Source organism: Abramis brama (assembly GCF_963993115.1).
Source record: "Abramis brama genome assembly, chromosome: 24".
Taxonomy (NCBI): Eukaryota; Metazoa; Chordata; class Actinopteri; order Cypriniformes; family Leuciscidae; genus Abramis; species Abramis brama.
This window is the reverse complement of record NC_139986.1, coordinates 8,419,061-8,560,375: the sequence shown is the minus strand read 5'-3', so window position 1 is coordinate 8,560,375 and position 141,315 is coordinate 8,419,061. Positions and strand designations below refer to the sequence as shown.

The window sequence follows — 141,315 nt, the reverse complement described above, 5'->3', positions numbered from 1 at the left end:
ACTCCGTGTTTCTCAGCGACAGCCCAGAAACCTGACTGATCTAGAGAAGATCTGTGTGGAGGAGTGGGCCAAAATCCCTCCTGCTGTGTGTGCAAACCTGGTGAAAAACTACAGGAAACGTTTGACCTCTGTAATTGCAAACAAAGGCTACTGTACCAAATATTAACATTGATTTTCTCAGGTGTTCAAATACTTATTTGCAGCTGTATCATACAAATAGTTAAAAAATCATACATTGTGATTTCTGGATTTTTTTTTATAGATTATGTCTCTCACAGTGGACATGCACCTACGATGACAATTTCAGACCCCTCCATGATTTCTAAGTGGGAGAACTTGCAAAATAGCAGGGTGTTCAAATACTTATTTTCCTCACTGTATATGTGTGTAAAGAAATGGTCATGAAAGTATTCTCTTTAAATAAGTGGCATTTTATACTGTAGGCCTACACACTATTAAGATTTGAAGTACACTACAAGTTCTGTAACACTGAAGTACATCTCTTTTTCACAAGGGAAACCCCTATGCTGTTATTTTCTTCTGTAAAAAACAAAATGACAATGTGTAAAGAACATACAGTTCAACAATATCTGCTAAGCTGAATATGCAGGATGGAGAATGGGATGGGATTTGAGAGTTGCTGGGCAGAGGAAGGTTTTTACTGAAAAATATCTTAAAATTCTCCTCGTATTTAATAGGAAAAAGAAAATCGTATTGGTTTGGAATGACATAAAAGTATATTACTTCGTAACATTCCTTTTGGGCTGAATTTTTCCTTTACAGTCTTGTTGATTTTACAGAAGGTTTTCATCTTGTATTAGGCTATATTTACTTATATTTAATATGTTTCTGCATTAAAGCTTGTGAAATCATATTCAGGTTAAAATTAAACTGCAAATTTGAGTCGTTCAATATGTGTCTTACTTTCGTAAGATCATTCAGCCCATATACAAATCTCATTATGGCACACGTGCCTCTCAAATCTGTTAAGTTTACATCTAATCATAGGCATTTTCACATCAGTCAGGAACTGTAAGAACCTTCTCATATGACAGTTTTTTTTCTGACAGATGTGTTTGTATAAAATCTCCTGCATTAAACATGTCGGAATGTGTTTAAGCCATCTGTGCACCTGCTTTAAATTGAGCCCTTGGCCAGAAATCTGTCCTTTCTCCTCACATGTCCCTGTGTTTTCCACACAATAGTAAAGGTCAGACGGCACATTTAATTAATCGGAGCTGCCTTTGACATGGGTGGAGCATTTGGACTGTCAGTTCTTCACAAGCTATAGCTACAGTATGTCCCGAGCATTTACACACTGCTAATGTTAGCGCAACAAATCTGTTTATTGATCGTCCAGATGTTTTTCTGTGTGGACGTACCTGTGGAAGATATATTTCAGAGATGAATGAAACAATATTTTGGACATCAACATAAAGCAATGAACAGGAAATTAAATTTAAACATAAATCTGTTTTAGCTTCTTTGAGATGTTTTTGGGTCATGGTGTGGCTTTTCCAGCTTTTTGTACTTTTAGTTATATAAACCAAAATAAAATTTAGTTTGCTTCCAATCTGCCATCATTTACGAATAAATAGAAACATTCGGTAACACTTTAGAATACTGTTCCATCATTAATGATTAACTGCAGGAACAAATGAGTAACGCAATATTAACAATATAGTAACTACTATTAACTAACAAGAAACTCTGATTAAAGAATTAGTAAGTAATAGAGCTTAGTCGAATGTGGTAGTTCACTATTAGCTAAACAGAAACTTTTTTCTTCATACCTCCCAGAGGACTACTTAGAACTACTATACATGTTCATAATTAACCTGCATAATGCATAACATATACTTAATTCTAAAGTGAAGGTAATGGTAATCCAATAGCTAGCAAAACATAATTCATCCAATTACAGTACAACTGCCTCCAGACATTTCTCTACTGCTGCCATGTGTCTATCAACTAAATATGAAATGCTGTGTAATTGACAGACCACTGGTTAGTAGTGTTTGCTATATTACTATTGCTCATACTTAGGGTTATTGATTTTCAAAGTAATATATATGCGTTAGAACAATGACAACATGTTCTGAATTTTAATTTTGTAAATGTTCATTCTGGATTTGACATTTAACAAAACTAAATTGTTTTTTTTTTTTGTGGTGTTTTAAAAAAGACAGATTTTTTCCCCTAGGTTTTTAGAGGTGAAATACTATTAATTATTAGTGTTCATATTAGCAAGCAGCTGAACTGGGCTTGGAATATGTCAGTCTTTGGCTTTGTCATTCTTCATATCCGAGGTTTCTCTCAGACCAGGGCTATAGAGTTCCCATTGGCATTTACACATCGAGTGTGAGATATTTGCAGAGGCAGATATTTTGAGGTTGTCTCCTCCATGGCAAATCCGAGTCAGTCATTGGCAGCTAATGAGGAGTGACACCGCGGAAACATGGACCTGCCTCGCCAACAAGGCACCTTTCATCTGCGCCTGTTTGCTATTGCAGCTCCGCTTGAGAAAAGAAAATAGACAGAAAATACTGGAAAGGTAAAAAAAAACAAAAAAACACAGTGGATGTACAAATCCCAAGAGCGTGATTATGGCCCTTTAGCTATTTCTTTCAGCCAATTTAAACGTCTCTGTGGAAATTATGTTATTGTGAAGCAGCTGCGCCATCACTTTGCAGCTATATATGTGTCACGGTGTGTGGCTGTAGTAAGCGCACGTACAGTGCAGGAGATTCAGTGAAATTAAGTCTTTAATCATAAATTAAGGAGAAACAACGTCTTTGCGTGTTATTGGAAATTTCCTACTTCCCACTTCTGAAGTTGTGATTACGAGCTTGTCGCATTCGAGTGCTTTGTTGTCGGAAAGAACAAGAATCATGGAGGACACCAGGTTTATTCTATTTATTAGGAAAATCGTATTAAAGCCAAAGTGACATTTTAGCGTCCCATTCATTTACAACCATATAAACATTCACCACACTAGATAGTTCGCTTGCTGATTATTCTGGGATTTCGGTCAAATACAGGCTATTTTCACTGTGTATAAAACATACAATATGCTTCAAATGATTATTCATATTTGTAAATATGCACTACTTTAACGATAAGACAAGGTGATGTAGCTGTTGTGGAAAAAAAACTAATGAAGAAGCAATCATTCTCCCCTCCACCATGTTTAAAGTTTATGGCCTGCCCAACTCAGGAACTTGGAAATCAAAATTATCCAGAGCTTCCCAGTGCTAAAAACAACTTGGGAGAATTCATGTCCATTTTTTAACTAGGAAACTCATGTTTATCGTAATTCCGATAGCATGTAAAGGCAGCATTAAGAACAAAATTAACTGGAACAAAAACAGGTGCGTGTTTAATCAGAAACCATGGAAACTAATAATGATCAGGAACACTGATAAAAGGTAAAAGTAATCCAAAACACAATGAAACTAAACAGATTTAAACATAACTCTGACAATGTGATGGAATATGCATTACTGATGCATTATAAATTCCTGCTTTGCATGTTTTTTCTCAGTCCACCAGGAAACAAAGTTGTATTTGACAATATATGTGCTTGACTAAAGAACTAAACCATTAAGTTAGACCCTGTGTTGCATTGTAGTTCCTAATAAAATGACCAACCATTGTCGAGTAATCGTTTTATTTACTTGTAAAAAGACACTCATTTGGTGCTGTTTTGGGGTGAGTAAATATGGGCTTTTGCACCAAGTATTTATAGGAACTTAGTTATAGGAACTAGCCATCAGGGTGGTTCTCCAAGAAGTAAATGTTCCCCTAGGGCCATTTTCCTGGTTGCATTCGCACCGTCAGTTAGAACTCTGCAATGACGTAAGTCGTGCTTGTTGTTGTGACATTTATTTTGATGCTGCTGAGAACACCAGAGCCTGAACACACAGTGCTACCATTCTCCGTCTTCATTAGCTTACAATCTGTTTAACAGTCCTAATATGTTATTATATAGAACTGTTATACAAAGAAAGTAAACAGTATATGAAATATTATTTCATATACCACACGTTTGCCGTGTGGTTGATGCCCAGTGTCGCTAGCTGATCAGAAATACATTATCATGTTTCGCTTGGTCCCCTCAAAGTTGCATTGGATTTTCTCCTTAGCCGAAAGGTTAAGAGAGAGATCCATCTATCACTGTTTTCCTTGTTCGTAGAGTTAGTTTGTGGAGTAAATATATAGGCTAATCTGTGTATCTACACAGCTTTTTAAAAAATGACAGGTGCTGGTGTTTTTGTGTGTGTTTGGCCAATCAGCGTACACTTACGTCACTGGTAGTTCCAAGAGAGTGGTGCAGGTATGACGTAAATTTGTAGGCCAAAACGTGGAAGCGAGTTAGCATTTTAGCACTTCCGGTTCCATCATCTCAAAGTCCATGGGTTTTTTGAATGGGTTTTTGGTTAAATGGCTGAAATAAGGTCCGTGGTGAAAACAAGCTCAAAACACTTTTGAGTTTTATTCTTTGACATGAAATACATCAGTTTTACCCCACTCGTGATTTTTCTTAAGCTGATATGTGTCTTGAAAAAGGCTGTTGCTAACAAGTGGCTAAATGGGACTATTAAACGTCATCACAGTGAACAGGTAACTCAGCCCACATTTACAACATAGTTATGCTTATAATTGTGCATTTATAAACTATTCTAACTTAAACTTTCTGGGAAAATGTTTTTTAGATAAAAACTGAAAGAGTTGTCGGAAGCTTAGTGGTGGAGACGTTTAAGCCGTGGGACGGTGATGTAGTTCGTTATCGGGTACTTTCGCCATTAGCTCTGGGAACTATGAAAAGGTTCCTCCGGTGCGAAAGCCCCCAATGATGAAAGAATTTTATTTTTTAAGTGAACAATTCCTTTAATTTTCAGCACTGGTTGTAAAACACTGTAACCTTTCGTGGTTATTAAAGACAACAACCACCTACTCAAGATGCTGTTTGAAAGTTCAACACACTCATAAAAAATAAATGTTCCAAAAGGGGGTTTTGAAGCAAATGCCATTGAAGAACCATTCTGAATTCCCCAAAGAACATTTTAGGAAAAGGTCTTAAAAAGAACCCTTTTTTTCTAAGTGTGAACTTTTTTTTCTACCATAAAGAACCTTTTGTGTATGGAAAGGTTCTATGGTTGTTTAAGGTTATTCATGGAACCACAGATGCCAAAAAAGAACCTTTATTTTTTGGAGTGCAGGCTATTGCAGGGCCAAAATAACAGGGGTCAACATACATCAGCATTGTGCGTCAATGTGTTAGATTGATGTTGTTTGGAACAAAGACTCTATCCCCTCTGCCTGTTCACCCCAGAGGAAACCTCCCTCCTTTTTCAGTGGCTTGCACAGGAAGCAGCATTTGAAGCAATCATTTCCTCTCTGCAGCGCTCAAGATAGACCCTCTGTCCGAAAAGATGAGCAAAGAAGTATGGAGCACGACCGCTGGAGTTTATCAGAGCAAGTCCCTCCGCACCAGCAGCACAGGAACACAAGCTTGTTTTTCGTCTACTCTCTATCAGTTTCTCTGAGTCCTTCCTGTTTTTGAGGGAGCGTGGTGATCCCGGCCGGGGAGCTTAGCACCCTGCCAACATAAATTATGTGGGGAAAGGCATTGAGAACCAGAGAACACTGTGGAGACAAGGTCAAGAAAATGTCTGATCACAGGAAGATGGACATTCGTCCAAACAAAGGAACAGCATATAGCTACTTGGTAGAAGGGTACATGTTGACCGGTCATTCACTTACGAAACCTGTGACCCCTTAACCGCACTGACCCACCATCATACTCAGTATGGCCTCAAAGGGCTGCAATAAATAGATCAGTGTTGGCAAGCAATTGCATTAGAATTCTCTCTCTCTCTCTCTCTCTCTCTCTCTCTCTCTCTCTCTCTCTCTCTCTCTCTCTCTTACAGTATATGAAGCATTGTAAGGTTAGTTTGAACCTGTTTAAAAAATTGTTAATTTCAATTGAGTCCACAGACAGACGTTTGCAATTTTAGTCTTATTTTATTGCAGAGATACACAAAAAATAATATTAGAATATTTCATAAAATAATGTAATATATAGTTGTTATTATGTTGTTATTAATTACTATGTTTTCGAATTAGTTATATGCATTATGTTGTTTTCTAGGTTTATTAGTAGGGCCGCCTGCACTCAAAAAAAAAATGGTTTAGGATTTATTTTGAAACAATTTTGCCAGTGAATTAAAAAAAATTATTGAATTTAAAAAAAGAAACAACATGTAACACACTGAATTGTATTATGAAATGTTGATGTAGTAAGACTGAAATAGAATTCTAGTCTTGTAAAACATATAATCCTTTTTTATACAGTTGGACATGAAAAGTCTTGTGGAAATGTGATTTTTCGAAAAATACAATGTTGTTATCATATAAACAAAGTAATACCATGGTACTTTTTATTATCTTCCAAAGCTTTTGATGTTTTGATCTGGGAATTTCAGCTTTTGGTCTGTCTACAAACAACAACAAGATAGTTAATAAGGGCTTATATTTGGAAACATTTTGCATGCTGACTTTCTCAGCTCTTTCACACCACGGTAAAATCACACATTCTGGCCCAATAAACCCTATTGTGTTCAATTGGCTCTGAACACTTAACAGGACCCCTGGCACTGCTTAATGTGCACTGTTAACTTGCTAAATTAAAAAGTGCACTCATCATCTGAGAGAATAGCCACCAGGACAGGGGAAAAGAAACTGAAAAGGGGGGGAAAGGTTTTTTTTAAGTGTTATTGTTCCTGCAGCAGAGGGTATTAATTTTAAGAGGCTATTCATTATGAGGTATTTGAGCTTGCCATTCACTCTACCTCTATTGTGTCTCTCTATAGCAATAGCAAATATGAGCCTCTCCAAATGAAAACAGCAGTGAGAGGTGGGCTGTGACCAGCTTAATAACTCAGCATTACTGCACTACAGGGTTCTTGAATGCTCAGTAAAACAGGTGTTGAAATAAATTCTTTGGCAGTGGCAAACGTTCACCCTGAGAGCATGTGAAAGAGATGAGAGATCTAGCAGGGGGAGTCCAGGCTGTCAAGGGAATTAAGGTCAATGTGAAATCAAAAATGACCTTATTTGTTTTTCTTATGATGTCTTAAAGTTACATTCATATCAGACTCTTGCTTACAACCAAACCAAAAACATTTCAAATCAAAATCTTCAAGTCACTATGAAATCCAATTTTTTTAATGGAATATTTCAGTGTTTTTTTTTTTACATTATTTATCGGTGCACATAATTGAAAAAAAAAACATGTACCCTCACTCTGTGTCTACACTAGACGAGAGTGGCGTGATGCGACAAGACACAACAAAAGCAAATAGAGCCCATTATAATCAGTGATGCCATACACTGGATTACACAAAATACATAAATTCCCGACAGTAAACTGATGACCCGTTCTATTTTGATACAAAGAACAAATGGATTGCAACGGTTGCTTTATCGCATCCTGTATAGACACGGTTTTGTGATCTTTAATCAAAATAACGTATGTACATACATATCAAAGTTACGTATATAACCCGGTTTCCTGAGGAGGGGAACGAGACACTGCAGCATGGAGTTGACACTATGGGAAAGCTTTGCATGAGCCGGTGTCTGAAGCACGTGTGATACATGGCAATCTTGATTGGCAATCTCAGTCAGGCGAAGTCATAGGTGTGCCGACAGGCTATAAAAGGGCACCTAGAGAAAATTGAATCAGCTTTAGATTGTCTGATAGAAGACGAATAGGCATACCTGAAGTATGACAGTGGGACGCAGTGTCTCGTTCCATTCTAAGGGAACCGGGTTACATACTTAACCAAGACGCTCCCTTTCGAAGTGGAACCCAATGCCGAGTCATGGAGTTGACGCCATGTGAACGTTAATACCCACTACGCCTTACTGAACAAATGCCTGTTAAAAAAAGGGCATGACGACCCTGCCCAGTGACATTCCACCTCCATCATCCGGAGGGAGCCAGTGAGATTGAGTGGCTTCTTTCTCCATCATTAATGAAAGATTTGCCAGGGAATTACACTTGTTAGCCAAGTGGCCCTATCAGCTAGTGATTACCCAGTCCTATAGTTTCTAATGAGGAGACATAGACTCTACCTCTGTTGAAGTACTGACAGAGAAGGTAGAGAGTGGGTCACAATTGTGTATTGTCCACCTTTATACTCTGCTCCTTCCATTGTCTCATGAACTGCTAGGAAACTGCGTTAACATAGCAACTATGTCCACACTCCTCCAAAGCATTCTGAAGGGGCGACAGATGAGAAAGTGAGATGCAAGTAGCAACCATGCCCATTCTCCTCTTCTGTACAGCCTATTCATAAATGATTACATGCACTAAACCTCCACTGAATTCCAAGTACAGGCAAGGACGATATATGTTGAAGTAGGACACAAGTGGCATTACTTCCCACCTGTTACTGCATCCAGTCTCCGTGATTCTCCCCATACTCAATCTCGAGCGCCCTCTCCAGAATACTAAGGGCATTGCATACTTCTCCTAGTATGGATCGTTTACGTTCTGATTGCGCTGCACCTGTTCTGAATGATTACTGATTACCCATACTATATCTCACTCACTCACTCAGCGTCCTGTGCGAAGTATTGTTTCACTCTGTGTTGCATGTCTGAGCGGTTTCCTGATTTATCCATTGCCTAACTTGTTTCCTCGATTGTCTGCAGCCTGACTTCTGACCCAAGCCTGTTTCCCGGACTCTGATTCTCGCTGCCTGCCCTGAACTCCCGCCTGTCTCAGTACTCCGTTGTCTGCCGCCTGCCTCGACCCCTGCCCGTTTCTGGACTACGAGTTCTCGCCTTTATCCTGGCCAATTGGCTTATTCGTTTTGCCTGGCTTAACTGTTCAATAAATATTGTTGCATATGGATCTGTCTCTGCCTCCTGAATCGCAACAGAATACTTCGCCAAACGAAGATCCAGCAATGAATGCACTGTCAGCTGCCATCACCGCACAAGCCTCCCAGTTGGCATCTCATCATCACCAGCTGTCTCGTTTAACTTCACTGACGGAGGAATTGATAAAGACGGTTCAAACTCTACAAAAATCGACCGCGGAGACTTCAGCGCTCACAGCACCCGTTCAGGCTCCTGATTCATTCATCCCCGCGAGCATCAGCCCACGCCTCGCGCTACCAGAAAAATTCGAAGGAGACCCAGGAAAATGCAAGGGCTTTATACTTCAATGCTCTCTCTATCTCGCACAGCAGACCTCGCAAAACGCCTCTGATACCGACAAGATCGCCTTCGTCTGTTCCTTGCTCACGGGTCGCGCGTTAGAATGGATCACCGCAGTCTGGAGGACGGAGGGAACTGTTTTTTCTTCATTCAATGAATTCCTGGAACGCTTCCAAGCCGTCTTTGAACATGCCAAAGAAGGAAAGGGATCTGAAGATCGTCTGTTGGAGCTCACCCAAGGACAGACTCCCGCCTCAGAGTATGCTCTCAAATTTCGTACTCTCGCAGCTCAAACGGACTGGACGGATAACGCACTTAAGGTGGTTTATAGGCGGGGTCTCAACCACAAGCTACAAGCTGAGCTGGCCTGCCGTGACGAGGGAAAAGATTTGGACCAGTTTGTACATCTTTCCATACAGATTGACAATTTGATTTGCTCTCGTCGCATGTGCAACCGTTCCTTGACCACTTCTCGCAGCATTCCCGTGCCCCGCGCCTCTTATTCCTTGTCTACTGATGTCAGCGAGCCTATGCAAATAAACACGTCCCGACTATCTGAAGAGGAAAGGGAGCGCCGGAGAACCATGAAGTTATGCATGTACTGTGGCGGCGCTGGTCACTTTCGTCTACACTGCCCTCAGCGAACCACTATCAAAGATAAAGCAACGGTGAGTCTGACTCTAGACTGTTTAAATCCTTTGTCATGTGTCTCTGTACCACTAGAATTCACTGTGAATGGACAATCATTTTCTACGTCCGCTTTAGTAGATTCGGGGGCAGCTGGGAATTTTATGTCACGAGATTTTGCCCAAATTCACAAGATTGCTCTAATCCCATGCACTTCTCCTCTTTCTGTCGAAGCTGTCGATGGACGGCCCCTAGGCACGGGCCGAATCACCCATATGACTCAGGAACTTCTCATGCACACTGGACTGCTGCACTACGAGAGTATACACTTCTACGTTTTTCATGCTCCACACACACCAGTCATCTTGGGTTTACCCTGGTTAAGAAGTCACGATCCTCATCTGCAGTGGACCACGGGTCAAATTATCAGTTGGGGCAAAAGCTGTTTCTCCAAATGCTTAAAGATCATCAAGCCGCTACCAGATCGAAGCCTCGCCGAGGTCCGAGAAGAATCCGTCCTGTCTGACCTGCCTTCCATGTATCATGACCTAACCGAAGCCTTCAGTAAAACTAGAGCAACCAAGCTTCCCCCTCATCGAGAATACGACTGTGCTATCGACCTCATTCCAGGATCCATGCCATCCAGGGGCCGCATCTTCCCTCTCTCTCAACCCGAAACCGAAGCTATGCAGAAGTGCATCGAGGAGGAGCTAGCTAAGGGGTTCATTCGTCCATCTACATCTCCCGTGTCGGCTGGCTTCTTCTTCGTCAAAAAGAAGGATGGAGGACTGCGTCCCTGCATCGATTACAGAGCTGTCAACGAATGCACAATCAAGTTTCGTTACCCACTGCCTCTGGTACCGGCCGCTCTAGAACTCCTCCGCACAGCCAAGTTCTACACTAAATTGGACTTGCGCTCCGCGTATAACCTGGTTCGAATCCGCGAGGGAGATGAGTGGAAGACGGCATTTTCTACGTGTACGGGACACTATGAATATCTGGTTATGCCTTTCGGCCTGTCTAACAGTCCAGCCATTTTCCAGTCATTCATTAATGACGTGTTCCGGGATATGCTCCATCGCTGTGTCATTGTCTACATAGATGACATCTTGATTTACTCCGATACCTATGAGACCCATATACAGCACGTTCGAGTTGTTCTCCAGAAACTCATACAACATCAACTTTACGCCAAGATCGAGAAGTGCGACTTCCATCAAACCTCCACTACCTTCCTGGGTTACGTGATCAGTCCCGAGGGCGTGGCTATGGATGAGAACAAGGTTAAGGCGGTAGTGAACTGGCCTCAGCCAACAACGTTAAAGGAGTTGCAACGGTTCTTGGGCTTCGCTAATTTCTATCGTCGTTTCATTCGAGGGTTCAGTTCTGTGGCAGGACCTTTGACAGCCCTGGTACGGCGGGGTACGACATGTCTTCCCTGGAACGAAAATGCCTCTAGAGCCTTCGATCAGCTCAAACATCGCTTCACCACAGCTCCGATCCTCCATCATCCTAATCCGGAGTTACCCCTTGTGGTGGAAGTAGATGCATCGAATTCAGGACTAGGCGCAGTTCTGTCCCAACGTCAGGGAATTCCTCCCAAACTGTACCCTTGCGACTATTACTCCAGGAAGCTGAATTCAGCAGAGAGGAATTATGACGTCGGAGACCGAGAGTTACTGGCCATGAAGTCTGCATTCGAGGAGTGGCGACACTGGCTCGAGGGAGCCCTTCATCCATTTATTGTCTTTACTGACCACAAAAACCTGGAGTACCTGCGCACAGCCAAGAGGTTGAATGCACGACAAGCCAGATGGTCACTGTTCTTCTCCCGATTCCAGTTCACGGTTACTTACCGGCCCGGATCAAGAAACACAAAAGCCGACTCCCTGTTACGCCAGTTCGACTCCGAAGGATCAAACCCAGTCACAGAGAACATAATCAGTCCTGACCTGGTCCTTGGTCCCATTCAGTGGGACATCGAGACTAAAATCGAGCAGGCTAACGCCAACACTGAAATTCCCTCAGACTGTCCTCCTGAGAGGGTTTATGTTCCAGAAACCCTCCGCGAAGAAGTGTTGAAACACGTTCATGCTCTCCCCAGCTCTGGACACCCTGGCATCACTGCTACTATACAGCTCCTCCAGAACCGCTATTGGTGGCCTACTCTGACCCGAGACACGAGCAAATTTGTTCAACAATGCCTGAACTGTAGCACACACAAGTCATCACATCTTTTGCCCGCCGGTCTCCTCCAACCTCTGCCTATTCCACAACGCCCTTGGTCTCATATAGCCATTGATTTTATCACGGACCTACCGCCCTCGGATGGTTATACAACCATACTCACGGTAATTGACCGCTTCTCGAAAGCCTGCCGTCTCATTCCTCTCACTAAACTGCCTACAGCCCTGCAGACGGCAGAACACCTCTGCAACTTGGTCTTTCGGTTCTACGGATTACCTGAGGACATTGTGTCGGACAGAGGACCCCAGTTTACCTCTCGTGTCTGGGCAGCTTTCTTCCAAATGTTACAAATTAATGTGAGTCTTACTTCTGGGTACCACCCCCAGGCCAATGGTCAAGTCGAACGGCTGAACCAAGAAATCACTCGGTTCCTGCGGTCATACTGTCACCTCCATCAAGATGATTGGAGCCGGTACCTCATGTGGGCGGAGTATGCTCAGAATTCCATACGTAAGCACTCCACGGGACTGACACCATTCAAGTGTATTTTGGGATTCCAGCCACCCTTGTTCCCCTGGTCCGGAGAACCTTCCAATGTTCCCGCTGTGGATGACTGGCTGAAGCGTAGTTAAGAGACATGGAACCTGGCACACACTCATCTACAACAGGCTGTCAACCGCAGCAAGCATCAAGCAGACCGCCACCGTCGACCCAGTCCAGAGTATCAGCCGGGCCAATGGGTGTGGTTATCTACCCGGGACCTTCGACTCAGACTACCATGTAGAAAACTCAGTCCTAAGTATATGGGACCTTACAAGATCATTCACCAGATCACACCGGTTTCCTTTCGCCTAGCCTTGTGGAAGGAGAAGAGGTTTACCAGGTACGCCATCTGCTGGACTCTAGACGCCGTGGTGGACATTTACAGTATCTGGTTGATTGGGAGGGCTATGGTCCGGAGGAACGCTCCTGGGTTAATTCTGGTGATATTCTGGATCCGTTACTTACTCAGGAGTTTCATCATAATCACCCTGATAAATCTGCTCCTCGCCCTCGTGGTAGACCCCGCCGTCGTCAGTTTCCTCGCACCAGGGGTTGCTCGCAGGGAGGGGGCTCTGTTACTGCATCCAGTCTCCATGATTCTCCCCGTACTCAATCTCGAGCGCCCTCTCCAGAATACTAAGGGCATTGCATACTTCTCCTAGTATGGATCGTTTACGTTCTGATTGCGCTGCACCTGTTCTGAATGATTACTGATTACCCATACTATATCTCACTCACTCACTCAGCGTCCTGTGCGAAGTATTGTTTCACCCTGTGTTGCATGTCTGAGCGGTTTCCTGATTTATCCATTGCCTAACTTGTTTCCTCGATTGTCTGCAGCCTGACTTCTGACCCAAGCCTGTTTCCCGGACTCTGATTCTCACTACCTGCCCTGAACTCCCGCCTGTCTCAGTACTCCGTTGTCTGCCGCCTGCCTCGACCCCTGCCCGTTTCTGGACTACGAGTTATCGCCTTTATCCTGGCCAATTGGCTTATTCGTTTTGCCTGGCTTAACTGTTCAATAAATATTGTTGCATATGGATCTGTCTCTGCCTCCTGAATCGCAACACCACCATCCTCATCTGTACTAGCCTAATCCAATAAAGAGGTAGCACGGAGGGTGAGGTCCATGGTGCAGCTCTAGGACTTTATCTGAAGATACCTTCAGAGACCTTCAGGACTGCCATGGTGTGCAAAGCGCCACCAGCCTGGCCCGCCACTGCGTACAGTATGCCTTGCCCACAAGACGTGCTATAAACTGGCAGGGTTTATTGGGCAAGACCTTCCAGGAGGATACCATACCAGAAGCGAGGTAACCAGTGAGTGATTCCTCCATCTGGGGCATCCTCACATACCCGTGCTCATCCAAAACCTCATATTAGAATAATTCAATGCGAAGGGAGCATGAACAGGAAGATAATTATTTATTCCACTTCCTCGAAAAGATTGGGCAGAAATGAAAGGCTCACGGGAGGTGAGCGCTTCTGACCCCAGAGGAAACGCTCATTGAGTCTTCCAGGAGCAGATTTCTCTCTTTCCACTGACCAGTTTAAATTAAGTCTGGCCATGGCATGGGTCACAACGTCCAGCAACTTCTCATTTGCGGGTGTGAGGGAGAAGGCAGGCTCACTGGACACTGCTGGCGGTAGATTCTTTTCCTATTTAGCACCAAAACTTTGGAACAGTCTTCCTAACATTGTCCGGGAAGCAGACACACTCTATCAGTTCAAATCTAGACTAAAAAACACATTGATGCTCTTTGACCTAGCATACACATAACACATTATAAACTTCTACAATTCAATGTTAGGCTGCATAGATTAGGTCAGCCGGAACCGGGAACACTTCATCCTGATGTACTCATTACATCATAAGAAGAATGGTGTCTACGCTAATATTAGTCTCTCTGTTTATCCCGAAGTTTACCGCAGTCCGCCGGATCCAGGCTGTATCCAGATCTGATGAAGGACCTGCACCTGGACACGATAACAACGCAGTCCTGAAGTGTCAACTAGTCTCTCCCCTGTGAAGGCCTCCTTCCCTTCCCTTTACCTCTGTACAGATAAAACATTATCAAAATAATTCCAGTTCACATGGCTATGCGGAAGCGATAAATAATTCTGTATTATACATTTTTAAGGCCAGAGTCAGACAAGTAATTTGTTGAGGGTCAATTTGTAAAGAAAGACTACATGCCTGCTCACATGTATATTCAAACATGCATACCTATAGACTAAACACGTAATACGCATGTGTACACAGTCAGCGTTTTCACAGGTTTGCATTTTTGAAGTTTGCAGAGAGATAACCTTTTTTCAAAAAATGTCAAGGCTTGCACCTTGGAACCTATTTCAAGGTTTGCGTTCTCGAGCTACCAGGCACTGTTGTTGTGCGAATGAGCAGGTCGGAGCGCGTTAAGGGTTTTCTGTTAGAACGGTGTTGTGTTAGTGGCCCCTAAGTTAATAACTAATGATCTTTGCAACAGAAGTCAATCAATCAAAACTAACTTTAGCTGGACAATAACATTATTCTAGAGCTGCTGTAAAGCCAAAACGATCTCTGTAACTTTAATTTCCTATTATCACTGTAAAGCTGCTTTGAAACAATCTATATTGTTAAAAGCGCTATATAAATGAAGGTGACTTGACTTGACTTGACATCCGCCTCGACTCTCAACATATCTAGCTGTTTGGAGCTAGAGTGTGTTAATAGCATGCTCTATGCCGGATCGGAAGAGGCTGGTGAGAAGGCTTCCTTCAGGGCCTGAGAGCATCAAAGCTAGAGAGTGAAGCCTGAGAAAGGGACAAGCCCATCTCAAGCTCCTCAGCTAGCTTCGAAGACTACCCACAATCGAAGTCGCCATGCTGCATCGGCAGCAGTGGGACCCAAGCCGCTGGGTGCAGACGCTTGGCTCCCAGCCCCCTTAAAGAACGCAAAACAAGTAATCGGGTTGATGTGCGCGTTTATATTATATGTCACAAGTTTCAAATCGGAATAGATTTTTTGACATGCGCATACTGCACAAATATAGCTACAGAGTTTCCCGCTGTTTGCGCATAATAACCATTCTCCTACATTGGTTCTTTATTTGTTTTAAACAGCAGACTTAATATTTATCCATTTCTGGTCATAATTTGGAGACAATGAACATATGAACCATTGTGCCGTGCTGCTTATATTTATCACGCAGTAAAAATGCCCCTCCCTGCACCCAGAACCAGTCATCTGAGGATGAGAATCCGAAAGAAAAAGGACTGATGGGAAGATGTCCTGCTCCACTTCAGAGACGCTGAGTGAAAGGAAAGTTTTAGAATGACAGGACACTCATTTATATGACACTTTATTCAACTGGATGAACAGCTTGTTCCGCACGTCATACGTCATTGCACATGCGCAGTCCTTAAACTTTCAGTTTTCAATCTGATCAAGTGTTTGCATGTTCTCTCGATCGGATTACAAAAGGAATAAACCACCCCTTTCAATCTGATCAAATTTAGTTCGGATTGAGCTCAATCGGATCGATTAAGGTGTTTACATGGAGGCTTTTCAGTCCCGTCAATCCGATTGAGCCGTCAATCCAATTACTAATGGATTATTTGGTTGCATGTAAACATAGCCATTGCCCCCTCGAGAGCTGACCGAGCTCTGTCCTAAACAGACAACAAGCTTAACTAATCAGTAAGTAATATCAAATTTAGGAGATAGTTCCTCATTATGTAATCAAGAATTACTGAATGAGATTAGCCTCATTAATAACTATTAACTAACTGACAAATAAAGAATATTATCGTGTCGAGACGCAATCAGTCATCATTTTTACTCTGAATATAGTCATAAATGCATCACTAATTACTCAAGTGTTACCTAGTCATTATGCAGGAACTACTAGGGATCTGGACCATTATTTTAAAGTGAAAAACATCTTTTTGACTTTAAAATAACAGTCCAAATCACTAGTAGTCCTTTAAGAGTGACTAGGTAACATTAATTAGTGATGCATTTTATGACCACGTTGAGAGTAAAAAAAAAAGGACAATTGCTAACGTCTCAGACACGTTAATGTTGTGATTAGTAATTAATTAGTAATTCTTTATAATTTGTCATAATTACCTATTAGTTTAGTTCTTAATGATGCCAATATCATTCAGTAATTATTGATTACCTAATAAGGAACTATCTTAGTCCTAAATTCGATATTACTTACTGATTAGTTAAGCTTGTTTCCATATTAGTTAATAGTTGTAGCTGAAGTGTTAATGTAGTCCTGCATTAACTCATTACTCATTAGACTAATAACTCATTAGTCCTGCATTACTTCCTGCAGTTACTTATTAATGACGGACCATTATTCTAAGTTACAGTAAGTATTATCGATTTAGTTTTTCACTTTTTCAAACACACACGTACGACAAACAAATGGCTTCCTGAAGACACGTCAGCACGCCTTTGACATCACCTTACTGCAATAGCCAATCGAGATTGGTGTGAGCGAAGCGTTCCCATAGTGTCAACTCCATGTCGCTGCGTTGAGTTCCACTTCGAAAGAGAACTTCCCCTCCCTCTTGCAGCGTCCGACATCTCTTCTCTTATGGCGTGTTTAATAGTGTGACGGCAGAACAACTTGTTAATCACGTGAGATCACAGCAATAGACAACCACAACCATCTAAAGATCCAAACAATTCCCGATGGACAAAATCAAGTCCTTTTTTTTCTCATTCAGGAAGCATTTCAGTTGGATATATATAGTATGTCACAATAGGGAAGAAAAGACAATCACAACTTCTGTTTCCTGACAAATTACTTTCTACCGGCATGTGTCAATTCTCCTGCAACATCCAATCTTATTTTCATTAATACTTTTTTAGAATCACTTACTCTTGGTTTTAACCAAACTCTCTTTTTCGCCTTGAATGTTTTAACCAAACTCTCTTTTTCGCCTTGAATGTTTAGACGTGTGCCAGAGTCACTGCTGCACTGATAGGCTATGTAGACCTAATAGACAACACTATAAATAAAATATAGCTAGATCTAAAATCCGGAGGATCACTTGTATGATTGTTTTAAAGTGTCATATCGTCCAGCCCTAAAACCTGCTCTGTGCTACAGCACTTAGGCATTATTGGCATAACTGTAGGACTTTCAGTAAAGCTGCTTTGAAACAATGCATATTGTGAACAGCGCTATACAAATAAATTTGCCTTGACTTTTAGAATAGCTGCATTCATTTCACAAGTGTATATTCTGCACAAAAAAATGCAGATACAAAGTACTTTTGAGTATGTACTGTAGTGATTCAAACCTCTTTGTTGTACCACTTTTCAATAAAAAAAATGTTGAAAAAGAAAATCACACTAATTTTTATTGAAAAGAGTATGTTGTGTATTTAAATATATATTTGCAATTACGATTTTTTTTTTAATGATGAAGTTGCAATTATGTAAAATATAATAACTTTAAATGGAATATGGAATATCACACTACAGTTAAAATAATCAAGTACTTTACATGTGACTTTTAATAAAACATTATTAAAAGATTTGCACTTTTTAAAAGTTGACTTAAATGTGTTATATGAAATTAAATGAGAGTGTACATAACAATAAATTTACAATATTTACATTAAACAAAAACATGCAAAATTTCACACTTTGAAAATCCACCATAAAAGATTCTCTTCTTTTAGATATGTTGAGATGAAAGATGATGTGTTTTCTAAATTCTAGAAGAAAAAATAATTCATAAAATACCTTAAAAAACCACCTCAAATACCTGGTTAAATACCCAGGTGGCTTTTTTCCGTCAAGGACCGTGCAACAGATACAAAAGTTTTAATAACAATGAATTTAAGCTATATACAGTTACTACCAGTTACACAGTTACACAACTGTGTACCCAAATTCTTTGAATTATATTGTGTTACATCCACGTCTCCAGTCTGAAAAGACCATTTGAAAAAGCTGTATTCATTAGGCTAATGTGCAGCAATTCTCTAAGATTGTTACTTCGAGATAACCTATTAGCCCCAACAAAAAATTCAGAAAGTAAAAATGTATATGTGGGCTGGATAAAATATGAACACTTGAGGGGCCTCTCTTGCTGGCTGAATTCAGCCCAGTGTTTAAACATTAGCCACTTGATTTAAAGGGAAAAGACAGAGGGTAAACACTGTTGCTTTTTGTGATCTCTAATTGTGTGTTCGCTCTAAACAAATGTGACTGAATGGGTATTTTTACTGGACAAAATAGAAACCATGATCCCATGTCAAAAAGCGATAAGAACACAAACAACAACCTCTTTCCTCAGTCAATCACCCTGCTGAACAATGGGCAGCCAGACTGGAGGGAATGCCTTGTCATCATCAGCCACTGCATCGTCTCAAGGTTGAGGAATGTCTGGATCAGGAGCCAGCAGCGAATTCCCCGATTTCAGAAGCTCTTGTTTGTAGATTTGTGCCATCAAATCCTCTTAACATTCCACCACTGGCATGAGTGACAAAATATCATTAAGAGCTGCATATTGTACCATTGATAACAGAATAATTTCTCTAGACTCATGTCTATATCTCAAAATTAGATGACTGCAACATTTTACTAGCTGACCTTCCAGCTAGCCTTTCTAGGAGATTGAGAATGCATCTGGTCTTCTATCAGTAAAAGATGAGCCACATCATAGCCTACTTTGTCTCTCTCCATTGGCTGCCTGTAGACATACCGGGCCACCTCTGGATCTGCACACTTTAGGTTTATGTTCCCCCTTGCCTCCGGTCAGTGACCGTGCAAAACAGGGTGGTGTCGTCAGAGTCAAGGCCTGTTCGCACCAAGAAAAAGAACTATATAGATAACAATATAGGGGTCTTCTACCCCTTTAAATGCTTGAGCTCTTTAAAGCAGGATGGATTCTGATTGGCTGGCAATGTGTTTTATCATTCATCAGCTGGAAAAAAATCGGTGTAGTTATCCTTGGTGTGAATGGGCATTTAACCATCACACTCACTGTCCCTCAATAGTGACTCAAACTTCCTTCACTCGAACATCTTAATCCATTGTAATCAATCACAAAACTGATGAATCATGCACAATAAGACCAGAAGTGTGTATTGAGTAAATGTAGTCAGTTTTGAATTCATGTTAACCCATAGCCTTCTCCATATTTCTGCACTTCTGCTTAGTGCTGACAGGTAGTGCTACTTATTATTTCCACCTTTGGATTAATAGCTTCTGCCCATATTTTTATAAGTTGCTTTGGGTGAAACAAATATTAACCAAATACATGTAAAATGTAAATGAATAATGATGGGTGTGTATTTTTCATTTATGACTCAGAATATTGACTTAACAGACATTTGGGAACAGTTCTTGGGAACTTCTCTGGGTATGAACCTCTCCTTGGCATCACATCTGTAGATGACTGTATTTGCTCACTATATCATGAGCTCATTATGTCCTTGTAACACATGACCTTTGACCCCATGGTCTTTTTGGATTGAGCATCTTTATTAAAAGGTTTTTTTTTTTTTTTTTTTTTTATGTTATGAAACATAACTAAACCTAAAATATGTTTTGGCCACCAAAAACCACAGCTAAATTATATATATGAACATGTGAACGGTTATTTACAAATGTCTTGTTATCACTGTTTAAGGGAAATCAAAAGCAGAAACATAATAAGACAAAATGAAGATATGTGTCAATTCCATATTATCTATGCAGCAAATAATCAAGAAGATTATTTGCTGCATAGCCTACATAATATGGAATTGACACATATGCTTATTAGGTCATTATGTGGACATGGTCACAAATATTTGTGAAATCCATGATTATTTAATGATTCCTTTTGGTGAAACGATTAAAAACTATCTTTGCTTGCATCTGGGGAGAAAACAATTCATCTAAACTGACTATTCGAAAAAATAAATAATAATCTTTATATGGAAGTCTATGGGAACACAGAGTGAAATCGCCCAAAAAGAGACGGTACTCCACAGAACGTGACGACGCTGATTGGACTATATCCAGGCAGAACAACAGTGACTGCTAGCATAACTCTGTGGTTGCGAATGTGATTGAAAAAGTCCCTTTCACACTTTGGTGGTGCGTCGCCCAATCACCCTAATGAAGAAACTACGGTGGCCCAGTAGTGCACAACACAACGAAATTTAAAAAGCAAACACAACGAAATTAAGCCACAACACAACAAAATGAATCCACATACTGTTTGCTTTGCTAGAGAAAGAATTGGATAACCTGAAGCAAAGGTGAGGTAAAATCTGTGGATCAGCACAATGTATATCTTCATCTGAAAATGATGTCAGGTTAATGCAGATGCATTGCAAAATTAAAAACAGATGCACTGCAAAATTGCAGTCCTGATGCAGCATTGATTCCCACTCAAACTTAAAAATAAAAATAAGTATTTCTCTCTATTTCTCCATTCTCTCTACACAGACTTTAAACGCGAACCTGTGAGAAACGCTGATGGCGTTCACATGCGCATTTAGAATGGGTTCTATAGTTATGTGCGTTTGAATATACGTGCGCAGGTTTGGAATTCCCTACAGACCAAGCCTAAACAAAGTACTTGTCTTTCCTTATAAATTAATGATAAAGAATTTTATTTTATTTTGTCGCTTCGGGGTAGGAACGCGAAACGAATTTTCCCGACAACGCCTTATCTGTAGAGTGGTAAAGGGATCCAGAGAGAGACTAGTTGGCACTTCAGCACTGCGTTGTCATCGGGTCCAGGCGAAGGTCCTTCATCAGATCTGGATACGGCCTGGATGCGGCAGACTGCGGGAAAACCTTGGGATAAACACAGACACTAAAATTAGCGTAGATGCCATTCTTCTTATGATGTAACGAGTACATCAGGATTTATGGGAAGTGTTCCCGGTTCCGGCTGACCTAATCTATGCAGCCTAACATTGAATTATAGAAGTCTATAATGTATTATGTGAATGCTAGGTCAAAGAGATGTGTCTTTAATCTGGCTTTGAACTGACAGAGTGTGTCTGCTTCCCGGACAATGGTAGGAAGACTGTTCCAGAGTTTTGGCGCTAAATAGGAGAAGGATCTACCGCCAGCAGTCGATTTTGATATTCTAGGTATTATTAACTGGCCGGAATTTTGAGATCGCAATAGACGTGAAGGACTATAATGCGTTAAGAGCTCGCTCAAGTACTGCAGAGCTAAACCATTTAGTGCTTTGTAAGTAATCAGCAATATTTTAAAATTGATGCAATGTTTAATAGGGAGCCAATGCAGTTTTGACAGAACCGGGCTAATATGGTCAAACTTCCTGGTTCTGGTAAGAACTCGAGCTGCTGCGTTTTGAACTAGCTGTAGTTTGTTTATTAAGCGTGCAGGGCAACCACCCAGTAGAGCATTACAATAATCTAGCCTTGAGGTCATGAACGCATGAACTAACTGTTCCGCATTTGTCAATGAGAGCATATGTCGTAATTTAGATATATTTTTAAGATGGAAAAATGCAGTTTTACAGATACTAGACACGTGACTTTCAAATGAAAGATTGGTATCAAAGAGCACACCCAGGTTCCTAACCGACGACGAAGACTTAACAGAGCAGCCATCAAGTGTTAGACAGTATTCTAGGTTATTATGTGAGGAAGTTTTTTGTCCAATAATTAGAAACTCTGTTTTTTCAGAATTTAGAAGTAGGAAATTGCGAGTCATCCAATTTTTTTATATCAGCTATGCATTCCGTTAATTTTGTGAATTGATAAGTTTCGTTAGGTTTTGAAGAAATATACAGCTGAGTATCGTCAGCATAACAGTGGAAGCTAATTCCATGTTTCCTAATCATATCTCCTAATGGTAGCATGTACAGAGTGAACAGCAGTGGTCCTAGTACTGAGCCTTGAGGTACGCCATACTGAACTTGTGATCGATGAGACATCTCTTCATTTACTGCTACAAACTGATAACGGTCAGATAAGCATGATTTAAACCATGCTAGTGCATTTCCACTAATACCAAAATAATGTTCGAGTCTATTTAAAAGAATGTTGTGGTCAGTGGTGTCAAATGCAGCACTAAGATCGAGTAACACTAATAGAGAGATACAACCACGATCGGATGATAAGAGCAAATCATTTGTGACTCTAACGAGAGCAGTCTCAGTACTATGGTACGGTCTAAATCCGGACTGGAAATCCTCGCAGATATAATTTCTTTCAAGAAAGGAACACAGTTGTGAGGATACTGCCTTTTCTAATATCTTTGACAGAAAAGGTAGATTCGAGATCGGCCTGTAATTGACTAATTCTGTAGGATCAAGTTGCGTTTTTTTAACAAGTGGTTTAATCATAGCCAGCTTAAAGTTTTTTGGTACGTATCCTAGAGACAAAGACGAATTAATGATATTAAGAAGAGGATCTATGACCCCTGGAAGCATCTCTTTCAGTAGCTTAGTTGGTATAGGGTCTAACATACATGTTGTCGATTTAGATGATTTAATGAGTTTAGTAAATTCTTCCTCTCCTATAGCAACGAATGAATCAAATTTTTCCTCAGGGAGACTACAGTGCACTGCCTGATGCGATACTGTAGTAGACGGTTGCATAGTTATAATTTTGTCCCTGATATTATCAATCTTATAAGTGAAGAAGTTCATCAAATCATTACTGCTGTGTTGCTTGGAAACTTCGGTGCTTGAAGCTTGATGCGATCACTGGCATTGAGATGCGCCTAGCTTCGCCTGAAATGAATGCGAGAGTAGGCGGCTGCAGTGAGGGGGAGGAGTGAAAAAAGCGCAGGCCAGACGGAGTTCTCTCTTCTCGCAGTGGATCTGACACCTGTGAGATCAAAGATGGATATCGCGGGATTCACGGGATTCACGCTCGTGCACAGTGTTGCTAATAAACTGGATGTAATTTAAGTTCTGTTGCTTTTATATGAAAATAATTATAATGAACAATTATAATTTAATTACATACCAAAGACGTATTTATCAATCATTTATGACAACAATCAAATAACCCATAGATCACACTGTCAGAGAGTTTGGGAATACTAACACATAATTTATACACATAAAAACATGAGATCAGAGTTTTAAAATCAAACAGTTTAAAAGAGAACAATACATCACGTTTGTTTAAACCAATGAGCATTAAGCTGTGTTGTCAGCAAGTCGTTTCCCATCATGCTTTTGATCAGCGCAGTTGGAGAGCAACTGCGCTTGACTGCAGAATTCGACACGTCTGCCTTGCGCTCGCGAGAGTTTTTTGACATACGTCAGCATGACATCAGAGCTAGGCGGACCGCAATAGGACACATTTCTAACCGGCATGCATCTCGCGGTGATCACCAAGTGACCGGTTCTGCGCAGATTTTGCTCATCTCAAACAAGCCTGTTGTCACAGTGCTGCAGTAACCCACAGAGATATCTGTACGACACAGGAAAATGATTCAAGAATTGCCATTTACATTTACCAACAGGAACATAAGCACTACACACATACAACATAACGTTAACACAAGACTGAAGCCCTATTCGGACGGGATTAACTTTACAAGGGTAGATGGAGTAATGTAATTTTACCACAGGATGTCTGTAATAATAATGGTCAATTTGCACGGGAGATCTCAGTAAAACCAGCAGAAGTGGGAGGGGTAATTCGATTTGCGCACCGCCATCACCTTCCTGTCGTCATGTGTGTGTTACGTACGTTGCTTCCGTGCGCAAACACATAGAACGCAACGGAATGCTTTTTCAAGCTCCTCCATACTTAAAAAAACTTATTTTAAACAGGAAATGACAGAATATTCTATTCGCACAGGATTACCTGAGGTCATTTTTCCGGACCTTTTTACAGAAGGTAAAAGTCGCTGTAATCTTTACTGACATTGTCCGTAATGATTACTGAGATGGCACATTCAGACGGGACTAAAATCACTGAGAAGCTCTGGTGATAATTACTTTACCCCACCTCTCCATGTTAAACTAGTCCCGTCCGAACAGGGTAACTGAGGGTATAAATGCACAGTGGCAAACAAAAGAGCTGATGAGTTAAATAACAAGACACACCCGAACAGAAACTCAAATCAAATCAGTAACCATAGAAACAAACATTACAATCTTAATGTTAGGTTCACCACAAAGGCAATGCAAACATCTCCTTGTCCTCAGAGGCATCTCTATAATTTTGTTGCTGGAGTAATCCTGTGTATGAGTCTCTCTTATATTTACGAATACGACATGCGCGAAACAGTAGGCGGGGCTAAAGAGGCAATGATGTAGAAGTAGGCATTGATCTTCTGCAGAGGCCAAATCAGAAACGATTCGTTTTGGGGTCTTGGTTTCAATAAAAACTGTTTTTGAACTAATGAGGAAGTTCTGAGTTCTAAAACGTACAGGATATTTTTATGGTACAATGATGTATTACACTATATTTCTCAATTAAAATTCTTTAACATATTTGGGTCCATTTAGAAATGTTGTCATGAGAAAGGAAATCGAATGTAACCCGTCCTACTCAACCCACTCAGAGCGGGATTCGAACCAGGGTCTCTGGCGTGGGAATGAATGAATAAATGAGGCATTTACAGTATATAGCGCTTTCATATGTACAACTGTACACCCAAAGCGCGAACGCGCTAACAAGGATGCTAAAGTCCGCAGCCTTTAAGGCGCCTCTTGAGGCCAGGCGAGTGAGGTTTACACGCACAGCTCTTACTGACCTATGTTACACAAACAGGAAGAACATTGTTCCAAAACAGGGATTAAAATAGTTACAAAGCAAAAGGCCCTTAATAATGTTGGAACTTTGTAATGTGGCACTTGTCATGGCTATTAGAATTCAATGATGTACCAAGTGCTTTTGGGTGCTTTGATGACATGCATGCTTTAGCAGGTTCAAGGACTTTATTTGAATTGTTTGTCACTATCCATCATTAAGCTGCTAATGTGTGTGTTTTTTTGTTTTTTTTTGTATGTTTCATTTTGTGTAATGCAAAACTTTTAGTTTTGTATTCATTATAAATATTCCATTGTGAGATTACTGGTATAAAGTGATTACTGCTTTTCACTGATATAACTTATTTCACCATCCCCATAGTCTCACTTTTTTATTTCTAAGCAGGTCTTTTTAAAGTTAAGAGTGATAAATGTTCTTTGTGTGTTTGTAAAAGCATGTCCCCTAGCGCAGACCTTGGCTGACTCAGTCAGCGGACCCAGAAGGCCCAAGAGTCCTGGCAGATGCTTTGTGTGTGCAAGCTTTTCCAGTGGTCTCCTCTAGGTTTATTACACACACGTCTGTCCTTGCTTGAACTCTCCTTTCCAAAGAAACTCTGCTCTAATGTCTTTACCTGGAGCCGACTTTACTTTCAACCTCATGACAACATCAGATTCATCCTCTCTGGAAATTATGGTATCCTTCATAAAGCCTTTGATCCAGACACATTGAACAAGTGTAAAAACAGCTCTACTGGGGTTTTAGAATCATCAGATGAACACTACAGAAGACCAGTGTGCTGAAACCAAATTCAGTTAATCATGTCTCATTTAACTGGATGCCTTGCTGCCCACATGTTTGAGGACAAAAAGCCTCTTTTTGGGACAGCTGAATTTCATCAGATGCTATTTAGCATGTAGATGAGGTAATGTCTGAGTTGAGTATAACACCTGTCATCAGAACACAGTCATTGGTGACACACCATCAGTGATCTTTATACAATCTTTGTTTGACACACTGGATGTGGAATAAGACCTTACTTTGTGATAAAAGTGAACACATGAACACGACCACCCACATTTACAAGCCAATGACAGATTGGGTGATCAGAAACTGCGGCCATACAGTCACAATGAGGTAATAAGGAGGGCACAGGATAGATAAAATAATTCCTATAAACACAAGAAAAAGTCAAATGTTTACCAAACCTTGTACCAAAACCTTGTACTGTTTCTGGATGTGTGGAGCAACTACTGATCTAAATATCTTCTAAAAAATCATAATGTTAGAAATAGCACAGAATAGAAAAGGTGCTTTAAAAAAAAAAAAAAAAACTATAATAATAAAAAAAACTTTTAATATCCTTATTAAAATATATATATAAAATTATAATATGACGCATTTAAAGGCACAAATAAAGGCCCATTTAAAAAAAAATGAGTTTGGCTCTTACTTGCCTCACACTGTAAAAATAAGTCACAATGGGCACAATGTACTGTATAAAAAATAAGATATTGATATTGTTTTGTTATTCTTTGCATGTTTTACCTTTATTTTGAATTGCACATTGCATTGTGTTTTAAGGGTTAATGGAAATTTCTGTAAAATTACAGGATAATGTCCTGGCAGAAAATTACCAGTAGCCTACATTTTTCATTTTTATTTTTTACAGTGCAACACACCTGCCTGGAAGTTTCTAGTAGGCTATACGTGGTAATATTTGATTAGTTTGATCGGGTGTGTTTAACTGGGGTTGGAGCTAAACTTAGCAGGACAGTGGCCCTTCAGGATTTCCCAAAAGCATCGTTAGCCAACTATTGTGGCAAGTTCCGTAGTTATCAGCATAGTTCAACGAGTTAGTGTTTCCGGAAACTATAGTTCCAACGAACATTCACAAACAGCATCGCAAAGTTATGTGGTTGGAATGACATCAGTTCTCGACCGGTTAGAAGCATAGTTTCTTGTTTGCATGACGTAGACTTAATAAATCCTTATATTGAGCAAAAGAAGCAAGCTGACATTCAGTACAATCTATATCTTTTATTTTGAATATATACAAAGGTCATTTACCAGTTTAAGTTTTTCAAAAGCCTACGTGAGCTAGTAGGCCTACGACCAAGCCTTTGATGGAAGATGGAAATAAAGCAAAATAACTGAGAAAAAATGAGAATTAGTCCTCAGATGCCATGTCCATAATTTATAACAAAAAATCTAGCATTAATTCAATATCAAATTGATTTATTAAAAGAAGTTATTGATCCACCACCTATATGGCATCATTAACCAGCAAGGTTTAATGACAAATTTGCGACAATGCGGTTTCGGGAAACAGTCGTGACAAGCTGATTCCTTTAACAATGCATCAAACTATAATAGTTAAGCAGAGAGTTAGCTGGATCAAACAATTATGATCATAATGAATGCACTTTTTTAAAGGTAAGAATTAATCATATAATTTTGACAATCTATTAAATTCAAATTAAATTTAAATAAAAAAAATTTAAATTTAACCCTGTTACCATTTTTGGAAGTGACATTTATTGGACCCTGCTGGGCAAGACAAGCAAATACTGTTATTCCATTTTCTCAATGTTAAGCACCTGATACTTTAAGAAAAATACCTTCTTTTAAGAGTTTCAATCTCTTTTTAATACACTATTGTGGAATGTAAAGCATCAGTAAGTCCCTCCGCTTCTTTTGGCACTTTTCATGAAATGCTTCATTATTTATCACTGGCAGTATTTTTACAGCCTACTACTATCTATGGATAAGGATCCTCCTGTTGTACTCTGCTGCTTTCTGGGAATATTGCTTGTACGAAAACAGTGAATTGGAGATGATGTTCCTCTGTATCCTCTGGAAGAGCACACCCTGGGCCTCTCTGGCTTGCACATCAAAGTTTGAGAGTGAGCTGGCCAGGGGTTGCGATTCCCTGCACCTGCTGCTCACTCCTGGCCAACTCAAATACATTATTCCGCCTGCAGAGCAACTTAATGGCTTCTGTGGGGAGCTGGAAACAAACAGCTACGGTAAGATCGCCCCCCCTGTCCTGTGACAGGAAGTGTTCCACGCTTACACGCTCTGGTACATCATGCAAAACTAAAGTTGATTGATGGCAAAAGAATAAATTAATGTTTAAACTTTGGAATGTTTAATACACTCTGTGTAGGTTTATGCACAACTTTCCAGACCGTGACATTCTCAAATTTAAAATAAGTCACTACAACATAATACATAATAACACACACTGTACAGCGTCCCCCATCTTCATCGTTAGGTAGCCTGTGCTCTCCACTGAGCAGGGAGAGCCATTTTGGTTGGACAGGTATCAGTACTAAGCAGTGAACAAATCATTGCTAAGGAAAACAGAATACATCTGTTTGGAGACTTGGCGTCCTCTCTCTGGCACAGTCACACTTGACTTCAGCAAGGCAGGGCCATTTTCCATGAGAGTAGTAAGTGACAACATCTGCAATTTCTTTTTAAGGGGAAAATAAAAACAAACCTTGATGCATGTAGGCTCACTTAAGTGTCTTGCAATATGTATAAACAGAACTAAAGTGACGACCTCAGAGTTTCCTCAGCTGTAGAGTTAAAGTCAATAAGCATAGTGACCTTTCTGAACAGTGTCATCTCTTCTCTGGTTTGAAGATGAGACATGAAAATGTTTAGCAAAGACCTAAAATCGACCTTCGTTCTGTGGTACTGTAAAAGAGGTTTGCCACCCACCGTCAGCAAAAGAAAGGCATGAATGACTGCATTGATCATTGATTGAAGAAATGCAAAAACGTAAGTCAACATGCTATTGCATTTAGAGCAAAAGACCAGAGGCTGTTTTTATTAGTCATATCAGGCAATGAGATATAATAGCTTCTCGTCATTAATTACATCAGCATCCTGTACAATCTCTGTGTGATACATCAGGTTGTGCTGTACATAATCTTTATATCACATACAGTACATTATCCGTTCATCACAGCTGTTTATCTGCTTTAGGAATAGTCTTAAGGACACTTACCTAGAACCTCAAAAAAAAAAAAAAAATGTCTTACTTGCCACAGTTGCTTCTGGCATGCTAACTGGGGGTTAAAGCATTGTGAAATGCTTTCAGGAGGCCTTTCTGTGTGGAGTTTGCATGTTCCCCCACAATACAAAGACATGCAGGACATGTGAATTGGATACTGTAAAATTGCCCGTGGGCTGGATTACTTACAAATTGTAGTCTGTTACAGATTCCAAATTACATGATGAAAATTGTAGTTAGTAGTTAATGTTACATTACACATTTTAGGTAATGTATTCTCCAACTACTTTTTGATTACTTTTAGATTACTTTTGATCTAATTTATTTATCATATTGATCTGAACAGTACAAACTTATTGATTCCATACTGATATAAAAAATAAAAAAACAAAGAGAAAGAAAATATATTCCACAATATGAAGGGCATTAAACTTTACATTACATCAGGGTTTCCCAAACTGTGGTTTGTGAAGGAACTGCAGGGTGTTAGGGAGTTCATGAAAAGAGAATAATCTTAAAAATGTTAAAATTATAAATAAAAAAATCAACACATACTAAAAGAGATTTAATATTTTATATATTTATCCACATGTTATGAGACCATTAATCAGCAGAGGCCATGAATATGCAAACGTGTTGTTAAATTATGAATTATGAATTATTAAGTATATCACTATATATCATAGACACGAACAGACAAGGGGCTAAAAAGAACAGAGAGAATATAAATGAAATCTATTAAGTACATTCAAACACTTAGACATGTGTCCGAGACATTGCAAATATTTATCTCATATCATGCGCTCATAGAAATCACGCAGCTTATTGTACTAGTAATGCTCAACATCAACCACGTCCTGTGTTGTACAATCCAATCTCATGAAATTCGTCACTATAGCACACATTGTATTTATCGTGCAATTTATGTGCGAAAATGAGCTTTTACGTGCATATGACACACTCTGTAAACCCCTTGGGTAGGATTAGTGGTGTAGGGTACATGCGTATTACACGCCATAAAGTGTGTATCATATGCACACGAAAACATCTCAGGTTACGACTGTAACCCTAGTTCCCTGAGAAGGGAACGAGACGTTGCGTCGATGACGCTTTGAAAACGCCCCTGCCTGATTGCGTCTGAAGCACATGTGTCCAATGGCGAGAGTGAACGTCACGGGCGGGTGATGTCACATCCAGGAAAGGATAAAAGCACATCCAGCATGTGTCCAATGGCGAGAGTGAACGTCACGGGCGGGTGATGTCACATCCAGGAAAGGATAAAAGCACATCCAGTCTGACTAGCGTTAGCTTTGATTTAGCCGAAGCAATTCGATCACAGGGATGTAGGAAGTATGGCAAAGTGTCACAGCGTCTTGTTCCCTTCTCAGGGAACTAGGGTTACAGTCCTTTCGAGGGAACTTGCGCTGCATCGATGGGAACGTCATCGAGAACGAGAATGCCCGAACGCCATATGAACAAGAACCTGTCGTTTGAATACTGCAGTTACAGCATGAGAACTCGAGAGCCAAGGGCACCCATGTCCAAGTCATAAAACCTGACAAATGTGAGCGGCGAGGACCAGCCTGCCACGTCGCAAACTTCATGAAGGGAAACCCCTGAGATTAAGGCCTTGGAAGCCGCCATACTCCTTGTAGAATGGGCTCTGATGGCCAAGGGTGATGGCTGGCCAGAGGCGTCATAGGCAAGAGAAATAGCCTCAACTATCCACTTGCTACCAGTCTGTTTGGATGCAGGAAGCCCTTTCTTAGGGGACCCAAAACAGACTAACAGCTGATCAGACTTCCTCCACAGGGCAGCTCTGTGGACATAGGTGTCCAATGCTCTAACTGGACAGATAACGTTCAGCTTTTCCTGGTCTTGATCCTTGAAAGGAGGAGGACAGAATGCCTGCAGAACGATAGGCCACAGTACATTGGTTGGAACTTTCGGGAAGTATCCTGGCTTAGGATAGAGGAAAGCCTTGACCATTCCAGGTGCGAATTTAAGGCACGAGGGGATAGCGATAGGGCCTGAAGATCTCCTACTCTCTTTCACGAGTTCACACTTACAAATAAGTCAGATAGAATAAATGGAATGCGTATTTGGTGTGCTGTCCGAGGAAAGGGCTCCGGGCTCGGTATTCGGCCTGAACCCAGAGTACTCCCTTCATATTCCTGGGTGTTGAAGGAATAAGCCAAGAGTGAGTAGTCGGGGTGGTGGAGGGATGCTGAAAAACTGTTGAGGAATGTAGGTGAGTCGACTGAGTGAATATATATGCTTCCTCTCATGCTGATAGGATAGACATGGTAATTGTTGATGACTAGTTTATAGGATTGATTATTTGAACGTGCTCCTCCTGAACTTTGTTTAATGAAACATCATTAAGTGAAGAAATGGCTAGAAGGAGCACAGTTTTGAGGGTCAGAAACTTTTCTGAGACAGAGTCAAGAGGCTCAAAGGGAGCCACAGATAAACCTTCTAAAACCATTGCCAAGTCCCATGCTGGAACTCTGGACCTGTAGGCCTCAGCCTCAAAGTACCGCGAAGGAAACGTGTTATCAAGGGATCTCTCCCCACAGATAATCCACCCAAGGGGACATGGTAAGCTTCTGTGGCCGCAACATACACCTTCAGTGTGGAAGGAGATAACCCTGCCGTAAAATGATCTTGAAGGAACTCTAGTATTGAACCCATGGGGCAATTAACTGGATCCCATTGTCGTAAATTTTACCAAGAAGTAAACACTTTCCACTTCAGGGCGTATAGTTTCCTTGTGGATGGAGCTCTGGAGTGGAGTATGGTCTCTACAACCTCGGTTGAGAGACCAGAATCTATGAGTTGGGCCCCCTCAGAGGCCAGACCCACAGGTTGGTGGACAGTGGACAGTTGACAGTGCGTCGTATCCTGAACCACCGTCGCAAACAGATCCACCTCTGCTTGGCCATAAACCTCCCAAATGTGCTCCACCACCTCGGGGTGGAGCCTCCATTCCCCAGGCCTCAGCCCCTGCCTCAACAGGATGTCTGCTCCTACATTCTGATGTCCTGGAATATAGGAGAGCATCTTCCCCAGGGACCACAAGAGAATTTGGTGTACCAGTTTGCATAGTGGATGTGAACGCAGACCCCCTTGATGATTTATGTAAGAAACCACTGATGTATTTTCTGTGCGGACAAGCACATGATGGCCCCTTAGGTCTGGAAGGAAATGTTTCAATGCCATGAAGACCACCATCATCTCCAGGCAGTTTATGTGCCATTATGTACCCCTCCACAGACCCTGAGCTGAGCGGCCTTCCATTACCGCTCCCCAGCCAGTGAGAGAAGCATCTATCGAGAGCGTAACTCGATGGCAAAGCGCTCCTAACACTGGACTCTGGGACAGGAACCAAGGTTTCCTCCATATAACCAAGGCGCAGAGACACCGCCACGTGATCTTGATCATACGAAGTGGGTTACCCCTCGGGGAAAACCCCTTGGTCTTGAGCCACCACTGCAGGGGCCTCATGTACAGCAGGCCAAACGGTATTATGTTGGACGTGGCTGCCATCAGGCCCTACAGCCTCTGAAACTGTTTTACAGTGAGTGACTGGCCTAGATTTATCTCTTTTACAACTGAGAGGATTGTGGTGACACGAGTAGGCGAGAGCATTGCCCTCATTGTCACTGAATCCCATATCACACCAAGAAAGGTGGTCCTTTGTGCTGAAGAGAGCACGCTTTTCTTGGCATTCAATCTCAATCCCAACTTTTTCATATAACCGAGAAACTCGATGCCGAACCGCCAACTGTTCCGACTCTGCTAGGATAAGCCAGTCATCTATATAATTCAGAATGCATATACCCTGCAGCCTGAGCGGGGCAAGAACTGCATCTATGCATTTCGTGAACGTGCGGGGTGATAGAGCTAGACCGAATGGAAGAACCCGATACTGGTAGGATTTGCCCCCGAAAGCGAACCTCAGGAACTTCCTGTGTTGTGGAAGGATGGAGACATGGAAGTATGCATCTTTTAGATCTATCGTGACAAACTCAGGGACAGATAGCTCGCGAGTGTTTGTTCTGCTTTTGGGATCGCCCCATAACCATATTCTTTTAGCCACCTTATTTCTGAATATACATGGACTTGGGGGCTAAACACTCATGACGAATAAGGTTTATTCCACAACCTCGAAAGCTCTTTATGTAGGTCGGAAAAAATGTCCCCTTGGTGGAGGCACTGTATTAGATGTCAGAAAGCGCTCGTCTAATAGACTTTTGGGACGAGCGCCTTATTTCACGGCTGGCCATTCAATATTTAATTTGGACACAGCACAAGAAACTACCTCCACCAGCTCCTCGTATGCCGGGGAAAGAGATGGCGAATCCTCTTCCCCCGCTTCGATTCTCAGCACATCCACTTCCTCAGAACTGGACAGCTGAAGCACCTGTCTCTCCCCCGGGGCAGAAGGAACCGCAGCGCGGGCTTCCGATGCCGGAGAGAGAGCGCTGGATCCCACGGGTAAAGGTTGAGAGAGGGCGGGGCCCATCTCAAACCCCTCCGTGAGATCCATTTGTGAACCCCACAATCTGAGCTTCCGTGCTGCCTCGGCAGCAGCGTGGCCAGAACCGCAAGTAACGCTCACCTGAACACTCTCCTCAAAGAGCGCCAGGCGAGAGCAGAGCGTGCGAAGCAGCAGCCTCTCACAATGCTCAATGCCCCTCAAAGGCTGACAGAGCATGCTCTGCTCCCAGACACATCACACAAAGCTCGTGTGTATTCCCACCCATGAGATAACGAGGGCAGGGAGAAGCACACAACTTAAATGATTGTTTGCTCGCCATTATGAGATATATATGGACAGACAACAATAAATATGACAGACAGTATGAGCACAGAGCGCTTGCTGAGGCACAGAAGCTAACTCCGGTCAGACCAGATGTGCTTTTATCCTTTCCTGGTCGTGACGTCACCCACCAGTGATGTTACTCTCGCCATTGGACTAGTTGACACATGCTTCAGACGCAATCATGCAGGGGCGTTCCCAAAGCGTCATCGATACAGTGCGAGTTCCCTCGAAAGGGGAACTGCGTATCAAATGCACGTAAAAACTAATTTTCGCATATAAATTGCACAATAAATACAATGCATGCTATAGAGACTCTGTCACTTTCCAATGTCAGTAATTTCATGCATTCTTGCTCACTAAATGTGGCACTGATATATCTGCTAGAGAAAATAATTTATACAATATTGCAAGATCTCAATCTGGTTGATCGTTCATGTCAATGGTTCATAACCCTGTTGCTGGAGCCTCCCCAACACTGTATATTTTGAGTTTCTGCTTTGTCTGACACACTCATGTCAGATCTTGGATTTTTCCCTAATGAGATGACAACCTGAATCAGGTGTGTTGGATTAAGGAGACATGTAAAAAAAAAAAATGATGTACTAAAAACAGAAAAGTAACAGAAATAGACTGCGTAAAGTCAGTGGCGCAATATTTTTTTTGGTTATTTAATGAGCGAGTTAGTAATGTGTGCTTATAGGTGGGTCCACAACGTACGTAAAATTAACACTCTGCTTATTAAACACACAGGGACGCACAGCAGCACACAAACATACCAAATATTTAAAATAAAAGGATTACAATGTAAAAGATTATTATTGTGTACATATGGTGGAATTCGGCTTGTCCTGTAGATGGTCTGCTTGCGCACTTTTACCTCGCACACAAGCTGTTCCGTTTGCACTCTGGAGACACGTTCGGTATTTCCACTATAAAATTCCGTCATGTAAATAGCAAATCTGCCATAGCGCGAGCGCAACTGGCATATAAAGGGGATGGGAGATGAGACTCTGATTGGTTTAAAGCACGTAAATCCAAAAACACAACCATTACTCATGAGAATAGGAACAACCCTTTTGGACCATTTTTCCCGTCGTTAAACTAGCAAAAGTGGATTCGGACACGCCCTAAGTGAACTTGCTCCGTGCGCTTTAGACCATGTGCTTAAATCTTTAAAATAGGGCCCTGAATACATATGCATGCGCATGATGTCACCATTTTCACAAATATGCATTTTTGTTGTTTACATGGAGACAATAATGGTATCATTTATTTTTTTAAATGGTATTCATAGAAATAAGCAGGTGCTAAATTTCTGCTTCCAAGTCTCTGGCATACCTTGATTTCAGAGGTGTGTTCCTAATTAGATTCACAGCTTTCACAACTGAATCAAACACAGCCCCTGCAAAGTTAGGCTGCAAAGTTCTGCTGGTCAGTGTGGTGGTGTTACGTATTGGTTGAAGCAGAGGAGGAAGCAGGATCCACGTGCAGTAGTCTTTTATTAAATAAACTCAAAACTTCACATATACAAGCACAAACTCAGGACTGAGACTCAGGGAACAGAACAACCAACATGGTGCAACCATATACAAGAACTGACAAAGACTGAACTAAACACAGGGCTTAAATACACAGACAGACAAGCTAAACAAGATAACAAGGGGGCGTGGCTAAACAGAAACACCTGGGAAGACTAATCAACATAACGGGAGACAGCTAAACATGAAAAGACAGGGGAACACATGACAGACAATAACAAAACACAAAACCCACACCGTGACAGGTGGAAAATTGTCTAGTTTTGTAAAGTTTATTCTTTTTATTAGTTTATACTAATCTTTAAAATGTTTAGTTTCTAATAATCAGATGCTAGTTTTGTAAAATTGTTGCATAATTTGATCACTGCAGTAGTAATGATTTTGTAGTTAGCTAAAATAATGTTCCTCTCAGAAGATAAACTTACTGAGGTGTCCCGAGCCAGTTTCATAAAGAGCCCCAGAACAGCAGAGTTCCGCTCACCGGATTGTGTTTTCATTGGAGCTGCGTTTCTGTGTTCAAAAATCGAGTGAGCTGGCTTGCTGTCCACTGTCTGCATTATCAGCTACTTTCTATGGGATCACTCACGATATGTTCTTGTATACTATCTGCACTGTTTTAGAGCAGGGATGTCCAATCTTGCTCCTGGAGGGCCACCTTCCAATAGAGTAGCCCTAGTCCTATTAAAACCACCTGAACCAGCTAATCAAGGTCTTCAGGAGTGTAGAAACTTCCAGGCAGGTATTTTGAAGCAGGAAAGTGAAAGTGGCCCTCCAGGAATCATGCAATGCTGCCAGAACTGCCATGCAATTCTAATCCTTTAGAACCTAAAGGAAGGTAGGCAATGTTAGAAGTCAGCAATGCAGTCTAGGTTTTGGTTTTGGAGCAGGGCTTTAGTCTGGTGCAGTGTTACCAAGAAACACAGCTCACCAAGAATCAACAGCAAGTGGAGAGCACAATATACGCTGTACCAAACTCCACGCATGCCCTCCCTGAACTGTGTGTGTGGTTGTCTAGACACAGGTGTTGATCTTTCAAGAATTCCTGCAGCATATATCCCAGACGAGAGAGGAAAACTGATAATTCCAGCAGATTTCCTGCAGAATTCTGGCTAGAGATTACATTCTCAGCAGAAGAGATCCCATAAACCCCTAATACAATACTGATAGCCATGGTAACCTCTCAGTGCCGTGACCATCCATTCCAGATGAAAGCCTGTCTGAGATTGTTTCCATAACGACTGCTTGGCCTGAGCCGCTGTACTGGATTTTCCCATGGTGGCTTTTATAGCTGTTTGTCAGCATCCGTTCCTAGCAAACGGTTGCTTCCTTCTGCCCTGTACTAACCACAACGAGAAGGTGCTACGACTTCCTTTTTTCTACAAAAATATTTATGGCATGCTTAATTATTGTATAAGTTTAGATATTGTTTTTCCATGGGGGAAACAATGATGAACTACCATTTTTTCAGATGTTGATAAATGTTTTAAGGAAATCCTGTAGTACAAGGCAGTCTAGCTTAATTTAGATGATGAACCATGTGTAGGTCCACAAAAGCAGATTTTTTTATATACATAAAATACTATTTACTACTCTCAGATGAATTGAATTGGAAATACTTATTACTGAATATTAAAAACATCAAAATAATTTGCTGTATCTATGGTTATGGTAACTAAGTGCTGAAATTCTGCTGACATTTGTGGTATTATTTCATTCTTTTAGCATGACGGTCTGCTGGTCTCATTGTTTGCGCTCTCACTCACTCTCACTTACACATGTCATGACTAATATCTCCATCCATCATTTCTGTTCATTTTAGCTATTAAGTAAATAAACAGCTTGTCCTTCATTCTATTTAATGGTGTTTGGCAAGTACTACTACCATTGCTGTGCTCTCATCAAATTAATTAATCTTTACTTAATTACCCACAAGCTTGGATGTTGCATAAAAGGCTTTTATGAAATAAACATATTGCAGTTTTTTTCAACTGCTTACACACATTTTCAAAACGTTGCCTCTTTTTTTCAAAACTTTACACACAAATCCAAGAATTGCACACACAAAATGGAAAATGCCTCACATCTCTTGCAAAATGAAACACTGCATTCAAAATATCACAAACACATCTCAAAAGTAAACATTTGTTTTACGTTGCAAACACTTTTGCCATGATATTATATTTTGGATATATGAAAAGCCATTACTAAAAATTCAGCCTATGTGCACTTTGACAATATATGGAGAAAAATCTGAGCTCTGTGTGTGATGTTATTGGGATCTCTTCTAAAACTTCAGAGAAGACAAGTGTGAGACCATTGGAGTCTTTAGTTTAGGAGAAAAGTCTGAGCACAGTGTGTGATGTTCCTGAGATCTCTTCTGAAACTTTAGAGGAGACAAATGTGAGACAATTGGAGTCTTTAGTTTAGGAGAAAAGTCTGAGTACAGTGTGTGATGTTATTGAGATCTCTTATTCACTTTAGAGGAGACAAATGTGAGACCATTGGAGTCTTTAGTTTAAGAGAAAAGTCTTAGCACAGTGTGTGATTTTACTAAGATCTCTTCTGAAACTTTAGAGGAGACAAATGTGAGACCATTGGAGTCTTTAGTTTAGGAGAAAAGTCTGAGCACAGTGTGTGATCAATATTATTGATCTGCATGCATTGACACCATTATATGAGAACTGAACTGAGCTGAACTGAGCTGAACTTTTTTTCAACAAAAATTAACCATCACTGAACTTATTTAAGCTGGACTATGACTCTATTTTCTTCTAGAAACAAACTTTGTTGCATTATTTTCCTGTTATCACTGTAAAGCTGCTTTGAAACGATCTGTATTGTAAAAAGCGCTATATAAATAAAGGTGACTTGACTCTTTTAAACGTTAGAGGAGACAAATGTGAGACCATTAGAGTCTTTAGTTTGGGAGAAAAGTCTGAGCACAGTGTGTGATGTTATTGAGATCTCTTTTAAACTTAAGAGGAGACAAGTGTGAGACCATTGGTGGATTTAGTCTAGGAGAAAAGTCTGAGCACAGTGTGTGATGATATTGAGATCTCTTATAAACTTTAGAGGATCGAGACAAGTGTGAGAGATCCAGACAGCTGAGGAGAAAAGTCTGAGCAGAGTTTGTGATTTTACTGAGATCTCTTCTAAACTTTAGAGGAGACAAGTGTGAGACAATTGGAGTCTTTAGTTTAGGAGAAAAGTCTGAGCACAGAGTGTGATGTTATTGAGATCTCTTCTGAAACTTTTAAGGAGACAAATGTGAGAGTGTTAGAGTTTTTGTCTCAGGAGACAAGTATGAGAAGCAGGAGACTCCATTTGAAGTTAAAGTAACCTCATTTCTATCTGAGAAACTTTTGAGTTATCACTTTTGATTTTTCTTTCCTATGGGTAGGTGCGTAGTGTTTCTTTACAAAGTGACATCGCCAACTACTGGCCTGGTATGCAATAACAAGGCGCTTTTAGTCATTTTCACGGATCCGCAAGAACGGGGATTGTTCTCTTTCTAACATTCGTTCGGTATCTCACCTATGGGAACGCCTCTGGCGTGGCCGATCGTGGAAGTACCAATGACACCACGTCTGCCAAACATGGCAGACCAATCGCTGCAGTGATCAGGGAGTTCCATCTCAAGAAAAGAAACAAAAACAAGAAAAAGGAAAGCTCTCTATCTCAGCATAGCTCCGTACTAGTTTTCACATTGTGGTGGACTTACAGTACGAAATAGGGTGCAGGCTCCATCATGGCCACTGCGAAGGAACCGGAGAGCCCCGGAGAAAAAGGTCGTCCTCCACATCCTTGCGCTTGTGGAATGTGGATTTCAGCAAAGGATTCACATGGTCTCTGCATCTCCTGTTTGGCTGCTAAACACGCTCAGGCAGCACTATCCAACCTCGAGGGCTGTCCGCACTGCACAACGTTCTCGACTAAATCCAGAGAAAGGAGGCAGTGACTGGAAAGTCGGACCCATGCCTCTCTGCTCAACTCAGAGAGGAACCCATGGATTTTCTGCAGGCAGCTAGCTCGTGGGGAGAGATGATGGAGAGGGTGTCACCCGTCCTTCCCCTGCTATTTGAAGATCCCATAGCGGGAGAGGAAGATGACGATGACAAGGTGTTGTCGACCATCCTCAAGGACGAGGATGACGAGGATGAAGATGCTATTCTTCCCCCGAATCAGTCCCGTCCACCAAGTGCACAGGATGCGGGTTCACCTTCCCCGGTGCAGACGGACACTGATCTACTTGAGGTCTGTCGCAGGGCCGCGGCTAGATTGTCGATCGATTGGCCATCCCAACCGGCAGGACAAGGGGCTGAAAGAGACCTGTATGATGGAAAGAGACTTCCGTCATGTCTCCCTCTAGCGAAGCAGTTTATTCCAGCCGTCCCGGCCTGTGTGGTTGAAATGAAGAGGTTTTGGGACAAACCTTTTTCCCCACAAAGTACCCGTTAAAGGCTTCTCGAGGTTGGACGTCCAGGGAATGGAGGATTTGGGGATGGCAGATCCTCCCCCTGTAGAAACATCTGTGCCGAATCATCTGCACCCAGGCAGTAGGGCAGCTCTCTCTTCAACAAGAGCCTCGCTGCCAGGGAAAACAGAGCGGAAGCGAAACACTGTTCGGCTACCCCTCAGGGGAACAATGAGTCTTCTTGGGTCTTCTCTCTGGCCGGCGACGATGCACCATTGGGTGTGGATGCGTATTACGTATTACTTTACGTGTTCCCTCCGTTGAGCCTGATCGAGCCGACATTACTGAGGGTTCGCCAATTCAGACATGTCATTCTGATCACGCCATACTGGCCGGGGAGACTATGGGTGGCGGAGATTGTGCAACTGCTTTACGACCAGCCGTGGCCATTACCAGTGCGCAGGGACCTCCTTTCACAAGCACGTGGGGAAATTTTCCACCCCTCCCCTCAGAAAATAGCTCTTTGGGCCTGGCCCGTGAGAGGCTGAATCTGAATGCAGTCGGGTTACCTCCAAAAGTGATTGAGGCAATTCAGAACGCGAGGGCTCCTTCAACACATTCTTTATATAATCTTAAATGGAGGGTGTTTGAAGGATGGTGCGCATAAAGGAGGATCGTTCCTTTCTTGTGTTCAATTTCGGACTTGCTGTGCTTCCTACAGGACCTTCTAGATAAGGGCAGAGCCTTTTCTACGGTTAAGGTTTACCTGTCCGCTATCTCGGCATGTCATATTGGTCTTGACTCAGGTACTATTGGCCAACACCCTCTCGTCTGTAGATTTATAAGAGGAGCACGTAGGCTGTACCCAGTGTCGAAGCCGCTGGTCAAACCCTGGGACTTGTCCGTGGTTCTGAACGCGCTTTCTAAAGCCCCTTTCGAGCCCATTGATAACATTGCCTTGAAGCTGCTTGCTTTAAAGACAGCTTTGTTACGTGCTCTTACTTCATAGTTGTCATGTAAACGTACTTGGGTTGGGTTCACTTGAAGCAGTTAAGTTAATTTAAAGGTACACTGTGTTGTTTTTAAAATATTTTATTAGCTAAAATCAATATCTTCATAAATATGTCCTAATTGGTGTAAAATTACCTCTGCCAATGATCTGACTTATCCTTGTAAGCGAAGAATTTCTTATCTTTATTTACATTGGACGGGTAAGTCCAAGGAGGCTTCCATGTCGTTCCGCCATTTTGAAAAACTATAATAGCAGAGAGGGACAAAAAGAACTAGCCTACCTCAATGCGTTTCCACAACGCGTTTTTGTTCAGAGCCAGCGTCACGTGACTGAAACCAGCTGAAACGGACAAGGAGATCAGTGAAAGGCGCTTGTCACTGCCCCGGCAAATTTGAAAGGCTGCACTGCAAGTGTAGCGCTATGGCGGTGAGAGGGTAATAGAATAGAGACAGGTTTACCACACTTGGCAATATATGATTGACTACGCCACCCCGGAAAACCAGGGAAATAGCCCTAAGGGCACACAGGTTCGTTTTGAGTGGAAGGGTGAGAGGACATGAGACATATATAGAAAAATAGAAAAGTTTATTTTGCTCGTCAATGTTGAATAATAAATAGCTAGATATTTCAACGTTAAAAACTCACATTGGCATACACACACTTTAAATAACAAACACAATTTAAAGAAACTCAACAATCAAGAGCCGCGGTATCTGGAGGTACGGGCCAGCTGCCAAATTGGAAACCAAACCCGCCCAAATAATCCACTACAAATACCCACACACACACGTGAAGGGTTAAATGCCAGAAGACACACAGCACTAGGTGTGAACACACCACACAAATGGCAGCTTCGCCTTCACCCTCCAGAAACCCCCAGCTCCTGCAACAAAATAAAATAAAAAGATGAGAAACACTAAACATATAAAATCCAAAAAAATAAAACAAATTAAATAATTCAAAGATCTAAACCACTTGACATAATTAGGACTCAGTACCACATAAAACAAGTTGACATAGAAATAAACCAAATAATCAAACATACATTACCCACAGTTAAACACACAAGATGCTTCAAACTAATGGAATTCAATAGAAGGTGGCCAGAGGAGACAACCAACCAGCTCGCACAGTCAGAGGAATACACAGTACTCAATAGCAACGTGCGACAGAGTCACAGCAGTTAATAGTTGCTATTGTGATGAACGTCGAGGCAAAACAGCGACGCAGTCGCACTCATACACGATCACAGTTCAGCATTGATACTCGATTCTCACGAATAGCCCAAGAGACCCTCGGTTACGCAGGGGGCCTGCCGAGCAGAAAGATAATGTTAAAAACAGAAACAAATTATTAACACACAAAACTATACTCTTACATACCGCGGGATGATCCCGGCACACAAACCGCTTCGCAGTTGCGCACCATATTGCAGTAATACAGCCGCTCAGTCAGGAACATAGGTGACATGCTATCAATGCCACTGAAGACAAAACATAATAAATTGCCAACCGCGGCCAATTTCTTCTCATTAACAAAAAGGCTACACATACCTGTAAGGAGTGGGCAGCAAACACACAGCAGGCGGGGAAAACCCCTTACCGTCTAAGCCTGACAGTGAGAGAAATTCATATCAACCGCCCGCACAGAACGAGAAGCACGAGTTCACAACAAACAATCACATACCTGCGGCAGCCACGGATGACGTCACAAGGGCGATACCAAGACGCATGCCAAGTGGCCACCACACATCCCTTATATATAAGAAAGGGGCGGGGGCTTAAACGAAGCACAGGTGAATGAGATCCTCATAAGTGGATTCAGTCACCCTGCTACACAAGGCACTTCATAATGCAGGATCATACTTAAGCCAAGCCACAGGAGAAGGAATCCTCGTCGCCAAAAAAGCGAAATAACGAACCTCATCACCCGAAAGAAAACTCGATGAATGCTATTGGAAGACATGTTGTCATAGTTTCTTGGTACATAATGGCTACCGTAGTTGCAACACGCATTTGAAAAAGCGAGGCGCTAGAGAGCACTATTCGTTTGAATGCAAAATACAATTTCACTGCTAGATGGGAGAAATTCCTACACAGTGTACCTTTAAAGGTGCACAATTCTTTGGACAAAAATAATTATTAAGAATTATTGTCCTTCAATTATTAAATTAATACAATTTCAACACTAAAGCAGCTAGAAAGACAATATTGTCGTTATTCAGCTTAATTTACTTGATTCAGTTTAGTTCAATAATGTGACTTGCAAAGGTTCATCAGTGAAACAAACTTAATTCAACTATAAAGCAGCTCTATAGAGGATAATCATTATTCAGCTCAGGTCAGTTCAGTTCAGTGTTGATTCAGTTCAGTTCTAGTAGTCCAAAGTTTATAAAACACTCTTAATTTCAGCTATAAAGCATGTCTACAGAAGTCAATAGGGTCATTATTGCAGGTCAATTTAGTTGCAGTGTTGATTCAGTTCAGTTCAATAACTGTCAGTGTTGTAAAGTTCATCAATTATGAAACAGATTTAAATAGGTTATAAATCGGCTCTACCGATGACTTCTCATTATTCAGCTAAATTTGGTTCGTGTTTTGTTAGTGCTAATGCAGTAAAATCCAAAATATTCTTGAATATTAAGTGTCCCCAACTAAGCAAGCCAGAGGCAATAAGGAACCCAAACTCCATCAGTTGACAGAATGGAGAAAATCAAATTCAATGCAGTTTAATTTGAATAAATAGTATGCTAATAGAAACATAATAGTATAGATTTATGCATTAAAATAAAAACGTTTTCTTATGTCAAAAAAAAAAGAAAAAAAGAGAAGTTTCTTGATCTCGAAATAACAGTAAAAAAATGCATGGCTCTTATGAGCCTCCGTACATGCCCCGGATGAGCAGCGTCGATGAGAGCGCCTGCGCAGTCCTCAAATCTACACATCATACGGCTCGTCAACACACAACTGCTGAGTTGTCGTAGGATGTTATACAGATTAGCTCTGTCTGCTAGCGGTACACTCACTCACAGACTCACTCATTTAAACTCCCGGCTTTCGCTTCATTCACAGGCCTGCTCAGTTATGAACATGACTCCGTTTTTAACGAGTTTTATTTATTTGGCGTTGTTATGCAGTTGGATAAGCTGTGATAATGACACAGAAGAGGACGAGCATGCTAAACACACATACACGGTGGAGATGTTCAATGATGCCGTCTCTACTGCTCCACACTTCGTCATGTTCTACGCGCCCTGGTAAAACTATACAGCTTCATCAAACATTTTCATTATATTCAGATACATAAAGTGATAAAAAATATTGAGATCAGCGTCGTTGTGTTAGTTATGGGTTGAATTGCTGCGATGTTTGAAGTGGCTAAATCCATTAGCCACTTTAATCTGGTCTCCTTTAAATAAAATTGAATGAAGTGGATGTAAAGTTTCGAATGCACGTTCATATAAATACTCAAAGCACAACTTTTCTATATTAGAGTGATGTTGATGATAATGGACTTTGGTGAAAAGTTTAAATTCCTGCAGTCATAAAGTTTTAGTGTAACGTTAGGCCTACGTGGCAGATCAAGAACAGCCGTGACATACATCACTTCCTCCTCATCCTCTTATAAAAAAAAGAAAAAGAAAAAGAAAAAAAAAGTAACTTACCATGGTGCTTTTAAAATGTGCATTGGTAATACCAGGGTTAAATTTTGGATGGTACTATTATGATATCATGGTGGTGTTTTTAGTTATTTTTTTGGACTTTACCATGATTTAAGTTTCACTAACAAAAACACCAAAACATTTATTTTTGCATTTTTTTTGGATCATGTATGGTAGTCCTATTGAATTATTTGAATATTTTATTTTTGATACCATTGTAAATGTATAGTATTATCGTTTTACCACGTTATACACTAACTTTACCATGGTGCCACCACAGCATTAATCATGTTAATACCATACAGTAATACAAAATGCATTAATGTTTACTTATTACCCACAAGCTTGGATGTTGCATAACTTTAAAATGCTTTCATGAACTAAATTTATTATTAGGGCTCCAGTTGGAAGGTACTACTAAACAATATTCCTTGATTTTATTAACATTCTATTCTCTTGGTGTTCTGTACTTGGTGTACTTTTAAATTATAAATATATTTGTTTTTTAACTTAACAATGATTCACACGCAAGGCAATTTACCTGACCAATGAACTTAACTTTAGCAAATTTAAAAAGTTACTTTAGTTAGTTATGGCCCATTGCTCTCTTATGCTATGAAACTTTTGTAATATGTGACAGAATAATATGTAATGTAGTATGCTGTAAGTGTTTAATGTGTTTGTGGTGTGCAGGTGTGGTCACTGTCAGAGGCTGCAGGGAACGTGGAATGAGTTGGCAGAGAAGTATAACAGTATGGAGGATCCTCCAGTGTATGTTGTGAAAGTCGACTGCACAAAAGACACTAAGTTTTGCTCCAGTGAACACGGGATCCGTGGATACCCAACGTAAGCATTATTGCTCCTTATAGTACTGTATGTTATTGTTACACATCATGGTCCTCAAACAAAAAAAAGACACATTTTGAGATGTTACATGCACAGAATGAGAGTAAAAATTATTCAGATGTTATGTGGTGTACTTTGAACTTTACACTGAACAGCCGAATTATGACACTATTGACTTTTTTTTAGAGCTGCTTTACAGCAGAATTGAATTCTGTTAAAGGGTTAGTTCAGCCAAAAATAAAAGTTGTCATCAATATCTTTTTGATAAAATCTGAGAGTTTTCTGTCCCTCCATTATCAGCATTATCACCTTCATTAAAGAGATTGTAAAACTAATCCATATGAATTGAGTGGCTGAGTCCATATTTTCTGAAGAGACACAATCGCTTTACATGATGAACAGATTGAATTTAGGCTTTTATTCACATACAAACATTCATCAACTCACACATCGGTTATGGTAAACAGAAGCTCAAGCATGTTCGCTTGACATGCGAGAACCAATGATGAGGTTCATGTGTGTTACACAGCACTTGATGTTTGTTCTCACGTGTCAGGCAAGTACGACTGAGCTTCTGTTAATGTTCCCTGATCCATGTTTGTCATCTATAGCTTTAAAAAACGATCTGCATTGAATAAAGCGCTATATAAATAAAGGTGACATGACTTGTGTGTGTGTGTTTATATGCATGATTTATAATCACCTGACTTGACTGTCATGTGCTTTAGGTAAAAGTTAAATATGGTTTGATTAATCATTGACTGACTAACTTTGTTGTTACAGCCTGAAGCTGTTTAAACCTGAGCAGGAGGCTGTGAAGTATCAGGGTGCAAGAGACCTGCAGGCCCTGGAGAGCTGGATGCTGAAAACCCTGCAGGAGGAACCTGAAGTAAGATTACAAAACTGATTCAATTTGTAGCAGATTTTTGATTTGCTTTTTAAAGTCACCTGGCACGAGTACTTGACAATAACCTCTCCCCTCCAGCAACCTGTCACTCACAAGATCGCTGCAATAGCAAATTATGACGATCCAATTAATTCCCGATGGATGAAATCAAGTCCCGCCCTTCTTTTTTCTTTTCTTGTTTGAGTAGCCGTCTCACTTGGATATTCATCACAATAGGAAATAACTATTGCCACTTCAGTTTAATGCCGACTTTAAAAGCACTTTGTGTAGTTATTGGTCAAGGTGAAAAGGCCTGTTCACACCAAGGATGATAACTATATAAAGATATAATTCTAAAAATCTTAATTTAAAAAAAATATATATTACAGAGTGACTGTAGAATACAATACACAGGATATAAACAAACAGATCCGCAAATTGATCTGTATACATATGACAGACATCTATGTTGAACATGACCATAACACGGATTACTGCAGGTAGATAGAGACACAAGACACGAGAGAGACAAACAGATCTTCATGAACACCTACACAAGACTGTATCATGCATTATTTAAGACCTTAAGGGCTAAAATCTTTCTAAATATAAAAGAATAGCAGAGTCCACACCACAGCTATAATGATAATGGCACAGAGAAACAATATTTTTGGGATCCCTTTCATAATGATTTTTTTTTCCAACTGATGAACGATAAGAACATTGACAGCCAATAAGAATCCATCCTGCTTTAAGGAGCTTGAGCATTTAAAGCGGCAGATGACATAACTGCAGAATGAGTGTAACAGAGGCCAACTAGTAAGAGCTGTTCGAGTAAACCTCACTCCCCTGGCCTAAAGAGGCGCACTAGTGACTGACGCTAGAGGCTGTGGTCTTTAGCGTCCTTGTTAGCGTGCCCATCTCACATGCTGGAAACGCTGGTTTGAATCCCGCTCAGAGAGGTGCGAGTAGAACCAGAGGGCTTACACGCGCTTAGAATAAACAGAACGATATCGTCTGCTGGTGTGGACGCTTATAGTTATTGTTGTAGTTATCTTTATAGTTATTGATTTTGTTGTGAACGGGCTTTAATTCTAAAATGTCACACTATTACAACACTTGTTCTTATTTTGTCTTTCACCCATTTCACCCCAGGAGCCCCAGAGTGAACCCGAGCCACCCAAAGTCCCTGAACCCAAACAGGGCCTGTATGAACTCACAGCCAATAACTTCAAATCACACATCGCTAAAGGTAGTAGCCCACAATCAGTCTTTATATACACCCTTTAAGAAAAGATTATATATTAAGAATTTATCCTTGCAGTTGAATTACAAAGTGATATATCTTACAGTATTACGTTGGTGGTTAATGGGATAGTTCACCCAAAAAAATTAAAACTGTTATTTCTTTCATAGCACAAATCAAGATATTTTTAATATTCCAATTAATCCATACATTGACAGACATAAAAATAACTCATATGATTCAGGCTGTTTCGGAAGCTCAAATGTGTGTTCTTGATGTAAAAAAAACAATTAGGTTTGTTCTTACACGTGACAGTTACGTGCTTAAAAGATGTTAACGGGATGATTGCACAACATTTAAAGGGGTCATATAATGCCATTTTTGTACAAGCTAATATGATTCTTTAGGGTCTAAATTAAAAGTTTGTAATATACTTTAATTAAAAATTCTCATTAGTATTGTAAGAAAACACTCATTTTACCTGGTCAAAAACAGCTCTGTTTTCAGCACGCCGTTTAAGTGCATGTGTCTTTAAATGATAATGAGCTTTGCTCACCCCGCCCCTCTGTTCTGTGCGTACACCTTTTGTAATAATAACACAATAACCATAACGCGTTGTTCATTTTAAACGTGGGATTATGAATTATATTGAGAACGTCGTACATAGAAAACATGCCATAACGTACCCTGAGTGTAAACCTTATTCATCGTGAAGCGTGCAGCAAGCGATTTGCAAAGATTAATATAAAGGTTAATAAAACGTTACACTCACTTCTTCTGGAGGTGCAGCAGGAACACGAATAGTTGGTACCGACCCTTTTTTCAGGAGCAGCTTCTTAGCAAAACCAGCTTTATACTGACCTCGATTATAAAGCAGTCTGGTATGTGAAATGATTCGCACAAACATGAAAGCATTGACGTTGATCGTGGGGAATATTCCCTTCGAAAACAAACTCAGCCACTGCGTCTTCAGCGGTTCGGATTTAGGAACATCAAAATGACTGCTGTGTTCCTTATTACACCCAAGAACAGAACACCACAATCGCTTAGACGCCATTCTGCTCATAGATAGTGCTCCAGCGTATCAACAATGGCTGCGCCGGTCCGCGCGGACTATGATTGACAGCTCGCTCACGAGCGAGGGCGGGTCTGTGTTGAAACGCTGCTGTCAATCAACAATCGTGGGAGGGGCCCCTCCCACGATTGCTTGATTAGAGACGGGGGAAAACATATAAGAAGAAGAAGATTAAAAAAAAACACTGGATGGATTTTTATCATTTTATGATGGTTGTGTACAGGCACTGCCAACACACATTTCAGTACAATCAACTTGTAAACGTGCATGTACCATTATATGACCCCTTTAAGTGAGATACAACTGTTGCCATGAGTGCAAGTAGCAGAAACAACTAAGAAGCAGAACAATCTGTTAAATACGTTATTGACGTAATACGTAATTGAAGAGGTGCAAATGACATTACAAAACACATTATAAATGTAAATGAAAGACAAATAATCAGAGAACCAAGAAAACAAGTGTCGCCAAATCAATGAAATAATCAAAACATAATTCCCATAACTATTAAACCCAAACCTCTAAAACTACTTGCCAAAAGAAAAGCCAAAATCTTCAGCGTATACGACGCCTTAAATTAACTACGCTGACTAAAACAGAAAAGATACAGTGGATGGCAAACACTCTTAATCTAACTAACAAAAACAATCCTATCTACCGTTGTTTTTGAAGATGGATTTATAAAGGCCAACAATCAGTAGAATATGAAATCAAGAAACAAACGAAAATCAAGTCTGGTTAGCTACTACCTACAACACACCGCGTTTGAATCAGATTATCCGCGTATAACACAGGGATCAGTCACACGCACACACCTGCACTTAATACTAGTTTTGAGTGATCTAGTGCATTCTCTCAGAACAGTGCAATAATACATCAGCAACAACAATAAACAAACCCGAAGGTGTGTTGATTTCGAAACCACCGCATAAACAAACATTAACGTGATCATGGCTCAATTGACATTTTAATATTTAATGTTGAATGAGATCTGGCGCTGATCTCCTCACTCCTCGTCAGTGGGGCCTTTTAACCTGCCGGACAGGGGATTGGTCGAACGCCGTGACGTCGCGTATATGATGATGCACAGCCGTATTTTCCAATGATCATAATAATTTGTGGAAACAAATAAAAGCAAAAACACAAAAGAGAAAAACAATACAAAATACAAAAACACACGTGGAACGTAACAACACGCATGCATGTTTGAGCTTAATTTGGCCATATTTGATGTGGCTATGTATGTAATTTGATTAATGTTTATATGTGAATTTAAGTTAAATTTAAATCCATTAGAAAGCAATGTGACTACAAGACTAGGAATAAACTGCTTGATTCATATGTATTCGTTTTACCATGCTTTTATAACCTTTTTGAATATTTGAAGTTTTGGTAGCCTGGACTTTCCACTGAGGGGCAGAAACCTCTTAGGTTGCATTAAATATCATCTCAATGTGTGTTTCAAAGATGAACTAAAATTACGTTTTATGGGTTTGGAATGACATGAGGGTGAGAAAATTATTATATAATTTTCATTTTTGGTTGAAGTGTCATAATATTAAAATTATGTAGAAGGGATTTTTGCATTTCGTCTCTACTTCCCTGTCAATATTCTCTAGACAACCAACATAATGACTATATGTGTGTGTGTATGCATATATAGTAGTCAGCATTTGAAGTGGATCTCAACCTTTCATCAAAGTTATACATGAATTTTGAACAAAACCCGTTCTTGTCTTAGGACAACTTTGATTAACTTTTTTTTGATCTACTTCAAATGTTGACTACTGTATGTATGTATAAAAAAAAGGTTATCCAGTAATCCCAAACAACTGGTGAAAGCACTCTCTTTTTTAGCATTTAAAATATAGCCTATGTTTTGATGATGCAAGTTAGATAAAATGATCAGTATTTCTTATACAATTTTAACTAATTAACTTAATATATTTTTCAAACATTATGCATGGGTTTAGCAGGAAATAGCACATGGTTTTCCATAGTTTAATTGAAAAATTATCAGGATTTCAATAGCCCTTCTGTTGTTCCCATAATTTTCTCTTTATGACAATTACTTTGGCAGTAAAGGTGAACTGTGTTCTTGGCTTTGGTACAGTTTCAGCCCTTTTCTCACCTCTTTTATGCTACATGTTCCGTCCGTTAGCCAAATAACTGATTCCTGTTTTGAGGAGAGGCAGGAAATGATGCTGTAGCTTTGACAGAGCTGTTTATGTTTCCCACTTTCAGATGTTGGAAGCACAATGTAAAAGATGTTGCATAAACCTAATGTGGTGCTCATCAAGTTTTTCCTTTACATCTTTATTTATTGTGCAGTCATTTGTGTAATGCTTAAATCAATATACTTCCACATTCAGAACTGTACTGTGTATACGTTGTGCATTTCAGTTGAAAAATCATATGGTGCTGGGTGGCAATGACTGTTGAGTAGGGTGGGTATCATTGGAATTGTAGTGATTCTGATTCTGCTTATCGAGCCCAGTTTAGAATCCAATTAGGTAAAAAAAATCCATCATTAGTCTTTTTGCAAAACATTTTGTTGCTATCCTACTTGAGACATGGATCATTTTGAGTTTGTAACCCTGCCGTTGTCCTCTGCAGGTTCTCACTTTGTGAAGTTTTATGCACCATGGTGTGGGCACTGCAAAGCCATGGCTCCAACATGGGAACAGCTCGCCACCAGCTTTGAGCATTCAGACAGCGTCAAGATCGGCAAGGTGAGAGGCCATCGTGGTTTCTCTCTTCATTTTCTACATTGTAAATGTTCTGATTATTTATTATACTTTTTTTTTTTTTTGCTGGCTAAAGGTGGATTGCACACAGCATTATGAAGTGTGTTCAGAAAATCAGGTTCGTGGTTATCCCACGCTGCTCTTCTTCAGTGATGGAGAGAAGGTAAGGACCTCTAGCGTAGCTTCATTTTTTTAAGATGGATATTAAGGTTTATGAATATTACTGTTCAAAAGATTGGGGTTGATAAATTTTTTGTTTTTGAAATAATTCTATTATGCTTACCAAGGCTGCATTTATTTGTTCAAGAATACATGAAAACAGTAAAATGGTGAAATGATTTCAACTTAAAACAATTTAATTATTTAATTTACATTATTTTTAAGAGTAATTTATTTCAACAGCCATTACTCCAGTCTTCAGCCACATTATCCTTTAGTAATCATTCTAATATAAAAATCTTACTGATCTCAAACAGTTTGTTTTTCAAATATTAATTTATCTTTCTACGATTTCTATGGTTTTCACCTGGTGACAATTAAACAGTTATTTAAAAAAATCCCATGGGCTTGTGTTGGGGTCACCCAGTCCATATTTAGAGACCATAATAAAAAAAACCATGATAAAATATGCAATTACTGTTTACACCAAACAATAATGGTAAGCTGTGCACATGTATGTTTTCAGATCGATCAGTACAGAGGGAAGCGCGATCTGGACTCGTTTAAAGAGTTTGTGGATAATCAAGTGAAAGCTGCTGAATCTAAAGATGAACCTGTGATTAAGGAGGAGCAGGCTGACGAAATCCCACCCAGCGCTGAACCTGAAGAACAAGAGGTGGGTGTCTGTTTTAGTTTTCACACAATACAGGTTTTGTTTGCAAATTTCCTGCTTGGCACCATAGAGATTTCATTCGTTTGTATGTGCGGGCAGATGTTTGAACAGCAAGCTGCAGACTTTGGCCCGTAGACACAAATCTGCATCTTGAAACCGAGGTAGTAATTATGGGCAGAGCAGCTATTTCCTCTAGCTGATGCAAATGTGCATGTGTGCGTGCGCTTGGGTTGGTGGGCTGGACTGGAAGGGGTGGGCGGGGAACTTAAAAGAGCTGTTATTTTGTTTCGTTAATTGGCTTTCCTGTCTAAGCTTGTCTTTTATAAAGGGATTCCGGCTGGCTGGAGTTGTTGGATGGCTAAAGAACGTCCCTCAAGAGCTGTATCGTAGATCTGGATTTTTCTCATTTTTAAAGATTGTAAAACGTTAGACTTGCTGATGCCTTTGAGATGAGACCTTGCTCTTAAACAGTGTTCAGAACTGTTGTTGTAATTAAGGAAACTAGCCAGTTTCCCAGAGAGGTATTTAAACTTCAGCAGGATATGATAACCTGTGGAGATTCTCTAGGGTTTATGCTATGAGCTGCTCTGCCCCGTGACACAAATTCTGTGCTATTATGTAATTAACAAATGAGTTAACAAGGAATACAATATTAGTGTTAAATGCGTACAAAATATGCTGCCACTGAAACATTTTCATTTTGTTTCTCTCAGTCTAATGTTCTGGTCTTGACTGAGAGCAACTTTGATGAGACGGTTGCCAAAGGACTCTCCTTCATCAAGTTCTATGCCCCATGGTGAGTGTTAGTAGGGTCTCGTTTGACATTTCGACTGGTCATTTATCAGTGGTCTGGTTTAGTGGCAGGTGGGGCAGGCTGATATGAAAAATACTTAATTCATAGTTCATTCATACTGTTGTTTGTGATATAAAACCTAAGCAGCATCAGTATTAATATTCTATTACAGTTTTTATTAAAATGTAATCATTTATGAAAGATTTTGAAATGTTTTTGTTTTTTTATACAAAATACAAAAACTCAAATAAAATAAATTATACCTAAATAGTCATTTCAAAGTGCTTAAGCTAAACATAAATTAGAAATGTTGCCTTGGCAACTAACTAAAATGTGTTTTTCATCTAATAAGTATTTTAATTCGCTAAAAGGTTTTTACGCTCGCTTGAGATGGTATTTGACTTTGATGAAAAGAGTTAATGCGAATAATGGGAGATGTTAATCGGCTGTTTCCCCTGATGGTGTTGCATTTACTGTTGGTGTAGGTTACCAACACCACCGTCATCCGCTGTTTTTGTTTTTTTGCGAATTTTTCGCAGCTCTAGAAGTGATTAAATTCCTTGTTTGTTTTTTTTTATAAAGAAAAAACTTTTTTTCTTTTTTTTTTGGCCAATGAAAATAGTTCTGAAAAAGGCCAAAGCAGTATCAAGTGGGTTGATGCTAACAGTAAAACATTTGGTACTGTAATAGAAATAACAGCTTTTATGGAATGCCATTTGTCAAATTAGATTAGAGGAGCAGAACTGTTCTATGTATGGATGAATGGATACATTGTCATAAATGGATTCTTAGTAAGTGTTTCGCTTACAGTCAAAATATCTAAATAATATTTAGGGCTGTCATGATTCCTCGATTAAATTCGAGTACTCTATTTAAAAAAAAAAAAAAAATGATTGCACTTAACCCGTCGCAGTGGCGCATTCCACAGATGAGAATCCATGAACCGCATTATTAGACCGTTTTCTAAGGCTGCTCGATATATTAAAACCATTTAAAAACCATACTATAGCATAGTGCTGTTGTGAATTCACAAAGACTGTGATTCAGTTAAATCAATGTATGCCCTGCGGGTTTAATATATGCACTTTAATTATTTAATGCGTGTAGGTAACTCAGAGCGGCTCCGTTCACAGCAAATGCTGCTCCACATGAACTGTTATTATTTCCATGCGTGAAGCATCTCTCAAACTCCATCTTTGCATATGCTGTGAATTTGGGTTGCTTATAACGTTCATCTGGAAACGCAATGTGCACCATTTCATCAGATTTGTAAGGTAAATCATTCATAAACCTATGCCAACACAGGAGAATACATCAATATCTTTCTAAAATGGGTTTGCATGTTTTGATGTCCACTCATGCTTGCTCAAGAAATTCCAGTGGCTGTAGCATTTCTATCAAGTTGTCAAATATTAAAGTGAACATTTGAATGAAATGTTGTTTAACCAATTTTTAACTTAATTAAACAACCTTTTTTTTTTCACTTTTAATAACTTTTTTTTTTGTATTTTAGGTTTAAACATTTTATATTTTAAAACTTCACAATTGCTGTTTGTTTCAAATGGAGGTTCCTCTGATTTATTAATTAGATTTTTTTTAGAGATGGATCAAATGTTATCAAAAGACTAAACATTGAGATTATTTTTAAGCTCTATTGCCAAGCCCTGCGCACTGACAGACACGTGTGTGTGTGTGTGTATACATTTCCTCGCACGCACATATGAACACAGTGTGCTTCCCTCCCCTATCTGTTCCTCTGATCATCTTGACACTTCCTTAGTAACTGATCAAAAGATCCGCCTGTCCCTGATTGGCTTTTCCTCTGTCGTTCAGTGACTCACGCAATGTGTCCGTGTGTTTAAGGTGCGGTCACTGCAAGAACCTGGCCCCTACCTGGGAGGATCTATCTAAAAAGGAGTTTCCTGGTCTGACTGATGTGAAGATTGCTAAAGTGGACTGCACAGTGGAGCGAACACTCTGCAACAGATTCTCTGTGAGTGCCGCTCATATAGTCTGGAACACAAATTCTGGCCTGCCGGGGGAGGGATTGTGAATGTTTGAGGGATGGGGTCGACATAACTTCATATTAGTGGAAGAAAGTCATTTTTTTGAACGAGGACATTCTTTAGCCAGTTTCAAAAGCTAGTGTGTTGTCTACCGGGAATGGAGATTTGAACAAATGATACAGGTTTCGGTTCCATTCCATTTAGTGTTGATTTTGTCAGCCTTTTTTTTATTTAGTCTTAGTCCTGTGTCAAATGTCCTTTTAGTTTTATATTTGGTCAACCTTTCCTGTTTTTTTGTTAGTTGACTAAAAGGCAGGGAATTTAAGTCTAGTTTTAGTTAATGAAAAGTTATATTTTTAGCCACGGTGTGTAATGGTTAATCTGATATCACAATTTCTTTCTTCATTTCATTCGAATTATTGCAGTTTCACCTATAATTTAGAAGAATGTCAACTTGTTTGCAACTTGTTGGCAATGTCTGCCATGGTTTATTTTACTCATCTACTCATCTAGTTTCCTGATTTATTATATCATCATATAAATTAACACACTCTACATTATGTGGAGAGTAACTTAAAAAGCTTAAAAGCTAAAACTGTAAAATTCCTAATAGTAATTCTAAATTGTTAATCTATTTCTACTAAAAGTTGCTGCAAACGTGAAGGAACACATGTTCAGAATATCTCAGTGGAGATGACTAAAATCCAGTTTACATGTTTGCAGAATAAGCTCAGATTATCTGAAAACGCAGACAATGCACAGAGCGCTTGTGCATGGTTGCCAGATTGTGAAGATTAAGTAAATCCAGGGTTACATTTTCAAGGGCAGGGAATGTATCCATTTAAGAGAAAAGCTCTGATTGGAGGGTTGACATCTGGCAACCCTAAGCTTGAAGGCTCGTAGAATCTTGTTAAAAACGGTCTATAATATTTTGTTCCTTCTTTATGTTCCTTCAAATGCTGCCTAGGTGGGCCGCTCACCACATTTTTGTGAAGAGCAGTTGTCTTTGCTCCATTTTTTTTTAAATGGATATCTAAATGTATGTAAATTTGATCATTGTTCTCTGTAGGTGCGTGGATACCCAACACTCCTGATGTTCCGGGCCGGGGAACAGGGGGAGGAGCATAATGGAGGGCGGGACTTAGAGAGCTTGCACAGTTTTGTCATGAAGCAAGCAAGAGATGAGCTGTAACTCCTCCCTCATTTTCCATCTCCCACGCTTCCTCTACAAAACAACACTATCTTCATTTATTATACTGTTAGAAGGACTGCTTTTTCTTCATTTCTGTCCCACACCTGCTGAAGTGAGGACAATCTCTTCCACATGGTAAAATGTGAATGTACATGATTTAATCTCGAGCAGTCGATGAGATTACTAGCAAATACAACCATACACGTTTGATTTTGCCCTTCCTCCTTGAAAGAATCAGTTGTGGGTTTGAAAAAGACACCTCTTCAGATCATTACATCGTTTAAGGTGCATAGTTTGTACATGTCAATTATGAGGAAATTAATTCAGCTTAGTTCATTATATCAACTAAGACTAAAAATGACCTCAGGGAGACCATCTAAAGATTGTCTTTTCCCTTTTTCTCAATTCAGTGTAAAATACTATAAAAAACACTTTCAGTTAGAATTGAAATGCGTTTCTGTTGTGATATTAGGTTTTGAATTGGTTTTACTGTTCAGAGGTTAAAATTAAATTAAATAAACCAGACTAAGGTAGTCTGTTAGCCAGGTTGGGAGATGAAAATCAGCCAAGATCAAGCTGGTTTGGATGGTTGGCCATAATCATCGAACCTGGCCAGTCTAACCAGCTTAATGGCCAGCAACCCACATTAGACTTGTTTAAGCAACAGGTGGACATTTGCGTAACTACTTTGAATGGTTAGTTTTGTCTTCTAATGCTTCTTAGTGCTCTTAGAGGCATATGAGTGGGGCAGACACATTTTTAGACATACTGCCATTTATATTAAGCATTTTTGGTAATTTTCTCAATGATCAGAAAATTGAAACCATGCAGAATAGTTCATATTTGTTGTATAGTGACAGTTTATGGAAAAACGGTTTATTTTGTATTACAGTACAGGTTGTGAACGGTAAAAGCAGTTACGGTACAGTAATATTTTTTTTTCTTTAAAGTTTGTTCTGCAGATGTGACTCTTTTTGCTCATCCTTTTTGATTAGATTTGTCTTTTTTAGACTGTTTGAGTCTCATTCTTTTCTCATTTTTGTCTCTGTAATGCAGTCTTGATGGCTTTCACATGCAGTCAACCACTTCATTCAGGCACTAGCATTGCCTGGTATCATTGCTCGAAGAATGCTGATAGTACTTGTATGTGTTCTCTGATGCTCTCAAGTGGTTTCATTGATTTATACAAATGTAATTTACATTTTTCCTTTTAAATGTTCCCACACTGAGATGTTTATTTTTCTCTTTTACTGGATCTGAAAGAGAAGGAAGGGAAAAGCAATCAGAGAAACCACATATATTCAGTCTTTATGGGTCAAGGCCGACCTCGGTGAAAAACGCAGTATTTTTGTCCTGTGTGAGAGAGGTACACACACTGCCTGGGGGTTTTTGTACAAAAAAGGCACATTGACAAATTTCATAATAAAATGTCTTTTTCCAAAAATAGCTGTTTTAATTTTTTCCTTTACTCCTGTTATATGATATCTGTGGTGTATGATTCATAAAAGGAGCAATAAATAAACTGTAAAATGTACAAGTATTTACACACAAACATCCAAATATGGTTAAGACATGTAAACAGCAGTTTATGGGAGGTATGTGATATAATTAGGATCATAAAAATGACAATATTTGGAAAATCGTTATTGATATTGCTACAATGCTGAAAATACACACATGTAGCCTGTCCAGAAGGCGCTTTGTACCATTCAACGGCTCACAGTGAAAAAAAAGATGGATAGCTGCATAGTAAAAGTTTGACAATAAATATTGACATGAGATGGTGGAAAATCTACAGCCCATATGAGGATGTTGGCATAGAATATTGTTTTGTTGCTGAAAAACCTTAAATTATCCGTAGGTCCTTGTGTCTTGTGGGAGGTTTTGGATGTAAGCCATCCGAGGCGCAGGTGTTGCAGGAAAATTATAGATCTGTGGTGTTTGACGGCATCAAAAAAAGAAAGAGTTCCATCCTTGGAACAGCAACATAATGGTTCCGTTCTCTGAGTTCTGTTGAAGTGTGTAACCACTCGCTGTGACTCACTGATGCAAACCACAGGCAGTGCAGAGCAAATATTGAGAAACTTAAAATAATTTGATTTTTTTGAGACCTAAAATAGAGTCCTGTGGTTTCAAGTGACTTCATCAAAAATAGACAAAACAGTAGAAACTTTCCTGTTCTGATTTCTGTGCTTCAGGACCGTTTTAGATGTTAAAGGGGTCATATCATGAGGAACCAAAGTTTCTTTTGCAATAAAAGAGCTACTGTAACTTAAACTTGTCTATTTATATTGGGGAGGAAGTTCCTGAAAGTTGCAAAAACAACTTGTTCTGGAACTATCAAACATCGGACATATAAAGACTGTAGAACAAGACGTCTAAAGGCATAGCAGCAGCAGCAAAAACAAAAATCAAAAAAACATCCTGTGTAATTCCAAGGGTCAGAGAAAGAGTTTAAAATAGTATTATAAAAACTATTTTGGCTCTTTTCAAATAACAGTATAAGTGGAACTCAGAAATGAAATTATGTATGACATGACCCCTTTAAAGAGTTTGGTAAGTAAAACACAAATTTAAATACGTATTGCATTTTTGCTCATCATTTACATTTTCTTTGGGTTAATTTTCTGTTCTGTAGATTCAGATGTACATCCTCTTGGCAGTTTGTAGGATCTGAAATGGTCATGTGTGTGAAGATAAGGAGAAGCAGCAAACCTGGATCCACTGTCGAGACATTCTCTCACATTTGTTCATAACGCTTGTCATTTCGTTTTGTCAGTCCTTACACACATTTGTCAGTGTCTACGATGCAGCGGTCGGGCAGGGGGGTACGTGTCCCGTGTCAGTGGCAGCCACATGAGCGCACCACCATGTTCTTGTATTTTTTCAGAATGACGTTGGAGTTGTCATCATAGTAGAGCACGGAGATCGCGTGCAGTTTGGTGGGAGCGCAACATGGCTTTGGGACGTTCTCTGGATTCATCAGATGGACCTGAAAAGTGGAGCAAGAATTTCTTTTTAAACTTACTCCTGTGAAATAAATGTTCTGTTAGGGCTGGTATTCATTTTATGAAGAAGAACTCACCAGTGTCTGTACTATAGCATGATTAGTAGCATTCATATGGGCGTTTAGGGGAAACGAGCATTCTCCATCACAGTAGTTTGCTGCGTAGCCCTCAGGTGCAATAATCCAGTCCTGATAAAAGACATTTAAAATTAAAATGGCTGCCCACACTAAAATAATCTTAAAATAGAATCAACACACATTTATAATCATCAGTTATATGCAAATGGCTACTGGAGCCTGCACCAGTCTGATATCTGTAATGATGAATATGCATGTCCTTCATCTTTACCTGCCAGCCCAGTTCTCTGAAGCTGACATACAGTTCATGCTTTTTGCAGGCGGTCTTCTGATCACTGCTGTTGTAATCTGCCATTCACAGAGAAGAGAGACATTAACACGTGCTAGGTTACAGTATAACATACTACACATTTAGCTTTATGCTAATGGTGAATTTTTCTTAAATGGATCCCTTTTGAAAAAGTGTGCTCAATTGTATTGAATGTGCAGTTGTAGTGTAGCCTACCTCAGATCTTACATTTTTAAATGTATATTTTCAGTGTACTTAAAGAGAGTACACTTTCCTGTTTCTTAAAATTAAGTACAGAACTTTGTAATAGTCAAATTAAAAGTTTATTTTAAGTACATTTTAAATTATGTTTTAAAAATATTTTTTTGTGCTTTAAAGACATTTGATGTGCTTACTAACACAAAAGTACACATCACAATTCTGTCATCATTTACTCAGGGTTGAGTATAACTGAATTTGGGTGTTAGAATGGGAGACATTTTTAAACCTTCTTTCCATCTTTATTCCATACAGTGAAAATAAATGGTGACTGAGGCTTTATTTTTAGCCTTACATTTCCTTTCATGCTCCATGTAAGGAAGAACGTCATACAGATTTGGAACAGGAGGGCGTCTAAGGCATTTCTTGTCAATCACATGAAATATATTTGGTGCACTTCTAACCAATACGGTGCCTTTAAAATTCCTCAATTTAAAATTAGTCTCAAAACAAGAATAAAGACAATATTTGAAGTGAGACTGCTAATCCTGTCAACATCACAAAACATTTGCTTTGCAACAATGTGCCCTTCACTTTACCAGCTGTCAGCAAGATTTACAGTTTATTTCAATTATCTGTACGGCTCCACCCCGTGAACTAGCCACATGTCAGCAGCAGGTAGGTTTGGGTTTTCTGAAGGGGAAGGTCATCTCTGGCACTGACTCCTGCTCTGAATTCAAACTCTGACACAATCTTTCCACTGGTGTTCTCATACACTTTTTTTTTTTTTTTTTGGCAATTTTTGCTAAGTGCAGTGGAGTGGGAGAGGAGAGAGAAAACTATGATATCAGTTCAGTCCAGCTGCAATCCCTTCCTGTTTTTTTTTTTTTTGGTTTGTTTGTTTTGTTTTGTTTTTTTCAGTTCCCGTCCCCAAAGAGCAAAACTTTGGCCATCCAGAGATCTTGCTAACCAAAACAGTGTCAAGACATGCCATGCAAGACAGGTATAGAATAAGTACCACCACATTTGATCAAACTAACCCCCCACAATCCCATACGCCACACTTTTGCCATGTCTGAGAGCATACTGGCTGTTATACTGTTTGTTTTCTTTTCAAACAGGCTGCTGAAGCCTCCCTAATGATACCATACTGTAATTCATTACTGTAATGACATTATGATGTAAGTAAATTTAATTTACTGCTCTCGTAAGACAAAACATTATATGTTGATTCAACTTGACAATGAAAACCCATTATACAGCTGAGAAAAACAACTAATACATACACCTGTCGAAATAAATGTTTAATGGTTTGATAATAATAATAATAATGTACATATGATCAACACAACAAATCTTTATTTCACTTACAGCACACAAAATGTGTTCCCCTAAGTTTGTACATTGGTTTCACATTTGCAGGAAACACTTTGTAGGACATTAGATGGAAACCGCCCTGGGGAGGTGTCTAAAACACACTAGCTAATGACTGGGGTACCCCAGGGTTCGATGCTTGGGCCCCTTTTCTTGTCAATATACACAATATTTACAACTAAGCCAGCCTGGCAATTCCACACAACATCACAGTCCAGCTGGGCTCAACAACACTAACAACATCCAAGTCAGTCAGGAACCTGGTGGTAATGTATAATGCAACCCAGGCTCACTGGAAAAACACGCCTGTGGCCACATTTCTGCAAAATGATGTTACATTGCCTATTGCATGTTTCGTTCCACTTTCAAAGTGAACTGTCCAGTAAGTGTTCATTTTTATCCGAAACAGCTGAACTTGAATCTGGCACTGTTTTGTTATGTTGGTTGTTGCAGGTATCATGACAGTTCAGAAATGATAAGTCCAGTAAGTGGCGCTTTATGCTCGATCGCATTTGAAAATAACGTACCACCTAGACTAAACCCTACCCACTAGTGTTAACAAGCAAAGGTGAGATAAAAACACATTTGCTGAAGCAAACATGCCATTTACTCAAGCGATCCGCATCACAAGTGCAATGTTGTACCAGTTGAGCTACTCAGCAAGTCTGCTACTTCAGAAAAGCCACACATATGGAGCTGTTAATGTGATGCAATTTACATTACAATTTATTAGTTTACAAATGATGGACTATGGTAAAAGTGTTTCGAGGTCATAACCTAGTACTGTGAAAGGAACCACACAAAAATAAGTATTTATTAATTGATAATCTGTCCTGTAATCATAATTTTGTATGAAAAAGAACAAAAGTTGTTGGTGTTTTCCTGCCTCGAGTGTTTATTTCGGCTGGAAAGTGCAGTGCTTTGAAAGTTTTGGTACGTGTTTGGAGTTCTGCAAAAATGTAGGAAGAGGCACATTTTTCCAATGAGCCTATGTTGGTTTAATGATGAGCTTAAAGAGGACCTATTATGAAATAGGTCTTTAAATTTACAAAGCACAAAGTCGACTACAAAGGGAATTATTCTCTATCAGTAAGCACAGTTTCTGAACTCCCTGAAATGCCTCAATTGTAGTCTTGGGTTTCTTTCCAGGAACTTACGTCCCAAAATTCCTCATTTAAATAATTCCCGCCCAGGGCATATGCTAAAAAGGGGCGAGGTCAGGTTGAGTTGAGTTAGTAGTTTGTTGAAACTCTTATGATAAGGGGAGTGATATTTCCGGAAAAACACGCAAAGCAGTTGGACAATCACAACACACTGTTCCTGCTGACTAATCAGAGCACATTGCGCTTTTTGCAAGGAATGGGATTTATAGAAACAGGAACTAAATAGAGCTTTACTGACAGACTGGGAAGAGAGGTGCTACAATAATGTAAAATATGTGGAAAATTATGTGTTTTTGAACATTCAAGCATGAAAACCTAAAACTAAATAAGGGCATAATATGGCCTCTTTAACTTCACCCTATAACATCGCTATGCCTAGACATGCAGATAAAGTGCTTAGCCATGAAGATAGAAAAGGTGTTTCTCTCTAATGTTTGCTCAAAATTTATTTTAATTTTTTTTGTCAAATGATACTTGATAATGTAGATGGACTTACAAATAAATTATTCAACTAAAGCACAGTTCTCAACATTTAAATAGAACTGACCAAATTTGCATTGCATATTTTCTGTGTTTAAATATATTGTGATTATCTCTGAAATAAGTGAGCTTTTCTTAAGATAATAGCAAAAATCTTTCAAATTAAGAATGTTTTGAACAGTTCACATTATTCATCTAAAAAAACTACCTTTATTAACAACATGATTGTCTCTGAGTAATGTAGAGAAGAAATTAAGGCTGTAACTGAAACCACATGGTGACAAATCTCTGAGGTCATCCTAAGAAATCAACAATCATCCAGGGCTAAGTTGTTTCCCACTTTCTCCTTTAAGAGAAAGTTAGTTTAAAATCCACTGTTGATGCAACTGTTTGGCAAAAGCTTCTTGGTCTTAAAGCTGTGATTGTATTTAATAAAATACTGTCATTAAAATATTCATTGGGCACCCAACTAATACATTTTATTAACCATCTGAATCTACCAATGTCATGTCAATAAATGTAACAAGTCAACCAGCTATTTATTATCATGTCAATTATTGTGCCTTTAGCCCCAACAGCAGGGGCGATTTTTATCCCCAATACCATACTTTTACTATACTATACAGGTGGAGCTGGGGAAGGTGGAGGATTCTCATGGCATCTCATTGGCCGCTGAAACAACAACCAATCAGCTGTGCTATGTAGACAATGACATGAATGCTCCCAAGACCTATCAGCCTGCTCCATCTAGAGTTTCATGCCAGAACTAGTAATTATTTATTTACCTTGATCAAACCTGAAAATCATTATCAAGACTTTTGTTTCAAAATATATTTGGTAATTTTATTGATTGTCAATTGCTACATAAATCTATAACATTAAAAAAAAAAAAAAAAAAAAAAACCCATCAAATTAACAGAATCAACTTTGCATTGCTGCCCCCAATTGAGTCATGAATCAGACAAATTTCCATGTGAATAGTAAAACGCAGATATTTAGGAAAGTACTGCGATAAGTGTCATCTAGTGGTTTAGAGGAGAATAAAATCAAATGCTGATTTGCCCAATCAAATGTCCACTGTATACCCTGTAGTACTGACAAATCATTGTTGTAGTTTGCTGTCATTTTCAGTTAAAAGAGAATATTAATATATTCAGTATTGACTAACTGAAATTGATTATTTCAAAATAATTTCTGTTTAAACTATAGGTACTGGGTTTACAGCTTGAGTTGCAGTGTGAAATCTCTGGCCTTCTTTAGCCCCCAAAGTAAGACCCCTTCTTTTATTTCTCTCACTCTGTCTGGCAGGACTAGGGTAAATATTTACTGAGATAAATCCGCCAGCAGGAGTGGCCCCCGAGCTCTCCCGAGTGGCCTTTTAGTCGGTCCCCCAGGGGTCCCCTTCCTCTCTGATCCCGAGCAGTGAACCTGTCTTACACAGATCCCCAACTGTGACATTTATAGTCAAGAATGTTCTACACCAAACCACAGGCCTGAGAATAAGGCCAAACTACAACCAAAGAACGACAGATTTTGACACACTAGTTACACACAACAAGTTGACATGTCCTGTGGTGTGACATGCTATTCTCCCTTTTATACTATTTTAAACAGCATTTTGCTATTGCTTAAGATGAATATTGGCCATTTTCTTCTTTTGAGCCACTTTTAAAGTATTTTTAAATGGGTACATTTCCTGAAGGGTCATATTTCCCCCAAAAAATCTAAAGGTATTTTAATATGCATAAAAAACAAAGGCATTTTTATGGCCAATACTTACTACCAGTAATGTTAATATGTCATTGTTTATATCTTGTCTGGGCTGTATTCATCATTGAGAATTATGAAAATTATAACCAAACACAAAAGGGAAACTCTGGCTGTATAATGCTAATGATAGTGTTTTTCATATTACAGTCATGAGAAATGTCAAGAAAACAGAAGTCGTAATGGTCCTAAAACAGGCTTCATCTTCATGCAGAATATAATTTCTTAACCTGGAACTGTTTTTGTTAGTCACCGAAATATGATGCATCTACATGTATTCAACATGACCATGAACCATGAACCAAAACAGGCACCACTAAAGGCACCCATAAGTTACAAGATAATTGGGCCGATTTTGGGCCCAATCCTTACGACAATTCTAGGTAAAGTCCAGATTATCTTGATGGTACTAAGATTATCTTATCAGATTTTCCTGTGGTGTGATGTGTGTTAAGAGTGATTGAATCTGGTCAGAAGAACGTCAGGACAGCACCGTTCATAAATGTTAAATGTTAAATATTTACGATCAGAAATTTTGTTGTGTGTGGGGAACGCCGAGGACAAACATGCACACACTGTAGATTGTCATGTGAAAGCGATTTTTCAGTCCAAACATATTATCACCATTTCTTCTTGCTCGTCGTCCGCCATGTTTGTTTACTCTAAAGTCACTTTTTTTATCGTCATGTTTGTTGTCTCTCACATTGTGAAAATCTGGTAAGATTTCAAAAATCTTTTAGTGTGGACCAGCCATAACACACTGAATTCAGACTGTATTCACACACTCGAGTTTTGTTTACCTCTACATTTCCTTTATTTACTGCCAGTATTTACTGTCAAGGGCTCTTTAGGAGTAAAGCAGATATTTAGTGTGGAGTTTCATTGAGTGTAAAGGCCAGATTTGTAGTACCCCATAAAGCGCTTCTCTTCCTGCCTGTAAAATTTAATGCCACACTGTTACTGCTGTGTATGGGTCCTGTGGGCCTCTGCTGGCCCTCGAATGAAGACCGCTGCCTGCTTATCATATGTAGGGATGACTATCACAAGGAATTTAATGATTCTGCTTCTGATTTGATTCTACTAAACTGTTCTGATTCTAGTGCCCCCACTATGTTTTTTCAGATATCACCTTTCATGTAGTGTGTAATCTATCTGTTTGTAAATGTAGAAGGTCTGCTAAGTGCAGATAAATGAAGTTATTGTCTCCCAAAGGAAAGAACCGATTCCGAACTGCCTGAAAAGAGTCGTCAGTAATTCCAACCCGATCTCACAGCAATTCGGACGAATTTAACGAGGTGGCGAATTCGTACAAATTCATACGACCTCACTTGTACGAATTCGTACGATTTTTGCTAAATCGTATATATTTTACGAGTTGCCCAATTTATATGAATTTGTACGAATGACCTACCCCTGACAACCGTCCATAAACCTACCAATCACTGGGGTTTAGACAAATTATACGAATTAGCCACCTTTTACTCACTTGTACAAATTCGTACAAATTGGTTGTGAGATAGCGTTGGTAATTCCAGTCTAACTTCCTGCATAAACCTACGTTGGTTTGTAACAAATTTGCATGATGCCAGCCTATGGTCTTCACTGGCTGCCCACAAACAACGTCTACTTAGACCCGTCAAAACACTGTCGTTGTAGCTGAGTTTGGGTTATGTTGTCGACAATAAAAGGCTGAGGACTCGGACTTGAATTGATATGGTAAAAACTGTTGTTACCGTTTGTTTGACTGTGTATCAAGTGCTGATGAAGCTTCCTGAGCTGAAATTCAGATATGGTAATGGACGTTTTGTTTCCGTAAGCGGTAGACCAATCACAACAGACTGGGCCATCTGACCAATCAGAGCAGAGTAGGCTCTCGGAAAGGATGGGTTAAGAGATAATCCTTTATTGAACCGTTTCAGACACTGAGAAAAGCGGTGAGGCTGCAATGTATATTATGAGAAAATTAAAGTGCTTTTTGACCTTGGATGCATGTAAACCTATTGTAAGATTCTAAAAATAGAATAATTGGGGCACTTTAACAGATCAATATTTTTTTCTTTTTTAGTATTTCTACTAAACAATAAATAAAATCATAATTAGACCTAACTACATACTGAATAAGATTTATTAATTAACAAATGAAGAAGATGATAAATGAATTTCTTATTACTGTGATACAGTCATGAGTGCAGCTCTGTCGCAGCACAGGAATCACTTTCAGAGTATTGGTGGAAGAACGCAGATGTTCAAGAACTGTTAATAGAAAAGTTATATTAGCTTTTATATGGCCTTTTTGGTTTGACATTTACAGCCAAAAGCTGTCAAAAGCACATGCCAAGATACACACGTGGATTCTTGACCAAAAGACAAAAACATGGGTGACTGCAATGAAATCTCACAGATGCCTCTCACGAAAAGCTTCTCTTTGGAGCAATTACACAATGACATTCCTGGTGGTGACGGCATTCTGGAGTAATGGACACGGCGTTCCGCATGGAATAACATCCATCCTGGAAAGAGCTGAGGCAGGGAGGCTGTCTCACCCCGCTCCCTTGATGACTTGAAAGAGAATGTGAGTGCTGTCTGCGTCCATGTGAAGTTTATCTCTCTTCCTGTCTTTCATCACTGTGGTTATTAAACCTCCATCCCCAGAGCTTGCCGATGTCTAATTACACCAACGGTAAACAAAAGGAGGGCTGAGGGAGGGGGAGATGAAAAACCGCAGCTGGACAGTGCCGTGTTATTATAATTCTTTAAGCGATACTGTTAACGTGGTCAGGCATTTTAGCCCAGCACCTAATAACAGCACAGAGGTAATTACAGGTCTAGCGCTGGGGCGGCACATACTGAGCTGAGCTAGACGCTTGTTAACTTCCCTCGGGCCAAAGGCCGGCGAGCTCCCCCGCACACCTCTAGCCAAGCATTAGCGCTTAATGTGCTTTTTTGTTTTCACAAATAGTCAAAGCTTTAGAAACAGTGTCAAAGCTCTAATCGCATGTAAAGTGCTTCGCCTGAACTGGAAGCTCATAGAGACAGAAAGAATTTTCAAAGGGTGAAACCTGTCAAGAAGATTGTTAGGGTCATTTTTCTGCCCGGAATCAAAAGAAAGAAAAGATAAATGAAGCCTGTTTTAGGATCATTACAATTTTTTTGCATTGTGACATTATTTTCATGACAATCAAGCACATTACTATAGTGCAAAAATATGCTTGTCATTACTGTAATCTGAAAATAATGACATGCTATTTTAATTAAAGTTTTTGCAGTACTGCTGTAAAAAAAAAAGAAAAAGTTAAACATATTTGATACGGCTATAGATAAGGGTATCTTTTTAATTAATCATTTTCTATCAACCATATCAGTGTTATTTTAGTATTACTATTTTACTAAGGTTTTGAATTAGCTTTTACTTTTATATTTTCTGTTTTAATTTTAATTTATTATGTGCTTTTGTCATTTTTTTATATTTCTATTCCACTTTAATTTATTTTATTACAGTTTTAGTATTTTTAGTACTTCAGCTTATTTTATTTTAGTTCTGTTTTTTATTTATTTAATTTTGTATCTAATATTTATATTTATTTATACTTTACTTTGACATTCTACTAACTAAGTAACTTTGCAACTACATCAAATAACTCTCATTAGAGTATTAGTAGACTGTTAGGTTAGGTTAGGTTAGGTTAGGTTAGGTTAGATTAGGGTTATATATATACATGTACTTGACATGACAAAGTTACTTATAGTCAGTAGAATGTCTGTTGGGGGAGCATAAAAAAAGTTTCACCAGATATTAAGTCTACTAATACTATCATGACAGGTAGTTGACATGTAGGCTAGGTGCAAAATTACTTTCAATGTCTAAAGTGGACAATCAAAGTATTACCTTATATTTTATTTTATTTTATTTCAGATTTTTTTTTTAATTAATGAAAACAATTTTTAACAGTTTTAGTTTTACTTAACAATAACAACACTACATCATATTCCGGATGTGATTTTATTCTGATTCACAATCTTCAAACAGATTTCTATTCAGCACTGATTTATATTAAACAAAGAAATCAGTTGTAATGTCAACAGGGATGGTTCATTTATTACACAATCAAGTGACTGCATCAGTGCACACTTTTTCTTCTCAAATACAACTATATTACATAATATTTATTAAATGTACAGTTTTTAAATAATATATCATAACTGTTATCGGAGTTGTTATATTAAAAAAAGTTGTTATATTTTATATATTAAATATTATTTGTTGTTTTCTTTTATCTTGACTCTGAAACACATTTCCACCCCAAAAGTTATTTCCTAACATTGGATTTAGCAATTAGAGAGACTATAACTATAGTGCTCTTGTATCTCTCAATATGGGTCAAGATGCAGCGCTCACAGGCAGTCTATGAATGCTTTGATAAGAGCAGAGCCGATCCTGACCTCCCTGGGGCCCTAAGCAAAATTCTGTTAAGGGGCCCTCCTACCTGACCCATGTAAGCCATGTAAACCATTTGCCATTGCCACACACACACCTGACACCCCAGTGCTCCCACTACAATCCTCCCTCCTTTAACTTCTAATGAAAATTTAATTCCTGATATCAGAAATAGACATTGTTACTAAAAAAGTACATTCTTAATATCAATAATTCACATTTTAAATAGTACAAATTTAATTACTGATATCAAAAATGCATCATGTGAATGAATAAAAGCTAAAATGGCTTGCCATAGCTGTGTTTTAAATGATAAAAGCCAGAGCTTATAAAAGCTTTTTTGGCCAGAGGCTAGAGACTACAGCCAGTAGTAGGAGCTAGTTCCGCATGTTTTCAACCCACCCATAGGGGGTGTGATCTCACGATAAAACGGCGTCTTTTCAGTTTCGAGTCAACTAGTAGCCTATTTGTATCATTTCTTCCAATACTACCGGTAGGCGTGGCTTGGGAGTGGCCTTGTAGGGCAGTGAAGCAAGTGCATTCTGGGAGTTGTTGTCTTTCATCCACATGAGCCAAAAATACATTTTCTGGCTTTTCTCAGTCTAGAAGGCACCAACTTCTAAAATAATTTCACATTTCTACTACATAAATGACCCAATTTAAATACATATTCATCTTTCCAGCGGTGAAATATCCCTTTAACTTCACTGTTCTTTGCTGACATCAAAATTGGAGAGGAGAGAACACAAGTCTATCTGATAGCTGTTCCCGCAATTCACTCTCATGTTGTTGTTTTCTCTCTTTTCATGACCAGAAGGATAGTTCCACTTAATTTTAATGGAGTTAACTCTCTTCTAGTCATTGATTAGCATATTCTGTCATGATAATCTATAAATCACGTTCCCGGGGGTGGGGTTTATGTAAATTCTAGGGTTCGTGATGTCACTAACCCGGGAGGAATGTCGTGTAGTCCTCACCAGCCGTTTGTTGTAGTCCTTAAAAAACGATTTATTTAAAAGCAAATACGCAAATGAACTTTGAGTGTTGTAACTTTGCAAATGTTGTTTATGCTCAAACAGCAACATTACACACTAACTAAAGTTAGAAAAGTGAAATCATAATCAACCACCCCTTTAAACTTTGACTGACGCGCTTTGACTGACGCGCTTTGACACGAGGGGGAGGAGGGGCCCTGAGTAATTTTCGGGGCCCTACACAACTTGCGTAGTGTGCGTATAGGGCTGATCGGCTCTGGATAAGAGTGATTTCATATTGGAACCATATGCCTTCTCAACACTGCCACGAGGGGACGGCTGTCACAACGGCCTCGAAACTTCCTGCTCCAAATATAAATATTTACACTCCAGACATCCCAAGTCGAGCCGAGGAGAGGGGTTGATGTTTTGGGTTACATAAAGTCCAATCCTTCAGGACAAATTAAGCAGATTTTCCTCATTAGACAAGACACATAGTTTGTGAGGTTTAGAAGCTTTGAGTTTAATCACTACTGTATAAATGGGTGAAACAGTGTGGTGTCTGACTTGCATATGGCACTGGTGTAAATTTTTCAGGATGCATTGCATGCGTAATATGTGTTTACGTCAATTAAATTTATTGTAGTCGTGAACATATCACTGAATGTTTTGCCAAACACAAATAATTATTAAATAAAAGTAGAGAGAAATCACTATTCCTGACAAAAGAAATAGCACATACAAAAAAAAAAAACAGTTCCAATTCAAATGTATCCAGCTATGTGAATTAAACTCATAAACTTATAAATATACAGTTTTTAGCCCTAAGGTCCTTTATGTTTGTAGGCCTCACATTCAAAATTAGCTCTGGATTATGTGGGGTGTTAGCACTAGGCTTTCAGACCACCCCAAAACAAGGGCAATAATGAGAAGCAGAAACTGGATTAAGACCCTGCTGTCCTCTACTGTTCTTATTTAAACTAGAAAGGTACCCATTTAAAGTGTCCCTATTATGCTTTTTCGAATATTACCTTTCATGTAGTGTGTAATATAGCTGTTTGTGAATGTAAAATGTCTGCAATGTTGTCGTGCAAAGTTATTGTCTCCTAAAAATGTATTCTGAACTGCTGACACGAGTCATCAGCAATTCCAATCTTACTTCCTGTTACATACCTATGTAACAATGTAAAACATTTGCATAATGCCCGATTTTTGGCTGCCTGCAAACAACATTTACTTTGACCCGCCCTCAAAAACTGTAGTTGCTTCTGAGGCATGGAAGAGTTTGGTTCATGTTGTCCACGTGTCAAGAAGAAGCTGTTTTTGGAGCTGCAAATCCACTTCTTTTGCACTTCAGAAGGATAAAGACTTGCACTGGCATTGATTCAGAAAAAACAAAGCCAACATTCATATCACTGTCTGTCAAACGCTAAGGAAAACCTCCAGAGCTGAAATTCAGATATGTTAATAGGAGTTTTTTTTTCCGACATGCGCTGTAAGCGGCAGACCAATCACAACAGACTGGGGCATCTGACCAATCAGAGAAGAGTAGGCTGACGGCAAGGAGGGGTTTAGAGAGACTGAATCTCCAAAAGAACCGTTTTCCAGCTCCTTGAGAAACGATGTGATGTGCAATGTATATTATGAGAAAATTAAAGTGTTTTTTGACCGTGGAAAATTAAAGTGTTTTTTGACATATTTTTAAACCTGTTGTAGGAGACCTCCAAAACAATATTAGGAACCTTTAAAATAGCATAATTGGGGTACTTTAAGGTATTCAGCTAATTATCCTCAATTGAATATGGGATGGGATTTTGAGTTCGATTCAATATGGAATTATTTGGGAATATGTTCAGTGATAATGTCATTAGGCCTGTTAAAATTATTACATACTTATTGTAAGAATGCAAAATGTACATTTTGACTACAACATGCTCAGGGTTCACTTTGCATGCCATGACAGACTGAACAGAAGAAATGAACCAAAGAAGATTTCCTCCTCAAAGAAGGCCTCAGAGCCACACCTACCTATTGTGTGTTCACTAAGGACAAATGATTGTTTGAAGGAGTTTACCAGCCAGAGCAAACTTTTGTTCGATTTGGCAAGCTGTTTTGAACTACTGAAACAAACCCAAAGCAAACTTCCTTTTGGCCATGATTTTGTTTGAAATTACGTCACACCAGTTCATTCTTCGATTTCGCTTGAAGTATATCGCTTGCATTCTTGAGATTGCGGTAACAAACCTCAGCACTCAAGAGGCCGACTGAGTTTCTTTTAAATGTTTGTGCCATTTAACCAAATGTGTTATCAATCAGCTATAGACATGCCAGCAACAGTTTAGCTAACTTAGGTTAGTTGACCTGAAAAAAAAAAAAAAAACTAACCCTAAAAGAAGACAGTTTAGGCTAATGCTCACTATAGTGCCCCTATTGATAATGCATTGTGTACTTGCATTGTGTTTTTAAATGCATTTTGTGATGCAACAATGAATGAATTCAAGCTTGTTTAGCTAGAAGAGTTTATGTTCACGTACGGTATAATTTATGCCTAAAAGCTTAGGTCCTATATTAAAAAAAATATTTTTTTTCTACTTATCGCTTACAGGTTTACATTGATGAGGACCTGGCAAAGGACTTCAAATCAGGACAAATGATGTCAGGCCTACATATGTGCTGCTTCCTAAATGAATTCTCAAAAGGATCTTAAAGACATTTATTGAGTCCAGATTTTCATTTTGAAGGGGTATATCTGGACTCAATAAAACTTATCAGATTCAGACTATCCAGGTCAACATCTTCTGAAATATTATAACAGACTGGACGGCTGATTTCTGCCTTAAAGTGCATATTAAACTTGTGTTGTTTAGAAACAAAAAAATATAGGAAGGGACTTATTTCACAATATGGGAAATACAAATGGCTAACCTGTATGAGCGGTTCCCTTTGTCGCCTCCTGTGGACTGTTGGAGCGATTGCGGTTCTGTTGACGACGTCTGCCCGTTGACCGGGCAGTGCGAATACGTACTTCGCTTACTTTGAAAAAGGCCACCATGAAAGGCTGCCTCTCCAGAGCGCCATCACGACCCACTAACCCTGCTTCCTTGGGACTGATGCTCCATCCTTTAAAAAAAAAGAAAGAAAAAGAAAGTACTATAGGTATCTTTTTTAGATGCAAATATATCAATAAGTAGGGCATCTCTTTGATAAGTGCTGTTTGTTTGCGGTCACATCAGGACTCACAGTTCCAAAGATGGTTTATTTTGAAAGAATTCTTTGTACTGGTTGACTCGCAAATCAAACTGAACAGAACTGAACTTAAAGTTACCAAAGGAAATTAAAATGAATAGGTTGAACTAGCCAATGAGGACTATATAATACCCAACCAAAAAACATCTATTAACATTCCCCAGTCACCTCACTGGCAATGGACTCCCTAGAAATAATCTATTTGGAACGCCATCTTTGCTCATGGTGGCTCATAGGCGCCCAGTTTACTGCCAATCACCTACATACACACACACACACACACACACACACACACACACACACACACACACACACACATATATACTGTATATATTGGTTGAACTCATCCTAAACTTATCTTACCACTGCTGGTCTCCACACTGATCTGTAGACCCAGGTTATGTTGTGGACTCATCACCCAGAGATTGCTAGTTGCTGTAAAGTCAAACTCCAGCCAACCCTCTTCAGCCGCCCACAACCTGCGAGATTCCAGCAGAAACAGATCTGCATCCCTGCAAATGAGAAAGTTTGGAGATCATTAAATGTTATAAACACAATATACATGAATCAATGACCCTGTCTAATAGTGTTTTATATTCTTTATTACAAATAATACTGTAAAAGTATATGGAATAAATGCTAATGATAATATGTAAGTAAATGGTAGAAAGACTAAGTATTAAATGGTAACTTTCAAAGCAAATACAGCATTCTTTAGATATGTAATGAAATTACAACTGTATTTTGCAAACACATTGGTTTTAAAGAGAAATGTTCTAGTATAATTTATAACTTTAATAATATTTCCAATTTAAATAAAATTAGGTTGTTTCCATCAGGGTTATTATGTTAACTGAAATTAAAAATAAAACCATAAAACAAAAAAAACATTTATGTTGCTTGATATAAAATAAACGTTAACTGAAATAAAATAAAATGAAATGAAATGTATATAAAAACTTCAGCTAGTTGCCAAGGTAACATTTCTAATTTTAATTTAGTTCAACTTGATGTACTAAAATAACTATATAGACCTTACAAAATTAGTAAAACACACAACAAAATTACTAAAATTTTAACTAAACGAAAAATGAAAATGGAAACCATAAAAGTAAAAACATAAAAAATATGAATAAAAACTACAGTATCTCACTGTTCCAAACCTCATCCCATTTTTTACGATCAATTTAAGGCATGTATTCAATAGTAAACAATATTAAAAAATAACAGTTTGTCAAAACAGCTTCACAGAGTTGAGAACAGAGGTATAGTAGCCTTACAGGGAGGCCTGTCCCATTATAATAATTACACACTATGCATGGTAATAAGCATTGGCCGGGTCACTTCAAAGCTGTCGGTCACACAGGTGTTCTGGGAATGTCCCTGTAGCCCCTCTTTATTGCTCATTAATTAGAGCCGCACTCTAAGGAGCTCCATATGAGGTTCTTCCCTCTGGTGGTTCACACGTCACATTCGACATGAACACATCATGCTTATGCTGACTCATTCTGTTTAGTGCCACCAGTCACACAGCTTAACCTGGGACGGGGTCCGAACGGGACCATAGGGGAGCTGCCGACTCTAAAAACCCCACTGTAAAGCCTCTTATAGGCACATTAAATTAACTGGAATAATAAAGTCAGAAGTGTTAGTTTTTTTTTTCGTTTTTTTTTTTGGTTTCATAAATCGCATTTATTGCCTCTGTCATTGGCTGCCGTTAAAATAGGCCTATAGTTTAATAGCTTCACACTGCCAATGCATGCATATAGGACTGTCTTCACATATGGTTTGGGAGGGTTTTCCAAGGAGGCCAGATGTACATGAAAACAACCAGGGATTAGAATATATACAAACAGAAAAGTAATAACTCTACAGTCATGGCAAGCTGGATTTTTCATGAGGTATTGATGGATCGTCATGAAAACAGAACCTGATTTCAAAATAAATACAACCGGCAGTGTTTTAAAATGCATCTCAGATTTCTCAAAAACAGTTCTATCCCAATATAATGACATAGGAATGCATTCACTGATAAAATGTATATTCACTATAAGTCGCTTTGGATAAAAGCGTCAGCCTAATGCATAAATGTAAATGTCTAAGCTCTAATACAACCTCTAAGTTTTTTTGTAATACAACAAATGTTTTTTCATTCATTACTGACATTGGCTGAAAGAAATGTGACATTGCAAAGCATTTTAATCTGCCCCTTGTCTCTACAGAAATGCAGCAATGTGATTACTGTGAATCTCACAGTCAACTGAAATTACAAATGAAAAGAGTAGTGTGAGTGAACTAAACTTTTCTACAACACATTCACTATGGTACTGTGAACTCTTTATTTACAGCCAACGCGACCTGAACAATTTTTTTAATTAAACGGCATTTAGTTACATTCAATTGTAATTTTTTGTTTTGTTTTACATGTCCATTTTGAAATGAGGGACGACAAATAGTTGAGGGTATGTTTACCCGTCAATGATGTACTAAAAACGGAAACGTTTTTACTTAACGTTGTCAAAAAGTTCCCCATTCACACGGATCCACGATTAAAAACGTTGTATTATGCATGCCAGGCCAGTAGTTGCCAGTTGGCGATGTCACTTTCTAAAGAACACTACGACCCTATAGACTGAACATGTAATGCGCATGAACGTCATCGTTTTCACAAATTCGTGTTTTTGTAGTTTACACGAAGACAATGGTATCGTTTTCAGAAACTTGCAATTTGAAACCTATTTTCAAAAGTTTGTTTTTTCAGGCCCCCAAAACGCCGTTGTGATGTAAATGAACGGCCAAAACGCATAAAGTTTTCCGTTTTTATGTTGAAAATGGTGTTGTGTAAACGGCCCCTTAATCTACAGCATTAACCTCTTAATATTTATTTAAAGTTTAAAAAAAAAAAAAAAAAATACTGTTTGCATCATCTTTGGCTATTTAGTTACATGATTTACTGAATTTCTGGATAAATTCCATAACATTGTGTTTACAACTATACTCCATAGACTTTATTAGAAAAATAGGATTGGTTAATAACTGACATTTTTAAGCCAGGCTCAGCGAAGAGTCAAATTACAACAGATTAAAATAACATATCAGGCTGATTCATGTAGGCTATGCATGCAAAGTCTACCTATGATGACCTACTACATTTGCCAAAGAATGCAGTGTAAAACAGAGAACATTATAAAGAATTCAGTTTCCAACAATGCAGTAGGTAAAGCCTGAGAATTACTTTTTATTTATTACCTGACTGCTAGAAGACACTTATTGACACAAACAATGAAATAATTGTTTTTGTTTCCAATCTAGACCCAATTACTACATTAAACATGCCATGTACTGAAGTATACCATTTCCTACATTTAAAATAATTGTAGATAGACTACAATAGTATGCAAGCAATCCATTTCAGACATACCCAAATAATGGAGGATGGGGGAGTGTTTGAAAATAGTCTTTTTTTCTAGTGGTGAAAAAACGAAACACTTTTAACATATTAAATATGGTCTAGATAAACAACTAATGTGTGCATTGTTGGGAATCAATTGAAATATGCTCTTACAAGCCATTGTTTCTTTACATTTAAGACCTTGTGAAGCTTGTTGACTCAAGGTTAACTATACTTCTGTTTTAGGTCAAATCGTCTTGCCACATGGGCTAAATTCAGCCAGATATACATCCCCTCTGCACCACCTCCATAACCAAGTTATTTTTTGCACATTGGATTAAAGGCTTACACACTTCAGAAGTTTCTCTCAGCCATATTGTGCATCTGCTTAGCTCAGCTATACCGCATTTCCCCAACCAATGTGTTTTTTAAAGATCACAAACCATAAACACAGTAATTATGCTGTTAGAACTTGACAAGTTTGCAAATTAATCTGTTTGTAAGCAAATACATTTTGCAAGCCACACAGTATTTGGGATTTACAGGCAGAAAGTGGCATGTAGGGAAATACCACAAAGCACGCTGTAATTTGCATCAAGGTAAACCTTGTTGTACAGTGATACAATGACTGGCGACACATAATCTCAAGATATGACTAAAAATAAAAGAATCCCACTGCAGGTTTGTGGAAAAACAGTGTGCCCATTGTTCAACTCAGGATGTACACCAAATGAACACTTCGTGATAAACATTAGAAAACTATTTGGGAGAGAAACATGTGGTTCATTTAGCCAGAGATTTTAGCATTTGTTTCTTGTTTGGTGCCCTTTTTGGTTAAAAAATAAATAAAATTGATGGGTAGTCTCATAGTCACACCTTATTGGTGTGTTTTGGACACTTTACCGGTCACGCCATCTGCCTTTCTCAAGGAGATATCCCTCCCACCACCCACAAAGTCAATGTTTGACGTGTGTTGGTGGGTTCTTTTTTAGACGCCAAACTAAAGCTATTTCAGTAGTGCGTTGTGGTCATGGCCGTAGTCTACATAAAGTACATGGTAGACAACCTCTGCTGTGTTCAGTGAGGGATGCCAGGGCTTGATTTAAAATACAGTCGATTACTCAGCTTGAAAACCGTGCAACAAAACAAATAAATATTTTCAAAATAGCAGTTTAATACTTAAATTTGATCATATTTACATTTAGTTCTAAATCAAGGTTCGACAATACAATACGTATCACAACTATATACTGATGCACTATTTATTTAAAAGAGTCATTGCTGAGTTTTAATGGCATTATAAGAGCCAACTAAGTGAACTTAGTTTTCTATGTGTGCTTTTGAAAGAGATCATAATTACTATGAAGTTCTTTGACTATACCCAACTGGATAGACTCGACAACAAATGAAGAATATGGAATTTTATAGAATAGCATTTTGAAATGTAACTTCTTTACCTGTCTGGGTGTTCCCCAACCACCTGAAACACACTAAGTAGGAATGTCTCATTGCGAAAGGCCCTGGTGACACACTCCTTGTAGATCCTGAATTCTGCAGCTGTGATGGCCTCTCCCTCTGGGATCTGGGACAGGTTGAATTTGAACTCTTTATGGTGTCGTCTCTGTGGAGACAGCTCCCTGTCATTTTCCACTGTTAAGACACATAGAAGAACAATGAGATATTTTAGTGTGCTTGACAAACTGCTATTGACATATAATTTGAAGGTTTGCATACTCTGGGTCACACATTTACTATACAGGGGCAAGAATAAGTTTGTGGTCTCTGGATTTCTGCACTGATGACTGATAAAATGTGGTCTGATCTTCAAATTCAGAATTTTCTTCATTGACAAGGTAGGCTGAATCTCTATGTTATGACTTCTCCAAAATTGGTGTCAATCAAGAAAATGAGATTGGAAGTGTCCACCTTTAAATAAAGGCACACACTTGACAAATATGTTCTTATCAAGAATAATTGATTAACCAATGCCTAGATCCCAAAAGCTTTCAAATGACTATAAAAACACATTGTAGAGATGCACAAAGCTGGAAAAGGCTACAAAAGCATTGAAGACATGGGTATTTGTCAGTCCATAATAACATTTTTATTTTTTTTATTTTTTACAACAGAAATGAACCATCACTTAACTTACTTAGTGGAAAAAGGAAAATTCATAGTTGGACTATGACACTATTTTCTTCTAAATCTGCTGTACAGCCGAAACAACTTTGTTGCATTATTTTCCTGTTATCACTGTAAAGCTGCTTTGAAACAATCTGTATTGTAAAAAGCGCTGTATAAATAAAGGTGACTTGAATTAAATGGACTTGACCTGGTAAGATACCTTTTCTACAAATGTAGAAAATTCGGAATTGTTTTTACTTAGGGCGGACATCCTATCAATATCACTTTAATAACACAACAGGCAATCCTGAAAGAGGTCAGAAAGAACCCAAAGATAACAGCCAAAAACCTCCAGAAAATTATTTAACCTCCGCAGAAGTCTATTCATGTGTTCACTATAGAAAACAGAAATAAACTGAAACACATATTTACGACATTGAGACATGTCTCATGTTTTCCCCAAATCACCTGGATGTTCCACAATGGTTCTAGGAAAATGTTATTTGGACAGTTGATACAAAAGTTGATACAAAACTGCACAAAGCTTTGTTTAGAGGAAAAACAGCATTAAAAGTCTGACTAAAACAGTGACTGAAAGTCTTATGACCATCTAAAAAATGTTTGGTGGAGGGTTCAATGGTTTACTTACTTTCTCCACCATGCAATGTGAATGATTACTTACAGTGTTATGTACAAAAGTACAATTGTTAATGTTAGATTGTGTTTGTTTATAATTGTAAGATCAGACCACATATTATGAGTAATTAATGCAGAAATTCAAAAACATAGTCTTGCTATTGTAGTGCATTGCATTTATTATAGCTTCTTGTCTCTGAATAACTTGCTTTCGGAAAGCAACTTTCATTATTCACATCTCTTGCAGTGCATCCATCGCAGACAAGCTCAAGTCTTGTTCTCTGTGTGTGAAGATTTGGTGGTAAATCTAGAAGGACAAATATTTCAATAAAACTGTCTTCACATCTTGAGTCGATGCCTAGCTACAGTGGAAAACAGCTAAACAGCAAATTTACAATGTGAAAAGAGACCTCCAGGGGCATGTGTGTGTAAACAAACTTGGATTTGGAACAAAAAAATCAAGCCAAGATTCACTGTTCCAGAGAGAGCAAAAAATAGATTGTTTCTTTACAATACAATGACATGATATAATAATATATATTCAATATAATATTCATGCACACTATCAGTGAAAGACCAACATGTAACCCTTAACATTAACTTTTTCACCAGGGTTTTTCTTTTCACATACCTAAACATTATAAAGATGTGGTAAGCTATGTATGCTCAATAATAGCCTATAATTGACTGACCTAATTCACCCATATGGTCTATACATACGCATTTATATTACAGCACCACTTCACAGAGCGTCCAGATGTGCAGGGCATGTGCTGTAATAATGATTCACTATTTCTGGTAGAATACTAATTCTTTATTTATTCAAGCTGTTCCCACAGCAAAGGACATCACAGAAATTCATTTATCCGCAGTTTTAAGTTTTTCTGCATGAGTGAACTCATGCAGAAAAAAGGAAAAAGGGGAAATTGCGACCAGAGTGTGTTTTCTCATCAGATGACAGCTTTGTCATTCTGCCGTGATACTCTTCCCCTCACGTCACAGACAACCCTTACTCTTGTTCCTATGGATGACCCATGGGCTGTATTGCTTGCCATAAGTACAAGTCCAGCCGGATGCCCCGCTTGTGGGCCCAGGGTGAGGTGTCCTGCTCTGATTGTATTTCCATGCTTCCCTAGGTGAGGAACACACACTTCCATCTAAGCCTTCCCTCCTTGTGAAGAGGAAGAGAAAGTCATGGAGCTGACTAAATCGTGGAGCAGAGGAATGAATTAGAGATCACCAAGGGTTTTGGGGTAATGTGAAGACTACCCCTTTTTCTCTGTTTGGTGAATTACAGAAGCTGTTTAAAGTTCTCCAACATCACATGGGAGCAACTTCTCTGATCTGTCGTCTTCCAACAGGGAGTTATACTCTTCTGCTGTCCTTACACATGTGTTACAAATTAAAACTGAACCTCTTGAGAAAACCTCAAAGGGCTTAAGACAGATCCCTGAGGGATACCCTGTCCTTGTGCTACATACTATGCTCTAATTGACTGACTAACCTTGGAAAACCCACCTGCAAAGTATGAAATAGAGTACTGGTAGAATCTTTTGACCTCTAGTGAGGGTCTACTACTACTACAAAAAAAAAAAAAAAAAAAGAGAGAGAGAGAGCAGAGTAGAGAGAGAATTTTCTTTAGTGCAGTTCCAGCTTCAGGTTCACATGGTGATTGCTTAACATCAGGCGTTTTCTCACTCACAATATGACTGAGTAATTCATACTGAAAGCAATTTCCAGAGATCCCATTTGTGATGTTTTTAACATCAGCACATCAAGGTTTGAATGTGGCCATTTCACATGCTGCTGAGACTTCTTCATTAACAACTTTCACAGGTGGATCCAACAACAGAAGCCAGTCTCTCCGCAGCAAAAACATCCGAGATGACAGATATATTATAGGTCAACCGCACATGCAGTATCGAGGGCCGCTGATCTGGAAATTACACTGTTACTTTTGCCTAAAAACGATAGGGTGGCTGAAGACTACCCATGAGATTTGGCAGAATATATATTCTGTCAATGGCATTCTTTTTATAAGTTTTCATTGGCTGTATTACAATTATGAAAGTAGATATTTGCAAAGGTCCCAACTGTTCAGGAGTTCTAAATGTGTCCTCTGCAAATGCCGTTGCCTTTTTAAAAGGATAATGGAAAAAATGAGGCTCACAAAATGATAGATTATACTTATATCAAGGACTTGGCATTGACAGTAAGAAACACAACCAAAACCACAAAGCCCATATGGTTTGATATAACTGATGTGGTTTTTCAGAGGACAGACCCAGTAAGGACCCACAACAATAACTGTGTGGCCACATACTAAACAAAAATGTGAAAGTGCAAAAGGTTGTTTGAGCAAGAAACATTTAAGAGCAACAAAGTGGAAAGTCTTGTGTGACTATCATTGTGTTGGCGTTTTTCATCATCTTCACAGATACTCTTCTCCCACACATTAACAGGAAAAGAGGACAAGGAGGTGATGAAAGATCCAGGGAGAGGGACATACACTGAGAAATGGTTTATACAAAATGCAAAGCAAAATTATATGAATGCTGTGTGAATTCTGTTAAGTTTAATGTGAGAAAAAAAAGAAAAAAGAAAATAGAATCTCACAAAAAAAAATATATAGGCATGCAATTTCAGGCATTGCCACCCCATAATGCCTGAAATGTTATGCCTAAATATTTTATAGTTCATAACTGTAATATTTCAATATCTTATAATGTTGAAATGTAAATTACTACTTATGGTGCTCCACGCGATTTCAGATATTTAGCTTCCGCATTAATGTCTGGAATTTGACTAGGCCATTCCAAAACTTGTCAACAATTATGAGGAAGACTTGCTTTGATTTTTATTCAATGATGCCAAAATGTCCAAGTCCTGATGCAGCAAACCATCCATAAACCATCACACTACCACCACACCACCATGACTGACTATTGCTACAAGGTTCTTCTCATGAAATGCAATGTCTGATTTCCACAAAACATAATGGTGGAACATAGAAGAAGTTTTACTTTTGATTAATTCATCCGTAGGGCATTGAGCCAGAGTTCTTGAGAATCATTGAGGTGCTTCTTAGTAAATGTGAGGCACGCTTATGTTTTCTTGGTCAATATTGGTTTCTGCCTTGCTACTCTGCCATTGATCCTATTTTGACATTAGTCAAGGTGAGAGAGGCTCAAAAATCTCTGAATGTTGCTCTGCAGTTCTTTGTCATCTTCTGGATAATATACCTTAATCTTGGAGTAATTCTGGTAGGATGGCCAGTTCATTGGAGCCATAAAGGCTTAGGAATTGCTTTGTAACCTTGTACACCCTGATAAGCTTCAACAGCTTTTTTTTGCGAAAGGTCTTTAGAAATCTCATTCCTTTGTGGCATAATGCACCTGACTTTAAAATTGCTGTGCTGTCAAATTCAAAACGGGCAAAAGTAAGACACCTGACTATTAAATAACTGAAACCTCGAAAGACCAAACGAATGAATGTATACTAATCTACAATAATATCTGACCAGATAGAATGCAAAAAAATGCACAAACTTGCTCACACCATTGTATCCTAATAACAGACCACAATACACATGGTAAAATAGAAGGGCTTGAAGTTGGAAACCCACACCAACACAAAACACTATCAGGGTAACACAACATGTTAAAATAATACAATAACCCTTAACTAACCAGGGGTGCATTTTCTACATGCATTGTTAGCCAACTAAGACTGTCATTACCAGCATAGGAAACAAAAACAAGGAAGTTGTCCTCAGATGCTATGTTTGATACTGCAACATCTCAGAGAAATTACATTGTGGAGAAAGCTGCTGACTGAATGAACCACATATAAGGGAGTAAAGTTACTCCAATTACATACTGCATGTTAACCTGATTAAAAAAAATGAACGGCTTTCTATTGTTTGAATAAATTACCTATAATAATCCAGCCTGATCTCATGAAATGTGTCTCTATAGCACGCATATTATTTAATGTGCAAATTATATGCGAAAATGAATGTGCATATGATACACAGTTTTCACATGCATATGATACACACTTTATGCCGTGTAATACGAACATACCCCACACCACTAATCCTACCCAAACGTACAATACACACATACCCCACACCACTAATCCTACCCAAGGTAGGATCATATCATACAGTATGTACGTAAAAACTAATTTTCGTGTATAAATTGCACGATAAACATAATGCGTACTATAGAGACGCATTTCATGAGATCGGTCTCAAATTAATTTCAAATTAATTTCAGTCTCAAAATGAATAATAAGCTAAAGTTATTACTCCACCACCTGCGCATGGAGTCATTAACATTTTTTTTTTAATAATGCATTGTACTATGGTGGTTAAGCAGTAAGTTAGGTTGTTTTAATGGAAACACTCCTCTGAATGGAACAAACTTAACATAAAACATGCCAATATACATGAATTAAAGTTTAAAACATTTCATTAAAAATGTTAATTGTTAAAAATGTATTTATATACTGTATTTTGTTAAAAGTACTGACATTTGTTACAGTGTCAAATGGTTAAGTTGGTAAAGGGGTCTGGGATAAAGCTCTGTGTCATTTTAATTAGGGCTGATTCTCCATTTCCACCTGTATAACATCTGTTTCTTTCCTTCTGTGCTATTGTCATTAGCCCACACAGGACAACAAGGAGTGGGCTGTGACCTACAGAGAAGATATGGAAAAACTTCAAAACATGCAGAAGTGAGACAGAGAAATAGACACCTGAGGAGAGAGAGACAGACAGACAGAAAAAAAAAAAAAATTGGCAATCACAGTGGCATATGGCATACGGCTATATAGACTGGGCAATGAGGCTTCAGTGTGGTCCGTGGTCACATGCGAGTCACACTTTAAATGTTTTCCATCTCATGCTCTGAAGTAGTCCGGTGGTCATTTGCATTTGATTTACTCACCACATCTTGACTTTTTCATCCCTGCCCACAACCACTAAGATAAACAACAAAAAATCACTTCCTCCAAGACCAAAGGGGGCGCTACTGGTGTCAATCCTACACATCATATTGACCTATATTCCAGAATCTTTGCTCTATGAAGTATCCAGGAGATGCTATAGAAACTGTGTAAGTTTGACTGTAAGTTTAAAGCTGGTTGAACGATTTGAATACATTTCTCAAACTGGTATCTCAGATGGCCAGATGTAACAATGTTACAAACATTACAGGACAGTGACGGTATATTTGACAGTTCCATGTTTTTAAATTATATAAAGTTAATAGTCTATACAACTTGAGTGAATGTGGAGAGGGGAAAATGGAAATGAGTTGTAATTGTTGTTAAATGACCCATTCAAGTCTGTGTATGACTATAAACATGATCGCTTAAACTAATCATGCTGATCTTAACAAATGTGATGGTTTTCAATGTATACAATAAACTGTATAATGTACACTTTCAATGTATATAAACAACATCCACTTCATACATGCAGTACTTTGGTGCAAAACAAGTCACTACCAACACATTTCTGTTAAGGATTAAAGGCATAATTTATATCTAAAGCTTTTTAATTACTCTGTCCAATCCAAAATCAGTCACCACAAATTTGTGAAAAAAAAAGAAAAGTTGAGTGTACACAAGGCCTGCAATTATTTCCTGCGTCTTTGCAGCACATGAAACATTCAGATGCAGATGATTTGAAAGCTGTCTCCTTCAGTTTAACCAATAAAATGTGCTGTGAAGCCAGGCATGTGAAGAATCCATCTGTGTTTATGTAATTATCTTCAGAATCCCCGTTCACATTCTCTTCCCCCACAATCTAATTGTTTCAACTTCTGTAATGAAAAGCTACCGTGACTTGCTTGTCATCTGTACGACTGTACTTGTTTTTGACACTCTTAAAAAAGTGCATGGCACTTTATAACACTCAACCAAACCAACCAAAACTCTTTTAACCAAACTGCATATAACCCTGCATATAAAGCCTACTCCATAACAGAGTTAACACTGCATTGTGGTGTCACAGGAATACAGTCTGAAATGCTGTGCTGCAATTTGAGTTGTTTAGCAACAGAAAACCAATCACAAATTGGCTCATTGCTTGTCTCATGAATTAAATATTCATAAGATCTTCTGAAGGGAATTGAAATTAAGTTAAAAATCTCAGTGCTGTTAAATGTTATTTTTTGTTTTTCTTTAATTTTTCTGGGTTTGTCTTGTTTTGGGAAGCTCACCAAAGCGGATTTATGCGGTGTCATTTTCATAGATAGACAGACAGACAGACTTTTAAACATACAGCCTTTTGTACAGCTTTTTTTACCAATTAGAGATCATGTGTGAACAGAAGCTGTTGAGAACTACCAGTAAATGAGTTCTGCATGGCAACTTTTGGGATGGGAAGTTGTAACTTTCCAACATAAGCTCATTGGAAAACCGTGCCTCCACCTACATTTTTGAAAATCTCCAAAAATGTACATATGCATACGTTTCACTGCAGTTTCCAACTAAAATTAACACTAGAGGCAGTAAAACACCAACAACTTTTATTGATTTTCACACAAATTATGATTACAGGGGCAGATTATTGATTAATAAAGACTTTTAGCATTAACCTTTTAGCGCCACTCACCAGACATTTTATTTCCGAAATGCCGTTCAGCAAATAAAATGTTGCCAGAATTAAATTAATCTGTTTCAGGGAAAACTGAAAGTGCTTTTAGCACCATTTACTGGACATGCCACTTTGAAAATTCTGAAAAATGTGGATCCTGGATTGAACAATTTATTAGCATGTATAAAGTCAGGACACCCCGACATATTTGGCCTAATTAAAGTTCTGACAGTGACAACGCAGTTCCCTATCAGTCAGTCACGTTCAACGTTATGTCAGAATGACTGACAAATTGGAATCTCGCCTGAGAGCTCAATCACCTTTGAGTGTACACAAAACAAGCCAATGGACATTGGCGAGTGAGATTTTCAGGGCGGACCACACCACACGAAGCAGGTAAGGAAGTGTGCTGAACTCACTCATTCAAGCTTTTACTTTGGAGCCAAGCGTTTCTCACGATTCTGCTCTGCAATCATCGTTCGAGTGTGTAGAATGAACCAGGAAGAAGCTCCTCAGAGAGTGTTGGTGTGACAGCACATCAGCGGTGATCGCTTTCCCTGCTTTCATTGCAGTTCTCCTAAAAGAGTATTTCACACACTGCAGTGCAGACTGCCCGAAGGGGGTCTTGCAGGCTGTGCAGCGACCGTCCCTGTGTGAAAGCAGGGAAAGCTTAGAAAGCTTTTCCCTAAAAGAGCAAGTGGATGGCGAGCATCTTTTTAAAGACGCCTCTCTGTCCATACTTTTCTGGATGCGGTCATTTCCTGTCCTCATCTGACTGCCTCGATCACGGTCTCACATGCCTGGGCACAAGTATGCTGAGACGGCGTTCGTGGGAAGGTTCTTGCAGGAAGACGACGATGCCCGTCTCAGCCGGGGCTAAATCCTCCAAGCGGTCGAGACAGGTGACCTGGAGATGGACAGAGCTGCTCTTCCCCCAGAGGAGGGCTGGGCGGAGAATTTTGTCATTCTGTCATTTGTCAAATTTCTGTTCTGCTGCTGGCCTCACAGTCAGTGGTACCCAAAATTTCAGAGAGCAGTTTCCTCAATCTCTAGGTCCCCAAAGGGCGTGGATTGCAGTGTGCGACGCTATGCCTTGCCACTCTCATCCCCCTGCCAAATCGTGGAGCCAGGTAAGTGTTGCACTGCACACTCTGTCCCCATTCCGGGATGCTGTGCCTTCTGGGTCGGGCCCCTGTGCTCCACCACGCTGCCCCACTGAGGGTACATCAGTAGTCCCTCTGACCAAGCTTGTATGGCGTCTGGAAGCCTGGCTAGCGCTTCCCAGCCCGTCTCACTGGCTCATTCGGACTATCAGACTTGACTATACGATTCAGTTCACCCGGCGTCCCCCTAGGTTCATTGACCTTGTAGGATGCATACTTTCATGTCTCGATTCTCCCTCGACACAGACTGTTCCTACTGTTTGCGTTCGAGGGACGGGCATATCAGTACAAGGTCCTACCCTTTGGTCTGTCCCTGTCGCCTCGCATCTTCATGAAGGAGGTGGCCCTTGCACCCCTGAGGGAGCATGGTGTTCGCATTCTCAACTACCTTAATGACTGTCTCATCCTGGACCACTCAGTGGACCAGCAGTTGTGCGAACACAGGGACTTGGTGCTCAAGCACCTCAGCCATCTGGGGCTCCGGGTCAACCGCGAAATGAGCAAACTGTTTCAGAGGCTCCTGGGGCAAATGGCATCTGCAGCTATGCTTCACACCGCTTTAGCACTGGTTACACGGCCGGATCCCGAGATGGGCATGGCACCGTGGCACACACCGGGAGGTAATCACACCGGCCTGTTCCCAAACTTTCAGTCGTGGTCAGACCTTGCTTTTCTATGGGCAAGAGTTCCCCTAGAACAAGTGTCAAGGCATGTTCTTGTCTCAACAGATACCTCGCTCGGCATCTCCTCCTCTGGAGTCAGAAGCATCTAAGGTCGCTTAACCCTCACGACGTTAAGTGACCTCACGACGGAGAAGTACCTGTTTTGTCTGGGACGGGGCACCATATGGCACCCGCGTTCAGACCTCTGTAACCTCCACATGTGGTCTTTGATGGAACCATCCTGAAGTCATCTACCCCTGGGAGCTGTAGACACGATCACTTCAGCTAGAGTCCCCTCTAAGAGGTGCGCTTGTGCTTAAAAGTGGAGCCTAATCATTGTGCTTCTCACCAAGAAGACCTCCGTAAATGCCATGAGTCGTGTTTTCTTTTCAGCGCTAAATCTTAATGAACCATTTATCTTTCATTGGTCAGATGAGAACTGGCCCCCCGACTGAGCCTGGGTTCTCCAAAGGTTTTTTGTACTGTTTTTTTGTTTTGTTTTGTTGTGTTTTTACTGGTGGAGTTTTGGTTCCTTGGCTTTGTCACCTCTGGCTTGCTTAGTAGGGGACACTAACATTTTTGCAATATTATTGATCTGACTTTACTGACACACATTTTCAGTCAACGAAGTGTGCCTGGAATTTGGGCCGACCAACTCTCACCTTAATCATGAGACCCCAGCCTGGATATGTGCACAAGGTTCCCACCAGCCTCTTCAGGGATCAGGCGAGATCCCAATTCGTCAGTCATTCTGAAGTAACCTCTCAGATCCTTCCTTCAAGGAATGGGGTTACATTAGTAACCTTGATGTTACTCGGCACTGCTTACAGATACATCAGTCACTCAGAAAGCTACACAAATTTTGCAATTTAGTTAATAATTTAGATGCAACTAAAGTGTTTCAACTCATTTGAGTGGTATCTTAACGATAAAAGATTGAAAGTCCCTTCTTGTGTGAATAGCAGATGTGCACATTTACCAGAAAAGGCAATCCAGCAATTGTACAGCAATTTACTGGGCTTAATGTGTGAAAGTGGCTAATTAAACAATTAAAACTACTTGTTCAATGTCTTGTCCAAATGTTAACCCTGGGTTTACAGTGTTAAATCTCAAATGTTAAATTTCTCCCCATAGTAAAATGCATTGTTGGAAAAATTATCTTGCTAGTAACAACTGAAACTATGGTTTTGAGAGACACAAAGCGTTGAACTACCTATGCTAATGACGGCATTTTCAACCATAGTTTGCAAATTATGCTTTAGAGAAACGTACCCCGAGATTATTTACTAACCCAGGGACTAATGCTTGGTTAATAAAGTTCCAATAGTGTGTAGTTTTGAAATACAGTAACTGCATGTAGGTAAATTACGGCCTCCCAATAGTCTTGCTGGTCATGGGGTTTACTTCGGGCAGCTGGGAGATGGCAGGGGTTTGACACAGCATTCCCTGGGCATTTCCTACAACTCTGATCTAGGTCTCTGACCCACACAAAGCATCAAAGGCGCCACTACAGGAGTCAGAGCTCTGAGCAAAGGTCAGCAAGAGGTGCAGTAGTTTATGGCAAACCACAGATGAGAAGGTCATAAAGATCTTTAGGAAAATTATCACACTCACTCACACATTGTAGTTTGTATATATTGAATTACATTGTATACAGTACAATGTTAAAAACGTACAATATTTTATGTTAAAAGTAATTATGTTCTTTCATTAAGAAAAAACGGTAACACTTTAGTTTAGGGTCCAATTCTCACGATTAACTAGTTGCTTATTAGCAGGCATATTACTAGGATTTTGGCTGTTTGTTAGTACTTATAAAGCACATTTAATGCTTAAAGGCTGATTTATACTTCTGCGTCGGACCTACGCCGGAGCCTCTACACTGTAGGCAACGCGTTGGTTTTCATTTATACTTCTGCGTCGTTGTCCGCGTTCACGCGCGCAGAGGGAGCATGTGAAACCCGAGGGAGCGGTCCTAGCAGACCAATCACAGCGCTTGCGTCCACGTAGAGTTGACGCGTTGTTACATTTTTGGAGAGGTGCACGTCAGGGTACGCCGAAGGGTACGCGCGCTACACACAGCCTACGACGTAGCTACGGCGTAAGTTCGACGCAGAAGTATAAATTGGGCTTTATTCTGCATGACCATATTCTACATCCCTTAATCTTACCCAATACATAAATTGAACAACTACCTTACTAACTATTAATAAGCAGTAATTAGGAGTTTACTGAGGCAAAAGTCATAGTTAATAGTTAGTTAAAAGTTAGAATTGGACCCTAATCTAAAGTAAGACCGAAAAACCTCATGATGAATTACAGCAACGTGTATTTCGGTCTTACTTTAGATATGAAGAACATAAAGGAATGTAAAATGATATTGCATGTATTGCAAATTGGCCTCCACTAACTGATCATAGTTAATTAAGATCATAAAACGTCTCTCAGGAATACTTGGTTGGTCAATGACTGCTGTCCCAAACAAGTCATTTCCTGTATAACTGCACTAGTTTCATGTCTCTCGAATCAATTCACACTCTTTATTCTCACATAATAAAATAATTTACACTCAAATCAATGTTTCATTTAATTTATTTGGCAAGTTGCCTTATAATATTTTCTCTGCTTCACGTCAGGGACTGTCAGGTTTATTTTGCATTAAATCACCCTGTCAGTTTTATTTTGTGGTAGCGACCTTTAGGAAAATATATTTTTATAGTGTGCTGGACCAAATCTTCATCTGACTGCTCTGAAGTTTCATGCAGGAAGAAGTGAAATCTGTCAGCATTGCTCTGTAGTTGCAGGGTATTTAGAGAACAGCAGTAATTTGTGATAATTATGACTGTTAAAAGATGTCTGAAGACATCGTAGGACATCAGACAAGCGGATCGTCTCCACAGTGAATGGCAGCAGTCAGATGGCCATACCTGCTTGTCAGTAGGAGAATTATACAGAATAGAGAGGAATTGTGTGTGTGTGTGTGTGTGTGTGTGTGTGTGTGTGCGTGTGTGTGTGTGTGTGTGTGTGTGTGTGTGTGTGTGTGTGTGTGTGTGTGTGTGTGTTCGTTCATCAGTTCAGGCACAGTCAGGTTAACTTGCTTTAAGGAGAATTGTTTACTTTATGTTCTGCAATATGTGGCGTAGGGAATACCCTAGGCAACAGGCTAACAGACATTACAAGAGTCAGCTGTTCTGTCTTTAACAGGCGAAAAACAAATCCATTTTCACTTGAGTGCCGACACAAGCCAACGACCTGTCAACAAATATTATAATGTCTTTTTTGTATAAGGAGGAAATTCCATAAAATGGAGGAAATGGTCTGGAAAATAAACAGTCCCATTCTTTCCTTCTTTTCGGCATATAGAAACATTAATAAAGGCATAATCCATGAGAACAGCTGACAAAACATTTTGGATAGACTAATGGTACTCTGTGCGTTACTAGAGCGCAGGCCTCAACACTCTCACAGTCTAAGAATGACACAACAAAGATGCTTGGACTTATTTTCTTGGCGATAAATAATGTTATCAAAACATAAACACAAATCTGTCCATTTTATTTTAGTTTTAGATATCCAGTTGCAGAAAATGGGGAAATAAATGCAATACAAGTAATCATAATTTTTTTTTAAAAGATGTAACTATAATATTTTATTTGATTTATTGAATATCAAAATATTTTTTTAACTGCAGCACTGGTTTTATCATCTGGCAGGAATAAATTAATAAGTCTAATTAGTTGTAAAAGTAATAGCACACCTTTTCTTAACAATCAACATGATCTGACATTTCATTTATTTACTGAGAGCAAGTGTGGTCAATATGACCAAAATATACGGTTGTTAGAATACCAACATTTTAGATACACTGAAAAAAATTTATTTGTTGAAATTATTATTTATTTATTTTTTATCGCAAGTGGTTGCATTAAACTGATTTTATCTACATTTAAACAAATGCATTAAGTTGAACTAAAATTGATTAAGTTCAACTTAATGCATTTGTTTAAATGTAGATAAAATCAATTGAATGCAACCACTTACGATACATTTTTTTATTAATTTCAACGAATCATTTCTTGGAACCAATTTCAAGTATTTCCAACTTCTTTAAACTTCTATGTGAAGAATGAAAAAGAACTTTGCAGAGAGTATATTGGGGCACTGAATCACGTTCAGTCTCTTCCACGTTACGTGTGCACGAGTGCGAGCACGAGCAATAAGCTGCCGGCAGCAGTTCATTTAACAGCCATCAGTGTCACTCATAACAAGGGTTTCTGAATTCGACATATAGCTCGTTTGACTCTTTCCCCGCCAGCGTTTTTTTTTTTTAGTTGCCAGCCGCCACCAGCGTTTTTTCAAAAACAAAACTTTCAGGGCCCCCAGAATATTTTCTTGTATGAATATCTGAACATGCAATATATCAAAATAAAGAACAGACCCTCTGCTTTAAAAAAAATTTTAAAAATAAAACATTTTATTCTAGCTTTATGCATTCTTTTTTTATTTTTTTATCAACACTTCTCTTCACTAAGTTTCATAAAAAGCAACATTTTGAGCAAAAAGAAAATCCCTTTTTTGTCAAAGCCTACATCCAGATCAGATTCAAAACGATGATCAAAACAAAGATGGAGTAGATCTAGTCCATCCCCTAATGCTTGCACAGTCCTATTCAGTAACATTAGGTAGTTTTTATTTATATGCTGTTTAATGTTGGTGATAGCGATATTTTACATATGCATATGATTACATGATATCGCTTGTTTCTGCATCTTCTTCGCATGTGTTTTGATCAGGAGGAAGATGTGTAATAGCGCCCCCTACCATATAACAGTGAAAACACGGAAAGCGCTGTCTCACAAATGATGGAAATTTCCAGTGCTTAATTTGTAAAGTGGGAGGTCCCGGAGCGCAGAGGGGGGGTGGATCCGGCGACTCAAAACGGGGGTTGGAGGTAACGGAACAAAAAAAAAAAAAAAATTACACTGCCTATGTAGCTTCTCTGCAGGGGCGGCGCCAGATAATTTTTAAAGCATGTGCTGAGGGGGTGCTAGATCATTGACGGGGGGAGCTGCACAAAACTTGGCCACTAAATATTTAATATTCAGTTATGTTAATGATCACAATTAAAGTTTTAATTTTATTAAATTGAACAAGCGCAACATTCAGCATTCAATCAAATATTCTAAACGATGTAGGCTATTATTAATAATGTTATTTCAACACAATATCTCGTTATTTCGACATAATATGTGTGCATGCATTTGTATTGATTTTTATTAAGTGTTTTCTCTGACAGTGTCGACTCGGCTGCAAAGATGAAGTTGACGATCGCCATCTCCGTATGAACGCGCCTATAGAGAGAAATGCACATAAATAGGCCTAATGGATTACATAATCAGAGAGTAGCCTTTTTCTTTTTTCGTTTTGAATTATTTTGTTTAAAGACATTTCAAGCTTTGTGTATTTGATGTATTTGTCATGTCTGTGTGAGGCATACACTGAGTTTCGTTAAGTTAGGATGTGCTCCAGTTCACGTGCAATGCAAGTGACCGCGCGGGCGCCTCCATGATTGTGTGTTATATTTGCTTCTTATTCATTAAATCCAGGCAATTGGTTGATGAAAAATTGATTAAAATTAAGATACAATTTATACAAAACGAAATTCACTTTAAAGAAAGGCTTTCTACAAAACAACTTGATGAAGTGGTCAAAATCATGTCTGACCCGCTCCATGTCTCATATTGCGCATCCTATCTTACTCGGTCGTGCTGTTCACTTTTCATAAATCAACATAGATGAAAAAAAAAAAAAAACATTATAATATTTTAACAAATATGAAACTAAATGCACTTTTTTAATGGCTATAACAGTATAGTAGGCCTACATACTCTCTATTTGTACACATTGCTGCACATTCATTTAATTCTGAATTTTGCACACACAAGTTGAAAGGCATTTGTTCAAATCAAGTTCACGGATAATTGTGCGTGCATTTATTAATCATTATGATACTAAAATCATAACAAAGTAGGCTATGCTATGTACAAAAAATCAGATGAGACCAGAATATGAACGCATTTACACGTTAAGCATTTTCCTCCCATAGAAAACCATTATAAGAACGCTTAATGTGTCTTAATGCAGATTAGAATGTCCCCTTATTATGTCGAAATAACGAGATATTATGTCGATACTAGGCTACTGTGTCCACCGTGGTCTCCTTCTTGATCAGCGGAAACGATTTTTGCTTGTTTGGGATCTGACTGGCCAGCGTATTTGAAAAAGTTAAGCAAACTTTTCTGTCTTTTTGACATTTTCCCCCTGAGTGAAACGATCGAGGCTAACATCAATCTCAACTAGTACAACAAGCGCGCAAGTCATGTGTCACAAACATTGAACACTACACAAACAGTAATTTTATTTTTTTCATTTAGGCAATACATTTTAGTGACACAGGAGGTGCCGGATCCAATAAAAAAGGTTCCGGATCCAATGTCGGAGGTGACGGAACATGTTCCGGCTCAAATTAAGCCCTGGAAATTTCCATCAATGGCGGGGAAAGAGTGAATATAAAGCACATCCTGCAGTTTAGCAAGATTAGGCTGCATTTTATGATAGTCAATTTAACTTACAAAGATTGGTATAATAAAAAAAATCAACCAATTGAATATTTTGTACCGGTTTTTAATTTAATATAATTATACCACCCACCCTGCAACCTACAGTAACCCCAGAACAGCAGGGCCATTTCTAGTCATTTTGGCACCCTAGGTGGTGATTTTCTTTTCAGTTAGGGGGTCAGTTATGGGGTCGGAATGCCTATATTTGGTACAGATAAGATATGGTGCATATTGAGGTATTGTGTGCGGTGTCTCGTGCAACTGTGGCTACCTGTGTGTCTGTGTCTGTGTGAGCATGCCAAGCAGGGAGACCTGTTAGAGCCATCTGTGTGTGCTGCAGCAGGTGTGTGTGAGCTCAGGGCTGGCCAGAGACACAGATTTAGAGGAGGAAGTCTGTGTCAGACAGTAGAGATGGATCTCCCCTAAGGGATCTGATAAATAAGGAAAAAATATCTTTGAAAAAGGAAACGCAGCTGTTTCCAAAGGAGAAGTCAAAATATTGGTGGCTTGCATTCCAGAGCAGAAAGTACAACAGTCAAAGTCTCTCTCTCTTTCTCTTTCTCTCTCTCTTTGTCACTGCGTGTATCCTCTGACATCCACCTCCATAGATTTCTTCCTCCTGGAAACTCTGACATATTCCAAGTCTAACCCGATAATTGATCTCATTGTCAATTAACCCTTTCACACATCACAACTAAGTTTAAAATATGCTGAGCCCTGCAGCATGAGTTTTTTTAAGGCAACCATTATTTTAGAATGTATCACCTTTTTTTTTTTTTTTTTCATGGCAAAGCATCAAACTTGTCATGTGACACACAGCAGCCACAATAGAGAGCAACAGTGCCCGCCCACTTTTTCAGCAGCATTGGTTCCGCATTGGTATATATATATAAACAATAAATTTGAAGTTTTTTGCATATTTGCATACCCTAGTGAACAAAAAAAACCTATGCCAAAATGTATTTAAAATACATATATTTCATACTAAGTATACTACAAATCCATTAAAGGTGCACTGTGTAAGAATTCTGCAGTAAAATATCCAAAAACCACTAGGCCAGTGTTATATATTTTGTTTAGTTGATTACTTACAAAATCCCATATGTTTCCAACTATTTGTAAATCGTGAGAAAATTACGATTTTAACCAAGGAACCGGGACATGTGAGCAGGTGTGAAGGAGTCGCCAGTCAATGGCGTCATATCCGCGTTACCCTCGGTTTCTGCTCGTACTGCCATAGTAACCATGGCGACAGACGTGGACAACTGGGTTACGCCTAGCGGCATGCTCATTCTGTTGTTGTTTGTTCAAACATTTTGGACCATGGCAAGCAGACTTTGAGACAAAAAGAGGACTAAAACGAGGATCAAAATCATTTTCGAGATGCTGAGAGCTCCACGTCCGCGACTAACTTCGACTTGACAGTGGCGTTGCATGTACTTTATTAGACAGGTGAGCAAATATACATAAAACTAATCAATGTTATATAGTTCAACATGATGAAATGTTAGAATATGATCAGTATGTTATTCTAATGTTGATCTAGCTTACTGCTAGTCTCATACAGCCAACAAACTAACACATAGAATAACATTCAACACACTCAAATGCAGTTTAGTGTGATAGTGTAACTGTTAGACCAAGTGAAACAGCGCTGCGTTACCTCACAAGTTTAATGTTGGCATGACACTTTTAAATGGCTACATGGATGTGATCCATCTGACAAGTGATTTATCACGTATCAGATGTTGGTTCTGTGGTATCTTCTCACATCCAATTTAGCAGACTTTAAGTATACCAATTTAGTATACCAAAAGCACAATTGTATGGTATTTATATTAAATACATAAATATGTAAATGTATTTGTAGTATACATAAAATAAATGTATTTCAAATATATTTTACTGTATTTATATATCTCTCACTATTAGTTATAACCCATATACACATATTTATAATCTTTTAGTTGTACAAATGTGGATACTTAATAACCTCCTCATATAATCTCTTATCCCGGTAGCCATCCATTGTTGTTGTAGTTTGCACACGTCTCTGTCTTGTTAAAAGTGCAGTAAGCAATTTCTAAAAAAAAATCGCTGTTGAAAGTGGATCCGACTGAGTACCACAACAGACTTGCCAATCAGCAGTATGGGGCGAATACACTCATGATGTGATAGGAGAGAGAGTGAGCAAGACAAGAAGGAGATTTGAAGAAAGACTTTTGAAAGAGAGATATATGAGAGATATTCTAAAAGAGGTATTGTATCATTCTTTCTTCAGTCGAAAATAAATTAAGGTTTTTGAGGAAAACATTCCAGGATTTTTCTCCATATAGCCTATTGGACTTCAACAGTTATCAACGGGTTGAAGGTCCAAATTGCAGTTTCAATGCAGCTTCAAAGGGTTCTACACGATCCCAGCCGAGAAATAAGGGCCTTATCTGAACTAATCCTTTAACATGCTTTTCATGTTTCTTTTTTTGCATGTTTTGACAATGTAACCTTTGTAGATGACTGATTCAGCACACCACGAGACACTTCATTGTGCTACTGACCATTAAATGAACACACATTCATTGCTGCCTGAAGAAAGCAGTGGAACCATAAATCTAGAGCGCTCACGCATTTCCTATTCACTTGAGGAGGGCATTGGGTGACATTCCGCCACGGGTGGAGAGTGTGTGTTTATATTGTCAGTGAGGGATCGGTTTCTTCCAGAATTGGGTCAATTTGTTTAAAAATACAGGAACTAAATTGTTTTAAAGTGCCCCAATTATGCTATTTTAAAGGTTCACCTTATTTCTCAAAGAGTCTGAAAACAGTTTGTTCGAAGATTCAGTCTCTCTAAACCCCTCCTTTCCGTGAGCCTACTGATTGGTCAGATGGCCCAGTCTGTGATGATTGGTCTACCGCTTACAGCGCGTCAGAGAAATTTCAGCTCCAGAGACTTCCTCAGTGCTTGATACACAGTGATACGAACAGTAATGATGCCGTCGGTTATTAAAAATATTGAATTTAAGCACAAGTCTTTAACCTTTTTAAAGCGCATGCAAAGTGGATGTGCAGCACTGAAAACAGTGTATTCTCGACAACACGAACCAAACTCTTCCAGGCTTCAGCTACAACCAGTGTTTATAGCCCTATTCGGACGGGACTAGTTTTCCAGGGGATCATTAGAAAAATTCATGTTTCACAGACACACTTTGCGATTTTAATCCCATCCGAATCTGCCAAGTCTGTGTTTTCCTCACACAACCTCTGTAAAAATTCCAGGGCAAATTACCTACAAAAATTCCAGGGCAAATTACCTACTGTTTTTCGGCAAACTCAACGGTCCTCAGAGAAATCTAATCCCATCCGAATACGAATTACTGATTTTGTATTATCCTAACGCTTCTCCTCATGTGTTTTTGACCTATCTGAGCTACCGTTTGCATACCGATCTTCGGCATGATTTCATTTAGTTTCAATATGGATGGTACCCGACGAAAAAATGACATATACAATCAATTAAAAAAGAGCCAAATCCCGGAAACTGCAAAGACGGCCCATTTTTAATATCAGTGTCAGGTAAGAGTAAGATACTTTTCAAGATTTCTCTGCTCACTTATTTATTATAAACAGCCACTGCTATACACTTTTTTAAATAAATTAAAATCATATCAACAAATAATACATTAAAAGACATATACGTGATGCACGCACAGCACATGACCTTCTGTAATGGCCACGTCTAGAAAACGCACACTCCCACTTCTGTTATAAACACAGAGATGTTAGTCCCGTCCGAATCGGTATATGAAATCACAGACGTCGAGTAATAAGAATTGCAACTCAAAAGTCGTTTTTGAAAACTAGTCCCGTCCGTATAGGGTTATGAGCGGGTCAAAGTAGACGTTGTTTGCGGGCAGCCATAAACTGGCATTATGCAAATTTGTTGTATTGTTATGTAGGTACATGTAACAGGAAGTGAATTGCTGATGACTCGTTTCAGCAGCGGAATCAATTCTTTCTTTTAGGAAACAATAGCTTTATTTGTCATGCACTTTGATCTTTAAAACTTTGCAGACCTTTTACATTCACAAACAGCTATATTACACACTGAATGAAAGGTGCAATTTGAAGGAAAAAAAAACATAATTGGGGCACTTTATTTACATTAAGTTTTTTACATATTAGTTATTTAACAGTCAGAACCATTTTCAGCATATTAGGCATACAAGTGAATGTGTACATATTTTAAATTATTTGTAAATAGTTCAAATGGATTTGTTTATAATAAATTCTAGAAATTACTATTGTTCTTTATTTTTCTTCATTTGCTTAAATCATTTTAAATGCTTCATTTAAATAATACTATTTAATTAACAAAAAATAACATTTAATTAAATAAAAAAGACCATTAAATTTATGTGAATAATATAATAATTATATAATTAATTAAATTATGCTGAATATCAATATTTGCTATAGTTATACATAAATAATGTTTTCTAGTTTTATATGATGTACTGTGAAATAGGAACAGAGATACTCAGAAACAGGAACAGAACAACCATAATATCACGAGAATTGAAAAAAACAAAAAACAAAAAAAACCTTAAAGAAACAAGGCTTAAATACAAATAACAAACCAATCAATCTTTTTTTTTTACCAACTGACACCCACAGGTACAAAACATCCGTCAACATCTGTCTTAGTTTCAGTTTAGTTTTCATTTGCTTAAATTAAATATCACATCTACTAATATACTAATATAATTCTATTAGCCTACTTAACATCATATTATGGTAACAAATGTTGCATACCTGTAGGTCTGAACCCAGTGGTGACGGCTCAGCTGTGACCTCATCTGGGGGTCAAAGGTTAACCCAGGAGGATTGGCAGGGAGGTCACACTCAGCTGTCCACACATCTCTAACTTTGTGCATAAGATTTTCGCTTTCAAGCACAGACTTGGTTCAAACCTCGGCTTTAAAAGTGTTTGACGTCAGGCCATTGGCACGCTATAGTGAAAAATACTACACATTTGGTTAGGAGGAATAAGCAAGGGGTGACCCCTTATTTCTTCTGTGGTTATCTCGGATGTTGGCGTGACACTTTTAAATGGCTACATGGATGTGATCCATCTGACAAGTGATTTATCATGTAATCAGATGTTGGTTCTGTGGTATCTTCTCACATCCCTATCCATCGGTTTAACAAACACCCTGTTATCTGACAGATTCACAGCCAGAGGCAACGGCACGACAAGTTTTATTGTTCTGAGATCCTTATTCATTCCTCATTCAATATGATTCCTGATAACATGAGATGCTTCAGTCAAAGACAGCAGCTACCTGCAGAGAACGGCACATTCCTCAGGACTGATCGCAGGAACCGGTGGCCGTGAAGGCATGTCTGACGGCTATGGCGTGAGACGCAGAGATAGCATCGGGACTTCACAGCTAAGACTGAAGCAAAGAGGACGTTCCCTGAAAGAAGCTTATCTCCTGACCTCACGATCATCAACTTCAGCGCGTCTGTTTAACCGAGATTAAAACTCACATTCTTTGTCAGATAATCACGGTCCAAAAATGTTTAGTTCAGAGAACGAAGGGATCTGGCCCCAGGCTAAGAGAGAAGAAAAGCAAAAGCCATTTTGTTCATTAATAAATAAATAAATAAATAAATAAATATATATTATTATTTTTTAATGCAACAAAACTAAGAAACCAGTGTTTTTAATGTAAGAAAGGTCCATGTGGACAAAGTCTCTGCAAAATTCTTTTTTTTAAATGCGTTTTAAAGACAAGTATTGTAACTACAAGCTTGCATGCATACATAAACTGCTAAAAGTCAATTTGAAATCAACAGACACTGTTTACTTTATCAATACACATTCCCTTATATATATATATATATATATATATATATTTATATATATATTTTTAAATATTCAGTTTTTGTCAAAAATACATCACATTACAGCGATAATGTTGATTTATCAAATAAAAAAGGAAGCTGTATGGTGTGGGCAATTTTTTATACACACTGCAAAAAATAAATAAATAAATAAATAAATAAATTACTCTGTATTTTTGAGTGGCTTTCCAGTACAAACATCTACAAATTATTAAATCAAGAAACATTTACTTGAGATGCAAGATATTAAGGGCCGGTTCACAGAAAATGCATTTTTGCTGTTAAGTGTGGTCAGTAGAGCAAAAAAAAAAAAAGGTCTGGAGATTTTTTTTAAGTTGAACTTATTTTAGCTTGAGCACCATGTTTTTAGAATGTCACGTTATGCACGGGACGCTGCAAAAGCCGCAAGACATGAGCGCAACGGTTCAAAATGTCCGTCTAGCGTGTGTTTACTGTACATTGAAAAACAATGGAAAATAGTATAGTGGAATGGAAAAATGAGTTCTGTGTGAATGGTTCCTAAGTCTTGTTTTCTAGAAAATGTTCAAAATTAAGTGAGTTTATATTTAAAACAGGAAAAATATCTGTCAATCTGCAAAAAATATCGGCTAATCAATCTTGATTTAAAGGTGCAGTCCGCAGTTTTTCCTCTTTGTCGCCATCTCTGTTCGAAATCTGCAATTGCAGTTATTCGCGGAATTATCAACTTTACGTGCGTTCGGCATGGCACAGCGCGGATGAATCCAATGATTTGAGGAGAATGTGTGGCTGTCAGTCGCTGCGCTGGTGTAGATACTGTCATTCGAAAATGTCGTCTGAACAAGTAAGTAACATCCACTTTTGTTCTGACCAACTAATGTTATGGGGAAAAAAGCATTGCAGTAAATCACGCTGATTAAATCTAACGCTCGCTTATCATATCACGTCAAACCGTGCAAATTATACTTTGTTCTCAAATTGTTAATGTTAACAACATCAGCATTGCGTGACTACATTTATGCCCTCCCGATATTTATCTTTGTTTTCGCATGGGCCGGTTGCAGTGTCTTTTTTTCTCCGAAGTCTTTCGCGTTTTACAACGGGTGAATCTCCAGTTGTCACTGCGGTGATTGTCGTTTGAACCTTTCTGGTCCGCCATCAAATTGATAAGTTTAATTATATCAAGTGCTGCGAGAAAAGGCTATAAATCACCACCTCCAACATCCTCACACGCAATATAGCCTACTAGCCGAGACACCTTCTTTATGTGTACAGATTAGACGTAATGACGCAAAGACATGCTCGAATTTCCCGCGGAAATCCACCAGTACCACTGGAATTAAATACATTATTACAAGCTTACCATTTTGAATCGAGCTAAGGCAAGCAGATAGTTTTGAACAACTGGCTGGTTATGTACTTGCTCAAAAATTTATTTGGGTTAAAAATTTATTTTAACCCAAAAAAGCTACAGACTGCAGCTTTAAGAATGCTTAGATATTTTACAGGAAAAGCAAGACAAAAATACTGAGCAAGAAAATCATTTTTGAAGTTTTTATTATTAATTGGCGTATTCGTTTTTAGTAGCCTCACACACAATCTGCACAAGTTATGCACAAAATCCCGCCTCTTGTATGTTTGTTTATTAAAGCTGCAGTACGGAAGATTTGGCCCTTTTAAAAATAATGTTAAAAAATAATGATATGCCTTCTGAGGCATAAAATTGCAAGTTACTCAAGGAGGAACAATGATGGTATCATTTTATCAGAGTCACTAACAACAGCAGGTACATGTCTGTTCATTTGATTAATTGAAAATGATTTAAACTAAAGAACATTAAAAAAGTTAGACAACACTGACATTATATATAACGATTGCTAGATATCTACCTGTCGAGAAAAAAGGCCATCTTTGGGTAAATTTTAAACCCTTTGTCTAGGAGCTGTCGCTATCTCTGAAAAGCAGTCTGATATTGATACGAGTTGTATTACGGAGTTTGTCCTTTTTTCTTTTAACAATCCATTGTGTTAATAATGATGCCCTATAGTCAGAGGTGCACATAACTGGTGTGCATAAATGGTAAAAAATTTAAACGATGCGCTTTATAGTACCAACATTTTTTGGGGGACAGGGACACGTTTAGTTCCTTGAGTAGGAATAATTTGTGACGAATCTGGCCTCTTCTTCCGTGTTTAGAATCGTTTGAATGTGTAAATTGGCAAGACAAAACACATCCAAATGATAACCTTTGACTCTATGATGGTTAAACTTAGCATTTAAACCGAAAATCACATGCGTGCCGAACCATGGGGCTATGGATCACGGTTCAACTGCGATCCGTTGCAACCCTAATAATTAATGAACACACTTATCATCATGATACTATCTTACCAGAGATGGAGAAAAATCCTACTCCAGAAACTAAACGTGTCCCTGTTTCTCTGAGAGAGAGGTGCGTTTTAGACAGCGCTCAAAAAACGAATTGATTCCTCTTTCGCGTTTACTTGCGCTTGAACGGACACATACACACAAAATTATGTCAAAATACCCGTCTCTGCAAGTATTCTCTCGGTTATGTTATATGTGAACAGCTGAGAAAGAAACCGGATGTGTATCAGTATATTTGGTCCGTGCATTCGGTCTTAAAGTGACAGTAGCCTAATATTCCTGATGTTGTCTAAGTCATTAATGTTAATAAAATAAAATAAAACATCATCATCTACCATGTTCGAGAGAAAAGTAGAAAGTGAGGAGAGCAGTCAGAAGGAAAGTGATGATTGAGCTGATGATGATGAGCTTGTAGGATAAGTGTGAGTACCGTGTTGCATTGTGGTCTATGGATCTGGCTGAAGTTTACATGTTGAGTAGACTCGCTCCCTCGGTCAAAATCGAGGGGTCGAGGGTCTGCTCAAATAAACTTCCCTCGCCCACTATACGAAGCTGAATGCACTTCAAAATGGCGGTAGGGATTCCCCCGGGGCAAGTGCTTAGGAAAGTTCACGAGTGTATGTTTAAAAGTGGCCAGAGTTTTGAACTTTCTACTCCTGCATCCTATTCTTCTACAATCCAGAATGGATTGCACAGCTGAAAGGTTTGTGTTTAGCTGCGCCCTCTATTGTTCAGGTGTGAATTTGCCTTTCCTTCAGCCTGAGGCCTATTCATTTCAAGTAACGTAATGCAAAAAGTAACTATAGTGACGCATAAGTTACTTTTTTTAGGGAAAAACACAATATTGTAATGCAATACTTTTAAAAGTAACTTTCTCCAATACTGCCCTCAAAATCCAATCTGACAACTCAAATTATTATAATCATTATCATAAACTTACAATCGGGGTAATTCAAGGAGACAATACTTTTTTGCTTAATTGATAATTGTTCATTTTTAACACAAAATACGACAATATAATGCTGAAACTCTGCTCACAACCCATTTTACTTCTGTAAAGATATATGGCAGTGAATCACAATATTCAAAAAGAAAAACTATTGAGAGGGATTTGATCTATGGGGAATTGATTGGATGATGGTGGTCTCTACATGACAGAGAAAAATTAGAAGGCTAAGAATGTTTTTCAATGGCAAAACAAGTTATATTTTGATGGGTAGAATAACATTCACCAATGAATTGTGCACATAAAGACCAGGTACATGCACTGAGAAAGTAAATAGGTCATTGTCAATTTCACGATGACTAATTTGATAATGTTCTCATATTTGAGTCACTTTGGATGAAAGTTTTAGATAAATTACTACATGTAAATTTGCTAATGAAAGTGCAGTTCCATTTAACACATTTTGCCACACTAAATCCATCCCACAGATTTGCCAATTTTCCTTCAAAGTCAGTGCAAACAAGTGTGCTGATTTGTGTCTGGCCAGTAGTCTCATTTGCTGTGCGTTTTCAACAGTTCTTATCAGTCTGCTGAGTCACCCATGAGAAAATCCCTTTCCTTCTTTACGGAGCTAAAGCATAACTCAAATTCCTTCCTTAATTTCCATGTTAACGCCCGCATGCAGACTAGGAGTGATACAGCCCTCCTGTGTCCGTGAGCCACAGGCTGTCTTTCAGAAGGTCATCTGTGTAGTGCATAACCTGCCAAGATCAAACAATTAATTGATTGATTCCGGCAAACTAATTATGTGATAAAATGTGGGTTTAGAAACATTGTGGTGCAAAACAAACAGCTAAGCCCAGATTTGGAGCTCAGCACACTGAAAGACATTATTAAGAGCGGAAGAGTGAAATGAAAGTGCATTGTGAAATACAGGATTCATAAAGTTATAAGAAGCCAGGATTGTCTAGACCTTGTTAAGCTCCCAAGAAACCCCCTAAAACTCTATGTGTGGGTCACTTTTATTACTTTACAGGCCTAAAGAGAAGCTCTCCTGTGCTCTCCTGGGTGGCTGTTGACTTTGCTAAGTGGGGAAATGACAGCTTGTCTCTATAGTTAAGACGTGTGCCGTGGAAAAGAATGAGTTTGAAATGCGAATGTGTTTGTATGAGAGAGTTATAGGAGGAAATGTGAGTGAACACAAAAGATCCAGGTGGAAAAAAGCAATGATGGACCAAAGGAGAGAAAACAGAAATGCTTTTTTCCCCCATGGATTTTCCCTGGATTACTGGAAGATCCCTCTTATCCAGAAAAAAAAGACAAACACACAATATTACCAGTGCAAACAAGAGATGGGAGTTTCCTCAAAATTCTCTGTGCCAAGAAAAGCTTAGGGTATCCTCTACCCTTCTGTAAACACAGCAAGACTGGTCTGGAAAAACTGGGATTGACATCAAGAGCATTGGATGCTCCTGAATCTGTCACAACGATCCCTCAAACGCAATTCAGTGAACATCTGCTCTCAAATCGCATATGTTTGCATTTATTATAATAACTCAAGTTTTAGAGATTTAAGTGCTGCATTGGAGGGATAGCTTATATAGTAAATAACGATTTCATTTTCGGTCTGTTCCTTACACAAAGTTATTGTAAAGCATCAGAAAACCATCATAAAGCAATATAGCGCACAAGTCTTATGGACCATGTTTATGATGCTTTTTTTTTTTTTATATATATATATATTTGGAAAAGGTCATAGTATGCTTTCAGTGTATATAAAAAAGAGTGTAAACATCCTGCCTAACATTGAGCTTCACAGAAAACAGTCATTTGGGTTTAGAATGATGTGAGTGAATGAAGGTGAGTGAATTGTGACAGAACTGACATGTTTGGGTCAGAATGACAGTAATATTTTTTGGGTTGAAAATGTAGGCTATGTAATAATGGTATACAACATACAGTTTCTCTTTGAGGCAGAAGTCCTGACTACTCAATAAAGCCACACCATAAAAAGGAAATTTGCACTACTGTTTCTAGAGTCATAAGATGACTCACATAGCATGCATTGACTATCCAAATGTTTTTGACAAGCCTGGCTATTTCTGGATGAGTTGCAATACTGGTCAGTTTCTGTATTCCAATATAAACCAATGCTTCCTTTTTCAGCTATATTTGGAGACTAGTCATAGGTGTTCTAGACAGATGACTGCCGTAATTGACCAGAGAAGAAATAACACTTGAGTCATAGGCAAGTCATCCAAAACAAATAATATGACTTACATTGCGAGTCCAGAACAAAACCATATTAAAATACTAATGCAAAATATCCAATAACTGACCGCGTCACTGACACACTGCAAATATGAAAAGCCACTTCAAGCCTGTCTCGGGTAACACACTGTGGTTAGATGATGTGGTATTCTGCTTATTTCAGAAAATGTGGCCAACATGTCAGTCAATGACATGTGTCCATCAAGTGTTCAACTGACTGCAGAAGACGGCTACCAGATCAAGAAAAGAAAAAAAAAAGGGGGGGGGGGGACACATTTATTGTCTTATAAAACAGACAGAAATGAGCTCTGGAATGAACCCAACCAACAACTAGAATGGCGCAACTCACACAAAAGCATCTCTGGCAACTGACCCAACAATTGGCCCATAGCTGCAGTGAGTAGAGCCAGAAGAGTTTTTTTATTGTTATAATTAACTTAATTGGGCAACTCCTGGCCCCTGTAGAGGGAAGTTCACATAAACAAGTGAATCTTGGATGCGAATACTCCCTCCATTAATGAGGTCTGTGTTTACTGAAGCAAACCACACAGAATCCCTGAGCATAAACAGACTTGTGGTCTGACACTGTGCTCAGGGTCACTATGAGCTTGATAGATGTCAGTTAAAAAGTGTTGAAGGGCGATATCCCTCAAAAACCTTTAAAAAAAAAATACTGAGGCTGCACCATGATTCATCTGGTACAGATGGACATATGATGATACTCCAAGGTACTTCACTTACCATGGTATATGAGCAAAATATCAAAGTGCTTGACAATACAATGTGCACTTTAATTAATGTTTTGTGTAGTTATAATAGATAAACAAATTCAACTGCCTTAATCCTGCAAGCTACAGTAAACAATGCCACAGAAAAACCTGAACAAAATCTAAATTTTCACTCCAGGCGGCATAATAAAATAAACTAGATAAAAAAATGTTTGTCAAGACAAACTTTAAAATTGACTTGAGAAAGCCTGACTAGAAAATGTAAAGGTTTTCAGTTTGAAGTAGTTTGAAGTTTAAAGTAGTTTTAAATCTTAGGCAATACAGTCTATCAGAAAACAGACAGACATTTGTTAAGTACGCTAATAGGGGGAATTCTATCATTTTTGGATAAGATTCATTAAAAGGTTTCTTTTATAAAATGTATTTGCCAGCAAAATATTTACAAATGCAGTGGCCACAAAAAGTGCATACTTCACACTTAAAAAATGTGTAAATGTCACAGGTAACAACGTATCAAATACAACAGCAGAAGAACATTCAAGCAAAATGTTTCACAAAAATAAGTTTGTCCGCCTTTAAATGTTTAAAAAAGTAGATGTCCTGCTTAAAATAAAGACAAATATATTTGTTCACTTAGTCCCACACATGCCTGAAATCTGAATGCCATTACACTTGAAATAGGCTACACAGGTGTCCAAGCAGAATAACCATAGGTGTAGCTCATTTAAACTCTCTCTCTCTCTCTCTCTCTATAGCCTATATATATATATATTGTTTCAGCCTATCATTTGAAACTTTACAAACCTCTTTTCGAAATGATTGCCCGAGAAGTGTTTGTGCTATCTTAAAATATTACATGAAAGAACTGAAACACCTTTAAGTCAATTAAATGGTAACATTATTATTTAAATACATTTTTTAATTACTTTAAGGAGGAAATTAATCTGTAAATATGTCATTAGCTGCACAGAATCGGATTGGGTTTGTATGCGACCCGTATCCTTGCGCATCATCTCTAACAAAATAGATACAAGAGTGAAATAGGAAATGTAAAAATTCATCTTACCCAAATTGACAAAACTCATGACCATGTCCGCGTCGTGCAGGAACTCGGTGTCATGAAGTGAAGCTAAAGCGGGTCGTGTGGTGGTAAACAGTGATCTGTACTGATCCACGTCGCTCTTCTCTTCAGTGGACATGCTGTTGTACAGATCCAGCATGAAGAGGGGTGCTGAATTATATTTGCCGCTGTTCAGATGAGGCCTGGGTCTGTGGTTCAGTCCCAGTATGGACAGAATCTCTTTCTGCATCTCTCTTTTCTCCTGATTCCGTAACCTCCGATGTATAAAGTTGGGCTGAAGCTCAGAGCCGTCCAGTACAGAACTACCTGCCAAATATGAGCTCCACAAGAAGCCCAGCAGAGCAAACCAGACGCTTGTCATCTTTACATCCAGTCTGTGATGATGATGATGATGATAAGGGTGTAATCACTACTAAATATAAAATCACTTGGAAAACAATGTTCTGTCCTCTTCTCCTCTGCTTCACGCCATAGGATCTTAGGTTCTTCAATTGTTCAGAAAATAACCTTTTTCTTATTAAGAACCATTTTGCCTGTATGATCCCCTTGAGATTAAAAGTTTCTTTATGTTACATTATAGGATCTTCAGATCAGTGTGCTGGGTTCTTTATAGCACCAGTACATAGATGGTTTTCTGAAGAACTACAGTATAAAAAAGTTATTGACTGTAAACCAGGTCGTAACTGTAACCTGTCTCTGTAAAACTGTATTATCCTGTGCAAAGCAAATGCAGTTGTCCAGGTAATTTTTCAATTCGCAAAATCTCCATCAATTCTTCGGCGTTATACTTCGTTCCGGACAGAAGACAGCTGGAAAGTTCTGTATGCCCCCTCAAAGTTACTTTGTGTAGGCTATAATTCAAAACGAGGAATAAAGAAAAAGTTATCCGTCACTTCCAAGACAGTTTTTCTTATTATATATTACTATATATGTTCCGTTGAGTTCTTTGATTTAACCACGGGCTAATCCCCACAGAGTAGCCTATGTTTGTAGAGTGGACAGCGCGTCAGTCTCAGAAGCTTTTAAATAACGGGGCTGAAGCAGGTAGACGCGTCTCGAGCCCGCCCCAGTGCGCGCGTCCAGAGGTGGAGCTTTACAAGACAGTTTTAACATCCTCAAACTCGTCTTTACGTACACGTCTACGTGTCTTCTTTTGCATATAAATGACAATATCAGCTCTCATGTCAGGTGTCTATAGTCTGCATACGAGCGACGCGACGCGGCCGTAACGCTCCAGTTCTACTCAACAGTGCAAGATTATAACGTCATGTAGAAAACTCCGTTCATTATAAGAGCAGCTCTTGCGTTTCGTGTTCGTGTTTTAGTTTTGTCGCGCATAATGGAACCGAACGCGCAACTCTCGGAAAAAAAGTAAAACTATTTTAGTTTGTCGCCGTCTTAAAATAGTGACATCTAAAACCAGCGAGATACGCAGTGCGCATCACGCATGTGTACAAGAACGCCTCCTATGAGTATAACTGTCCGTATTGTCCTGCATTGATTATACTGTTAACAGTTTGACCAAGTATTGCATAACGTTCTAGTCCTAGAAGCGTTCTAGTTGTGTTGCGTCGCGCTTTGCGCGCTTGAAGAGTAGACAGTGCTGATGCTGACTAAACTCATTTGACCGATGTTCGCTTGTTATATTGTGAGAGGATGCCATAAATCAAATGAGGCTTAATGTTATTATCCAAGTAATTATTTTTTATAGTTACAGTTATAGTTCTTTCTATAAATGTTACTACAAAATCTTATAACTTGTGCAATGTAAATCGAGCCATTTTATGGCCGAAGCGTGACCCCTAACGACACAGAAAATTACAGCAAGTTGACGAAAACAACAGCACCAAACAGTGCAGTACAGTGGGGTTACCATGTTTTTGGACATGGCACCATGGTAATATCATGTTTTTTGTACATGTACCATGATTGTTTTTGGACTTTAAAGTGCCTCAAAAGGATAGTTCACCCATAATGCAAATTCTGTCATCATTTACTCACCCTTATGTAGTTCCAAACAAGTAGTTTCTTTCTTCTGTTGAACATATTTTAAAGAATGTTGGTAACCAGACAGCTGACAGTAGCCATTGACTTCCATAGTAGGACAAAAAATACTATGACAGAATTTCCATTTTTGGGTGAACTATTCCCTGTTATATCATGGTACATATGGTAATCAGTCAATTGTATTTCTGATATTACAACTGTATGTGATACCACCACGTGTAGCCTACATATTTTGTAAAGGTATATATACAGTATAGCTTTTCTGAATAAAAAATAAAAAATAAAAAAAAGGATAATTGACAAGGCACTGAATCGACTGTATTGTTTTATCTTGTGTGAAATCTTGATCACTTGTCTTTCTCAGGTATTTTTAAAGGAGTTCTCTGATGTTTAAGATTACAGACATCAGACAGATAGACAGCAAACTAGAGATTGTGGTCAGGGTCAGGTGCAGCGCTTTAAAGATGAGACACTCACTGAACTTAGTATAATAAGAGAGAGAGCTTACATGTTTATGTTATGGAGACCGATTTCAGAAAACACACACACATTCACACACTATGTTGTGTCTGGTAAGATTCAGATCGATAAGAGGGCTGAGTGTTGTTATCTCTAAGTGGCTAATCTTATCTAACGGGGCCGAAAAGCATGCATCAAAGACCAGAGATGCAAACCAATCTCAGCCACCCCCTTCCCTTCCCTTCATCAGTCCAATCACTGATAGCCCATCACTCACACACACACACACACACTTTACGGGGACTTTCCATAGGAATAATGGTTTTTATACTGTACAAACTGTACATTATATCCCCTACACTAACCATACCCCTAAACCTACCCATCACAGAAAACCTTTGGGTTTTTTTTAATAAAAAAATAAAATAAAATAAAAAACATAATTTTGTATGATTTTTAAGCCATTTGGTTTACGAGGACACAGGAAGTGTCCTCATAACCATGTTTATGTTGTAATACCCATGTCATTACACATTTGTGTTATCATAAATCATATATAACACACACACACATCATGTTTTACGGGGACATTCCATAGACATAATGACTTGTATACTGTACAAACTGTATATTATATCGCTAACCTACCCATAACAGAAAACTTGCTACATTTTTATATTTGCAAAAAACATCACTTAGTATGATTTATAAGCTGTTTTCCTCATGGGGACCAAAAATGTCCCCAAAAGGATAAGAATTTTGGATATTGCCATTATTGTGAGGACATTTTGTCCCCATAACGTAGGGTTTACCAGGACCACAAATATACATAGCCTACACACACTGGCACTTGTGGTTTACTGGTACTCTCCATAGGCATAATGGTTTTTATACAGAGCTAATCAAATATTTTATCTCCTAACCCTAACCATCACAGAAAACTTATGCCATTTTTTGAATTTCCAAAAAAAAAAAAAAAAAAAAAAAAAAAAAAAAAAAAACTGTTTATTATGTTTTTTAATCCTTTTGGTTTACATTAAGTTTTAAAGCTTGGTTGTCATGACAAAATAATGTCTAAAACCCTAAAATAACTCTGAATGATGAGAATTAAACAACGTTGAAGCAAAAATAAGTTTTAAAAGAAGAGTTGGTGCTGGTGCTTTTATAAAAATCCTCCATAAATTGGCCCCCTTCACTTCCATCATAAGTGCCTCACCATAACCTTGATTTTTGCTTTTTGTAGAGTTTTGGAGCAACACGCTACATAATAATAGAATTTTCATTCATGGGTGAAATATTCCTTTAAGAAAGAAAGAATTTTAAGCTGTGAGAGAAAACAGAGACTGACAAGATAAGTGGGATAAGAGAGATAAAAGCTGAGCATTCCTGTGCAAATGTATTTCTATCAGTAGCTGAAAGTGTTAAACACACACTCGCACACAACCATTAGACAATGTGTGTGCACAGCATGTCACTGCACCTATTCTGTTCATGGTAATGATAACTTTAACATAAATGGCTGTAAGTGACTTGACAAGATCAAAAAATGGTACATTTATTTCAGGGGATCCGATCACAGAAATGATGAGAGTCAAAGACATTAAGGAATGCAAAAGTGCAGCATTCATGTTAGAACTCATCCATTCTTCAAGGGTCAGTCGCTAATCGGCTGTCAGAAGCATGATGAATGACCTGTGCGTGATTCTGTGTGGGGTCAGTTAACACTAACTCTCCTGTCATCATACTGTCTAGACAAAGGCTCACTTTAAAGACACACATGCATATATATATATATATATATATATATATATATATATATGTATGTATATGAAGAGTTCAGATGCAAAAGCCTCTAAGTGCCATCTGAAATTTTCTTCTAGAATGATCATTTTTATCAAGCTTGTATATTTAAGCTCAGTAATTTCACTTAAATGGCAATGAAATGTACCTATGAATTGTCATTTGAGTGCAATTACTGAACTTAAAAATACAAGCTTAATAAAAATGATCATTCTAGAAGAAAATTTCAGATGGCACTTAGAGGCTTTTGCATCTGAACTCTTCATATATATATATATGTATATATATATGTATATATATGTATATATATATGTATATATATACGTATATATATGTATATATATATATATATATATATATATATATATATATATATATATATATATATATAATGTATGTATTATTTTCTGTGTTATTTTGTTTGTTTGCCTGAACCCTCTATGCCCGCAGTAAATGTAAAAGTTTTAACGAAGAACAAATTTTTGAGGGCTGGTAATCAAGTTTGCTGATTTGAGCCCTGTAAAGATGATCAACATTGTGCCCTTACATACAAACAGTAACTAAAACCAAAGCTTTTACTGAAGAACGTACAGTTCTTGAAAAATATGGAATTGTGGTTTATTAATTTAATACAACAATAGAAAGACTTTGAGTCACAACGTTTGAGAACCACTGATCTAGGTTAATGTTGCCGCATTAATATACTATTGTTCATTATCAATATGTTCTAATCACTAATAATGTTATATAATAGCTAATATTAATTTATACAACTTGAAATGTCAAAAATGCATTAGTATATGCATAAATGCATTAACCTAGATGTTGTAAATAAATGTTGTAAAATTTGTAAAAAAAAGTTGTAATGATTGCTAGTTCATGATAAGTAATGCATTCATTAATGTTAACAAATTGAATCTTATTATAAACAGTTAGAAATTCAATTCTTTGGATTTTATTACTACTACTCATACTTGGGTTAGTAATTTGAACAAACTCCTAACCCTAAGTATTTAACTTTTGGAGATATCTTGTCCTGTTTGTGCTCAAGAAATAATGCATCAAATTGTGCAGCTTGAGCAGCAGAGAAGGTGAGCTGTTACATGTCTAAGCAAACTAATTTACGATGTTGATCTGGCAGAATATTATAGATCTTGTGGGTGGGGGCTTGCTGGCTCTTTTGATTTTTAGCCAGTAAACACCCACCCACAGTGAATTTTGCACAGGAAAGCACGCATTTCACTCAAATTGTCTTCAGTATGATCTTTAATACATTTGATTAGCAATAACAAATACACTGAGGGGAACTTGATCTGAGGTAAATTTACAAATGCATATTCTTATGATTTACAAAAAGAAACTTACAAATATTTGACAAAGGTTCAGTTGCCACAGTTAAGTTATGGACAACAACAAACCATTATTAGCAGGCTTCATCTTACCCCAGGCCTGGACTGGACCAAATAAACTGTTTATCATAGACTCTAACATGTGTTTCGCCGTACATTAATATCTGTATTATTTAGTTACACACACTGACTAATTTCCGATCAGCTGTCCATTTACAGTTTACTCTTAGAGAACGTCCCTCCTCTTCCAGCGCCTGAGCTGAATTTTGTTGCCCCAGTGACTGCTTCAGCTGGAATGACTGGCAGACCTTGGTCGAACTCATATTGCATGGCTTGGGTGAAGGAGGAGGAGTCAAAGACAGCGTGGTAGGCGGAGTTACGGTCGGCACGGAGACAGAGCTGCGGAAATGCGCTGACCTGTTCAGCAAGTTCAAGAGCCACTTGAAGTGCTAAAACAAACGCACACAAGACTGATTGTTAGATGTGAACATGCTGCTAAAATGGGTCCATTCCTAACTGGTGAGTGTAACAGACAGAAGAGGTCAAAATTTCAGCAATAGATGTGACACCTCTGACCAAAAGGTTTGCTTTTATTTTTAGCTGACCTTAAACGTACAGTATGGTATTTTTTCTCCACTAGGGGTCGCTAACCTATTTACAATAACAAAGGCGTAGTTTGATGACGCAACATTTGCTAAGAATTATGGATCTTGTCGTCAACGTCAAGCCGACCGATCTAATAATGTTTATGGATGACTGAATACATCGATGCTTTTATCATGACTGTGATATGAAGCAGTTCGGGATTGCTAAGAGACAGCTATCAGCTCCAAACCGCTCCAAACGCGACGCGAGTCCCGCGGATATAAAAGGAATATGGACATTTCATTCTACCGAACTACACGCAGAATTACTACTCACAGGTCAGTTTATTAGACAAATTAAACTTGTGAGGTAACGCAGCGCTGTTTCACTTGGTCTAACATTACACTATCACACTAAACTGCATTTGAATGTGTTGAAATGTATGTGTTAGTTTGTCTGTATGAGACTAACGTTAGCAATAATGTTAAGCTAGATCAACATTAGAATAACATACAGATCATATTCTGACATTTTATCATTGTTGAACTATATAACATTGATTAGTTTTATGTAAATGTGCCCACCTGTTTAATAAAGTACATGTAGGAGCGGTCGAAGTCTCGGACGTGGAGCTCTCGTTTGTAAACTGTCTATGGGAGCTCTCGGCATCTCGAAAACACCGCGCTGATATTGATTCTCGTTTTAGTTCTCCTTTTTTATCCAAAGTCTGTTTGCCATGGTCCATAATGTTTGAACGAAACAACAACAGCGTGCAGATAGACATTGCGAACTACAGTGGTCCACGTCTGTCGTCTTGGTTACTATCAGAGGGCTCTGGTTCATAGCTCTGGTTACCATGGCAGCACGAGCGGAAACCAGGGACAACGCGGATATGACGCCATTGACTGCGACAAAACGGAAATAAAGAAACGTGCCGTGTCTTCGAATTAAATTAAAATTTCTCCTGGTTTGAAAGTTGTTGGAAACAGTCGGGATAATGTAAGTACACAACTAAAAAAAATATATAACATAGATATAGTGATTTTTGCTATTTTTAAAGCAAAAAAGTTACATATTGTGCCTTTAAAGTCACCAAGATTTTTTTTTTCTTGTTCAAAAAGCCGTTTCACTCGGATATACTTCACAATAGGGAAGATAATACGATCACAACTTCCGTCTCATGATGACTTCAATGTGTGACCTTGAGTGACCTGCATATCATCACTCATTTCCTTCTGATATGGACTCATGTTGTCCTTCTGTGTAGCAAATTAAAGCTCTGGCCTCTGTCCAGATCTCTTATGGAAAGTCCACTCGAGTGACTCTCACTTTGAAACTGAAGTGTTTACTTTGATGGTATCTCTAAACAGCTTTGAGCTCATCTCATCTAACCTGACTGTGACTGTGTGAATTGCGGTCACATTACATGAGTTTTATCTGCTAACATTCTCAAGGGAACTCTACTGTGGATGAATGAAAGATGCAAACACACGCATAGTAGTCAGATAACAACACGTATTCAGTACAGCATCAAAAGATGCACTGACATGCTGTGGAAAAACAGATATAGTCTAAAAGAATCACATTTTTATAAACATATATGGCTTTCTTTCTTCTGTTGGTCATTAAAAGGACCAGCTAGGACTGCAACTGAAGTCTTTAACAAGTGCTTAGGGCCATTGATAATCAAAAACCAGTCATCTACTACTGGCTAAACGACAGGGTTACACTTTATGTCAATTCTGTTATCTAAAAGTAATTTTGCAACTACATGTCAACTAACACTCAAAGTATTGGTAGACTGTTAGGTAAGTGTTAGGTGGACCATTGAAATAAAGTATTACCAATGGCAGCTCTGGCTCTACCTTCAGGTTTCAACCTGATTGGTCATGTAGCAAGCCAGAACACCTTTTAAAAAAAAAAATTTCTAAGCAAGACACCATCAATGACATTTCTTCAACATGGTTAAAATCTATTCCAAGTAGTTTATGATTTTCAATTGCCTCTGTAACGGACGCAGGCCAGTAAGAGTTGTGCGTGTAAACCTCACTCCCCTGGCCTCAAGAGGCACGTTAGCAACTGACGCAAGAGGCTGCGGTCTTTAGTGTCCTTGTTAGCGCGCCCACCTCCCACGCCGGAGACCCCAGTTAGAACCCTACTCGGAGCGGGTCGAGTAGGACCGATTACATTTGGTGCCGTGACCTGGATGGGAGTGAGGTTTAGGGGGGTGAATGTAACGGACCTAGGCTGTAAGAGCAGTGCGTGTAAACCTCACTCCCCTGGCCTCAAAAGGCGCACTAGCGGCTGTGGTCTTTAGCGTCTTGTTAGCGCGCCTGAGCCGGAGACCCCGGTTCAAATCCCACTCAGAGCGGGTCGAGTAGGACCGGATACACCTCATCATGCTAAAGCAAGTTTCAGGGTGTACTGTATGTGTACCTTGGCCATCGGGCACCACTCTGTTTGCCAGTCCAAATGTTAAAGCCTCTTGCGCCTTCATCGGTCGGCCTGTGAGAATGAGATCTAGAGCTCGAGAAAGACCAATCAGCTGTGGCAATCTCACAGTACCCCCATCAATCAATGGAACACCTGTGTGAGACAGATAAAAAGAGGCTTATAGACATAGGGTTAACTGGAAAAAGTTGAATTATGAACACACAGAGATATACGGTACTGTTTGAGGTCAGTTTTTCTTATAGACAGGATTAACTGGAAAAGGTTGAATTATGAACACACAGAGACATATGGTACTGTTTGAAATCAGGTTTTTTTTTGTAGTAGTAGTAGTAGTACTTTATTGGTCCCAGTTGGGAAATTAAAGTGCATTAGCAGCAATACATGAAGACAGTAAAGTACTCGCAGTACAGACAAAACATACAATACACATTTAATAAACAAAAAGCCATCATCTTGTTAGAAGTTTAAGAAGGACAAAATAGAGTAAAATATAAAAACAGGTCAGACAATAAAAGTAATAATGAATATTTTATGTCTGATAATTAACTGTCAAGTTTGCCATCTATGTGGATCCCCAAATACCGATAGGAGTCCACTATCTCAACATCTCCGTGAATAGAAATAGGTGAGGGATGGTCTTTTTTCCTTCTAAAATCAATTACCAATTATTTTGTTTTATATAGATTTATTTGTAGATGGTTCACTCCACACCACTTCACAAAATTGTTGACCAGAGCTCTATATTCCATCTCTTGCCAGCCCTCAATGTAACCAACCACAGCTGAATCATCTGAAAACTTCTGGAGGTGGCATGACTTCCGAGTTGTAATTGAAGTCTGAGGTACAGAGGGTGAATGGAAACAGAGACAAAACCGTTCCCCGAGGAGCACCCATGTTGCTCACCACCTGCTCAGACACACAGTTCTGCAGTCTCACAAACTGTTGTCTGCCTGTGAGGTAGTCCGTGACCCAGGAGATTATGGAGGAGTCCATCTGCATAACATCCATTTTCCTTCCCAGTAATGCTGGTTGGATGCTGTTGAAGGCACTGGAGAAGTCAAAGAACATTATTCTCACAGTGCTGCCAGCCCTGTCCAGATGTGAATAGACCCTCTGCAGCATGTAGATGATGGCATCGTCCACACCCACCTGAGGTTGGTAGGCAAACTGTGAGCCAGGACCAACCTCTCCATGTCTTCATAATATGGGAAGTCAGTGCTACTGGTCTACAGTCGTTTAGAAGGGTGGGGCACCGTTTCTTTGGTACTGGAACAAAGCAAGATGTTTTCCAGAGCACCGGAACTCTTTCCAGGCTAAGACTCAAGTTGAATAGGCGCTGGAGCACTCCACTCAGCTGGTCGGCACAGGCTCTTAAGACTCTGGGACAAATGCCATCAGGTCCTGCTGCCTTACCCTGGTGAAGTCTCCCCAGCTCCCTCTTAACCTGGTCCTCTGTGATGATCAGTTTGATGAATGTGGCCTGACGGCTGTCAGCAGTGAAAAGTGTCTGAGAGGGAAGCTGCTGGGGGAGTTGAAGGTGAAAATGATTGTTGTGGGTGGTCTCTATCGGTACAGTGAAGTAACTGTAGGGGGATGTGCATTGGAGAGCAGCCTGGGGCCCTATATCAAACCTGCTAAAGAACTGATTCAACTCGTTAGCCATCTCTAGGTCCCCCTCCGTTGCAGTCCCTGGCTGTTTAAATTGTTGTGTCTCTGGCTATCCTAATTATTATTAGCAGAATTGTCTAGGGGTGCAGTTCCATCTATTCAGGACCTCTTTTGATCAGAAACACCATCAGCTCATCATGGATATGAAAAATTAAAATGTGCTTGACTGCCTTTTTGACCTTTTGGCAATATTAACTTATTTTTATTGGAATAATTTGTCAGGTATACACTCTCCAAACTTTCCGCAGTTCACAGTGCGCAAAACAAAAAACTATAAGCTGTCACCATGTATTGCCCTTGTTAACATACAACTGCCGGAACGCAAAATCTGACATTTTCCTGACCAGGATCCAGCAGGATCTGGCTAAAATTAAGCACAGAGTGCTTATGTATAATGTGAATGATCATAATGCACACAGGCCATTGTTTTACCTTCACTTATTGACACACACCTACACACACACACAGGGGTCTTGAATATGTCTAATCGCCAGCAATCTCTCTACATAGAGACCTCTCTCTATCGCTGCCAATTCAAACTAGCATCATTACTAGCACATTCTAGAAAGGACATTTTCTCCCAAAATTATCAGCCTTATTGTAACGGGTTATTGAAATAATGCAGCTTTATTCATAGCGGCTTGAGAGGGTGAGAGATAATGAGTGGATACATCTGCTACCAATCACATGTCCTCCAGTCCAACACACTACACATCTGGCAGCCCGAGCTGAGGTAGGAGGGAGTTTCTGTCAGTGAGCACATCCTTCCATATTTCCTCTGCTCTTTTACCCCATTACTCAAGTCTGTCGTTCAGATAGTCAGTCCTCCATCTCTATTACACATTTGCGAACATGCAGCTGACACGACAGACATGATGAGGTGCATCTGTTTCAGAAGGTGAGTCTAGTCTAAAAAGCAGAGGCAGAATGTAGAATACATAAATGAAAGAACCCAAAATGTCACCAGATTGCTACTGTACACTTTCTACATTCGCTCATTGGCAATTATGTTCAACTTTGTTTCACCAGCAGTCACAGTCACTCAGTTAGCTCATTTAGCCACAAATCACCAATATTCATAAAGAACAGTTGACGTCTGGTTTCTTTGTCATGATTTTGAGGTTGTAGAAAGAGCCAGGTCCATTAGAAATCTAGCGGAAATACAGCAAAGTGGACTTTGGAAAGCATAATTGGATCTGAAATTCTCATTAGTCAGTGGATGTCAATGTCAGAGCATTATCCAACAAAAGTTTTAGTCGTAAGATACAGTGCACTTTCACAAACCTTGCATTGTTCCTCTATGTCCTTGCTCCATTTTAATCAATGCTACAATATCAGAAAAACATTAATGTTTATGGGTCAGTGGGGCAGTACCCTCAAAGGTATATGTACCTTTTATTCCTAGAACAGGGTGCATATTAATACCTCAAGAGTACATATTAGTACCTTAAGAAATATAAATCGGGTATAGATGCTGTGCAGTGCACATTCATTTAACATAAGCCCTGCTCACACCACCAGCGACACACAGTGACAAAACGATTGGATCCCATTCATTTTCAATGGAGAGCTGGCGACTTCTGGTGACAGACAGTGACCGTTGATGACAGGATGTGGGCATGTCCAGTGACGAGACAAAGTTGACAAATGTTTAACTTTATACAAATGAACAGCAACTTTTGGAAGTGACAGCCAATACAAAACACAGCTCACGTGAATCTTCTCCTCTATCTGAATTAATTGTGATATATATATATATAATGCCCTCTAAATCTATCAAAATATAAACCATAAGTACCATATGTAAACATCACGGCACTGCACGTGTGAGATTTTTGAATCCGATTGAGAAAGTTGTTAGATCCAAGGGATTCCATGGCTTAAATTATTCTTAATCTGAAATGGGTGATCTACACCACCCATTTCAATCAGATCTGAATTAATTTAGGATCAAGCTCAATCGAGGGCGGCACGGTGAGCCAGGCTCTTTCTGTGTAGAGAATGTTCTCCATGTGTTGTCATGGGTTTCCTGGTGCTCTGGTTTCCCCCATTATCCAAAGACAGGATAGGTGAATTAAAGACAGTAAATAGCCCGTAGGTATGGTTGAGATTGTGATAGCCATGTCTGTGTGTGTTAGCCCTGTAATGGACTGGCCATCCATCCATGGTGGTTCTTGGGATAAGCATACCCCCATCACCAAACATAAAACTGCTGGTCCTATGTAGACTTACAGATGGATTGAGCTCAATCGGATTGAAGGAGGTGATCAGTTTGATTAAGCCATCATCCAACTGACCTATCGGTAAGCCCTCCCCTCGAACGCAGATGAGCCAATGGCAGTTGAGTATCAATTGCACGGAGACCGGAACTCGGACATCTTTAGGTTTCAGCGCCATAGAGAATCATTGGACGTTCCGAAGCTCTCATCGGTTTGATGGTGTTTATGCTACAAAAATGGTAAAACGATGTGTACTTGCAACACTGATTATCCTGAGAGGATGGGCAATGGAATTTATTTTATTCCATTTCCTAAACCCAAACAAGACAGAACAAAATGTCTGCTTTGGATTAAGCTGTGTATTAATCCAATGATGTGGGTGCAGTAACCTAGTCCTTAAGGATTCAACCCCAATCCCAATGTAGACGAAATGAAAATGTTCATTTTCTGATTGTCATACTCTCATTCAGTTGCAAATAAAGTTAGTGAGTCCATGCTAACGTACAAACCTAAATAGCTAACTGTTCTCATGTCATGTACAGACTGATGTACAATTCAATGCCTCTCCATATTAAACTGGTTAAACGTAAATTAATTTAATTTACCCTGCGGTACATGAACAGAGTTGATCCTGGACGTTGTCATCTGCGATCGTGACAACCGTAACATAAGGGCTTCTCCCAATTGCATTGTGATCACTTCCAAATGAATCTGGTTACCCACCATATTTATTTTAAAATCTTTTATATAACCCTCCATGGCATATTTAAGTCCCACATGAATGCTGCTCGACGAGAGGTGGTCCTTCTGTGTCCAAAATGTATCAAAACATCTTGGGACAAGGTTTAGCAAGTTAGCAACTCTGTTTGTTTGTCCGAGTTAGCAATAGTAACAAAAGGGTCTTTCTTACGATAGGTCAATTATAAAATGAATTATTAGGTTGCATTTAAACGCAAGTACATAGATTGGTCAATATCTCAGCCAACACACCCAGAAAAGGGAATTTATTATTTAATATGCATCAGAGGGAAGAGTTAGCTAAAGTAGCCCATACATCTCAAGTCAATCCACTACCTTCATGCTCAGACTTTCACTATTGCGCAAAGACACACACACCTTTCACTATTGCGCAAAGACACACACACACACACACACACACACACGCACACACGCACGACACTGAAGTTGTACAATGGTTTTACAGAAATCCCTGCATGACTCCATGTCAGTAGTCCAGCATTAGCACCTGGGTGATTTCAGTTCACCTCAGGTGTTCGACTGAATGAATGGATCTGTCTGTGTAAGCCTGAGTCTGCGGTTGAACTTTTATGTCTTCCTGTGTGAGTTCATGCTGGTGATACTGGTATCCACAGAACATCAAAGTCCCAACAAAGCCTATGATGCAAGCTTGCACACACAATGGTGTTGGGGTAGGCCTGTTACACCACACTAGAGTTCAGGAAAAAACCTTTACACGTACACACACATATTCAGTTACACAAACTTAACAACAGCTAAATGAGGACACTAAACTTTAAGTTCTGATCTACATGTCTGTGAAATCAGAACCAACAAGACTTGATACAAAGCCTTATTCCTAAATCCTTAAGGGTTAAACCTGAGTTAATTTCAGTTTAAGCTATTTAACTTAGAACAAATGAAGATGCTCAGGAAATTAGTATAAGTCTTTCATTCTCAAGATCAGTCAAATCCATCAATGTATTTTATGAAAACTTCACCTCTGAGTCCAAGCATTATAATCCAAGGAAGGATCTGATGGTTGAAAGAGAATGTCTGTAAAATCGGAGAAAGGTCGAGTCATTTCAGTTGTTGGCAGCTGCTCCGGTGGCTGAGGTGAACGAATGGAAATTGCATTCAGAACAAGTGGCTTTGACCACCTGGGCTGTTGGATAAGATACAACGTGTGCAGTTAGGGCCTCTTAAAAATGATAAACTCAGATTTCACAGATCTTCTGGTCTCTGATAAATGTACTGCATTTCATTTGAGCTGGGAACAAACTATCCAAGAGAAACAGAATATTCAAAGAGGGAAAAATAATTGGAACATGAAAAGTGGGCGTTCTCCTCTACAAGAATGGAATGAGACCTGAATGTAAAGTTCATGCGAAGTTCTCGTCCAAGACTCTGCCGGAGCCCACTATTTGACGTGGAGGCTGAAAGTCAGGTCATGACATTTTGATACATCCCAATGGTAACACTTTTTATCAAATTACCTGCAATGCCTAAATAGCTATAGATGATGTCAACAAAAAAGAAAGGTCAATTTAAAGGCATAGAAAGTTATTACATTTAAATGAAAAGTTATCACAAAAACATATTTTGCTTTTCTTTGGTATAACATGCACTGATGTAGCCTGGTTAAAACCAGACCATTCTCAGTAGTAACTGAGTTATGGTCTGGCAAAGTTTCATTAATAATTCATTTCCAAAGGGGCATCACCAATTGCAATTGGATAGACCTAAAACCAATCAGAGCGACGTCATCGTGTAAAGCCATATGCTGCGTCCCAATTCGCCAAAGTTACACTACGCCATAAAAGTATGTACTCTTTTTGTGAAGAAAAGGTATTTACTTTTGAATGTGTAGCAAAAAAGTAGGCAAGCTTTGGGACATACTACTTCATCATCTTTATCAGACAGATCTGTCGCGTGCATCCTGTCACGTAAACTGCCCTGTCAATCATCTTGTCACAGTTAAAATCCTCTATTAAATCTAATTTAATTTCCTACCGTTTCGGAGAGAAATGTAGTAGCAAGTTCATCTGCCAGTGGGTCTTTCATGGAGACTGTCCTCATGTGTTTGCAATTTGAATATAAAAATGCATTTAAAAGTTGGTGCGCTTCACCAACGGACGTCATCGTGTAAAGCCCGTCTCAACGTTTCTGATTGGTGCCTCGATTTGGACGGATTAGAAATCGGCTTGAATGGGCTCTTTACCAGACTACTTGCAGAGCAAATCTAAATTTGCCAGAAGTTTGTCTGGGTTTTCCCAGGCTAGCACTGATGAATTGTGCACAACAGACTTAAAACAGACACCCTAAGGCCGGTGACACACTGGATGCGTGGCGTAAGCGTCTCAGCTGCGTGGCGTGTCCGTTTTTATTTCGGCTTCCATGTTAACAGGTTAGAGCCTGCACACTGCGTGCGTGACACACGCGTCTCAGGCGCGGCTCGAGCCGCGCGGAAAACGCGTGCATGCTAGAAATAGAACCGACGCCTATTTTTCACGCGACACGCAAGCGTCTTGGAAGCGTTTCCAAGCAAAATTGAATAGGAAAAGATGTTTATATGACATTTTGACACAAATACATATTAATAAATGTCATTTTGATGTTTGAAAGTGTCTAGGGTTTGACATAAATGCAAATATAAATGCAATTTAAAAAAAATATTATTGATTTTCAAATACTGCACCTGTCAATACAGAACGAAATATTCTATAGCCTATATTGCCGTCAACACTGCCGACGTTGTCTTTGCTGCTATATATTTATGTTTAACATGAAGTATAGGCCTTCCACAACTCTCTCCCCATATGTCAAATATATCACCAATGAGGCTTATCATATGTCACCTAGCAGCAGCAGCGCCGCGTCAGACACGCTTCTGGTGTGCAAAGACATGGAAAACGCCACGCACACGCCACGCAGCTGACACGCAACAGAAACGCCACGCTCACGCCACGCAGCCAGTGTGTCACCGGCCTAATGAGTGCAGTGGGTTTGATGGGGGGGTAATTGAGAACGAAAGGGGGAAAGTCACGTGAGAGGAGGCACTGCCTCAATCGCACTTTGATTGGATATGATCGGCTATGATTGGATATGATTGGTTCATGTGATAAATCCCGCCTCTTGTTTTTATGCGTGTTCTAGAAAATGATGGCGTTAATGGGAAGACTAATTAAAAATAAGTAAACAACTTAGAGATCACCGCTTTATGTCACGTCAAAATCAAACTTGAAATGGCCTGAAAACATGATGACTGTGTAGGGGTTTTAGTGAGCATTCAGCTTGGGGAAATTAAGGTACATCTTCATGCCTGTGACCAATGTGTACAAGCTTGATGACTGCTGAAAATAAGTTGGCTATCAAAAAGAACAGCTGAACATTAGTTCACAAATAATATATATGTAGTTTGAATTGTTACTGCCTTTAGCTATTATTTTAGAATAAATGTAGAAATGAGTAAAATCACTAACTTGTTGAAATTTATACTTGGTTTTAATAAATAGAACTATTGTTCTATTTATTAAAACCAAGTATAAATTCCATCATACTTCATAGTTATTGCAAAAAAATACAAAACAGAATTGTATTTGGTCTCTCTTTTTTATGTAATGTTTATTTAACCAGGAAAATTAAGTGTAATTGACATAAATGTACATTTGATATACAGGACTTTGCCTCATTTTAAAACACCACCGCACACCACTAGTGCACAATAAGACCAGGAAGGTGTATTAATAAAGTAAATAGGGACAATATGATAAAAACTGCATAACTGTACTCTGTCAAACAATATTTCCCTTGGAATATAAACTGTATAACTTCACTTAAATGGCTTTCCCACATTCTTTTCAGGGCTTTTTGTTTTTTTTTAGTTTACTGGCTCAATGTAGTATTCTGAAGACACAACAGGAAGTATTTGGCCACATCAGACAGATTTCAGTGAGTTTTGGTAGCATATTTTCCTTTCCCAGTGTTGCCTCCCCCACCCGCGTCTCTTTCTCATTTATTTCTCTTCATCTCTCACCATGAGGGATTCCCCTAGGCTGTTCCCATCTTGGTCTCCCAAATACAGCCCAAAAATAAAGCCCTAAAACCTGCCAAAACAAGATTAGGTAAAATAAAACCGACAAGCAGTATTTTAAAATAAACCCTTTTCCACTGATGGTGGCCAAGACGTCTATTATGTGAGATGAATGGTGTTTAAGGGCCTACTGTGCACTGTAGGGTAAGTACAGGAGAGAGTGAGGAAAATGCAGAGGAAATAAGTGGGTAGTGTCAGAGTGCTTAGCCTTGTTCTGGGTGAAATAGTCTCCAAATGATAGTTCTCATTTAAGCTCGATCATAGCAGAATGGCCACAGGAACCAATGTGCGGCAAAAAGAACACATAAAATTTGTTGACAAAACATTTTGGTAAGTTGAGTGAATGGTTACATGCTACATGCTCCGATCAGAAGTGTAATGCGACTATAGAGATGTAATGTAGTGGATAGATAAGATTTTCTGGGGGGAAAATGTGTGGTTGTCTGTCCATGCAAAAGTCACTACAACAATGTCAGGGTGTTGCTAGTGGTTGCTCAGCTGTATGTTTGAACAAGTTGCTTTGTGGTTGATAGGGTGTTATTGGTGGTTTCCAATGAGTTGCTTTGCAGTTACTTAGATGTGCTGAATGGTATATATAGGCTAGCATATTGCTGTGCAGTTGGTGTTGTGGGTTGATATGTGCTTGCATATCTCTTCTGAGCATAGATATGTATATGTAGACTGCTTCTATGGGCAGCTATGTGTAAGCCTTCCGCCATACTGGAATGGTCAAATCAGGTTCATCTGCACTTGAGAGCAAGTTCTTTATGCCTTAAAAAAAAGTTTGAATGTAACTCAACACCCTTGCCTCAGTAGTATACACGGAACCATGAATATTCAAATTAGCCCCGCCTCCACTCACTCACACCAGCTCAGAGATCCACTCGCTTAACTCAACGTTTTAAAACGCATAACTTTTGCTACGGTTACGCCTGTCGTCTACACTACTCCAGCGTTTTCGACCCTTGAAAATGGAGACTTACGAAAATGCTACGGACCCGGATTTAGTTTGAAATCTCCGGGCTTGTGTTTCAGTGTAAACGGACCAAAACTGAGACTTTTGGCTTGACTACGTATTCAAATAGCTACTAATTTGTTGCTAATGTTACACAAACCATGTTCCCGTTCACTTTCTCAGTCTGCCTTCTAATAATCAGCATCCCTAGAAACACATTGAACAGCTTTAAACATCAGTGGAGAAAGGCATATAGTTCATCATAACTTGGTAATATACATCATCTACATAATTCACCCGCTATATTGCTAAAACTACCTGATTTTTCATATAAACAGAAAAAAATACCAGGATAACCTGGCTTCTCTTGAGACTCCACTGCTTCCCAGTTAATTATATGCTAAAGCCCAGCCCCCACATTGACGTGATTGGTTGCAAGGTAGTTTGTGACGTAAGAAACAACAGTGATTTCAAACCGCGTTTTTGTGACTGTCTTTGGTTCACTGGAGTTTTAAGGAGAAAATACTCAGTAATGGTGTTGACTTATGAATATGCACATGGTTTTGTCTTAAAGCATATATATATATATATATACACACACTCACCTAAAGGATTATTAGGAACACCTGTTCAATTTCTCATTAATGCAATTATCTAATCAACCAATCACATGGCAGTTGCTTCAATGCATTTAGGGGTGTGGTCCTGGTCAAGACAATCTCCTGAACTCCAAACTGAATGTCAGAATAGGAAAGAAAGGTGATTTAAGCAATTTTGAGCGTGGCATGGTTGTTGGTGCCAGACGGGCCGGTCTGAGTATTTCACAATCTGTTCAGTTACTGGGATTTTCACGCACAACCATTTCTAGGGTTTACAAAGAATGGTGTGAAAAGGGAAAAACATCCAGTATGCGGCAGTCCTGTGGACGAAAATGCCTTGTTGATGCTAGAGGTCAGAGGAGAATGGGCCGACTGATTCAAGCTGATAGAAGAGCAACTTTGACTGAAATAACCACTCGTTACAACCGAGGTAGCAAAGCATTTGTGAAGCCACAACACGCACAACCTTGAGGCGGATGGGCTACAACAGCAGAAGACCCCACCGGGTACCACTCATCTCCACTACAAATAGGAAAAAGAGGCTACAATTTGCACGAGCTCACCAAAATTGGACAGTCGAAGACTGGAAAAATGTTGCCTGGTCTGATGAGTCTCGATTTCTGTTGAGACATTCAGATGGTAGAGTCAGAATTTGGCGTAAACAGAATGAGAACATGGATCCATCATGCCTTGTTACCACTGTGCAGGCTGGTGGTGGTGGTGTAATGGTGTGGGGGATGTTTTCTTGGCACACTTTAGGCCCCTTAGTGCCAATTGGGCATCGTTTAAATGCCACGGCCTACCTGAGCATTGTTTCTGACCATGTCCATCCCTTTATGACCACCATGTACCCCATCCTCTGATGGCTACTTCCAGCAGGATAATGCACCATGTCACAAAGCTCGAATCATTTCAAATTGGTTTCTTGAACATGACAATGAGTTCACTGTACTAAAATGGCCCCCACAGTCACCAGATCTCAACCCAATAGAGCATCTTTGGGATGTGGTGGAACAGGAGCTTCGTGCCCTGGATGTGCATCCCACAAATCTCCATCAACTGCAAGATGCTATCCTATCAATATGGGCCAACATTTCTAAAGAATGCTTTCAGCACCTTGTTGAATCAATGCCACGTAGAATTAAGGCAGTTCTGAAGGCGAAAGGGGGTCAAACACAGTATTAGTATGGTGTTCCTAATAATCCTTTAGGTGAGTGTATATATACTCTATATTTTAATGCATGTGAGTGTTTTCGCAAAATTCGCATAATGTCGCAGAGGTGAGGTGGTACAAGTCGGAGCTCTCAGAGTTGTAATTACAAGTTCAACAAGGATGTGAGCTGTTCATTTCAGTGATCGAGTAAAACCCCTCTGAGTAAAAATCAATGAGTTTTCCAAGATGCCACAACATTGTGCAGCTTCTGGTTGACTGCAGAGATTTAAATTCCCAAAGAAATGGGACAATCTTTCACAAGTGAGGATGTGTTGGTTTGCGTCTTTTTATATTTGTTAACTCAATGTTACAGGTTTTTAAACTATGGTAACTTTTTAATGTCGTGTTAGCTAATGCCTTCATCTTGTTGTATTGTGCTAAAGATAAACTAAATCCTATGAAAATCATCTGCTGAAGTCTATTGCAGATATAGAAATTCATACATGCGAATAACTGTGGTTGTAGATACTAGAGCTGTCGCAATAACCGCAATATTGTAATACCATGATACAAACAATAGCCCAACGAGCTTATTGTCAGGTTTATGTTCCGTTATGTGGACCCTTATTTTGACATTCTATTCTGTTTCCTTTATTTCCTGTTTCCTCGCTATGTTTAGTTTCGGTTTCAGTGGTTACTAATTACATCCTCGTTTGCTTTTGTAGTTACGTATTGGTTTCACATGTCTAGTTTACTCTCCATTGCTCTATCCCTGTTTATATAGCCCCTTGTTTCAGTTGTTCTTAGTCAGTTCTTGTGTGGTTTGCATTATTTTTCTGTGTGTTTGAATTATTAATAAAGCCAAAATCTCCATCTTCATGCGTGCTGACCACATCGTAACAAGTATTTATATAGCAATAAATAAATAAATAAATATATATCATGAGTATATCAAACATCGCAGATCGTGATATTGAGCAACTCAAATTCACCGTAAGGGAAATTCCTTCAGTCTGACAGCCCAAGTGGACGCACAGTCAACTTGCTCTTGAGTGTTCAAGGACAATGGCTGCATCCGAAATCGCATATTTCCCTACTATATAGTAGGTAGGGGCATTTCCTCCTCAGAGGGGGCAATGGAGGCAGAGCCTCCTCAAAAAAAATTGGATGAGAAAATAATCCATATTACAAAATTAAAACAATGCAAATATTATAAAATGTGACATTAAAAAGTGTATAAATCACTAGTTTTTCTAAAGTAACACTATCCAACAGCAACACCAGCAGCCCATTGAGTTTTACCAGACCCCTTAAAGCAACACTAAATAACTTCTTTTTACCTTAAAATAATGTTTCCAAAATCGTTACAGTGGTTCATCAAGTCGTAACAGGGTGAAAGGCACTTCTGGATTCGCTTTGCAGCCCTATATCTGCTATAACCGCACTATGCAAGTTTGCCAGATCGGGTAGCATTTCTGTAGTTCGAATGAGACATAAGAAACTACAAATTTGAATTGCTTTACGGCAAGCATTACAATAGTCATTATTTCGTTTTTCTTCGTTTCTGATGTCGCAATACATCATACTTTCATAAAATCATGCAACATACTCTACCTTGTCTGTGGACATCGTTCATTCTAAAGCCGGTGCTGGATAAACAGCGAGTGTGTATGCGACAGTAGGCTGCGCTAGGCAAATTTTTGCGGTAATGGACAATTCCGCTTACAACCTGTAGGGGGACGGAAGAGGAAAAGTTCTTTAGTGTTGCTTTAAAGCCTGCCACGGGTTTGGTGGGGGTTAATAAGGCTGAATGTGAGAAAGTTGAATGAGAGGAAACAATACCTCCATCATGCTATGATTGGTTACTCACCCACTTAGATATCACCGCTCTATGTCACGTCAAAATAAACTTGAAATGGCGTGAACACAAGATGACTATGGGTTAAAGGTTTGGTAAAATTTCTAAATAAAAACAGAAAAATGCTCAGTAGCACTAAAAATTACACAAACATTTTCACTAATCATTACTGTAGAGTGCCATTAAAGACTTCTAGACAGCAGACGTCACGCCTTCCTGGGTGGCGCGAGTGCAGTAGAGGCAGACAGTCTGAGGAACGGGTTCACAGGCACATGCGGGCAATGCCCGGATGCTTGGTTTAATGAAAGAGAGAGGGTCATGATGATGGCTCTATGTTTTAAACGAGCAGCTGGAAAAATCAGTTCCTGGCAGTAAATTATAGCACTGCTGGCATATTTATACACACTGTGGTCATACTGTATCTGTAGCATAGAGAAACTAGTACACTCAGAATGAAACTGCATCAAATTTCTCTTTCTAGGTAGTTTCTAGTCTGTCTGCAATATTTTTGCAGCCCAGGATTTAATTTACCAACATTTTTGGGGTTGAAATTGACATTTCATCTATCGTAACAGAGCCATTTACAGTATTCAGTAGACGTCAAAACAGTACTCTGGTGGGACCACTGTACAGTAATGTATCAGATATATCAAGCTTCATGAATATGGTAATCAGATAGTACTAGGGGTAATTTTCTGGAATTTTGTCAGTAATGATAATTAGACAGTACTTCACTGAATGTGTCTCTGTGCTTGTTCATTGGCTGGTTTAGGCCTGTAGTGGACAGATGACTCTCAAAGCTTTTAATATTCTTCATATTCTGTGTGGTGGTTACTTTTTTAATTAAGGGGTGATATTTGCCACCTCAAATTTACCTTTATAAGGGCAATTTTTTCTAACTATGTTAGATTTCTGCATCATCTTATATGTCAAATGCTTACATTAAATCGAAAAAATCTATTAGAATAAGACACCATTGTCTTACCTATTGCATTTAATCAAAAGTCACAAAATCCATTTTTGTACTGCATAAGTGGCACAGAAGGTGCATCTAAAGCACCATGTATATGTACAACCCCATTTCCAGAAAAGTTGGGATGTTTTGTAAAATGCAATAAAATCAAGAATCTGTTATTTGTTAATTCTCTTTAACCTTTATTTAACTGACAAATGTACAAAGAAAAGATTTTCAAAGTTTTCACTGACCAACTTAAGTGTATTTTGTAAATAGAAACACATTTTAATTTTGATGGCTGCAACACACTCCAAAAAAGTTGGGACAGAGGCAAAATAAAAGTGAAAAGCTTACAGAATATCCAATTTAAACTCTTTTGAAACAGTCCACAATGAGCAGGTGAACTGGTAAGTCCCGTGATTTAGTGTAAAAGGAACATCTCTCTTTTTTATTTATTTTTTGTAAGCAAAGATGGGTCATCATCACTTTGTGCCAAATATCATGAGAGAATTGTCAAACAATTCAAAAATCAGATTTCTATATGCAAGATTGCAAATAATTTATGTCTTTCACCATTTACCATAAAAAAAATATTGTGAAAAGATTCAGGGAATCCAGAGAAATATCAGTCTGTGTAGGGCAAGGCAGGACACTTCTGCTGAATGTGCGTGACCTTTGAGCCCTCCAACGGCATTGCATGAGAAACCATCATGCAACTCTATTAAATACAGCCACATGTGCTCAAGAGTACTTTGGAAAACCATTTTCACTGAACACAGTCTGACATTGCATAAAGAAATGCCACTTGAATCTCTGTTATGCAAGGAGAAAGATATACATCAGTTCTATGCAGAGATGCCGGCGAGTTCTCTGGCCCGAGCTCATCTCAGATGGTCTAAAAGACAATGGAAATGTGTGCTGTGGAAGATGAGTCCATGTTTCAGCTTGTTTTTGGGAAAACCAGCCATTGAGTTCTCAGTCCCAAAGACAAAAGGGACCATCCAGACTTTCATCAGTGACAGGTGCAAAAGCAAACATCTGTCCTGGTATTGGGGTGCATCAGTGCAAACGGCATGGGTGACTTGCATTTGTCTGAAGGTACCATTGACAATGAGGCATATATTGGGATTGTACAGAAACATTTAATGGCATCAAGATGGCATCTTTCCTGGGAAGCAAGACAATGCCAGGCCTCATTCTGTATGCTAAAACGAGTGGTTTCTAGACACTCTGCACCATAGAAGGGATGTGCCTGACTGCAGTCCAGATCTGTCTCTTATTGAAAATGTAAGGCCCATCATGAAAAGGAGAATCAGATAGTGACGACCACAGACTGTTGAGAGAGCAGTCTTGTTTCAGAAAAAGATTGGGCAAATATTCCCCTTGAAAAACTGCAACAAGTAGTATCCTCTATTCCGAAAGGATTAAAAAGTGTTATTAAAAGGAAAGGTGATGTGAGAGTGGTAAACATACCTCTGTCCCAACTTTTCTGGAGTGTGCTGCAGCCATCAAAATCAAAATTTGTTTATATTTACTAAATACACTTAAGTTGGTCAGTGAAAACTTTAAAAATATTTTCTTTATACTTTTGTAAGTTAAATAAAGGTTAAAGAGAATAAACAAAATCACAGATTCTTGATTTGATTGCATTTTACAAAAATTATTGAAATGCTGTATAAAATCAATATCACATTTGCAATTGTGCTGAGATTTGGGAAAAACAGCATAAGCACAGTAACTAAACCATGGGCATTTTTGCGCTATATCAAATTTTGGGGTCATTCAAACGGCATTGTAAGCGGGCACTCTCAAAGCAAATTTTTTATATTGTTTGTTTGCAAAGTGAGTGACTTACTCAATAACACCAGCTTTAACATTGTTAAACTACACATCTTGTACACTCCAATTTAGTACCATGGTATATATCACTATAGTGCTGGTCCAAATAAAAAACATGGTTTTACCATGATGCTTTCTTGTTATTGTAAATAAATAAATGTTAAAATAAAATAAAAACCTCTAAAATTCTAAATTGAGGCTTAATGCAGTTAATAAACAGAGCAATTCCGTTAGATATGACTGCATACCTCAACCTTAAGCAAAATAACACCTCAATGTGAAATAACAGACAACAACACCTACCAAATCTGCGGCAGAAAACGCCCATGATGGAGCTCTCCTCCACCACCCTCAAGTCAGCCAGCAGGGCCAGCTCCAGACCTCCAGCCACAGCGTACCCACTGACTGCTGCGATCAAGGGTTTTGAGAGCCTCATACGAGACGGACCCTACAGCAAACAACACACATCAGTTTATTTCTGTTCAATATCCTGCAAACCAATAGGTTTATAGACTCAACCCTCCACTATGAATGACATTTACAGTGACAGTTTTTAATCATCAGAAGCTGCTAACTCGCTTTTACTAGTAAGTGTTTCCAACAGTATCACATGGTTCAGAAGATTGCGTGAGTTTCACAGTCTGCACTACTCTTGGTAGTTGTCGATGGTCTCTGTCAGAACAGGCCTTAAGGCTCAGAGAGGGTGGAAAATGGTCATGTAAAACTATTTTTGCTGCAAGAAACATTCATTAGTTATAATATTACAAGCTGAATTAAAAGGAATGCATTATATGACTCCTTTAGTATTAATATGCAATACTGCATCTGAGAAGAACCCCTCCCTACCATGGGACCAGGACCACGGCGGACATCTTGCTCCAATTTGAGGGAACCAGAGCTCTGGGCCAACTCCTTCAGATCAAATCCAGCACAGAAATTCCCTCCTGAATCAAACAAACTCAATTATACAACAAAGCAGATTAAACCATGAATGTCAGACAGCATAACATAACTTAATAGCATGAGTATCCCTTTCATGTGTTCAGGCCTACACGCTCTATTCTTATATTAATATTTTGACATGTATTCAGGTTCTAAATTGCATATGAAAAAAAAATGAAGAAACTTACACATTAGAAAGAATGACCAATGCGATGGCATACACTTTGGTAAAGACAAAGCAACCCTTGTGAAAAAGAAGTACACTTTAGCATACATTTGAAGTATATTATTTTGATAATAAGAACTTTTTTTAAGTACAAACTGAATGTTCTGTTTTCAGACACATCACTGCAAGTTAATTTCAATTAAATGAAAATGTATTATAGGTTCAATTTATATTAATTGCAATTAGCTGACCGTATAAAGTATGACTTAAGTATATTCATTTCATAATTACTTCTGTTGTTTTCAAATATGGTTAAAGTGTACTGCCGAATGTTCTGATAAGGTAAACTAAAGTATACTTGAATGTCATTTCTATTGAAACTTGCATTTAGATGTGATGTATTATGTACAAATGTACATACACATTTGTAATGATTAAGTTGCATTTAGTACATTTAAAAAAATATTCACTTTAAAGGCACACTGTGAAACTTTTCAACCTTCATAATATATTTCCAAGACCCTTGTGATGGTACATCGACTTACAATAGGTTGAATGACACGTCTGCCATAGCCTGACGGGGTCTGTATCGCTTTACTGGCACTATGTAACTTCGGGGTTCGGGTAGTAACCCAAGTACAAAAAGAACTACAAAATTCGACTGCTTTACGGCATACGTCACTTCCCCCACCACTTCGTCAAATTTGGACGTGAGAGGCCAACCAGCGCTTGTTTTCGGCTTTTGTGCGTATGTTTTTGTCATGGGGCTGTTTACACCTGGCCACTTCATGCGTTTTCTCAGATGGGATAGCTATCTGATCGTGAAAAGACCAGGTGTAAATGCCCTCCGAAACGCATTCAAGACGGATTTGAATCCGATCGCTCAAACCACTTCAGGAGGAGGTCTGTGCCGCATTCCAGACGAAACTGGACAAGTGTAAATGCATCTGGTTGTTGAAACCACATGTAAATTGTACTCCTCTCAAAAATGCTAAAAATAAAAACGTGTGAGAGCGTGTTATAGGCTATATGTTATAGACAGATATGACGACGCTCCTGGAACACACATCACCGCAGATGAGCAACTGAGCATAGTCATAAAGAGAACGTGCAAACTATCGCAAATCAAAGTGAAAGTAAGTCGCAGACGCTTAACACACAATCATCATCATCATTAAAAGTAAAGAAATGAAATGATCTTACCAGGGCTGTTACTGCTCTCTCTTATTGCGGTCTTTGATTTTGAAATTTTAGCTGATGATCAATAAAATGCTGTTCATATCTGTTGCTTTCGGTGACGTGCACTCCATTAAATCTGCATACAGCGCGGGAATTGAAGATCGGATTTAAATCCGTTTCGCAAAAACACATTTATGTGACCAGGTGTAAATGGAATTGTTTTGATAAATCAGATAGCCATCCGATCTGAGAAAACGCATGAAGTGGCCAGTAAATAAATCTCTTATTTGTAAACTTGTTTGCATTCTATGTTGTATGTTGTTGCGCTTGCTTGTAGTATGTTTTTTTATATGCTGTTCATTCATTTATTGCTGATAATTAGACCAGTCCAATAATTTCCACATATGTCTAGCTAGCTTTCGATTATCAGAGCTGTTAACAGACTTGCTAAAAAAACACTCGTTTCTCTTACGTGTTTTTTGCGTTATGTTTTATAGCTTGCCTCATGAACTAGTTTGCCAGCTGAACTCAGGTGTTGTGAGGTGTATTTATCACGTAGTCCTGAGGGATATCAGACGACGCTGTTGACGTTGATTCTTGCGATTATCATGAGAACAGTTTTCAATATCTCACATAAATATCAGGACATAAATAAGCCTAACGTAAAGGTTGTAAATAAACAAGCACAATTTGCAAACTATTATGATAAATTGCAATAATCATGTCTTCGGAGTCTATCTGTGCCTATTCCATGCCCGATGCAGGTACCGGTGTACAGGGTGGGAGGTGGGGGGGTGGAGGGGTATTTACGACAGTGCAAGTATTCCATAGCGACTCTAGGGGTCGCTGTTTGACAAAAACACAATTCCTTCACAGTGTGCCTTTAAGTAACACTTTATTTCAATGTGTCATTGTTACATGTATTTATTATGGTAAATTATTCATAATTACAAGTACTAACACTAAACCAAATCCGGTAACACTTTATTTTACAGTGTCATTGTTACATATGTTACATGTACTTACCATAGTAATAACAGTAAATTATGCATAATTACATGCAACTAACCCTCAACCAAATCCTAATCCTACCCTAACCCTATAGAAAGTACATGTAGTTGCTTAATATTACTCAGTACTTAAATATATAATTGCACTGTAACAATGACACCTTAAAATAAAGTTTAACCCCAAATCCTAACCCTTAACTTAATGTTAAGTACCTTAAGTACATGTTGTTAACTCAGTTCTTATTTGTGTAATTACACTGCAAAGTGTACTCACTTTAAGTACACTTACCCTTTTATTTTAAGTACACTACAAATGCACATTAAAAATAATTAAGCGCACTTCTTCAGGGAAACACATGCTAATTACAAGTCATTTTAAACTTCAGTAAAAAGTTACCAGTTAAAACAGTCCTTCAGTGTACTTGAACAAATCATTGCTCGAACCAGCAATTATTCATAATTTAGCTGAAATGCGAACATGCCATGGACACAATTTTCCTAATGGCTTCCTAATGGACTTGTAAAATCTAGACCAGTAAGTCAGCTTGTGTAATGTGCTCAATTGCATTTTAATGTTCATTTAAATGTCTTGAGATACAGTAGATGTTAACACAAATAAGGGAATTCTTGTGTGGCCAACATTAACTCTGACACTTCTTCAAAACTCAAGCAATTACTGTCATCACACATTCTTTACATGTGTTGTCAATGTAATGTTATCTGCTGTGGTCAGTTCACCTGCAGATGGTCCTCTGGCAGGGATCCAGGTTTAGAGAATGAGAGAAATCAAAACCTCTCGTTTAACTCGTGATAAAGGTGACTGAGGAAATTTGAGTAGGGATGGTCGATCCAGGTTGAACAAATTATTTCTATTGAGGGTGTCCAATTTGATGGCCTGAGATAATTGTTTTCAATGTGGTAATATTGTCATCACAGACTTTGACATAACACAGGACTCTTGTAGCCATGTGCTGCCCACTCAGTCAAAGACTTGGCTTTTAGTATATGAAGTCAGCAAATTTCAAGGCAATGTTAGCATGCTTAAGACATAACCAACATTTAATATCTACATTAGATCTTATGCACCATCCTTAGAATTTGGTCTTTAAACTTCAGTTTTTGCGGTATCTCTGTATATTTCTATAGGTGCGTCTAAATCAGCTCCCTAGTTCAGTAGTCAGGGCACTGATCAGGGAGTCAACCATGTTAAAGGCTGTCTCAATCGCAGAATCCTTTCAGTGCACTGAAACGTTTGCTCCCTAAAAAGTCCCACAGTGCACCGTGAAAACCAGGCAGTATCGATGCTCACTATGTTCCCTAAACGGAAGTTCTGAAGCGCAAAACTTAAATCCTGTGAGCCAACTTACTACACAATGACACGTGATAGATGTTTTTAAAAAATAAAAAACATTATTTTATTACATTTCAGCATAAACATTCATCGCTAGACAGGTAATGACCATAATCTTGCTAATATTTACAATTTATTTACAGCTGAAATGTTGCACGTATATTTAACAAGCCAAGTATTTATCATAATGTAACTTAAATAACATTACAAGTAATGTTAGAAATATATCAGCTCTGCTGTTTTTCATAAAAAACAGTTGTGATGTTGTACAATGAGGACGTTCTCATGTCGCCGGAAATAGTCGTGTCCCAATGTGTAGTGAGTGAGCCAGGGTCCTTACTGTCCTTACCAGTGCCTGAATTCGTGAACCCGATATACTGATTCACGAGCTAGGGAACTAAATGAGACGCACCCTATGGCATCGCTGTCGAAGAGTAATTAGCTGGTGAAGTGGATATATTTATCATGAGAATTGTCATGTTTGAAGCGGATGTCATAACAAATGTCAGTAGACCGGGAAGACTTTAAAACGAGCGGTTCGTTCATAAATCCATAAGATCTTACCTTCATGCTGTGGAAATACAAACCGGAAGACAGAAAACAAACAGTGCCGCTCTGAAAAGGAGTCTATACAAATTTCACAGCAAAAGTTGGAAAAAATGGGGGTAAAGTGCATTTATAAACTATTCTTTGCTTTACTGCTCAATCAGACGACATTCTTTCATTTTTTCCACTGACCATCAAACTGAACTGAAGTCAGCCCACTTTTTCCACAGTGTGTCACAGTAGTGTGTAACTGAACTTACCGACTCCATAAAGCACTGCCACATTAAGGCTGCTGTCCTGGTCAAAGGCTGTCAGCTCCTCGGTCAGTCTCTGAGCAGTCTCTTGATTTACTGCATTACGCACTTCAGGACGGTTAATCCCAATGACCATCACCACACCCCTCCTTTCAGAAACCACCGTCCCACCTGTACCTGCATTAATCACGGGAGGAAACACATGAACATTTGAGCAGAATTAATCGGTCTGCAGGCTCATACAGTAGATAAAAAAAAATGTGCGACATGCATGGCCTCATTTGGACACTTAAGATATTAGATAACAAAATATTAAAACAAGTTTCATTTTAAATGTCTACGATTTTATCATTTTAAAACCTAAGAAACGTTCTTTTGAGAAATGTCTTGCTAGAAAGGTGGGGCATGTGTTAACTTTCTTTGTATGTATGCAATGCAATGACATTCACATATTTTATGTGTACACATGCTTTTTAAGGCCAACATATAGGGAAAGTGGGGTGAGTTGTGCCAGTTTTTACTCAAAGTGACTTTAAAGTGAGGCCATGGCAGTAATGCCTTCAACTTAAGGATGTACATATATTTCAGGATGTGGTGCATCCCTGAGAACAATAACTTTGGATCTGAAATAAATTGTTTCAGAAATATAGCTCTTGGGAAAAAAGTGGTCTCATGCACCAGGGGCAAGTTGTGCCTTTGGGGAAATACATTGGGGGTAAATTGTGCCAGTGATTTCTGAAGTAAAACAGAACATTTTAATGTTATGAACCGTAATGCTATATGAAAGCAAGATAAATTCAATACAAAATTACTAATTTAAGGTTTATTTAGATATTGTCACCCTGGAATACCATAGCATGCGTTTTTCCTACTATGGTCAATTGCATAGGGATTTTGTATTGAACATAACTCTGGATCACAGTGTCATAGAGACAAGGGGGCGGGCTCATTTTACTCAGACGACCAATCAGTCTCTCAGGATCATTGTGAAGCTATCAAGCTACACCCTAGCAACCATTTAGAGCACCATAGCAACACAATATATGATATTTGTGAATCATTTCAGGCAAAAATGCTTTGGCAATAGATGCCTGTTGACATAGCGCTGTCTGTCAATTATGTAACATATAAGAATAAAGTGACTAGGCTAATTTCTAAATATCCTATTGTGACATAGGCCACTTAAAAACGGAATAAAACTTGTCTTTAATAACATAGTGCAAACTGAAAACTGAAATCAGTGTTAGCTAAATTAAACAAATTGCAGGCAGGCCTAAGTCAAACAATGATGAGGCATGCCCATCTCCTCACTTCTCAAGATTATCCCCTGTGAGTATGTAGGTCTAGGTGGTCTGGATCTGGCACAACTTAACCCAGGCCCTTTGGCACAAATCACCCCAGACCCACAAGTTTGAAAAACTAGCATGATCCAGCAGTTAAGAGCTAACATCATGCTAACTGTATAGACTCATTGTGTAGCCTACTAAAGCACTAAAACATGTGTGAAATGTTTTCAAACTTGTCTATAATTGTTCAGACACTACAATCAAAAAACCTTAATGATAGAAATTTTACTTTGAAAGGGAAAAAAAAGTTTTTTGCACTAAAATGTGCTTAACTGTAAAACTCTAATGTGACGAGTAAAAGTGATTGCTTTTCAAAATTATGTGGTCACATGACCAATTTCTTCTATGGTTTTCCAGAAACAAGGGTGGAACTACTTCCCCCCCTGGCACAAATCACCCCACTCTCCCCTAGGTGCCACAAAACTGCTTAACCTACAAGAGAAAAGTTTTTTTTTTTTTCATAACTATCCACAACTATTCTCTCATAGATAATGACTTGATTTATTTATATATCTACCCACAGACATAGTAGGTAAATTAAAATAAAACAATGGAAGTCAATGAATTGAGGTGATGAATAAAATGTTGTGGACAGGAGTAGGCCTACACTACGACTGAGGAAGGCCAATACGATGAGGAGCAGGCAGCCATTAAAATCTAGAGCAATTTCAGAGGTCTGCTAATCTTCAACATGACATATAACGTTACTCATTTTGAAGTGAGCTATATTTGTGGTCTTCCACAAGAATAGAGTAGGCTAGAGCAGTCACAGGCAATTTTGTAACAGGTAATATTCGTTTTAACAAAAATTTAGCTAAATCGGAATAACATTACAACAACAAGGCCTAACGTTATTTCTTAAATGGCCGTTAAAATAGTATACTATTCCAAATTCAGTCAGTAGCTTTCTTACACACACCAAGGTGTAGAATCTCTGACTTTGGCATCACAAAATCTCTGCCAGACTGGCAATGATGATGACAGAATGAGTTTTGTAAAACAACGTCAAGTGTAAAGTGTAGTAAGTTTATACTGACCTCTACTGTTAAGAAACGGAAACACGGTTATAACTTTACCTGTGTTACCGCTGTTTCTCTCTTCTTTTAAAACGGTGCTATAAAGTCTTTGTCTTTTCACTGAGTTGAAACACGTGTGGTGGATTACCCTCCTAAAGCCTTTATCAACTGACCTTCTCCCTAAAGTTAAAGCCATAATGAAAGCCATACTGAAAGCACTTTTAAACTGTGTTTTGCAAAGTTTATTGTGGTGGCAAACTTCACTGTCTTATGTTGACGTAAGAGGAATCAGCATTGCGGATTACCAAAGTAAAAGTCACTCATAAATCACATAGGCTACTGTAGTAACACACACATCCTCTATTTTACTGCCAAAATTACCAAGAAATGACACCAAAGGTTTCCAAAACATTAAATGACAGACCTTCCACTGCATCTAAATAGAATTGCACTTCTTATCCAAAATATGGTAGCGTAAATATCTATAAATGAGAGAAACATTCTTTCTCTGTTTACAAAGAAAATCAGTCTGTTATAAGGTAGCCTATATTATAAACTCACATATCTGCTTGGTTAAATTAAATATTTTAAATAAACCAATTAAATGAAATCTACCATAAAAAAAAAAAAAAAAATCTGAAGATGATACTACTTTTCTGAAATTATAATAAAAAATTAATAAATAAATAAAAGCAGTACAAAAATATTACCATTATGTGTATAAATACTTTACAGTTTACGGCTTTCTTTATGCAAAATATAACTCTTTTGAAATTTAATTGAAATATGGAACATTTTTGTGACAGGTTTAACAGAGAAACACATGAATAAACAGCATTGAAAATTAATTGTAATTTAACAAAAAAAAAAAAAA

The 141,315-nt window shown here is 38.8% G+C and overlaps 3 protein-coding genes across 5 annotated transcripts; 1 reads left to right on the top strand and 2 right to left on the bottom strand.

Moving 5' to 3' along the window:
- Window positions 1–44,050: 44,050 nt before the first annotated feature.
- Window positions 44,051–57,833, top strand: txndc5 (thioredoxin domain containing 5). Its single transcript, XM_084102345.1, has 10 exons — window positions 44,051–44,361; window positions 45,460–45,612; window positions 46,396–46,501; window positions 47,654–47,750; window positions 51,436–51,551; window positions 51,643–51,729; window positions 52,252–52,401; window positions 53,112–53,194; window positions 55,055–55,184; window positions 56,267–57,833. Exons 1-10 carry the CDS (start codon window positions 44,090–44,092, stop codon window positions 56,387–56,389), a joined length of 1,317 nt encoding a protein of 438 aa, XP_083958471.1. The 5' UTR covers window positions 44,051–44,089; the 3' UTR covers window positions 56,390–57,833.
- Window positions 57,834–57,970: 137 nt separating this feature from the next.
- bmp6 (bone morphogenetic protein 6) lies at window positions 57,971–108,921 on the bottom strand. Its single transcript, XM_084102349.1, has 7 exons — window positions 107,886–108,921; window positions 78,249–78,441; window positions 73,764–73,912; window positions 73,080–73,274; window positions 59,746–59,822; window positions 59,475–59,585; window positions 57,971–59,381 (listed from the first exon to the last, which is right to left on the bottom strand). Exons 1-7 carry the CDS (start codon window positions 108,259–108,261, stop codon window positions 59,232–59,234), a joined length of 1,251 nt encoding a protein of 416 aa, XP_083958475.1. The 5' UTR covers window positions 108,262–108,921; the 3' UTR covers window positions 57,971–59,231.
- Window positions 108,922–113,414: 4,493 nt separating this feature from the next.
- Window positions 113,415–140,701, bottom strand: LOC311075158 (enoyl-CoA hydratase EchA19). Of its 3 annotated transcripts, none has more exons than XM_084102350.1 (6): window positions 140,463–140,701; window positions 138,086–138,256; window positions 133,478–133,575; window positions 132,935–133,079; window positions 116,537–116,686; window positions 113,415–113,964 (listed from the first exon to the last, which is right to left on the bottom strand). In XM_084102350.1, the coding sequence occupies exons 1-6, from the start codon at window positions 140,647–140,649 to the stop codon at window positions 113,729–113,731; spliced, it is 987 nt and encodes a 328-aa protein (XP_083958476.1). In that variant the 5' UTR covers window positions 140,650–140,701; the 3' UTR covers window positions 113,415–113,728. The 3 variants fall into 3 exon arrangements, with proteins under 3 accessions (XP_083958476.1, XP_083958477.1, XP_083958478.1); XM_084102351.1 differs by having other exon boundaries at window positions 140,502–140,701; XM_084102352.1 differs by lacking the exon at window positions 140,463–140,701 and adding an exon at window positions 140,345–140,459.
- Between the last annotated feature and the right edge of the window lie 614 nt (window positions 140,702–141,315).

Excerpts from the sequence above, each read along its gene's own strand:
- txndc5 (XM_084102345.1), top strand. The coding sequence starts at position 44,090 with ATGTTATACAGATTAGCTCTGTCTGCTAGCGGTACACTCACTCACAGA. Across the intron at positions 44,362-45,459 it reads GTCATGTTCTACGCGCCCTG|GTGTGGTCACTGTCAGAGGC; the intron begins GTAAAACTATAC and ends TGTGGTGTGCAG. Across the intron at positions 55,185-56,266 it reads CACTCTGCAACAGATTCTCT|GTGCGTGGATACCCAACACT; the intron begins GTGAGTGCCGCT and ends TGTTCTCTGTAG.
- bmp6 (XM_084102349.1), bottom strand. The coding sequence starts at position 108,261 with ATGACAAGCGTCTGGTTTGCTCTGCTGGGCTTCTTGTGGAGCTCATAT. Across the intron at positions 78,442-107,885 it reads CATGAGTTTTGTCAATTTGG|TGGAAAATGACAGGGAGCTG; the intron begins GTAAGATGAATT and ends GTGTCTTAACAG. Across the intron at positions 73,913-78,248 it reads GTTGGGGAACACCCAGACAG|GGATGCAGATCTGTTTCTGC; the intron begins GTAAAGAAGTTA and ends TCTCATTTGCAG.
- LOC311075158 (XM_084102350.1), bottom strand. The coding sequence starts at position 140,649 with ATGGCTTTCATTATGGCTTTAACTTTAGGGAGAAGGTCAGTTGATAAA. Across the intron at positions 133,576-138,085 it reads GGCAGTGCTTTATGGAGTCG|GAGGGAATTTCTGTGCTGGA; the intron begins GTAAGTTCAGTT and ends TGTTTGATTCAG. Across the intron at positions 133,080-133,477 it reads GCCGTGGTCCTGGTCCCATG|GGTCCGTCTCGTATGAGGCT; the intron begins GTAGGGAGGGGT and ends TGTTTGCTGTAG.